Source organism: Dendrobates tinctorius, unplaced genomic scaffold, assembly GCF_039654945.1.
Source record: "Dendrobates tinctorius isolate UK_male_01 unplaced genomic scaffold, ASM3965494v1 ptg000035l, whole genome shotgun sequence".
Lineage (NCBI taxonomy): Eukaryota > Metazoa > Chordata > Amphibia > Anura > Dendrobatidae > Dendrobates > Dendrobates tinctorius.
The window spans coordinates 11,471,089-11,597,632 of NW_027361703.1; the positions used below are offsets into that span (position 1 = coordinate 11,471,089).

General features: G+C 45.1%; 1 protein-coding gene across 2 annotated transcripts; it reads right to left on the reverse strand.

Moving 5' to 3' along the window:
• Positions 1-487: 487 nt before the first annotated feature.
• Positions 488-106,532, reverse strand: PNPLA8 (patatin like domain 8, phospholipase A2). 2 transcript variants are annotated; one of them, XM_073573281.1, is made up of 10 exons: positions 106,349-106,532; positions 79,532-80,595; positions 78,189-78,338; positions 67,640-67,791; positions 67,301-67,395; positions 52,150-52,321; positions 49,046-49,103; positions 39,231-39,425; positions 10,560-10,755; positions 488-1,832 (listed from the first exon to the last, which is right to left on the reverse strand). In XM_073573281.1, the coding sequence occupies exons 2-10, from the start codon at positions 80,561-80,563 to the stop codon at positions 1,558-1,560; spliced, it is 2,325 nt and encodes a 774-aa protein (XP_073429382.1). In that variant the 5' UTR covers positions 80,564-80,595; positions 106,349-106,532; the 3' UTR covers positions 488-1,557. The 2 variants fall into 2 exon arrangements, with proteins under 2 accessions (XP_073429382.1, XP_073429380.1); XM_073573279.1 differs by lacking the exon at positions 106,349-106,532 and adding an exon at positions 106,174-106,342.
• Positions 106,533-126,544: the final 20,012 nt, after the last annotated feature.

Here is a 126,544-nt window from a genome sequence, read left to right on the forward strand (position 1 = left end):
GCGCAGGGTTCACATGACAATGTCACGCAAGCCCCAAGCTCATGTGGCAATATAAATTCATCTAAGTCTTAGCGGACCAGGAGCCAATGTTGCTGGAAAGGTGCCAGCACCAGAGAAGCGTAAAGGCTGTTATTTTCACTGTGTAGTGATCTGGATTGGATTTCCTACAAGTTGGGCCCAATAGGCTAGAGCTACATTCTGTAGACCACAGGACTCAAAGTTTAGAACATCACCTGCTTGATCACTGTCTGCTCATTGCTCATCATGAAGATATAAATTCTGGGTAGTGTAAGCTTAACACAAGGTGCTGTCCACTATTTTCAAGTAAGTAACTCTCAAAATGCAATACAGAAGTCTGCCCTGTATTATAATAGCTCAACTACGTTGGTAACAGATTGTCGGAATATGAATTGAGCATTAAGGTATAAGAAATACTGTACAGTTCCTCAGCATAGGTAAGATAAGTAAAGCAACTGAGTTACACAACTTTTTATGCAAATTATTTTTTATGCATTCAACTGGAAGATGAATTTCAGCAGTGAACCTCTGTCATATAATGCTAAGAAAATATAATTTCATTGTGTGCATGTAAACCAATTTAATAACAGAACTCATAGGCACAATATTTGCACCCCTTTAAATTTTGTGGCGGATACGGTTATGTTTTTAGTGCACTTAGTGGAAAGGATGGAGGCAAGGACAGCAATCAATATTTGATTTTAAAGGGAACCAGTCATCATGGAACTACTTTGCAATCTATGGGCACTAGATAATAAGGCAGGATAAGTTGATAAATAGGTTTGCACAAAAAGAATCAGTATACGTTGTATTCATTTAATTCCCTGCTCATTCTGAGCTTAACAGTCAACAGAGCGGGTCCTAATCGGTAATTGACTTCCCTGTATAAAAGTTTGCACACAGATAGGTGTCAATCACGGATTACGGCCATATTCAATGACGGTTCCCTTTAAATAAATAATCTATAAAGCTAAACCAAGCATATTAATACAACTCAAATAAAACAGTAAAAGTAAGGAATATTTATACTATGTACATTTCTGTTCTCAAATGCAGAATCCAGCAATAGAAATGGGAGAATCGACTTGCAGGAGTCTGGTCAGGTCAGAATTCTGTGACTGTTAGATGGCAGCCCTGCAAATCTCCTACCCTTCCGCCATTCCCAGATCTTCTTTCGATTAGCCAGACTTGTGTGACGTTGTGTGTGTGTCACAGAACATCTCATCTAAAGAAGAGCCGGGAAGTAACGAGATTTGCAGGCCTATCGTCCAGTGGTCACAGGTTTCTGACCTTGCCAATAGGATGGAGTCCTGTGAATCAATTCTTTCAACTCTATCCATCAACGTAAAAAAATCTGTCTAAAATGAAGTATTTCTATCCCTCTAGCTTCACATTAAGCTTGAAGAGGAACAATTACAGAACCTTCATTCACAATGATCCCTTTAACTCTTGGCTACAAGAGAAGATGTAAACGGCACACAACTGATGTGTTGACTGATAAAGGACATATGAACCTCTGTGTCATACATGGTTGTAGCTCTACAGCTTGGAGAGGAGTGGCAAGCCATCATACATATCCACTTTTAATTTAGTCCAGTCACAAATCTGCTGGAATGTAGTTCTGTCCTGTTTCAAGACTTTTGCAGCTTTCTTGAGTTTTTCTTCATTTCGCTCGAGATAGTTCTGGCCATCCGAAAGAAGCTGACTGAGTTTTTCCTTGCGGTTTTCATCAAGTGATATGTCTTCACTCATGATTGGGTTGAAGCGGAAATAGCTGTCTGGTGGTAGCAGAGCGTCCAGTGTTTTGTGCACCTCTGTATAGCATTACAAAAAAAAATAAAAAAACACATTACACAATGATAGCATCAGTAGTTATATCTCTGCTATTTACTATTTCATCCCAAGTTCATTACAGTAACTGTATAAGAACAGTGTCCGACAGGCAGGTTTGGACTAGCCATAGGGCAGATCTATTAAATACCAGATGGGATGGTCCAGCCATTGGCGGGACTGATTGCGACACTAATTATCTCAGAACGCACATACTTTTAACACCGGCTCCCTGTTCCATCACTTACTTCACCATGAAAAAAGCTACTTTGTGCATCCTGCTTTTAACAGGCAGCGCTATAATGTCACTGCATCACTCTGCCTTTGCTGGCTAACTAAGAGATAAGATATCGAGCCTAAGGTGCACAGGGAGCATGGATTAGGGGAGTATACTTTCCATTTGACATTTTAAAACTGGGATGCATCATACTGTATGGAGTACAATAGGGGGGGGCCTCATATTGTATGGGTGGTGGGGTATCGCTGTAAGGGACGGTATCGTGTATTGGGAGCTGTGCAGACATAATACTGTATAGGGGCTGTGGGAGACAACAATGTGTATAGCAAGCTGTGCAGCCATCATACTGTACGGGGGGACGGTGGGAGCATCATACTATGTGGGGGCTGTAGTAACCATTATACTGTGTGTAGCCTGTGGTGACAAGCATACTGTATGGCGAGCCATCATGCTATGTGGTTTATGGGAGCCATCATTCTGTGTGTGGAGCCTATGGGGTGCTGTGGGGTATTATACTGTGTAGGTGGAGGAACATGGGAACATCATTCTATGTGGGGGAAATGTTTGGGGGCATCATTCTATGAGGACCATGGAAAGGGTATCATAGTTGGCAAGAACATCTCCAGGTTTGATAACTATGCAAAAGGGCTTTCAAGGTTGCGAAAAGCTTACAATATGTACCAAACTGGGCCTCTGACTGTACATGGCTCCAGCTGCACAATCAAAGCCCAGTTTGGTACATAATGTAAGCTTTTTGCAACCTTGAAAGCCTTTCTGCATAGTTATCAAACCTGGTGGTCTCTTTCTAGGTGGTTTTTCCAGCTTACATTGTTGCATTATCTTTTTGAATATCCATGCAGATACACTGGCCTGGCCGTTTAACACTGTCTTCTATTAACATTAAACCATATGCTCCAGGTCAGTTACTTTAAAAAAAAAAATTAGCTTAACTTCTTCACCCCTGCGCCTTTTTTTCACCTTCATGACCAGACCAAATTTTACAATTCTTACCAGTGTCACTTTAAGTGATAATAACCCAGAAACGCTTCAATAGATCCAGCTGATTCTGAGAAACTGTTTTTGTGACATATTGTACTTCATGATAGTGGCAAAATTTGTTTGATACGACTTGTATTTGTGAAAATTTCGCTAGTTTTAAAATTTTAATTTTTATGCACTTAAATCAGATAGTCATGTCACACAAAACAGTTCATAAATAACATTTCCCATGTCTACTTTACAGCAGCACAATTTTTTAAACTTTTTCTTTCTTAGGCCTGTTTCACACTTCCGTTTTTGTGTCCGCCAAACGGATCCGTTTCCGTTTTTTTGACGGAAACTGATGCAAACGGATCCGGTTTTTTAAAAACGGATCCGTTTTTTTGACGGATCCGCGGTAACCGTAATGGAAGTCTATGGGACAAAAAAAACGGATCCTGCAAAAAATGGCGGATCCGTTTTTTTACGGAAAACAACGGATTTTGACGGATTTGAAAAAACGGAAGTGTGAAACAGGCCTTAGGAAGTTATGAGGGCTAAAAGTTGACCGGCAATTTCTCATTTTTCCAACAAAATTTACGAAACCATTTTTTAGGGACATCACATTTGAAGTGACTTTGAGGGGTCTACATGACAGAAAATATCCAAAAATGACACCATTCTAAAAAATGCATCCCTCTAAGTCCTCAAAATCACATTCAAGAAGTTTATTAACTCTTCTTATGCTTCACAGGAATTAAAGCAACGTGGAAGGAAAAAAAAAAAAATGAACATTTTACTTTTTCTTTTAGCCAATTTTTTTTCTTTTCATAAGGGAAACCCGAGAAAATGGACCTTAAAAATTGTTGTGCAATTTCTCCCGAGTACGCTTTGGAACTTAAACTTTGAAAGAATGGTCTGCGGGCGTCATGTCGCGTTTTACAGTGGCTATATAATTGGAATTGATCTAGTGTTTTCCTGGTATGTGAATTTTATAATGTGGTGGCATAAGTGAGTTGTATAGAGCACATCAGGTTGGCATACACGAGTTGTGTAGAGTGCATCAGGTTGGCATAGGCAAGTTATGTAGAGGGCATCAGGTTGGCATAGGCAAGTTGTGTAGAGGGCATCAGGTTGGCATAGGCGAGTTGTGTAGAGGGCATCAGGTTGGCATAGGCGAGTTGTGTAGAGGGCATCAGGTTGGCATAGGCGAGTTGTGTAGAGGGCATCAGGTTGGCATAGGCGAGTTGTATAGAGCGCAACAGGTTGGTATAGGCAAGTTGTATAGAGCGCATCAGGTTGGCATAGGCGAGCTGTATAGAGCGCATAAGGTTGGCATAGGCAAGTTGTGTAGAGATCATAAGGTTGGCATAGGCGAGTTATGCAGAGCGCATCAGGTTGGCATAGGCGAGCTATATAGAGCGCATCAGGTTTGCATAGGCAAGTTGTGTAGAGTGCAACAGGTTGGCATAGGCAAGTTGTGTAGAGCGCACCAGGTTGGTATACGCGAGTTGTGTAGAGCGCAACAGGTTGGCATAAGCAAGTTGTGCAGAGCACAACAGGTTGCCATATGTGAGTTGTGTAGAGTGCATCAGGTTGGCATACGCAAGTTGTGTAGAGCGCATCAGGTTGACATACGTAAGTTGTGTTGAATGCATCAGGTTGGCATATTCGAGTATTGTTGAGTGCATCAGGTTGGCATATGCGAGTTGTGTAGAGTGCATCAGGTTGGCATATCTAAGTTGTGCAAGTCAGAAATAAATGTATTAATCCATGGATAGGTGGTAGACTCTGAAACAGTCTTTCATACACAGACCTGGTTTGTCAGAGCAGGTGTCACACTGTTAAATAGTGCCCTATTGTATCCTCCTTCTGTTACAAAATTTGCACCTTTTTGTGACCTTCCTCTCTTTCCAGTTTTAGGGATCTCACCAGGGAAAATGTTGCCCTGGTACAACATGAGCACCTTCAGTTCCAAAACTACTGGGGCCCATTCCTTTTTGACTTCCAAATATAGGGACTTGATCACTACTTCATGGAACTGAAGGAAGGTCCCAGTCTGGCCTGCACATCGTGTACAATGCCATCTGTACAATGTGCACAACCAGTTTCTTGTACCACACCATAGCTTTTCGCATGGCACTGTAGAGCAGGAGGACTTGATCACAGAGATCAACTCACCACATGTTCTTGTTGTATCCCATAACACTGTCTGGTTTGGTGACCTGTGTAGATAAACTGAACCTCTTACAAGCGGTGGGGCAGCTGCCATCACCATATCTGGTGGTCAAGAAAAGGACATCCCTGTTGTCCTCGTACTTTACCACCAGCACATTGTCGCTACATCTGAGCAGCTTCCCAATTAGCGTCTTAGGAAGGACTTTCTGATTTTTGCAGACAGTACCACATGCTGCAGTAGCTCGTGTAAAGAGGGACTTGAAGAGTGGGATACTGGTATAAAAGTTATCTACATCGAGGTGATAATCTTGATACATCAGTGGGTGCACCAATTCCCACACAATTTTCCCACTCACTCCCAAGACAGGGGGGGCATTCAGGGGGTTGAATCCAGGTGTCCTTCCCTTCATAAACCCTTAACATGTGGGTGTACTCTGAGGTACTCTCACACAGTTTATAGAGTTTAATTCCATACCTGTATTAGGGATTCATCTACGCAGATGTCCCTTTGAGGAACGTACATATCAGGATCCTGACAGCGCCGGCGTACAGCCTCCGCTGAGCTGGGACTCACCCGCACTGTAGGGACTCCTTGGGACCAGAATAGCCAGAAAGTATAGGTGCACAGGACCTTAGTAAGCCGGCACGGGACCTATGGTCATGTGACTGCAAGGGGGCGGGGCTTAAAGTTCTGCTTTCACAGAAGACAGCAAACTCAGAGTCAGGCAAAACGGAGGTCGTTCACAGTACGGGCAGCGAGGTACAGAAGGGGTAAACAGACGGGAGGTCAGACAAAGCAAAAGGTCATACACAAGAAGGCAACGCGGTACCAAGGGGACAAGCAGAGAGAAGTCGGGTCACAAGCAGAGAGTCATACACAAGAGGTAGCGCAGTACAAGAGGGACAGGCAGAATTCGTAACAGGGACAGAACTGAATCAAAAACCAAACACAAGCAAGCAAGATCTCAGGCACAAGGCACACGTCCGCACAAGGTCAACTAACTCAGCCGAGGGCAGGAGTATAACTGACACCGGACCTAGGTCCAGTGAGCATTAAATAGCCGCCCTCTGCCAGGGAGAGGCAGAATAACTAACCCCCAATCAGACCAGGACAAAGGGAAACCCCGTCCTGGATCATGACAGTACACCTCAGCAAATTTGTTGCTGAAGTAATCAATGGCCAACCGAACTTTGAAAAGTCTATCAAAGTTGAAGTTTCTCGGGGAGGACGTTGTGCATTATAACTAATGCAAAAAATTGTGGATGGCCTCAAAGCATGCCCAGAGCATAGCTATGTGGAACAGTGGAGTGGTATACAACACGTCAACACTCCAATAATGATGAATTTCTGGCTTCACTATCCTCACGTGAACAACAAGGCCCCAAAATGTCATCATTTCTAGGGTGTCTAAAGGGGTCAAGGAGAAGGAGTCAGGGAGAGGGTGAAAAGGAAGGAGCGGGGCAAAGGAGGGATTGGTATGGATTAGAAAAAAAGCTGGAGACCGGATTAACTCAAGAAAGGATCAGGAATGTCTTCTTTCTTCTTACAGGTACAGCAGCAGTGATGACACAGGCAAATTTGTCTGTGGCGCCACAAGTCTCAGCAGTTTGGGTACCAGAACAGCACAGTGACCGCTCTGCAACATCTCAAAGCGAGTATGAAGTGCAGAGCGGTCACAAACTTCATACTGCATTTCTGCACATTGATTGGTGCGATCGAGGTCATCGTCCGATCGCACCAAATCAGTGCTGAGGCTGGTGATGCTGCTGCTGCTAGGCTCCAGCACCGATCATAGGCTGGATCTCAGAGTTCCAGGCAATTTAATTGCCTGAAACACTGAAATCACTGTGATAGGCTGTTCAATTCTGAACAGCCAATAACAGCAATTGTAGGTGTGGGAGGGGGGGGGGAGCAGTGAAACCCCCACTGGCTGTAAGTCCCAGTGCCCTGCTGTCAGAAACAGCAGGCACATTCATGCGATCACCGTGCATTTAGTCACGGTGATCGCATGATTGGCATGACGTATTTATACACCTCATTGATTAGGAAGTCCTTACTTTCAATGTCGTATATATTCAAAGCAAATGCTGTGAAAGGGTTAAACACTAATAAAAATATATCTGGATGATACATTACACTTAATTTACAATCCAAACCATAGAAAAACCTTTGATCACTAAAAGGAAACCTGTCAGCAGGATTGTGCACAGTAACCTACAGACAGTGTCAGGTCGGCGCTGTTATACTGATTAAAATGATACCTTGGTTGATGAAATCCACAACAACCACAAGACAGATTTCATCAACCATGATATCATTTTAAATCAGTATAACGGCGTCAACCTGACACTGTCTGTAGTTTACTGTGCACAATCCTGCTCACAGGTTCTCTTTAAATCAATTGTTGTATCCCATTTTATGACATAACTCATTACCGCAGGTCTGAGTGACTAAAGCATGACATCTCTATGAAAAGTTCCAGTTTTGAGAACCATACCTGCAAAAATGCTTCATTTCAAAAAGACTACTAAAGCATCCCTAAAACTACTACACCCTTCATAGTAAAAGCAAAGCAGGCCTTATTAAAAATATTTTTTCCCCTAAAGGGGTGTTGTCACATACATAAAGCAAATGTGTTCTGTCCAGAATCAGCCCTGCAATGCGTATCAGACTAAGGTTTCAGTCAAATAAAATATTGGCCATGCTCAGAACTGCAATCCACTCCACTGGTGAATATGCTGAGCTGGCAGAGCAGGACAACATCAGCAGATTAAAAATAGCTTCAACATCACTCTCTTTGTTAGCAGGAAAGATTACTACAGTCACTATAGAATCAATTCAAAGAGAAAACAGCCATGACTATTGAAGAGCTTATTCTTCACAATGCCTAAATGTCACTTGTTTTGTAAGGAACAGACCAGTTTTCATATAATCACTATGTGGCAACTGAGCTGGCATTAACTCTTATTTGCTAGCATGGATACATTATAAAGTCGTGTATATCCCCAATTTACAGACTAATCACACTCAAATTATTTCTACGTCAGGAGAAAACTCAAACATAAAATCTTTCAAATGAGTTTAATATCTCACGAGAGAATTTGGAAGGGTTGTCCAGTGATAACTTGTTGATCAGTGGGTGTCCAAATGATAGGACCCACATTGCTTGGCGGTAGGGGCACGAACATCCTGATTAGAATGGAACACAGTTGCTCCATTCATTCCCTATAGGGCTGACTAGCTTTTTTTTTTTTTTTTAGTAGCCCCACTAGAGAATGGGTAGAGTGGCAGTTGGGCATGCACACAACTGTTTCATTGCATAATGTGGCCAAAAGTGCCCCATCTAAAATAAAACATCCCCATTTTAACAATTTTTGATGGGTTCCAGCATCTGGCCCCCGACTCATCAATATGTAACAGTTCTTAAATTACAGCAATGTTTAATTGGCAACTCCACTTCTAGCTTTTCAAATAGGAGAGCATATCCTGTGTTAGATAAAAGGGGCTGGCTGACTACTCATTAACAAATTAATGCAAATTGAGATTCTGATTTGGCTTTTATCCTAAAGCCCCCATTACACACTGCGATATCACTAGCAATATCGCTGTAAAGTCACCGATTTTGTGACGTTATAGTGATATTGCTAGCGATATCGCTACATGTGATACTTACCTCCGACCGCTCCCCCGCTGGTTATCACTGATCGCGCGAGAAGCTGCTGGACCATTCCTCGTCGGCCACTTCCTGCTGCGCTTCCTGTGGCACCGACGAGCGACGTGTGGAGCCGGGCGGGAGGACGCAGGATCGCCGCGTCTGACAGGTAAGTAGCGACCCCCGTCCCCAGCGATGTCGCTGGTGAGATCTGCCTGTGTGGCAGCTCACTAGCGACCACCTAGCGATGCACCAGCGATCCTGACCGTGTCATATTGCTGGTCGGGATCGCTGGTGCATCGCTAGGTGTAACAGTACCCTAAGTCATATTACAAGACTCGTTGATTGTGACTTGTAGGATCTCTACTACCAATAGGTGGGCGCTGTAGAGTAAAAGTCCTCTTTCTTTCTGAAGAGGCAATTTGCATACTCATTAACAGACACCTTCTCTCTCACTTGTACACTGAAAAGGGGGCTGGCTGAGCTATTGAAATAAGCCAGCCAATAAGTGAGCAGTGCCAACAACATGGGAAGCTCTCCTTTGTATTCAGCACAAGTCAGAAGTTTCACGGCTGGAATCATGCTATTATCAGATGATCGGGACACCTTTGTAAATGCAAGTATATTAGTAATCTAAATATTCTCACATTTCAAGTACATCTGAAGATATTTTTTTGTGGACAACTCCCTTTATTTAAGTGATTGGTTGCAATGGTCAATAAGAAGCTTGGGGATTGAATAGGGACGCAGGCCAAGAGAATTGAGAGCTGCATACATTATTTTTTTGATATTTAAAACATTCTTGGCCGGTATTTGAAGAAGCAAAGTTAGTGGAAACCCTTGTAACACACACATAATTGCAAGGAGAATGGAAACTTTACTTTGTCATTTATTTGAGTGACAATGCAGACTTCTGTGACAACTCATTTCTGAATGGTTAGATCATTTGGAAGACAAGTACAGATCTGGAAGGTAAACCGATAAGTCAAGAGAAGAGAGTGGTCCTTTAATAGGAGCGACATTCAGAAATGTTGCCAGTTTCTTTTAAAAGGAAAAAATAAAAACCTACAAAGATGAGTATACATTAAACAATGGATGTGTCCCACCATGTCTTTACATCTCCCAAATAAAATCATAGACTGACAACTGAAAGCCAACTGTAAATGGCCACATGGTCCTGATACAAGTGGAATCTAATCAGGTCTCCTGAGAGTCCTATCACTCTGAATGAAGGAAAACGCTTATACTGCTTCTCAGTCACTAGATGTGAGATGTCCAAGTGTCTTGTCATTCAGAATTCAAAACCTCATACATTTTAATGGCAGAGTGCGACACTATATACAAATAAACAATTTCCAAGGCAGTAACTCTGAACTCATGGTCCTTCTGATAATACGGATTATTGCACATGTCATGTATGATCTTCTTCTAATATTTCACTTGCCTCATTTAGGAACATTTTCACCTAGTAATACCAATAAAGTCTGTTGCCCTCTCGTATTCAACCACTTCAGTTTCTGGGAAACTAGGCAACAACCAAAATGGTTGAGAGATCTGGAGGAAAGTGCCTTCTGTCATTTAAAAAAAATATCCTTGTAGGAGACGTTCGCCTTGAATGATAGGGATTTTCATTACAGTTGATACTATGCGGAGCTCATACCTACCTTCTGTATCAGTTGCACTGCTGATCACATTGTTCAGTTTGGCTTTTAGACTTGTGTGCGTAGCTGCAGTCTTCATTGGGCCCTCGTACCGCCCTGTGCCAAGGGAGACTATGCACTGGAAAACCGTATCTGGCCATAGGCACTTACATTCATGAAGCGCTAGTGCACAAGGGTTATTTATAAGCAGTCCTCCATCCTGCAACATAAGTAAAATGCTCTATTAAGTATTAGAAAGTATCAATCAAGTCACAACTAAAGCAGGGCAAAGCAAGAACCTAAAAAACTGGCATAGTAACTAGCAAATCTTTTACTTTGCCTGGAATGAAATCTCAATTGACCTGGAAGTGAAATCTCATTTTCTGCCTCCTCCACAGTCCTACAGTTTGTCATCACAGTGATATTTACACAGAGAAACCTTGGAAAACAACTGCATGGAGCATGGAGCTACTACAATGTATCATAGAATTAGTTTTGAAGAAAATTTCACATTCTGGAAACGTAGGGTTTAACAATGTCTATCCAGTACAACCAATTTACTAGCCATGCTAATGCAGATGAGGAATATTAAAAAAAAAAAAAAAAAAAAAAAAAAAAAGTGACTGCAGACTTATAAATTCCCCCAGCACATACACTGAGAGGGGATTCACCGGTTTGTGAGCCAGAAATGGTGGGTGTTTACCGTATTTTTCAGACTGTAAGATGCACTTTTTCCCCAAAAAATTTGGGAGGAAAATGGGGGGTGCATCTTATAGTCCGAAAGCAGGCTTAACAGGGGGTTGCGGCAGTGGTGTAGCAGCGTTCCTTCCTCAGGGAACTGGCTATGGCAGAAGTGTGGCGATGCTGAAGCTCGGTGTCTGCAGTGAGTGGAGTGCAGTGCATCTTTGGGATCCTGCAGCCATCCTCCTGAAGCCGTGGTCCGCCGGAGGCGGCACGTGCGCAGACTGAGATCTCGACAGTCCTCGGCTTCAGGAAAATGGCCGCCTGAGGCCAAGCGTGCGCAGATTGAGATCTCAGCGGCCTTCAGCTTCAGGAAAATGGCCGCTGAGAAACTAATAATGCACTCAGCTCTGCTGACCGTGGACATCAGGCCGAAGCATCGCCACATTTCTGCCACCGGCATCCTGAAGAAGGGACCCTGCTCCATGCAACACACTCTACTCTGCCTCACCGCCGACACAGGACCTGCAGCATCACACCGCTGGGATACCTCGGGACTGTAGCACTGCCCCACTTCTGCTGCCGCCGACTTACTGTAGGGACTTACTGTAGGGATTCCTGTGACCCTGCTCTACCACCGCCGGCCTTCAGGTAAGATACTTTATATTCGGACGATAAGACGGACTCCCATCTTATAAAAAAAACAAACAACTTTTTTTATATTTTCCACCCCAAAATTTGGGGTGCGTCTTATAATCCGCAAAAAAAAATTACTGTTATGTGTATGCATACTCCCAGGCACAGCCCGACTAGTGGGCGTGGCCTTACTTCATACACCTGTATAGAGTGATGCCATGCCCACTAGTCAATTCATAAGTCTGCAGTCATATAGAGTGAGACTGAAGACTTATTTTTGACTGGTCAACCCCGTTAATTGCCATACACAGTCCCAATATGCAGTCACAGATAAAAAATGCTATCAGGATTCAACAAAATTTCTCTATTTTGAGGATGCAAAAGTCCAGCAGTGTTGGCTGAGGTGAGAGCTATTACATCCTGAATGTAAAGTGGCACTGCCAAAATATAATGACTAGTAATAATAATAACTTCCATGCACATGAAATGATTACACTTGTGGGTATACAGATTAAACTTGTGGGTATACAGAATACCCCAGAGAGCCAACAACTAACAAGATTCATCTTAAAGGTAAACCATGGTTCAGTAATAATTTTATTTATATAGTGCCAACACATACCACAGTACTTTACAATTAAAAAAAGTTACCAAGTACTATAAGGTGCATGGAAGAAGTGGAGGAGAGACCAGATTCTAAGGAAAATTTAGAAAGAGGGAAAAGAGAATCCAAATGGATATTTTTAAAAGCAAGCTCAGACATGTTAGGACTAAGTATTAATCAGATCGTCTGGGGTAGTGCTTTCCAGAAAACTGGTGAAGCATTAGAGAAGTCTTGGAGATGTAGAGGAGATGTTTGGATGGAGGATATTAGTGTTTGAGCAGATTAAGAATGAAGTGCATGGGTAGGGTGATAGACAGAAATGAAGGACGAGATAAAGGGTGGTGCAGAGCTGTATGGGTGAGACTGATCAATAGAAAGTTGCAGTAGTTCAGACAAGAATGAATAAGAGCGACAAAAAGGCTTTTAAAAGCATCAAAAGGTGAGATTCTGGAGATGTTTTTAAGATGCAGGTAACATGAGCAATTGAGTGATTGGATATAGGGAATAAATGAAAGTACTTTAGCAAATATGACCTCAAGAGAGTGAGTGTGCTGCTTGGGAGTTAAGGTTGAACCACCAAAAGAAATTGCAATATCACATATAGGTAGGTTAGTAGAGGGAGGAAATACAAGGAGTTCAGTTTTGGAGATACTGAGTTTCTGACAGAAGGAGTACATGATGTTGGAGAAAGCAGACCAACAATTCCTGGTATTTTGTATTAAAGTGGGGGTGAGGTCAAGAAAAGATATATATAATTGTGTGTCATCAGTATAGATAGGGTACTGGAAACCAAATCTGCTGATTGGTTTGTCCAATAAGGGTGATCTACAGAAAGAAAAGGAGGTAACCTAGGACTGAGGCAATAGTAAGGAGGAGAGTAGAGAAATAAGAGCCAGCAAAAGATACAGTGACCATCCTCATGTAAAAGATAGCCTTAACAAAGTCACAATGTGGTCTTCTATTGTCACAACTGAATAAATGTGAACATTATATATAACTAGCTGAAGAGCCCGGCGCTGCCCGGGAATAGTAACTAACTGTGGTTAGTTATAGAAAATTATAATTATCCTCCATCCCTTAGTCCCGTGCCCATATACCCATCATACATATCCACGATCCCATAGGCCCGTGCCCATATACCCATCATACATATCCTCCATCCCATAGTCGAGTGCCCATATACCCATCACACATCCTCCATCCCATAGTCCCATGAACATATACCCATCATACATATTCTCCATCCCATAGTCCCATGCCCATATACTCATCATACATATTCTCCATCCCATAGTCCCATGTACATATATCCATCATACATATTCGTCATCCCATAGTCGAGTGCCCATATACCCATCACACATCCTTCATCTCATAGTCCCATGCCCATATACCCATCATACATATCCTCCATCCCATAGTCCCGTGCTCATATACCCATCATACATATCCGCCATCTCATAGTCCCGTGCCCATATACCCATCATACATATCCTCCATCCCATAGTCAAGTGCCCATATACCCATCACACATCCTCCATCCCATAGTCCCGTGCCCATATACATATCCGCCATCCCATAGTCCCGTGCCCATATACCCGTCATACATATCCTCCATCCCATAGTCCAGTGCCCATATACCCATCACAAATCCTCCATCCCATAGTCCCTTGCCCATATACATATCCGCCATCCCATAGTCCCGTGCCCATATACCCATCATACATATCCTCCATCCCATAGTCCCATGCCCATATACATATCCTCCATCCCATAGTCCCGTGCCCATATACCCGTCATACATATCCTCCATCCCATAGTCCCGTGCCCATATACTCATCACACATCCTCCATTCCATAGTCAATCATTATGACATCATAATGAGCGGCGGCAGGGCTTGCAACCTTTGATGACATCAGCGTCACCATGGCAACCATTGTGACATCATAATGAGGGGCGGAGCTTGATATACACACACTGCTTCCCCAGTATGCAAATAGGGGCATTGTGACATCACAATGAGGGGCGGGGCTTGACGCACACACACTTTTTTCCCCAGTATGTAGATAGGGGCAAAATTGTTTGGTGAATTGGAACACGCGGGGTTAAAATTTCGCCTCACAACATCGCTTAGGAGGCTCTCGGGGTCCAGACGTGTGACTGTGCCAAATTTTGTGGCTGTAGCTGCGACGGTGCGGATGCCTATCCCGGACATACAAACATACACACACACACACACATACATACACACATACATACACACTTTGAGCTTTATATATTAGATTTTTTAAATCTGCCTAAGTTGCCCATATCACCCTCCAAAGGTATGCCTCTCCAAGCTTCATTTAACCTCCAGTTGCTACTGGATCTGTCCTATAGCAGTTCCAGCATTAATTGTTGATTCTGTACAATGCAGTCTCTCTCTTAGGGTACCGTTACACCTAGCGATGCACCAGCGATCCCGACCAGCGATATGACGCGGTCAGGATCGCTTGTGCATCGCTAGGTGGTCGCTAGTGAGCTGCCACACAGGCAGATCTCAACAGCGACATCGCTATTTACCTGTCAGATGCGGCGATCATGCGTCCTCCCGCCTGGCTCCACGCGTCGCTCGTCAGCGCCACAGGAAGCGCCGCAGGAAGTGGCCGATGAGGAATGGTCCAGGAGCTTCTCGCGCGATCAGCGATAACCAGCAGGGGAGCCGGTCGGAGGTAAGTATCACATGCAGCGATATCGCTAGCAATATCGCTGCAAAGTCACAAAATCGGTGACTTTACAGCGATATTGCTAGCGATATCGCAGTGTGTAACGGGCTTTAGGGTATGTATACAAATCTCATTCACCTTGCTGGAACCGTGAAACCCTGTGTTTATTTGGTAAAAACAAGCAGAAAAATTTTGAGGGAAAAATGCAGCAAAAATGCAAAGTGTGAACATACCCTCGACTGGCTTCCTGTCTGCATAGCTGTGCTGTATCTAGATTTGAGCTTCTACTGTGAGGGATGATCTCATGGCCAAGAGGAGCCCTTTTCATTGCAGTGTAGAAAGCTCACACCTATAAGCAGTGCTGTGCAGGTGAGCTGGTAAGTAAAAGGAGTTAGGTGCTGTATACAGCAGGGCTGTGGAGTCGGAGTCGTGGAGTCGGAGTTAGTTTTGGTTGGAGTCGGAGTCGGTAGAAATGTACCGACTCCGACTCCAGCTTTAAAAAAAATGTATTAATATTTCATAATTGAACTTTCATATGAATTTTATAAATGTTACTCAAATATATATGTTCTATCAAACTATGAACAACAGTGATAAGCAGTTCTGCTGGAGATAGAGACATTTCTTACTTCTTGTGTGTCAGTGTTCTCCACTGCCCTTATCTAATCTTATACTTGGTTAACCTCATGCTGCCCCAACCCCCCTACTTACAATGTATGAAACTGAAAGTGAAAATGTGTTGCAAATTCTTAGTAGTAAAGCTCCTCCTCTAGACTAGATCATACTAGGTGTGCGTCTTCCAAGCATCTCACAGCTGCCTGCTACTCAGAAGAGGAAGACTGTAAGAAGTATTATCCTTTCAACAAACTTTGCATCAGTTAACTGTGAGTACATGAGGAATAATAACAGTATTACTGACCACTATATCAGTTGTACGACCTGGCAATTTTGTACAATTGTTTTTAGGAAAAACAATTGTCATTTGGATTGTGAATGCAGAATTAAAAACCTGAGAATGTCAAAGAAGCATCACATTAAATCAGCTGTATTTGAACATTTCACCATCACTCAAGATAGAAAACATTATGTCTGTCAGTGTATGACAAATGATCCAGACGAAAACAAATGCTGTGAAGCCAAGATGAGTGCATATTCAGGCAAAGATAAAAATGCTCCTACCAGAGCTTCTAATCTAAAGAGACATTTACAGCGCTTTCATCCAGAAGTACTGAAAGCAGTGGATGAGAAAGACTGCATCTAAACCAATGAACCAGTGCCCAGCTCTTCCAGCCAAACAAAGGAGCAGAGAACTTTGCAGCCATCAGTTGCAAGCTATTTTGTCAGTGACAAAGTTACTGTGACAATGACAATAGATACATTTAAAAAACAGATCATAGAGCTTGTTGTAAAGAATAGTGTGCCTATTTCATTATTTTCACGACCAGCTTTTATGTGTCTGAATGTGGAAATGGCCCGCAAGCTTGGTGTTTCTCTGGAGAGAGAGAGTATTAGAAAATTAGTAATCGAAGAAGCTTTTAAACAAAAGGAAGAACTTAAAAAAACTATCAAGGGACGCTTTCTGTTTCTTAAAATGGATGCCTGCACACGTCACAGAGTGAACTATTTTGCCATCAATGTCCGATTTGTTTGTGACAAAAATGAAATAGTTACCAAGACATTGGCAGTAAAAGACACCAAAGCTCATCACACCAGTGAGTTTCTCCAGGTCTTGGTGGAAAAGGTTCTGCAAGACTATGAACTTAAAAAAGAGCAAGTTCTTTCTGTCGTAACTGACAATGCTTCAAATATGATAAGTACTATTAAGCTAATGAATGAGAGTAATGATGGTGACCAGCAGCTAGAACAACATTCTGGGTCCACAGACATAGAAATGTTTGAAATAGAGGAACACAGTATTGTAACTGAGGAGCAAACTGAAGTTGCTTCAGATGAACAGCAACATGATAGTTTAGATGATCTTGTTGAAACTGTGTCAATATGTTCTTTCATTCATCACATGCGCTGTGTTGTGCATACGCTACAGCTGGCTATAAGAGACAGTCTGCAAGAAGGACATGCTGCTGCACTGATTGGCAAGGTGAGAAAATTGGCTACTGTGGCCAGAACCCCTAAAGTTGACTCAATTTTGAAGAGACGTGCTGGAAAAGGGGCAATTATTGATCAAGCCACACGATGGGGCAGTACTTACTTAATGATTCAGCGCTTGGTTGAACTGAAAACCTTTCTTGTAGACATGGCTAACCCTCAACTGACGCTAAATGAAAGTCAGTGGAATCAGGTGACTGAGCTGGAAAAATTGCTAGAGCACCCATTTACAGTGACTAAAAAATTACAAGCAGAGGACTTAACTCCAGGTATTTTCTTAAAGGAGTGGAAGAACCTGATGTTTCGCCTGTCCCAAAGAGGAGGGTTAATTGCAAGTGGCATTGCTACATCAATGAAACGGAGAGAGGAGCTACTATTACAAAATAACATTCTTTTGGCAGCTGTTTATGTAGACCCAATGCATCGGATTCTTCTAGATGATCAACAGCTAAGTAAAGGAAAAGAAGCTCTGTTTGAAATAGCAGTAAGGATGAAAGGGTTGCAGAACAGTCAGGAGGAACAAGAAGAATTTGGTCGTCCTGCCACATCTTCACCCTCATCATCAACTGATGAAGAATTTAATTTCGAAAAATATTTGGATCACAAGGACCGTGCAAAGCGTTCCCGCATAGAAGAAGAGTCATCCCCATCAAGGAACACAGCCAGTACATTTCAGCAGAATTTTTCATGTGCACTAAAAGAAATTGAGAAATTTGACCTTCATCAAAAATAACAGTGCAACAAGCGATTCCTCTGTATCCTGACATTGTCAGAGATGTTGCCCGAGTGGTTACTGCTTTGCCACCAACACAAGTTAGTGTAGAGAGGTTGTTCTCTGCTCTCAAAATAATTAGATCAGATTTGAGGGCATCCATGAAGGAGGATCTGACAGAGGCAATACTTTTTCTGAGGACAAATTCATAGATTTCTTCTTATTAACTGCATAAAAGTGTTTATTGCATATTTACTTACAGTTTAGAAAAGTTTATAAAAGTTATTTGCTATATTCTAATTGTATTCTAATAAATGTAGTTTTTGCTCTAAGTGGTCTGATTACTTATATGATGGTGAGAAACTGAATAAGCACGATGTTTAATATTTTACAACAGTAAATTTGTTGTTATGAATTGGCCATTTATGAAGGAGTCGGAGCCGGAGCCGGAGCCTGATAAAATCCAGGAGTCGGAGTCGCAACTGTGGCTTACCGACTCCACAGCCCTGGTATACAGAGGGATGAAAAGGGAGATATACTGCATTATGGGCCTCTATTTAGAAGTGCTGAGCGGATACACTGCAGGAGGGAACTGTATTCAGGGGTTGTACACAGGTACTGAGATTCGTTGAGTTGTGTTTGTGGCCTGTTGCCGAGAGAGCCGTGATAGTTAACTGCAAATGCTGATCTACTGATGCATACAACAGAAAATTATCTTCTCTCATATGCATAAACAGAGCAGCAAACGTTGCTTCACAAAGTTGATGTCAGCAGCAGGCAACAAACACTGATCAACACTACTACAGTGTGGAAAATAAGTATTTGATACATTGACGATTTTGCAAATTTTCACACCTACAAAAAATGGAGAGGTCTGTAATATTTATTGCAGGTACACTTCAACTGTGAGAGACAAAATCTAAAATTAAACAGAAAACCACATTGTATAATTTTTAAATATTGACATTCCATTTCATTGCATCAAATAAGTATTTGATCACCTAACAACCAGCAAGAGTTCTGGCTCTCAGAGACCTGTTAGTATTTCTTTGAGAAGCCCTCCTACTCTGCATTCATTACCTGTATAAATTGCACCTGTTTGAACTCGCAAAAGCAAAGCGCTGTCTAAGGACACCAGGGACAAAATTGCAGACCTGCACAAGGCTGGGATGGGTAACAGGACAATAGGCAAGTAGCTTGGCGAGAAGGCAACAATTGCTGGCACAATTCTTAGAAAATGTAAGAAATACAACATTAATGTCAATTTTCCTCTGTCTGGGGCTCCATGCAAGATCTCGCTTAGTGGGGTAAGGAGGATTCTGAGAAAGGTCAGGAATTAGCCCAAAACTATATGGGAAGATCTGGTCAACGACCTAAAGAGAGAGGTGGGACCACAGTCTCAAACATTACCGTTAGTACCACACTATTTCGCCACAGATTAAAATGTTGCGGGGCACGCAAGGTACCCCTGCTCACGCCAGCACATGTACAGGCCTATTTTAAGTTTGCCAATTACCATCTGGATGATCAAGAGGTGGCATGGGAGGTCATGTGGTCAGAGAAGACCAAAATAGAACTTTTTGGTATTAACTCTACTCTCCGTGTTTGGAGGAAGGAGGAGGAGTACAACTCCAAGAACACAGTTCCAACCGTGAAGCATGGAGGAGGAATCAGCATACTTTGGGGGTGCTTTTCTGCAAGGGGACATGACGATGGCACCGTAATGGAGGATGGAAGGGGTCATGTATCGTGAGATTTTGGACAACAACCTCCTTCCCGCAGTAAGAACACTGAAGATAGGTCGTGGCTGTCTTCCAGCATGGCAATAACCCAAAACACACAGCCAGGGCAACTAAGGAGTGGCTCAATAAGAAGCATTTTAAGGTCGTGGAGTGACCTAGCCAGTCTTCAGACATGAACCCGATAGAAAATTTTGGGAGGGAGCTGAAACTCCATGTTGCCCAGCGATAACCCCGAAACTTGAAAGATCTATTTGGAGGGGTGTGCCAAAATCCCTGCTGCAGTGCGTGCAAACCTGGTCAAGAATTAGGGGAAACGTCTGACCTCTGTAATTGCATATAAAGGTTTCTGTACCAAATATTAAGTTCTGTTTTTCTATTGTCTCAAATACTTATTTCATGCAATAAAATACCAATTATTTAAAAATCATACATTGTTATTTTCTGATTTTTATTTTTAGATTGTCTGTCACAACTGAAGTACACCTATGAGAAAATTACAGACCATTACATTTTTTGTAGGTGGGAAAACGTGCAAAATCGGCAATGTATCAAATACCTATTTCCCCATTGTATGTGAAGCTGGATGTACAGAGTGACAGAGATGCAAAAAGACTCAAAAGATACAAGAAAGAAACTTTGCTGGGATAAGTCTGTACATTCACAATAAATATGCAATCCACAGGGAGGAAGAAAAACACATTCTAATTGATCTAGAAAAAAACAAAAATAAAAGCCATAGCATAGATGTCACAAGAGCCTTAGAACACAGTTGAGAATTAAAACAACTACGATTTATTGAACAAAAAAAGTGAACCAATTTGATTTAGCAGTGAAGCATAAAATACATTGAGACTATCTATCCTATTAAGGCACATGGAGTTCATTTATTGAAAAGTAGCATAGTGTTAACATGAAATATTTCACTGGTGTATGATTACAAGCATTTTCAAAAGTAGAAACCTGGCCCCGTTCCTTGTTTAGAAAATTCCCTTCCCCCAAATAAAGCAGGTCTCATTCTGATTTCTTTTGAAGAGAACCTTGAGAGAGCATCATACATTATTTAGTAGAGCTTCACACTGAGCAGGATCTTATTTTACTACAGTTGTGGATACTGTAGATAAGAACAGGGTGCTAAATTGGCCAACCAGGAATAATAATACCATAACAATAATTAAAAAAATAAAAAAAATACATGCTAGTCTTCTCCAATTTGTATAAATAAACAGAAAAGACTCAAAAAGGAGTTTACTACTAATGATGGGAATTAATGGTAGGTCTGAATTTGAGTAATAAGCCCTATTTACAAAAAGCACCACGGCTTCTATTCCCAGGTTACCAAACAGCACATCTTGTGGAACTTAATACCATGGTAGAAATATATTATTCAATACAATGTAAAATAAGTCAATGCTGTAAGTGACGCATTTCATTTATAAATCATACATGTTAAAAAAATCAGCAACCACCAATAACTATTGCAGTGCACCAACCAGTTTGGGTCTCCTACAGTCCCCTTCATGTGGGCCGGTATAGACAAAACAAGTATTCAGAAGACCGCTTCCTTCAGACCATTGGCCGGTTTAAATATATCACTGATCTACACTCGTTTGTTGGCTGATTCAATAAAATATGTGGGCCCCAAGTTTGGCCTCCTTCACATAGCTGCATAAATAATAATAAAAAATTTTATTTCTATAGCGCCGACATATTCCGCAGCACTTTACATTTCAGAGGGGACTTGTACAGACAATATACATTACAGCATAACAATAATCACAGATCATAACAGATACCAAGAGGAATGAGGGCCCTGCTCGCAAGCTTACAATCTTTGAGGAAAAAAGGGAGACACGAAAGGTGGGTGTTAACAATTGCCCTGATTGTATGGACCAGCCATAATGTTAAGTGTGTATCAGTACGGACACAGAGGACAAATGGATGCATAAAGCATGTGGGAACATGATGCGGGGAACCTGGTTATGGTAAAAACTTTTGGCTGTGCCACACAGGGATAGATTAGGTTAATGTGTTGAGGCGGTAGGCCAGTCTGAATAAATGAGTTTTCAGGGGACGCCTAAAATTGTGGGGATTGAGGACTAATCGTATTGACCTGGGAAGTGCAATCCAAAGAATTGGTGCAGCACGTGTAAAGTCTTGGAGACGGGAGAGGGAGGTTCTGATTATTGAGGATGCTAACCTCAGGTCATCAGCAGAACGGAGGGCGCGGGTAGGATGGTATATTGAAACAAGGGAGGAGATGTAGGGTGGTGCTGAGCCATGAAGAACTTTGTGGGTGAGGGTAATAAGTTTGTACTGAATTCTGGAGTGGATGGGTAGCCAGTGTAATGACTGGCACAAGGTAGAGGCATCGGTGTAACGATTGGTGAGGAATATGATCCTGGCTGCAGCATTCAAGACAGATTGGAGAGGGGAGAGTTTTGTAAGAGGGAGACCGATTAGAAGAGAGTTACAATAGTCGAGACGAGAATGAATAAGAGAAACAGTAAGAGTTTTTGCGGAGTCAAAAGTAAGAAATGTTTTTGAGGTGCAGATAACAAGAGCGAGCCAGTGATCCTATGTGGGGAACAAAGGAAAGCTCGGAGTCAAGCATGACCCCAAGACAGCAGGCATGTTGCTGGGGAGTAAGAGTGGAACCACACACAGAAATGGCAATGTCGGGTATAGGTACATTAGTAGCGGGAGGAAACACAAGGAGTTCAGTCTTTGACAGGTTCAGTTTCAGATATAGTGAGGACATGATGTTAGACACAGCATTTAGACAATCGCTGGTGTTTTCTAGAAAGGCAAACGTGATGTCAGGAGAAGCGTATAATTGGGTGTCATCAGCATAGAGATGGTACTGGAAACCAAATCTACTGATTGTTTGACCAATAGGGGCAGTGTACAAGAGAAGAGGAGGGGGCCTAGGACTGATCCTTGAGGAACCCCAACAGTAAGGGGAAGATGAGAGGAGGAGGAGCCAGCAAAAGATACAGTAAAGGAGCGGTCAGAGAGATAGGAGAACCAGGAGAGAACGGTGTCCTTGAGGCCAATGGAACGGAGCATAGTGAGGAGGAGCTGATGATCCACAATGTCGAATGCTGCAGAGAGATCCAAGAGAATTAGCATGGAGTAATGACCATTTGATTTAACACATCCATGTGTCATCCGTGTGCTATCTGTGTGTCACGTACCGGAATATAATGCATTCAAGAAATTATTGTTTTTTAAGTGTTTTAAGATGTGCAAATAAAGTAGATATTTAGATAGCTTGTAGAGCTATCAAGCCACATAAATAAATAATTAAATGAAGAAACCTATTTTTTGAAACCAGCAAAGGTAATGCAGACAAGTGAGAGCTGATATTATCAGGCTGGGAAGGTCTATGGTTATTGGGCCCTTCCCAGCCTAAAAATACAAGTCCATCACATGAGATGCTCCAAGTCTAGAGCTTCACCTTGACTCTTTCCGATTGCTTTGGTGTGTTGGCAATCAAGGTAATGGTTTTTGGGGTTGATATCAACTATTTAGTGTCCAAAAACACAGCTGTCATCAAGCCCTGGTTTTAGTAATGTAAAGTGTCTATCAGATGCCCTCATTTCTAATCCAAATAAAAACAAACAAACGAAACATGAACACTTTTTAGGCTGTGTGCCAACGTAGCGATTTTTAAGCGTTTTTGTTGCGATTTTCGGCGCGAAAACGTTTAAAAATCTTGTACAGAACGCCCCCCATGCATTCCTATGGCATTCCGCACATGCTGTGCTTTTTTCCGCGGCGGAATCGCATCGCGGAAAAAATTGCAGCATGGTCATTCTTTTGTGCGGAATCGCAAAGAATTGCCGCGATTCCGCACCCATAGGAATGCATAAGAATCGCTTACTTCCCACATGTGGCTATGCCCACCATGCGGGAAGTTAAGCGTCTCGTGCGGTTTGTACCCACGGTGTGGAGGAGAGGAGACTGTCCTCCAGGCCCTGGGTACCATACCCCTGTAAAAAAATTTAAAAAAAAATCGGTGTATATTTACCTTCCGGCGTCACGCGCTGCATTCCCGGCCTCAGCGTTCCCAGTAATGCCTTGCGGCACCGTCCTGTGATGACGCGGTCTCGCGAGATCGCTATAGCAACGCGAGACCAACGTTATCACAGGTCTCGCAAGGCATTACTGGGAACGCTGAAGCCGGGAATGCAGCGCGTGACGCCGGAAGGTAAATATACACCGATTTTTTTATTTTTTTTTAGCATTTTAACATTTTATCTTTTACTATTGATGCCGCATAGGCAGCCTCAATAGTAAAAAGCTGGTCACACTTGTCAAACACTATGTTTGACGAGTGTGACCAACCTGTCAATCACTTTCCAAGCGATGCTTCAAATCGCTTGGAAAGTGCTTGAATATCGCACGCAAAAATCGCGGCAAAATCGCGAACATAATCGCGGTAAAATCGCGGTGAAATCGCGTGGGAAAAAAACCGCGTGATTTCTGGGAAGGAGTCAGATTTTTAGTGTCCGGAATAAAACGCTACGTGGGCACATAGCCTTAAAATAACTACTTAAATACTTTAAATAAAGTCTCCCCGACACTTGTGGGCATCTCTGCCTTTTTCGCGGTGTTTTTGAATTTTTGGAAGATTTTTAAGTCCTCTTTTTGTGCTACTGCTGTTTAGTGTTAGGACTTCATTGTGCATTAATATACCAGGCAACCGCCCCCTCCATGGATTGGTAGGTTGTGAGCGGTCGTCTCATCAGTATTCTTGCACCCGTGTTGTCGCCATCTTAACTATATGGGTCCACTGCATCCTGATAGTGCATTTGTTGGTAGGCCTGGGCAGGTAAGCATCTCTGCCTTTCACTGTTTTTATAATCCAAGATAAGCATAAGGGGGCTTTTTAGCACAACTGAAGGAATATGAAGCTGCTGATCGCCAAGTTGCTAAAGGTAAAGGATCCAAAGATAACAATGAAAGCTCTCCCACAGTTTATTTAATGGAGGTGTGCTGCACACAGCACTTTTCGGTGACCTACCGACCCCTTTTTCAAGTACAGAACACCAATAGTCAAATTCTTGCAAAGTGAGACCATTTATACATTTACAATTGCTGCTACTTAGGTGGTCAGAGGTGATCTAGAGCGGTGCAATACCGTCTCCAAGTTTGCGGACATTCACTCACTGCTTACGCTACAGGTGAGAGAGATTGTATATTGGCATATATTAGATGGGTGAAACAGATGTAAAAAGTGGACACGAATGGGGAGAGAGGTATAAGATGTAGACATACAATATGCACCTTTTCAGGAGACTAATAGCAAATAAAATAAAACAATATTGAATAAATATATAATAAATGAATAGATGAGTATAATCTCCACATAGAGTGGTGGAAGGAATATGATGGATATAAACAATATAAGTTAAATTTGCCAGATTTTAATTAAAAGGAAAATAACCAGTATGTTAAAATCATGTTTTGTGATCACACATTATAAGCAGAAGTGCGGCCACACAGTAAGTGTATGGTTCCACGTTGAGTATTTGCTGCAGATTGGGCGCTGCATACAGCCACAGCATCCAATCTGCAGCGGCCAGATGTTACAGCATAGTGGAGGGGTTTTCTGAAATCCCGTCTCCACTATGCATGCAGGGACACAGGTGGCAGACCTACGTATATGCACATGCGGTGAGTCTTTATAGACCGCAGCATGTCTATTTATCTTGCGGAGACTGATCGTCTCTGCAAGATAAATCTCACAGTATATGTATAGGATGCGGTGATTCCGCATGGTTCAATGAACACGTGTGGAATCACCGCCCGTACAAAAGCCGGCAGCGCTTTGGGCGGAGCTGTGTCCAAAACGCTGCCATTACGGACCGTGGAAACATACCCTTATGCAGAGATGATCAGGTACATGATCTGGATGCAATTGATTGGGCATAATGCTTGCTCCCTGGTTATAGCAATAGTAAGATATTGCTATGATCGCAGACTGTCCAGCAATGATATTGCTTTGTGTCAGCAACACTAACACTCCTATTTTCCTCATTGATAGAGTTTAGAATTTCCGGCAATGATCATGATGCCATATAGCTACTGCCAACACTACTACTTTGTACTGCTCAGATGGAAATGGTCAAATTTTCAGTAGTTTATAAAAGAGAAAGTAGAAAAAGCAATGCTGCAATATGAGGTGCATACTGGCATATGAAATTAGGAATATATATTGGACGGACCATATAATTATGGATATGAATAAATCTCATGTAATCTTCAGAGGCTTTAACAGAGATTCCGTTCTGGAGCGTGTACTTGGTCATCATCCTGCATGGGAAAAATCAATCAGGAGGCATCAGGCAGGGGACAATAAAAGAAGCTTTTCCTATGGGACACATGTAATGACACACAGCAATGCTCTCCTTAATGATCTATGTACCACGTGTGCAGAGTAAAGCAGAGCTCTGTGCCATTACAAACACCTCAAGCAGATTTATCTTAGTCAGTATGGGGGGTGGGGGGGTGGGACTCATAAGCTCTCACTTGTAGCATAAAGTCACAACTTTAGTACATTTTATACGAAAGATGAAGATAGACTTCAGTTCAAAACCCTAACCATGGCATACAAAGCCATCCACAACCTGTCTCCTCCATACATCTCTCATCTAGTCTCCCAGTACCTACCAGCACACAACCTCCGATCTTCTCAAGATCTCCATCTCTACACCCCTCTGTTCTCCTCTTCTCACAATCGCATACAAGATTTCTCCCACGCATCCCCCCTACTCTGGAACTCTCTACCTCAACATATCAGACTCTCACCTACCGTGAAAACCTTTAAAAGGAACCTGAAGACTCACCTCTTCCGACAAGCCTACAACCTGCAGTAACCACCGAACCACCAAACCGCTGCACAACCAGCTCTATCCCTCACCTACTGTATCCTCACCCATCCCTTGTAGATTGTGAGCCCTCGCGAGCAGGGTCCTCTCTCCTCCTGTACCAGTCAGTAACTTGTATTGTTTAAGATTACTGTACTTGATTTTCATTATGTATACCCCTCCTCACATGTAAAGCGCCATGGAATAAATGGTAGTGTGCTTTGGGGTACTGTGGTGCCACCTGAAGGTCGTTTTCCCTTACTGCAGGTTTATGAAAATTAATGTTTAAACTGTATTTTGTGATCAAATCGTGGATGTGTGGATTGTTTGGCTATTTTCTTGCTGAAGTGGGCAAATTTACCTTTCAAATGGTGTATCATTTGTGTGTGTGGATGCAGTATGAATGGGGATACAAAGGAATCACCGAAAAAGTTTTTAGAAATAATAGAATAGATTCTGTTCATCATACTCACCTCCTGCTCGTTCCTGCTGATTGCAGTGCCACGAGTGGTATGTTTTCAAAAGTCACTGTAACAGGTTATTTAGATAATGAATTCTTGATGAAACATCAATTGTTTGAGTCTAGGGAAGAATACCTGTAGTTGTCAATTATGTGATTCATGAATATCAGAAAGGTACATTTGATCAAGAGCCAAGGAGATTCTCTGGAAGATTTCTATAATAGTGAAAGTGATGTCAACAGCGAGAGCGATCACATAAATATCAGATTAGACACAATGTGATAAGGCACTCTGCTGGGCAGAGCTTGCGCTTTAAAAGGCAGATGCCAACAGTAAGCAGTCAGTGACTGTCTAGCTTACCCCTGACAAGCAAAGTCCTACAGACTGGTCTCCCTGGAGAACCTGTCATGGGGGAAAAAAAAACAAAGAAAAAAACACAAACTCAAACAACATCCTCAATGTAGACATATGGGGACCAAATTCCAGAGTTTGTAAGGGGTCGGCATGGCTACATCGGGGAACCTAGCCCCCCTGTAAATGAAACTCTGCATGCAAGAACCAACATCCAGATACAATTGACTTTTTAATCTGTATTTTGTTATAGTTTTAATTCCTAGAATCAGATATGGAGCTCAGTGTGTGCGTCTTACTTCGCCATAGGCAAGCTATGCTCTCAGATGGGGTAGTAAAAACCTGATTACATTCATTCCAGCAGGAAAATGTGGCATGTCACAAACACACAGGCCCCGTTTCATCAGTGTTTATACCAGAAATCTTGGGCAAAACAATTTGAAAAGGTGAGAAGTATTTTTGAGGAATGTAAGGTTGTGGAAACATTCTCTGAGTTGGAATTTTCAAGCCAGTTTTGCCCAGCTCTGCAAAAATGGTTGGAGGTACGACAAGACAGGAGGTATGGTGGATCCTCCTTGTCATATTCATGACTATCCGTGGCGTGACTTATGTCTTACTCCAGCCACGCCTCATTCATTAAAAAGGTGCATCTCTTATTGAATCAGGCGCATCAGACTCCAGCAAGACTCCTAATCGAGATTGATGTGAAGAACAATGGGGTTGATAAATTGGGGCCAGTGTCTCCTTCAGAAGGGAACAAATACATTCTCCATAAAGCAAATTGTGGACATCCTGTTACCCATAAAAGATACCCTATTCTTAGAATAGTAGCACTCATTTTGTTATCCCACATTATTCTCCGGTGACATTTCTCACTTTTTACTTTGGTGGTCATTTGCAGGAATCACGCTGTTGTAAATGTCTGCTATTTTATATGCAGCACGCAAAAACACATCCTTGAGCATTTATCTCCGTGAACCAGCAATGATACAAATGCAAAGCCAACTGTAATATTTGGGCACAAGTTCTTCGGACTCCATAGTAACCATTCTCACATCACTGCTTGGTTAGACATGCTCCGCATTGCTAGTGACTCTCACAGTTCAGCCCCTCTTGTTAAACGGAGAATGGAAGAAATTGGTTGAATCGTGAAAACTTTGCAAGCCAATGGTGACAGGTGTGTGTATAAATGAACGTCTGCCATTGAAAGGTTCTCTTCCTACATGTAGATTTGCAAGAGTATGCTACTTGTGGCTGTTAGAGACACACCGTTCAGCTGCATAAACCAACGACCTGAGTAATACGATATAGATTATGGCTAGGGATGTGTTCTGTTTTTATCTTGCCTCGCTAGAATCAAGACTGCCAGACATGACTCACTACAAAGCAGTGTATGAGGAGGAGTTCACACTGATGGAATAATCGATGGACCCTGTTATTTTCTAAACTGTGTACTAGCCTTAATTAGTTCAGGTCTGGTATGTGTTTTTCTTTCAGTGCTTGGCATTGCTAGCTCAGTACAGGAATTAAAATATTTAGAGGGAACCTGTCACCTGAAAAAATTCTATTAACCTGCAGATATGGGGTTAATCTTCAGGGTAATAGCATTCTGAACCAAACCGGCACTTAGAGCCCCAATGCCAGGAGGAAATTAGCTTTATCCCTCCTGGCAGCATTCGGGTTTCACTCACAGGGGCAGCGCTGTTTCAGTCACTGTACTGAGCAACTTTTCATATGGAAACAAACTTTACTCCTTAATGACCTATGATGTGCAGTGTCCATCATAGGTTTCCTCCTCCTCTTTGGGTATAAACATATGGGCCATGCACACCGTGAACAAGTCTGTAGGACGGCTTACTGTATATGTGCATGGCACAAGGGAGGGGTGGAGACCTCCTAATATTGCAGAACCAAAAAAAAACAATTGAATATAAACATATGGGCCATGCACACAGTCAACAAGTCTGTAGGACAGTGTTCATACCACCTGACTGAAACACAGAAAAACACAGTATAACAAAAGTATAAAAATACGTAAAAAAGCAACAGTAAACAGCAAGTGCAGGTTCCAGTGCTGAGCATGCACCTTTTCCGGCACAATGCAGCTGATCTTATCAGCTGATATGTGCCCCTTACAGGAGCGGGTGGAACTGCGATCCACCCATGGCTTTTATCAACTTAAATGCCGCTGTCAATCTCTGACAGCGGCATTTAACTTGCGCAAACCGGAGGCACGTCTTAGCTCCGCCCATATCACATGACTGCGGGTCACCGATTGGTTGGCATAACAACCCGGGGTCTGCAAGAGACCCTTGTGGTCATCAAGCAGATGAGAATTTTAGCTACACATAGCAGAGCTGCAGCCCAGCTATGTGTAGCACAAGCGATTAGAAGATTGCAGCTTCTAGTCTCCCATGGAAATTATTGAAGTAAAAAGTAAAAAAAAAAAATAAAAAGTTTTAAAAAATATTTAAAAAAATAGAAACGTTCAAATCACCCTCCATTTGCCCAATTCAAAATTAAACAATTAAAAAAAACACATTTTTGGTATCGCTGCGTTCAGAATTGCCCGATCAAGTCATGCAATGACTAAGAACCGCAAGGTTTGAAACGCATCTGCCCATTGTGAGGCAGTGACTGATGTCACAGGTAGGGGTCACTGTTTGTTCTCCTCAGGATGTGTATGGAGGCGTAGTGAGGCCATGAGGGGGCATTACAGTCGCAGGTGTGGCTGTGATAGCAATGGTGAAGCAGTGACCGATGTCACAGGTAGGCGTCACTGTGTGTTCTCCCCAGGATGTGCATGGAGGCGTATGAAGGTGCGGCCAAATCCACTGCGGAACCGCAGCAGAATCCGCAGCGTGTGTACACACCCTTAGTGGTGCAGTCTGTTTCATTCCCAGTTCGGGTTTTCCATGTGGCTTGAGGCCACAGGATGCTTTGTTAACAGCCCTGTCAGAAAGGGTATGGGAGTGTCAGAGTCCGGCTGGTGTTTGTAGGAGAGCAAGAGGCTCTGCAGAGCTTTATCGGTGTGCGGAGACACAGGACAGAGCAGAGCCAAACAGCCAAGGGAGCCAAGAGGCCTGGCATCCACAGCTAACACAGCGCTGCAGTCACCCACGGAAACTGGTCAGAGGAGGTCCAGCGTGTTTAGTGGCCACTAGGGTGACCGCAAAAAATCGATGTCGGAATTTTGTCCGTCTGGACCCCACAAAACTATTCCCCTTTCCAGATATTGAGATAGCCAAAATTTGAGCTCGATCAAACGACGTTAACCCGTGCCGCTCGTCGCTCAAAGTTTGAAAAATCCAAATTGAGGTATTTTAAGATTTAGGTATTTTGCATAGTCTGTTAGACTATAAAGAATGTGACAACAACATTGCAGAAATAGCCCTGACCAAATTTTCGAACCATTTGTGGTATTTGAATGCAGAGTTGGTGGGATTATCGTTTTTTGATCCCACCATTACAGACAATGAAAAGTTGTTAATGGCTAATAAATTGCTCAGTAGCACAGATGAACCATCAGAGCACGCTAGGGTTGTAAATCCAAAAGTTAGGAAAGAAAAATTAAAAGAGGTAGGAAGTAACCGACTTTAACGACCTTCTGACAAAAGATGAAGAACAAAAGCAATATGTCCTGCAAGTTGTAAGCAAATGCCGAGCATTATATTCTGACGTTTCAAAAACTACTTTAACAAAAGCTCTAGAATAGAATAGATAACTATGTAAAATTATCAACTCATGTAGGTTAGCGTGCTCTGATGGTTCATCTGTGCTACTGAGCAATTTATTAGCCATTAACAACTTTTCATTGTCTGTAATGGTGGGATCAAAAAACGATAATCCCACCAACTCTGCATTCAAATACCACAAATGGTTCGAAAATTTGGTCAGGGCTATTTCTGCAATGTTGTTGTCACATTCTTTATAGTCTAACAGACTATGCAAAATACCTAAATCTTAAAATACCTCAATTTGGATTTTTTCAAACTTTGAGCGACGAGCGGCACGGGTTAACGTCGTTTGATCGAGCTCAAATTTTGGCTCTCTCAATATCTGGAAAGGGGAATCGTTTTGTGGGGTCCAGACGAACAAGATTCTGACATTTTTTCCCCCCCATATGAGATCCGGTCACCCTAGTGGCCACAAACCAATGGAGTAAAGTTGTGAGTAAAAGCTGTGTGCAAGAGACTTTGTCACGGCGTGCCGTCGCCTACGGAAACTGGACACAGGGAAGTCCGGAGTGTTTAGGCACTGTGATTTAAAACTGTGTTCTATGGACTGGTGTGAACTGAACACTAATGTTATGTGCTTGACTGAATCTGAACTTTAATTCTGTGAACACATTAAAGAGTCTTATGTGTTCGAATTTTGTGGGTCACTGCCTCTTCACTGTACAACGGTGCTACAGGTGCACTACACCATCTTTCTAGGTTTGCATAAAAGTGCAGTCGGCCATAGTTTTGTACACTTCGGAAAAGAAGGACACCACTGAACAGAGGCCAGACGGAGATCAGAGTAACTCTGCTGCCTCACTATAGTGAATGGATCCCTCAGAGATTTAGATGGAAACCCCAAAGAAAGTGATCAGAGTAGAGCGCCGGAAAAATGTGATCCCAAATGTTATATAAAATGTTCCCAATAAAAGCTTCAACTCAATCCACAAAAAAAGCAAGTCAGCTCTGTCATCTGTTAACGGAAATATAGAGGGCTTCCACGTTACTGGTAGCACAAAGGCTCTAGAAAAGCGAAATGGCTCCTCACCTGCCAAAAGAAATTCAGCAAATTCTCCGCTCCCAAATCCAAATGCCCCCCCTCCCTTCTGAGCCCCACAGTGTACCTAAACCACATACTGCGTCCACGTTTGGCATTTCTGAAGTAATGATAGCACGCCTAACTTACGCGTGCGTATCTCCAGAAGCATGAGCTGGGCATAATGTACTGGTCACGACAACAGCAGTTAGCAATTTTCACTTGACAACATTCATTGCTTGCTTGCTTCTGGAAAAATCGTAAGAAGTCAAAATAGTCACTACACCTGCAGATAAATTCCCCAAGGGGTATAGATAGCAAAATGAGGTCACTTGAGGAGTCTACTCTTCTAGCAATTAGGGGCTCTGTATATAGAGTTTGCAAACTGTTCTAGGAAAATCTGCGCTCCCGGAGGCAAATAGCCATAGGGAGAGACTCGGTAGGAACAGAGCACTAAGTAGAACTGTAGAGCCACATATGGGGTATTTCCACGTTCAATAGAAATTGTGGGACAAATTATGGTGCCATTTTTACCCACTTCTTGTGTGAAAATGTAAAATCTGGGGCTAAAACAAAGTTTTGGTGGTAAAAATGTAGTTATTTTTTCTTCACTGTCCAATGGTATAAAACTCTGTGACACACCCGTGGTGTCAATATGATCACTGCACCCCTAGATGAATTAATTGAGAGATATGTAGTTTGTAAAATGGGATCACTTATGGGGGGGGGGGGGGTTCTGCTACATCATTAGCTCTCCCAGTAGGTCATAGCACTTGCAAACAGTAAAGTCTGGCACTCCTTGCCTTCTGAGCTTTGGACTGTGCCTGAAAAATATTTCCAGATTACATGTAGGGTATTTGGCGCACTTAGGAAATTTTTTTTTTTTTTTTCTTACAACAAACTGAGGTCCATTTTTTCCTATTAGCCCTTAGGAAAGTTAAAAACTTGGGGCTATGACAACAATTTAGTGATAAAATTGTAATTTATTCTTTCTTCACCACTAAATGGTATAAAATTCTGCGAGGCACATGTGGTGTCAATATGATCACTTAACCCCTAGATGAATTCATTGGGGAGTGTGGTTTGTAAAAAGAGTTCACATACAGAGGGTTCTGTTATTCTGGCACCTCAGGGGCTGTGTCAATATGACATGGCACTCTCAAATTATTCCAACAAAATTTGAACTCCAATATGGCGCTTCTTCCCTTCTGAGCTTTGCACTGTGTCTCAAAAGTAGTATTCCCCCACATAAGGGGCATCGTCGCATTCAGGAGAAATTGCACAACAAATTGTATGGTGCAAATTATCTTGTTACCCTTATGAAAATGCAAAATTTGGGGCCAAAATAACACTTCTGTGGTGTGGGGAAAACGTGATTTTTTTTTTTTATTTTCACATCTGAATGTTATAAACTTCAGTGAAGCACCTGGGGGTTTAACCCCTTCCCGACCTTTGACGCCACATAGGCGTCATGAAAAGTCGTGCCAATATGACCCATGATGCCTATGTGGCGTCATGAAAAGATCTCCCACCTGCGGGTCGGGTGAGCGGGTTCAATGAAAGTTCACTCGACCCGCCATTACAGGGGGACCTACTGTAGACTTGACCCCAGAGGGGGTGGCTCCGCCCCCCTGGGTCTACGATCACGCCTGGTGACCTTTTTGTCACCCCCCCTCTGATCTGATTGGAGCTAGCGTCCATGTGACGCTAGCCCTCCAATCAGATGTGGAGGGGTGGAGTAAAATAATGGCTGCCTCCTTCCTCAGCTTCATCCCGTCTGTGAAAGCTGAGGAGCGAGGTGCCTGACTGCCGTCCTGACCTGTGATCGCCGCCGCTGCCACCATCTGGTAATCCCGTTTTCTCCCCCGCCGCCTAATTCCAGCCCCCCACCTCTGCTCACTCTCCCCTGCACCCCTGATCATCCCCCTGCTGCCTCCTGTGCCTGAGAGCCCCCTCCTGCGCCCCCGTGATCACCCCCATCAACCCCTGCTGCTGCTGGTTTTTATTTGGATCTTCATCTCCTGAGCCATCTCCTGCCCGCCCCGTGCCTGACAGCCCCCTTCTGCCCCTGGTGATCACCCCCCAGCACCCCTGATCACCCCCCAGCACCCCCGATCATCCCCCAGCACCACTGATCATCCCCCGTGCTGCTGCCGGCTCCTCAGCTGCCTCCTGTTCCTGACAGCCCCCTCCTGCCCCCCGTGATCACCGCTCAGCCCCAGTGATCACACCCATCAACCCCTGCCCCCCCATGATTAACCCCTGCCCCCCTGATTAGCCCCTGCTGCTGCTGGTTTTTATTTCCGGCTTCATCTCCTGAGCCACCTCCTGCCCCCCCCCCCCCCCGTGCCTGACAGCCCCCTTCTGCCCCTGGTGATCACCCCCCAACACCCCTGATCACCCCCCTGCTGCTGGTGCCGCTGGTTCCATATAGACCTAATTCTCCTCAGCGCCCTCCTGTACCTGACAGGCGCTTTCTGCCCCCGGTGATCATCCCCCAGCCCCAGTGATCACCCCTGATCACTCCCTGCCCCTCTGATCACCCCCACTGCTGCTGCCGCTGGTTCCATCTCCACTTCCATCTCCTCAGCCCCCTCCTGCCCCCCTCGCGCAAGACAGTCCGCTCCTGCTCCCCGCGCGCCTGACAGTTTCCTCCTGACAGTCCCTTCCTCCAGTAAAAAGTTTCACCAAACACTCGCACATACACATGCACACTATAATAAAGCTTTTTTTTTTTTTTTTTACACATGCACACACACCCCACGCACAATGTCCCGCTCATCCCAATCCCAAAGGGTCTACTCAGTTGAGGAGGCATATGAAATTGCCTCTGAAACTGATAGTGAGGATGAGGACCCCACCTTTCTCTATTTCTCCCACTCTTCCTCCTCCAGCGACACAGACTTACCACCACCGAGATGCCGCAGGACGAGAAATCGTCCGAAGGCCTTGGAGGAAGTCCCACAGGCAAGTGTGAGTTTCCCCCAACCCTCCATGAATTTTGGAGAGGAGGACGGAGCGCGCCCCAGCACCCCTGGAACTCTAGTTTCCCGTATGGTACCAGGGCAACATTTTCCCCGTGAGAAAAAAAAAAAAAAGGTGCCAGGTATGCTATAAAAGGGGGACAAGAAGGGAGACTCGTATCCAATGTGAAACGGGTCCCAACAAACCTGGACTGTGTTTGAATGAATGCTTCAGAATTCATCACACGTCCATGGACTAAACACATCCTGACTCCATTACAGAACTCACCCACACCAGCCTGACATACACAACACCACACACCAACTTGACGTACACTACACCACACACCAACCGGACGTACACTACGCCACACACACACCAACGTGATGTAGTGTCATGTTGGTATATGTGGCGTAGTGTACGTCAGGTTGGTGTGTGTGTGTGGCGTAGTGTACGTCAGGTTGGTGTGTGTGTGTGTGGTGTATACTATACCACACACACCAACCTGACGTACACTATACCACACACCAACCTGACATACACTACACCACACACACCAACCTAATGTAGTGTGGCAGGTTGGTGTGTGTGGCATTGTGTACGTCAGGTTGGTGTGTGTGTGTGTGTGTGTGTGTGTGTGTGTGTGTGTGTGTGTGTGGTGTAGTGTATACACCACACACCAACCTGACGTACACTACGCCACACACACCAACCTGATGTAGTGTGTCAGGTTGGTATGTGTGGCGTAGTGTACTTCAGGTTGGTGTGTGTGTGGTGTGTACTACACCACACACACCAACCTGATGTACGCTACACTACACCACCCTGACATACACTAAACCACACACACCCCAACCTGACGTAGTTGTCAGGGTGGTGTGTGGCGTAGTGTGTCAGGTTGGTGTGTGTGTACTACACCAAACACACCAACCTGGCATACACTACACCACACACCAACCGGACATACACTACGCCACACACACCAACCTGACGTAGTTGTCAGGTTGGTGTGTGTGGCGTAGTGTATGTCAGGTTGGTGTGTGGTGTAGTGTAGTGTACGCCAGGTTGGTGTGTGTGGTGTAGTACACACACACACACCAACCTGACGTACACTACGTCACACACACCAACCTGACATAAACTAAGGCAAAGTCGCTCATCTCTAGTACTGATAATTAAGTATGATGCCCGAACTGTGATTCCTAAGCAGAACAATGGCCCCCCCTACATAGTCCTCCATACAGAATAATAAGCCTCCACATAGTCATCAATACAGAATGGGCCCCCACATAGCCCTCCATACAGTATAATGGCCCAACATAGTTCCCAGCGTTGTGGGCCAAATATAAAAGTCACCCTGAGGGCCAGATTTGGCATGCGGGCCAGTGTTTGATATATGTAGTCTAGAGCATTAAATCAATACTCAACCCTGAAACTGAAAAGTGATTGAACATTTCTCAAGTATAGTCATCCCTGCTTCGTGCCCCTCTGTTTGCTTGCCACTACCGCCTCTGCTCAGATTGAGGTTTCCTTCCTCCTGCTTTCTAGATAGCCGTCACAGAAACATGGAAAATGCAGATACAAGTCTAAACCATATTTAACTAGCCTTCCCTAGCCCATCGCATAGCACAGAAAGGTTTGGTATAGACATAAAGCACCACTCCAGTGTTGGCTCTCATAGACTTGCACTGAAAAAGTGACCTCTTGCTCGCACCAGCAAACACTGGAGCAATTTGGCAGGTTACAAACTACATTCCCCATGCCACTGTAGCAGCCATTTATTTAAGATTCAATAATGACAGGGTTTGTTTCATAGGACTGTCACACAGCAATTGTGGAGCCAACATTAAGGAAAGGTCAAAAACAAAGCCCCGAACCTATAGCTGGATAAGTTTACCCTCTACTGTTGGCAAAATCTTTGAGTGTTTTCTATGAGATGCTAATCTTGAGTATCACAATACTGTATACTGTGCACATTCCTATGCTGTAAGCAGAGTCAGTCTTAGGCCATATTCACACATTCAGTATTTGCTCAGTATTTTACCTCAGCATCTGTAAGCCAAAACTATGGTAACACAAGACCCATTCTCAATAAATAAAAACACAACAACGTTTATATGGAATAAAACGGCCGTGGCGTTTTATTTTGGGTTATTTTAATAAATTATTCTTTTTTTTAAATAATAATAAATAATACAACCAACCACTTAAATAACTCTGACCAAGACACCCAATCCACCCGGAGAAACCGGACAATTTTCCCACAAATTAAACACCATGACATAAAGTTAAGAAAAATTGGGGAGGGAGGGCAGGATCTTCTTTTTTACTGACAGGAATGAACCGACCGTTGAAAACAGCTGGCATTTATACACAAACTCCTTCTCGCATTTTTTGTAACTGCCAATCAGGAATCAAAGAAAAAGCGGGAAGCCATCTGGAACAAACCGGTTATAACCTGCTCATGCCCTGCACAGCTTGCTTGAACATTAACCCTTTCAAACTTAAGCAAAAACAGTGGCCACACAAATACCAATTTTTGACCCTTATAAAGCTCAACTAGGATCGGTGTTCTCATGAGACCCCCTTGTATCTTCAAGGGGGGGGGGGCTTTCACGAGTGGAACAGTCAGAGGAAAAGTATGCTAGAAACACTAAAGATTTATCACCCACTCCTGGTTTTGGCTTACAAAAACTGAGGTAAAATACTGACCAAAAGACTCAAGGGTGGGAATGTGACCTTATGCTGAAGTCACATTGGCATATAAATAAATAATTAAGAAAAAAAAAAAAAAAACAGTCCAATGTTGATCCAGAAAAGTAGGACGAGTGTCATATGAGTACAATGCAATTAATCTCAACTGAAAACTTTTACACTGATTACACAAGAACTACAAGACGGATTTCTTCACCCCAGGTATCATTTTAATCAGTATAACAGCGCCAACATGACAATGCCTATAGTTTACTTAGCAAAATCCTGCGGACATGACAGGTTCACTTTAAGTTATTTTATTTATACTCACCTGTTTTGTTTTTGTTTTCCTACTTTGAGGACAGAATCTAGCATTTCCAAATGTTTTCGCCTGATTCATCAATTCGACTTTTTAACAAATTGCAAAATTTGACAACATTTCACTCTATTCCTTCCCTGGTGTATTTTTTGATTATGCCCACATTTGTTAGTGACTTTTGGCACCAAGAGTCGCAAAAACAGTTCAAGACAGGAGGAAAACCCATTCTTAACTTTGTGCGAAATTCAAGAATCGTGTGCGCCATTTTAATGAATTTGGAGCCAAAAACAGCAACTAATATCAGAACACAGAAAAGGAAAGTGACTGAAAAGAAATACAAATGAGGAATCGATGCCATTGTGTAATGAAGCATGAAAGAAAAAGTATGTGGCCATCATAATCCAAATCAATTCTCCTGCCTTCTGACAGCTTAAGTAGCATGGTGGTCATAACCTGCCAGACTAGGAATGATGGGCATTAAGTAGGTATGACGAGGCAGTAGTAATAGCAGCCTATGGACAAGGCAGACAAATATAGTACAGGAAATAAAGGAGACGAGAAGCAGACATCTTCATTTACACTAACAAGATATTAACACTACCGTTATAGAATTTACTTCTAAATGGCGGGAACAAGACAAGGGAAGAAATGGCGGATAACTTATGATCTTCACAGACAGCGGAGCACTGGAAAGGAACAAGCTTTGCTCTGTCAGGGGTATCATGGCTCTTTTGTTTAGGAATCCAAGCAAGTGATGCCAGAAGGCACAATATTCTGCTCCTCAATAATGCTTTTTATTAGTGTCAGGGCTGTCAGGCTGCTACCGAATAATTTCAGCTCAGGTTTTTTTGGTTTTATGCGATTAGGTCAATCACAGTCTGTGGAGAAATAACGATGTGAAGTGGAGGATGTGTTTGACATGATTATTAAGCAGCCTTTGGGCGCATTCACAAACCTGTGCTCACTAAAGATGTGCTACTAAATCTTGAGCGCTGAAGTCTGCATACTGTTAGGTGGTGAATAACAACATGTATTAGGAAAACACTAAATGCTGGAACCAGGTTCATTACGAGGTGGTGGACAGGTCCTTACCTGGTGCAAGTCGTTCCCAAGAACATACTCCTGGAAGTAGCCTGGTGCCGCAGATGAAGCTCGGATCGCCTGCCACAGATTGTATTGACATCCTCCCATATAGGGCGATTTAATCCCTGGGAAATGGTTATAATTCCTGAACACAAATGCCTTTAATGGGATTCCTCGGTTAACTATGGTACTGACAGCAGAAACCTACAACAGCAACAAGATAAACGTGGTATCAGGACACCGGCAATGCACTAATTTCAAAGCACAACCATGATTCATAACCCCACCCCTTTGCAACACAAATTATACAGATGTCACAAATTCAGAAGTAAATTAATGGTGGCTCAGTGGTTAGCACTGTAGCTTTGCAGCGCTGGGGACCTGGGTTAAAATCCAACCAAGGACAACATCTGCAAGGAGTTTGTATGTTCTCCCCATGTTTGTGTGGGTTTCCTCCGGGTTCTCCGGTTTCCTTCCACACTCCAAAAACATACTGATAGGGAATTTGATCATGAGCCCCAATGGGGACAGTTATAATAATGTCTGTAAGGTGCCATGGAATATGTTAGCACTATAGAAACAAGCATAATAAATAAGTGCAAAAATTCCCAATTGTAATTTCCCTGAAGCCTTAAAAGGGAAAAGTTACTACAATCAATAAGGCAACATTCAAGGACTATATGTAAAATGTTTCCTACAAGTTCTCATGTGCTCGATGTTTGGGCTTTCAGGGGCAATCATTTGTCAGCAATAGGCAACTCTGAATGGCCTGCATCTGCACAGCACCGCAAGCAGCAACCTACAATGGCCTTTCCATGGTAAGCAGCAATAACTTATCTAGCCTTCTGTTCTACAGTAGCTATGCTGTCAGTTCGGACATACTACTAGGTCAACCCCTTCTCGATCTGAATGTTTGGTGCTGATGAAATAAAACCACTTATACTCGCTTCCAGTGCTGGTGGTGTCAGCACTCACGTGCGCCTGTTATGACGCGTGAGCCCTGCGCCCAATCACTGCTGGTGTCACTGTCCCCCGCCTGCGACTGGCCGCTCACTTCCTGATGAGAAGTGTAGTACTTACACAATCACTATCTTTAAGTTTAATGTCACATGACTGTGGTACTTGAAAACCAGGTAAGCAGCAATTTGACAAGTGTAATCACAGAGACAGAGAGAAAAAGGGTAGCATGTTGGCTCAGTGGTTAGCACTGCAGCCTTGCAGCACTGGGGTCCTGGGTTCAACTCCAACCAAATAGAATATCTGCAAGGAGTTTGAATATTCTCCCTGCGATTGTGTGGGTTTCCTCCAGGTACTCTGGTTTTCTCCTACTCCCCAAACACATACTGATAGGGAATCTAGATTGTGAGCCCCATCGGGAACAGTGATGATAATGTGTGTAAAGCGCAGTGGAATTAATAGCGCTATATGTGAGTAACATAAATAAAATAACCATCAGTTCTCGGTTTCATTGCATGTCACCTGCCTCCCTCACATGACTAGATGTACACGCTTGGTCAAAATTGTTGGTACCCCTTGTTTAATGGCTCACAATGGTGACAGAAATTACTTGAATCTGACAAAAGTAATAAAAAAATAAAAATCTATAAAAATGAACAAATGAAAGTCAGACATTGCTTTTCAACCATGCTTCCACAGAATTTTAAAAAAATAAAAAACTCATAAAATAAGCCTGGACAGAAATGATGGAACCCTTAACTTAATATTTTATTGCAAAAGCTTTTGAGGCAATCACTCCAATCAAACTATTCCTGTTACTGTCAATGAGACTTCTGCACCTCTCAACAGGTATTTTGGCAGACTCCTCGAGCAAACTGCTCCAGTTGTCTCGTGTTTGAAGGCTGCCTTTTCCAGACGGCATGTTTCAGCTCTTTCCAAAGATGCTCAATAGGATTTAGGTCAGGGCTCATAGAAGGCCACTTCAGAATAGTCCAATGTTTTCTTCTTAGCCATTCTTGGGTGTTTTTAGCTGTATGTTTTAGGTCATTATTCTGTTGCAAGACCCATGATCTGCGACTCAGACCAAGCTTTTTGGCAGCATATTTCTCTCTAGAATCCCTTGATAGTCTTGAGATTTCATTGTACCCTGCACAGATTCTAGGCACCCTGTTCCAGATGCAGCAGAGCAGCCCCAGAACATAACAGAGCCTCCTCCATGTTTCACAGTAGGGACAGTGTTCTTTTCTTGATATGCTTCATTTTTGCTTCTGTGAACTTAGAGCTGATGTGCCTTGCCAAAAAATTCCATTTTTGTCTCATCTGTCCATAAGACTTTCTCCCAGAAGCTTTGTGGCTTGTGAACATGTAGTTTGGCAAATTCCAGTCTGGCTTTTTTATGATTGTTTTCAACAACTGTGTGCTCCTTGGTCGTCTCCCATGGAATCCATGTTGGCTCATATAACGACGGATATGCAATCTGACACTGATGTTCCTTGAGCTTGAAGTTCACCTTTAATCTGTTTAGAAGTTTTTCTGGGCTCTTTAGTTACCATTCGTATTATCCGTCTCTTTGATTTGTCATCAATTTTCTTCCTGCAGCCACGTCCACGGAGGTTGGCTACAGTTCCATGGAGCTTACATTTCTGAATAATATATGCAACTGTAGTCACAGGAACATCAAGCTGCTTGGAGATGGTCTTATCACTTTTACCTTTAACATGTTTGTCTATAATTTTCTGTCTAATCTCCTGAGACAACGCTTTCCTTTTGCTTCCTTTGGTCCATGTTGAGTGTGATACACACCATGTCACCAAACAGCACAGTGAGTATTTGTATCCCTCTATACAGGCCCACACACTGATTCCAAGATCATGGACACGTGTGATGCCAATTAGTGGACACACCTTGATATAACATGTCCCTTTTATCACATTATTTTCAGGGGAACTATCATTTCTGTCCAGGCCTATTTCATGAGTTTTATATATTTTTTTTTTAAATATGTGAAAGTATGGATGAAAAGCAAGGTCTGACTTTCAATTGTTCATTTTTATAGATTTTTGATTTATTATTTTTGTCAGATTCAAGTTATTTCTGTGACCATTGTGGGTTTTTCTATCATTAAACGAGGGGTGCTAACAATTTTGACCACGTGTGTATGTAACAAGAAAAGAAACAGAGGCACTCCCATGTGTGGGTCGCTCAGACTGACATAGCGGAGCCAAATGAAGGACAGGCTCATCTGGACGAGATGGGCAATCACAGGCACACCTCTGGTAAAGGCAAACTGCTGCAATCGTCATCAATCCCAGCAGGGTTAGGCTGGTTTCACATTAGCGCTTTTTAAGCGCACGCACGGCCGGGGGTAGCTCCGCCCCTGAGCCGGCTCTCTGCCCGGCGTGCCCACCCCTTGCTTGTAGCGCCGCCTCCTAGCGCACAGCGGCGCCTGCGATCGGCGCAGCCTATCTTTAGCATAGGGTGCGCAGATCGTGCGCAGGCCGTGCGCTAGTTGCGCTTTGACCTGCGCTGCGCACTTTTGACGGTGCGCCGTGCGCGCCAAAATCAAACTTTTCGGATTTTGGCGCTAATGTGAAACCAGCCTTAAAAAAAAAAAAAAAAAAAAAAAAACAAAACAGGAAGAAAAAAATGTTGATCTGAAGGCACTGTCTCACCCGATATGGCATAAAAATCAGTTTTTATTAATAAAACGTGTTTCTAGAGTGAACTGCTCTCCATCAGGTACAAAGAAAGATAAACATACAGAGTGAATTACCGTATATACTCGTGTATAAGCCGACCCATGTATAAGCTGACCCCCCTAATTTTGCCACAAAAAAAATGGGAAAACGTATTGACTCGCATATAAGCCTAGGGTTAATGGTGGTCCAAGAAGATGCTTCACAGATAAAACCCTCCATATGCTGCTGCACAAGGGTTAATGCTGGCCCAAGAAGATGCTCCATAAATACCCTCCATATGCTGCTGCACAAGGGTTAATGCTGCCCCATAAGATGCTCCATAAATACCCTCCATAATATGCTGCTGCACAAGGGTTAATGCTGCCCCATAAGATGCTCCAAAAATACCCATCCATAAATACTGCTGCCGCTGCAATAAAGAAAGAAAATGACATACTCACCTCTCCGTCGCTGGGGGCCAGGTGCCGGTGTCTTGAGCCCCCGACTCCGGCGATATTTACCGGCCCCTGTTCCACCGCCATCCACCGCTGTGTCTCCCGGATCTCTGCAGTGACAGCAGAGGGCGCACACTAACTACCTCATCGCGCCCTCTGCCGTCACAGCAGGAGGACCCGGAGACACAACGATGCACGGCTTGGAACGGGGACAGGTGAATATTACTCTTCCCCCTCATACTCCCCTCTCCTGGCGCAAGGTCTTCTCTGCAGCGACAGCCCCTGCTTCTCCCTCTGCCGTCTGCTTCCTGCATTCAGCTGGTCACGTGGTACCGCTCATTAAACTCATAAATATGGACATATTCATGAGTTTAATGAGCGGTACCACGTGACCGCTGAATGCAGGAAGCAGATGGCAGAGAGAGAAGCAGGGGCTGCAGAGATGTGCCAGGAGGGGGCGAGTGTGGTCTCTGACCCCCCGCTCCCCTCCCACCCCAGGTATATGACTCACGTATAAGCTGAGGGGGACTTTCAGCCCAAACAAATGGGCTGAAAATCTCGGCTTATACACGAGTATATACGGTACATTCCTATAAGCACATAGACCAGATGAGGGGATTTAGAATCAATATCTAACCCTTACCATGTAATCACATATACATAAAAATATATGCCCCCAGATACTAAACAGAGCGATTAGCAATAACGAACAGATACCAATGTATCCCTACTCAGCCGGTATGGTCTAGACCAGGGGTCCCCAACCTGTAGCTCAGGAGCCACATGTGGCTCGCGGTCCCATGAATTATGGCTCGCGGCTGTTGGCCAGCGTGGTGCATTAGGTCCCGGTCTAGCAAACAGGTATGAAGAGTACATCTTAAAAAGGTGAATTTTGTGAGTAGCCCTGCACAGAAGACCAGATCTGGATGCACATACACTGGTCTTAGGGGTTTTGAGATAATTTAAGTATGGTACGCTGGAGGATGGTACCACCTGTCAGAGGAGATGTGTAATGTCCGTCTGCAAGTCTGGGCTGCAGTAAGACAGCACCCCGAGCAACCCCGATACCCTTTACCCCTATACAGGTATCTGGATTTACAGCAGAGCCCAGGGGGCGCTGTCTGAATATGAGCAGCAGCCAGAGCAGGATGGTCGCCAGAGAGGGGTTAAAAAACGGGACCAAAAGCGTAGTCGGGAATCTGAGTCTTAACCAGGCGGACAGCACAGGTACAAAAAACGGCAGGCAATAGCAGAGTCAAATTCAGGCCAAGGTCAGAGTCATAAACCAGGAGGACGGCAGAGGTACAGAATCGTTAGGCAGTAGCAGAGTCAGAATCAAGGCAAAAGTCAGAATCATAAACCAGGAGGACGGCAAAGGTACAGAATCGTTAGGCAGTAGCAGAGTCAGAATCAAGGCAAAAGTCAGAATCATAAACCAGGAGGACGGCAAAGGTACAGAATCGTTAGGCAGTAGCAGAGTCAGAATCAAGGCAGAGGTCAGAATCAAAGATAGCAAATAACAACTAGCACACTGGGGAAACCAAGACTATATCCGGCGGCTTGCAAGCCCAGTCCCAAAGTATTTGAGGGATCAGGTCATCTCTCACAGGCTCCCGGCATGCTGATGTCATCAGGACCGCCCACAGGAACAGACCCGATGATGATGCACCAACCCCTTCATGACTGACGGAGGAGCGGAGTCTGCGTCCACTAGACGTCTGCGCAGAAGCCCTTTCACTGTTGCCGCGATCACTCGGGCGTGAACCACGGCGCCTCCCAGTGACCGAGGCAGGAACAGCAGGCCCCGAGTTCGACGGCGATGTGTCGGTCCGGCGCCTCCTGGTGGCCGAGGCCCGGACAGCATGCCCCAAGCCCGAGGGCGGCGTGACAGTCCGTCGCCTACTAATGGCTGAGGGCGGAACAGCAGGCCCCGCGTCTGACGGTGACGTGACAAGATGTTTGTAGCTGGATGTGACAGTGTGTCGGGAGTGCTTGATGAGCGAGAACTGAATGGAGGTATTGTGAGAACCCATGGTTCTTGTTATACTGCTTTGGGGTGATTTCTGTCCATATACAATGTATATAGAAAGTTACTAATCAGGGGTGTGGGTTAGCATTCGTAGATCTGATACATGATACATCTAAAAACTAGGATTGTGTCTAAACTGCTGTACACAGTAAAATAAGTGATACATCGTTGGAATCAGGGTCTCTCTTCTACATGGGGCTGCTCTCATATGAGGTAGCAAAAACCTGATGACCAATTCCCTTTAAGGCTGTGTGCCCATGTAGCGATTTTTAAGCATTTTTGCCGCGATTTTCAGCGCGAAAACGTTTAAAAATCGTGTACAGAACGCCCCCCATGCATTCCTATGGCATTCCGCACATGCTGTGCTAATGCTGCGCTTTTTTCCGCGGCGCAATCGCATCACGGAAAAAATTGCAGCATGCTCATTGTTTTGTGCGGAATCGCAAAGAATTGCCGCGATTCCGCACTCATAGGAATGCATGAGAATCGCTTACTTCCCGCATGTGGCTATGCCCACCATGCGGGAAGTTGTTAAGTGTCTCGTGCGGTTGGTACCCACGGTGTGGAGGAGAGGAGACTGTCCTCCAGGCCCTGGGTACCATACCCCTGTAAAAAAAAGAATAAGAAATAAAAAATCGGGGTATATTTACCTTCTGGCGTCCCGCGCTGCATTCCCGGCCTAAGCGTTCCCAGTAATGCCTTGCGGCACGGTCCAGTGATGACGTGGTCTCGCGAGATCGCTATAGCAACGCGAGACTATGTCATCACAGGTCTCGCAAGGCATTACTGGGAACGCTGTGGCCCGGGAATGCAGCGCGGGACGCGGAAGGTAAATATACCCCGATTTTTTATTTTTTTTTAGCATTTTAACATTCTATCTTTTACTATTGAGGCCGCATAGGCGGCCTCAATAGTAAAAACCTGGTCACACTTGTCAAACTCTATGTTTGACGAGTGTGACCAACCTGTCAATCACTTTCCAAGCGATGCTTCAAATCGCTTGGAAAGTGCATGAATATCGCACATGAAAATCGCGGCAAAATCGCGATAAAATCGCGGTGAAATCGCGCGGAAAAAACGTGCGATTTCTGGGAAGGAGTCCGGTTTTTGGTGTGCGTTTTAACACGCACCGTGGGCACATAGCCTAAGGCCTGTTTCACACTTCTGTTTTTTGATGTCAGTCAAAATCCACCACTTTTAGAAAAAGACGGATCCGCCCCATTTTTTTGTCGGATCCGTTTTTTTCCCCATAGACTTACGTTATCGGCAGATTTTGACTGATGGTCATCCGTTGCATCTGTTTTTTGATGGATCCGCTAAAATTTTAGCGGTTCCCGGGCAGAGCAGACGGACAATGAAACGTTTTTTTTACACTAGCGGACCGCTTTTTCTGACTGCGCCTGCCCGGGAGAATTTCTCGGTGATGTATTTTAACCATGAACGTCGTTCTGGAAACGGCGAGAGAAAAAAAACTCTCTCTCGGTTCCTTTAAAATTTCCTAACCTTTCCAACTTCAGCGGATCCGTAAAAAAAACCGGTCCGGTGCCATCCCTTGGTGTCACAATGGAAACGGATCCGTTTTTCCCATCTTTGGCGGATTGCAACTGACCAAAAAAACTGAAGTGTGAAACAAGTCTAATGGACACCAATCCTGACACTTAGGGGACCCAACACTGTCCTCTTGTTTCCTCGCACAGCTCTGCCCTGGCCACCAGTGTGCCAGAAACCAGTAGCACCAGTTCACTAAAAAGGGCCTGCTGCAGTGCTCAGTTCTCAGGATCAGTTGGCCCAATAACTAAAAACACAGAACAAACATGTACTTTTCCTCATGACTGTAGCTACACGATCTGTACAGATAGGTGTTGGCAAGTCTCCTATGCAGCACATAAAATGGATAATCTGATTTTCTTACTGCCCATAAGGTTCCTTTGTTTCTAGAAGTCATTGGTCTAAACTGGTTGTATGTGAGGTGTAATGGCCAATTATTCAGCACATTGATATTACAATACGATAAACCCCATGCTAGTCAAACTGCTGAGCATTTGCAAGATTGCGGCCATTCAGAATGTCCTCAACCGCATCAGCCGGGAATTCACATGATGATCCAGCACATCCTGTTGGGCAGCCCTAGTCAGTATGGGGTGTTCCCAAACACAGTACCAAGACTCATCATGAACTTTTCCAGTGAGACATACGCATAGAGCAGCTGACATTCAGAATCACAGGACGTCTGGTGCCTCCGTCAATTGGAGCACTATTTGCAATGCTACATTTTATGAAGTGGCCTTTGTGATTTCCTGCAGCGTCGCAGCATTACATCAGCACTTGATAAAGCAGAACATGGCAGTGAATAAACTCCCCGTCCCACAGTTGTATTATACTAAATGAATAATTGATCCACTTAAGGGTAAGAGATGCTTTTCAAAGCTGGAAAACAACTGCCTCTAACAAAAGGCCACTTTGTTGTCAAATCGAAAGCAGCAAAAATATTCATTTTTCTAATATTCCGAGGACTGTCTGCAAACAATAAATGATCCGGAAGCTTCTATCATACAGACAGAACTCTGAAAATAGACTGAGTGTTCCTTTTTACGTTCTCGGCATTTGTACGGCAAAGAACTGTGTCCATACTATGCCCGATATACAAAAAGTATCATTTCTCCTTGCGGAGAATGACATGCTAAGCATGTCGAGGTGAGGAGACTTAAAGCTGCAATGCTCCTCTGGGAAATATGCTAATTATGCAAATTGTATCTTCAGAGAGGAAGAGGACTAGAACTCTAGTGCCACCTATTGGAGGTAGCAATCCTAAAAGTCAATGTTGACCCTTTAACGAGCCTAGTTACATGACTTAGGATAAAAGCCAAGCCAGAATCTCCATTTGCAGACACTGTGTTTCGGGGTACTGCCCCTCATCAGTGCAAAGTGGGAGATCTGGTTTGGCTGTGAGAGAGGCGTCTGACCGACATCCAAGAAGTATCATTTCTCCTTGCGGAGAATGACATGGTCAGACGCCTCTGTGGCAGTGTGGCAATGCTGAAGCTCGGTTTCAGCAGTGAGCAGTGCATCATTGGTTTCCCTGCAGCCATCTTCATGAAGCCGTGGGCAGCCGGAAGCGGCGCATGTGCGGATTGAAATCTCGGCTAGGCCTCTTGCGCTCCATTTTCCTAAGGCTGTGGGATTCAGGAAAATGGCCCCCCGGAAGCGCGCATGCGCAGATTGAGATCTCTGTGCCCCTCGGCGTCAGGAAAATGGCCGCCGAGAAACCAATGATGCTCACTGCTCTGCTCACAGTGGACACCGGGTCGCAGCATCGCCTCATTTCTGCTGCCAGCATCCTGAGGAAGGGACCCTGCTCCATGCAACGCACTCTGCTGCGCCTCAACGCCGACACAGGACCCGCAGCATCGCACTGCTGAGATACCCCGGGACTGCAGCATTGCCCCACTTCTGCTGCCGCCGCCAGCTTCCTAAGAGATCATGCCTCCTGTGACCCCGCTCCACCACCGCCGGCTCTCAGGTAAGATACCTTAAATGCAGATGATAAGACGGACCCCCCAATCTCTTTTTTTTGCTATTTTCCACCCCAAAATTTGGGGTGTGTCTTATGGTTCGGTGCGTCTTATAGTCTGAAAAATACGGTAACCGAAAAGGACACAAATGAAAGGGGATTAAAGTAGTAGTGGAAAACCTTCAAGTACTTACTTTAGGACATAGAGGTTTCCTTGATGTCTCGATCATAAGGTCGGCGCCCATCCTCTCTCTTTAAAAATAAAAAAAAGTATGATTATGCAGAATACCAATGACCCACTGTTAATAAAAATAGCAGAACAATAAAGATTTTATAAACAGAGGCCATCCGGGGATATTCTAGAGCTGCTCACTTCTGCATCGGAAATGAGCAATATCGATGATGTTACAACCTGAAACCTGCAGGCAGATATAATACATACCGTATGTCATTTTCATTTAAATTGGACACGTGCCAAATTCCTGCCATATGACCTCTTTAAACAGATAGCTATGCTTTTTTATTTAACAAATGATTAGTACAAGTGAAGATAAGAAACTTTGTGACTACCTTAGAGAAATCTGCTTCTTTATCCTCTTAGTTTTTTTTTTTTTTCTTTCTTTGCTTACTACACTGATCATTCACTTTCAAAAACTGTTTAAACAGAGCTTGTCACTTTTTAAAAAAAAATTGCGTAAAATACTCTAACTTCTCCAATTCTGCTACTTTTTTTTCCCCGTTTTGCCCCGTGTCACTCCATTGCAGAGATATTCACATTCATTGCTTTTGGAGCACAATATGTGAAATCTCTCTGCTTGCAGATCAACTTGCCATTTCTACACAGGGTCCTTTATGGGAGTGTGCGCGCATTCTCCTCTCCCTCTCAGGTGCTACCAATCACAGCAAGGCAGCTGGACTAAAAAAAATGTAGAAACAGCTGAGATGTGAAAGGTGCAAGCAAAGAATATGCCCCGCAGAGAAAACTTTGAAAGAACAACCAGTTGCACAACAGGCAGAGATTTCACATATTGTGCTCCAAAAGCAACAAATGTTTCTGCAATAGAGCAACACATCATAAAAAGGAAAAGAGTGGCCGAATCATAGGGAAGCTCAGGGATTTTTCCAAGGTATTTAACTCCATTATGAACAGGTGACAGGTCCTCTTTGAATCTGTCAACATTTCTAATGCACATGGAAAACTACTCAAAATGCAGGGTACCAATGATATAATGGTCATACATAGTGTTATTCCTCCTATAGAAGCACAAGACCGTTAATTCTGAAAAGACCACTAAAATTACACTTACAGTTATTCCAGAGTACCCCGACTACCACTAACCTAATGTGCATGGCTGTTTCGCTAGTTTCAGGTAAGCAACTCGGGTAAATTACAGGGAAAACCCATCAGTGCTGTACTATTTAGGGTATAAACAGAGAATTCTAGTGCCACAATTAACGAACTTAAGAGATATTTACATTGGCCAGATCTAGGGAAAATGTCTGCAACAAAGCAGAAAAACATTCCTTGACACAGGGTTTCGCCGGGAGTCACAGAGGTCATCTACATGTGCGCCCCAGCTTTAGGTAGCTCTAAGTACTACTAGTGGTACCAGGCACATCATTCCTCGCCATTAGGTTATGGTCACACGTTCAGTATTTGGTCAGTATTTTACCTCAGTATCTGTAAGCCAAAACCTGGAGTGGGTGAAAAATCTAGAAGTGGTGATGTGTTTCTATTATACTTTTCCTCTGATTGTTCCTCTCTCTGGTTTTGGATTATAAATTCAGATGTAAAATACTGACCAAATACTGAAGGTGGCCTTAGGGATAGAATATCATTTACAGTAAATACTATGGAAGAAGATACGCAACTGGTTTTCCTTTCTATCTGGTTTGGATCAATACCACCTGCAAAACTAGTGTTGGTGACCCCCTGCCTCAATAATAGTAGGTAAAAGAAAACAATATTTTCTACTTACAGTTTTATAAGTAAGACGTTCCTTTGTATCTTTGCATTTTATGCAAAAAAAACAAAAAAAAACAAACCCACTTATCTGCATCTGTGCTGCAATGTGTGACCTTGCAATCACATCAGATTTCTCCTTCCCACAGTGGTCTCATGAATCATGCATGATAAGCCATTGTCTCTATTCCTCCCTGGTGATCATGGAGCATAGCATCCTTTAACCTGTCAGCCGCCCTACACTGCTGACCTGTATGACTTACTAGGCCTTAATTTAGCGTGCCTGGGGAAGACCAGGTAAAACAAACACTGGAATCTGGAACACCTGTGTACGCAAGTCACTTCATGAACCACTTAGTGCAGGGAGGAAATCACACGCAACCATGTAACAAAACTGAGACTATAGCCCCCGTCTCACATAGCGAGATCGCTCTTGTGTCACCGATTTTGAGACGCAACAGCGATCTCGTCTGTGATCTCGCTACGTGTGACACATAGCGGCGATCGGGCCCCTGCTGCAATGTCACTGATCGTGCTTGAATGTCCTGGGACATTTTTTGATTGCTGGTGTCCCGCATGCATCTCTGTGTTTGACAGGGACAACGACGAACGACCTCAATACTACAGGTCTGAGAGACAGGGTCCCAACGACCGTCGTTTCGTTCTGGATCGCTGCTGCGTCGCTGTTGAGATCTGACTGTTTTACATCCCACCAGCGACCCCTACCAGGTCGCGTCGCTGTCGGGATCACTGGTGCGTTGCCAAGTGTGACGGTACCTTAAGCAAATATATTAATTCGGTCCTGCTCCCATGTTGCAAACTTGCAGCCAATTTGTGATTTGGATTTCACCCTTTGCAATGCAACAAAGAAATGCCGAGGATCTGAGGAAAATGATGCATGTAGCAGAAATTTGCTTGGAAACTTTCTGCTGCATCTGAACATGGCCTAAAGGATGTTGAGATAATCGACTCATAGGACTCTGGTCCATTGGCCAGGTCAGTAATCTGAGAGCCGAATGGGAGTCCAGCGGATCTCCTGGCATTCCCAGCTACTCTTGATTAGATGTTGTGTATGTGCGGAACACCGCAATGATGACTTTGCGCTAGCCCGGCTAGTCAAAAGAAGAACGAGGACTGCCGGGAGGTTAGGAGGTTCGTAGGATTCCCGTCCATCGGTCACAGATTACTTACCTGGCTAATGGACCGGAGTCCTGGGAATCAGTTCTCCCAGCGCTATCTGAGTCTACATTACTCTTTAATAAAACACTGACGATATTGTGCTCCACCTGATTAGGTAACAGTCAGGGGTGACTTCCTACACGGCTGAGTACTTACTTGAGCAGATTTTCCCACATTTCACTATTGTAGTAGGCATGGCTCCAGCCCATTTTCACTGTTCCCACAATAACGTTCTGCTTGAAGACATCACTTCCTAATTTACTGTATAGGTCTTCACACTCATCAAGAGGCATGTGGAATAATCCCAGCATAAATGCCAGTATTGCCCCTAGTAAAGAGGAAAATATGACTGAATATAAAAAATACCTGAAAATGCATACATACATCATGACTTCACACATACTCCCTAATTATCCAGGTGGCTTCCCAAAAAGATGGCTTAATATTCTGATATCTTAAATTAAGCCTCTTTTAATGGGAGTGATTAACCTTTTTTGTAATTTCTCTGGGATTAGCTACAAGGAGAACATCAAAAGCATTGGTCATGGCTTGGGAGAAACAGGCGTAAAATGTTCCGAAATCAAGTGTACCCTTATACTGCCATCTAGTGTGGAAATACCAGAACACTACAGGGTCTCAGCAGCCAAAATATCGTGTATTAAAATAGACTATAAAGGATCAAACGAGTTCACCAAAATATTAGACTTTGCTGGACTAACGAACAGTGGAAAAAACACGTTATACAAGTCAGAGTCATTCTCCTATCCAGTGTTTACGGACTGAGTACAGCCAAGGAATTCCCCACAATGTTTTATTTTCCTGACTGACTATAAAGGATTACAGAGTGCCATTCCCTAACACACAAAAGGGCAGGAGAGCATTTTGGGAGGTCGAGAGCCAGTAGAGGAATTAACCCCCCTGCAGATATGATCCCCAGTGCCAGCGCTATCACTTGGTGCCTATATTCTTTTACAGAAGGAAGAAAAGCTTCTGTAAGGCTAGTTTCACATTAGCGTTTACGGCCGCAGCGTCGGGCTGCACACGGAAGCCCCGCCCCTGCCACGCCTCCGCCGGTAGCTCCGCCTACGGACGCATGACGCTGCATGCGTCCTGCGTCCCCTATCTTTAGCACTGGGGACGCAGGCCGTGCGCAGTATGCGTTTGGCGGCGCATGCGTCCTTTTGACGCTGCGCTGAGCACACCAAATTGCAACCTGTTGCATTTGGCACTGGGGGGTGGGGCTTAGCGGCGGCCGTGCGCAGCCGACACTGCGGCCGTAAACGCTAATGTGAAACTAGCCTAACGTGTTAAGGGCAAGTCCGATTTCTCCCCAGTGGCTACACAGATGTCCAAATGCAATTCCCTAAAAAACTTCAGCGCAAAAGATGGCGCAAAAACTCTAGGTTACAACTTACAGGCAGGGTTGCTTGGCACGGGCTTTTTTCATATGGCAACATTTGCAGTTCATATATGTTATTTATTTATTTTTTTAAAAGACAGAAAACAATTCTGAAGACCAGTTCCTCTTTGTATCTAAGGCTACTTTCACACTAGCGTCGTGTGACGTACGTCGCAATGCGTCGTTTTGGAGAAAAAACGCATCCTGCAAAGTTGCCCGCAGGATGCGTTTTTTCTCCATAGACTTGCATTAGCGACGCATGGCCACACGTCGCATCCATCGTGCGACGGATGCGTCGTGTTTTGGCGGCCGCGACACACACAAAAATGTTACATGTAACTTTTTTTTGTGCGTCGTGTCCGCCATTTTCGACCGCGAATGCGCGGCCGAAACTCCGCCCCCTCCTCCCTGGACATTACAATGGGGCAGTGGATGCGTTGAAAAACTGCATCCGCTGCCCCCGTTGTGCAAATCTTTCACAACGTGCGTCGGTACGTCGGCCCGACGCATTGTGAAGGGCCCGTACCGACGCTAGTGTGAAAGTAGCCATAAATGTATGTATGCCCAGCCCTTGTGGTAACATTAGTAAGTTATGTGCAGGCCACTGATGGGCCACATTTCAGATACCAATGACAGTATAACATAATAATGCAAAGTGTTATGTTTCTATGCAGATGTAAACTTGGTGTGACAATTACAATGCCTTATGGCAGGGGTGCACAACAGACCTCCAATCACCAAATTACAGACAAGCTGGGGTTCATGTGTATTTTACATCTTGGAGAGTCATTAAGCACAGCGTGTGAGCAGGGGCAAGCAAATACTACTTAGCGTAGTGTTTGGTCATCTGTATTCCTGACCCCTGTGTGACACTCCAAAAGAGTACAGGAGATGGTCATGCACGCCAGTGGCTACTTTCACAACAGTTTATGGAAATGGTATAAAATTCAGCAACTGACATAAACCTGATAGACGGAGCCACATGCATGTTTTCTTCATTCTCAAGTGTGAACCATGGAGAAGACCCCTCATTTTCCCAATAGGTGCCCACACCTCTGCCCAAACTACCTCTCATCAGACATCTGTGACACATTATTTGTGCCATGGCATTAATGTGTTAAATGGTAATACGCTTTGCAGCCCTTAGGATTAGTTCATTCTACTGCTGAGGCCTTTGAGCCAGAAGAGGTTGCAATGTTATGATACTGCTGGCACTGAATCACCCATCCATAATAAAACACACTCTCTTGACATATGATTATGGCAAGTTTGTTTGATCAGGGTATACTGTAAGCAATTATTATTTTATGAGATACTGATGCTGGACAAGGGCAGAACCATTACATTGATTGATGTAACATAGTAACATAGTTTTGAAGGCTGAAGGAAGACCTTATGTCCATCTAGTTCAGCCTATTTTTAGTGCAGCTGTTCTGCATTGTTGATCCTGGGGAAGGCAAAAAAACCCACAGAGTAGAAGTAAATTTTCTCCATAGAGAAAAAAAGGAAAGGGAAGGTTTATGTCCTCCCTCCAATATTGCTACACCGACTGCAAGATTATCAATCTGCTGTCTCAGAACAGATTGGAAATGCTTTCATAAAGGAAAAAAATGAATTTCTTGTTGTGTGTGTGTTTTGACAACTACAACTCTGCGGCCAGTGTATGAGTGGGGCAGCATGCCGAAATAACAAAAAAAAAGAAAAAAAAGTGGCGATACCACAATCCTTGGATTAGATGGGTAGAAGATAGAGGTTGACAGCTGAGGCTATATAGTTTATATAGTTCACCTAATAAGGTTATCTACAAGTGTCCAACAATGCATATATGAACACAGGACGTGAAGAGGATACAAACAATCAGTTTCCAGATACAGCAAGATAAATGGTAATTAAAGGGGTATTCTCAAATTTGGAGATATCTGCTATTCACCAGATGGGAAAAATCTTCCCTATCACGGAGAACTTGATTGCTGAGACCCCAGTGATCCTAACAACCATGGCTCTAAAGTTGAGCGGTGGTCAATCACGCAAACTTCAGCTCCATCTAATATACTAGATGGTGGCCCGATTCTAACGCATCGGGTATTCTAGAATATATATGCAGTTTATTTTTGAAGATTTAATAATAATGCACCCCCCAGTCCTGATATGTATGTGTCACGGGGGCTTAGTTCAACTAAGGCTGTAATTCCCGGGCCCCTGTGATGTCCCTATAACTAGGGAAAACCCTGTCTGACCCTCAACCCAGGGTTTTTGCTGAAGGTGCAAATGCCTGAGCCTCCGACCTTTCCTTATCTCCTGATCAGCCCTGCACTTAACCCTCCACCCTCCACCCAGTGAGGAGTCACACCACCAAAGCTCCCACACAAATAATGACAGACAGGGAGAACTTAAACTGCACTGCGCCGCACACACACAGGAATATACAGTAATGTGAACAGGGCACAACTAAACACAAATATGGGAAGGAGAAAAGGATAACGACGGATCATACGACACCAGATACGAATCTCTCTCTCTCTGCAACACCTCCACTCCAGACCGGAACCACTTGGTATGAAACACAAGCTATAATCGGCGACGCCCATATGCCAGTATGACTATTTAAAGACCGTGGGCGTGACTAACCTTCCAACCTGGTCTCCAGCAGGATTAACCCCCGAGAGCCTGAAGATCAAGCCGGCGCCACTGAGGCTATAGTGGCTGGAGGTGGAACTACCTCTGCCTGCCGGACGCTGTGGTGTGAACAGCGTCCGACATGACAGTACCCCGTCTTCTACGAGGGACCCCAGGGCCCTCAAGACTCATAGGACCCGGCTTGTCCGGATGACGACGGTGAAAAGAACTGACCAGCCGATCCGCATGTATGTCTGAGGCTGGAACCCAAGACCTCTCCTCCGGACCATACCCCCGCCAGTGCACCAAATACTGAAGAGTACGGCGTACTACTCGAGAGTCCACTACCTTGGCGACCTCGAACTCTAAATCGCCATCCGCCATGACTGGAGGTGGCATCGGCGTCGTGTCCACCAAGCCTACCACCTTTTTCAATAAAGCCCTGTGAAAAACGTTATGTATTCTGTACACCGCAGGAAGTTCCAACCGATAAGCCACTGGGTTAATGATGGCAGAAATCCTAAAAGGCCCAATAAACCTTGGACCCAGTTTTAAAGATGGGATTTTGAGTTTTATGTTCTTCGTAGCTAACCACACCCATTCACCCACACACAGGTCCGGACCTGGCACGCGTCTACTGTCAGCCACCCGTTTGTACCTGGCACTCATGCTCAACAAACGCTGTTTCACCCGCCTCCAGACTGATGACAATTGGGCTCCTAGCTGATCCTCCTCCGGGACACCCCCGGAGTCACCCTGACGTAAGGTACAAAACTGAGGATGTTGACCGTACACACAAAAGAATGGAGACTCTCCTGATGACTCTTGGCGGTGATTATTTAACGCGAATTCGGCCAGAGGAAGGAAAGTAGACCACTCCTCCTGGTTGTCGGACACAAAGCATCGTAAATACGGTTCTAGATTTTGGTTCATGCGCTCAGTTTGTCCATTAGACTGTGGATGAAACGCCGATGAATGTGACAACTTGATCCCCAACCTTGAGCAAAAAGCTTTCCAAAACCTCGCCACAAATTGCGTACCCCTATCAGATACTATGTCAGACGGTACTCCGTGGAGTCTGACCACCTCCTTCACAAATACCTGAGCCAACGTCTTAGCATTGGGCAAAGAAGACAACGCCACAAAATGCGCCATCTTTGAAAAACGGTCAACCACCACCAGGATGACCGTGTTCCCTGCCGAGGCTGGCAAGTCAGTGATAAAATCCATGGAGATTTCTGTCCATGGCCTATTGGGTACCCCCAGAGGCTGTAGCGTGCCAGCAGGACGGGTTCGGGGTGACTTAGCCCTAGCGCACGTGATGCAAGCTGCCACGTACGAGACCACGTCCTGCCGGATTTTGGGCCACCAGAAACGACGCGATACCAGCTCTAAGGTGCCCTTCACCCCTGGGTGACCAGCCAGTACCGAATCGTGGTGTTCCTTCAACACCTTAAGCCGAAGATGCAGGGGTACAAATGATTTGTTGGCGGGAAGACCTGGTGGTACCTCCTCTTGGGCCTCGGCAATCTCCGCCTCTACCTCAGTCGTGAGAGCCGAGACCACTACCCCTTTCTGGAGGATGGGTACCGGCTCTTCCCGAGGTTCTCCCCCCGGAAAACACCTAGACAAAGCATCCGCCTTGGTGTTTTTAGCCCCAGGACGGTACGTCACAAGAAAATTGAAACGAGTAAAAAACAATGCCCAGCGAGCCTGCCTAGGAGACAGACGCTTGGCCGACTCCAGGTAGAGCAGATTCTTATGGTCGGTGATAACTGTGACCTGGTGAGCCGCCCCCTCCAAGAAGTGTCGCCATTCCTCAAAAGCCAGTTTGATGGCCAACAACTCCCTGTTGCCGATATCATAAATCCGTTCGGCCGGCGACAGCTTCTTGGAGAAGTAGGCGCATGGATGCATCTCGCTCAAGGACGAGCCTTGAGACAGTACTGCCCCCACTCCCACCTCCGACGCATCAACCTCTACCACAAAAGGTTTAGACACGTCTGGTTGCACCAGAACGGGGGCTGAAGCAAAACTATTCTTCAGACGCTCAAATGCACGTATAGCCACCTCAGGCCAGTTCGCCAGATCGGCACCCTTTTTTGTCATGTCCGTGAGCGGTTTGGCGACAGTCGAAGAGTGTTTTATAAATTTCCTAGAATAATTCGCAAACCCAAGGAACCGCTGGAGTGCTTTCAGACTCTCCAGGCCTCTCCCATTGCAGCACCGCTTGCACCTTAGCGGTGTCCATTTTAAAACCGGCTGCGGACACAATATATCCCAAAAAGGGCAACTCCTGGACAAAAAATAAACATTTTTCCAGCTTAGCATAGAGCTGGTTCTCCCGGAGCAACTGTAACACCTGCCTAACATGCTCCAAATGAGTGTCCTGATCGCTAGAATAAATGAGGATATCATCCAGGTATACAATCACAAATCTCCCCAGGACATGAGCAAATACATCATTAATAAAATGTTGGAAAACGGCAGGCGCGGTGGTCAACCCAAACGGCATAACCAGACTCTCAAAATGACCCTCAGGAGTGTTAAACGCCGTCTTCCACTCATCCCCCTGATGGACCCTTATGAGGTTATACGCCCCCCTGAGGTCCAGCTTGGAAAACCATTTCGCCCCCGCTACCTGGTTGAACAAATCCGGGATCAAAGGCATTGGGTAGGGATCACGGATAGTAATCTGGTTTAACTCTCGGAAATCCAGACACGGGCGTAACCCCCCATCTTTCTTCTTAATGAAGAAAAACCCCGCGGCTACAGGCGAGGACGAAGGCCGGATGTGACCTTTGCTCAGACTCTCCGCGATGTAGTCTTTCAGAGCTTGTCTCTCAGGACCAGAAATATTAAACATCCTGGCCTTAGGTAATTTGGCCCCGGGTTTTATCCTAATCGCACAGTCATAGGCTCTATGTGGAGGCAGTTCTGAGCAACCCTTCTCAGAGAAAACATCCGCGAAATCCTGCAAAGCCTCCGGCAGGCTGGGCGTCACGGCGGACACACATGTGGCCAAGCAATTGTCTTGGCAGAAACCACTCCATTGTACTATGTCCTGAGTTTTCCAATCAATTACCGGGTTGTGCCTGGACAGCCATGGAAAACCCAGGACCATTTGAGCTGGGAGATTACGGAGGACCCTACATGTAACCGACTCAGAATGTAGGACCCCAATGTGGAGTTTCACCTCTGCCACAAACTCAGTAATCTCCCCTTGAGGGAGGGGAACAGCATTAATGGTCACCACCTGTATGGGGTGAGGAAGTTTTTCGATCTTAAACCCGGCGGTGTGTGCAAACTCCTCATCTATGAGATTGGTGGCGGAACCGCTATCCACAAACACTGATATAGGTAGCTCTCTGCCGGCGATAATAACCTTGGCAGGGAGCATACATTGAGATACCATCATGGAGGATATGCATACGCTCAGTTGGGTCTCCTCCATACCCTCTGAGCTTAACAGTTTTCCGCCGGTGTGACCCTCTTAGGTAGTACCGGGCAAACGTTAACATAATGACCTCCTTTACCACAGTAGAAACATGCTCCGGGCTTCCGGAATCCCGGAGCGCGAGGCTGAACCTGTGCCACGCCAGCAATCTGCATAGGTTCAGGGGACTCATCTACTTCAACCACACCTGCACCTCTGTTTTCCCCCAGAGGTAGCGTCTCCTGTGCCCCCTGACGAAAACGGTGATCAATACGTATCACCAAACTCATGGCAGACTCCAATGATGCCGGAGTCTCATACATCAGGAGGGCTTGTTTCACCCTCCCTGATACCCCATGAATAAACTGGCTCCGCAGTGCTGGGTCATTCCACTGTGTGTCTACAGCCCAGCGGCGAAATTCCGAACAATAGTCTTCTGCCAAGCGCTCCCCCTGGCGGAGGGCGCGGATTTTAGATTCCGCTAAAGCCAGTCGGTCAGGGTCATCGTAAATGAGCCCGAGGGCAGAAAAAACATTATCGACCGAATGAAATGTAGCAGAGTCAGCTGGTAAGGAAAATGCCCATGCTTGGGGGTCACCACTCAGTAATGACAACACCAGCCCTACTCGCTGGGCCTCATTACCTGAGGATATTGGCCGCATGCGGAAGTATAATTTGCAGGCCTCCCGAAATACGACAAATTTGCTGCGATCGCCTGAAAATCGTTCTGGCAGCGGAAACTTCGGCTCTGCACCGATACCTGCAGATGCCGTTTGCACCTTTGCTACTACCAGGCCCTGCTGCTGAACTGCCCCTTTCAACTCGGAGACCTGTAAGGACAGCGCCGCCAACTGGCGGGTTATGGAATCTAATGGATCCATGGACTCCTGAAAAAATGTGGGCCGATTATAATGTCACGGGGGCTTAGTTCAACTAAGGCTGTAATTCCCGGGCCCCTGTGATGTCCCTATAACTAGGGAAAACCCTGTCTGACCCTCAACCCAGGGTTTTTGCTGAAGGTGCAAATGCCTGAGCCTCTGACCTTTCCTTATCTCCTGCTCAGCCCTGCACTTAACCCTCCACCCTCCACCCAGTGAGGAGTCACACCACCAAAGCTCCCACACAAATAATGACAGACAGGGAGAACTTAAACTGCACTGCGCCGCGCACACACACAGGAATATACAGTAATGTGAACAGGGCACAACTAAACACAAATATGGGAAGGAGAAAGGATAACGACGGATCATACGACACCAGATACGAATCTCTCTCTCTCTGCAACACCTCCACTCCAGACCGGAACCACTTGGTATGAAACACAAGCTATAATCGGCGACGCCCATATGCCAGTATGACTATTTAAAGACCGTGGGCGTGACTAACCTTCCAACCTGGTCTCCAGCAGGATTAACCCCCGAGAGCCTGAAGATCAAGCCGGTGCCACTGAGGCTATAGTGGCTGGAGGTGGAACTACCTCTGCCTGCCGGACGCTGTGGTGTGAACAGCGTCCGACATGACAGTATGGTCCCCTCACCCCCCAATCCTGATATGTATGGTCCCCTCACCCCCAATCCTGGTATGCATGGTTCTCTCACCCCCAATCCTGGTATGCATGCTACCCCTCAACCCCCTATCCTGGTATACATGGTCCCCTGACCCCCCCAATCCTGGAATGCATGGTCCTCTCACCCCCAAATCCTGGTATGCATGGTCCTCTCACCTTTCTTTCCTGGTATGCATGGTCTTCTTACTCCCCTTTCGGGGTATGCATGGTCCCCTCACCCCCCAATCCTGGAATGCATGGTCCTCTCACCCTCCAATCCTGGTATGCATGGTCCCCTCACCCCCCTATCTTGGTATGCATGGTCCCCTCACCCCCCTTTCTTGGTATGCATGGTCCCCTCACCCCCCTTTCTTGGTGTGCATGATCCCCTCACCCCCCTTTCTTGGTGTGCATGGTCCCCTCACCCCCTTTGCTGGTATGCATGGTCCTCACACCCCAATCCTGGTATGTATGCTCACCGTCACCCCCTTTCCTGGTATGTATGGTCCCCACACCCCCCAATCCTGGTATGCATGGTATCCTCACCCCCCTTTCCTGGTATGCATGGTCCCCTCACCCCCCTATCCAGGTATGCATGGTCCCCTCACCCCCCTTTCCTGGTATGCATGGTCCCCTCACCCCCCAATCCTGGTATGCATGGTCCTCTTACCCTCCTTTTGGGGTATGCATGGTCCCCTCACCCCCCAGTCCTGGTATGCATGGTCCCCTCACCCTCCCTATCCTGTTATGCATGGTCCCCTCACCCTCCCTATCCTGTTATGCATGGTCTTCTTACTCCCCTTTCGGGGTATGCATGGTCCCCTGACCCCCCAATCCTGGAATGCATGGTCCTCTCACCCCCCTTTCTTGGTATGCATGGTCCTCTCACCTCTCTTTCCTGGTATGCATGGTCTTCTTACTCCCCTTTCGGGGTATGCATGGTCCCCTGACCCCCCAATCCTGGAATGCATGGTCCTCTCACCCCCCTTTGCTGGTATGCATGGTCCTCTCACACCCCAATCCTGGTATGTATGCTCACCGTCCCCCCCCCCTTTTCCTGGTATGTATGTTCCCCACACCCCCCAATCCTGGTATGCATGGTATCCTCACCCCCTTTCCTGGTATGCATGGTCCCCTCACCCCCCAATCCTGGTATGCATGGTATCCTCACCCCCCTTTCCTGATATGCATGGTCCCCTCACCCCCCCAATCTTGGTATGCATGGTCCTCTTACCCTCCTTTTCGGGTATGCATGGTCCCCTCACCCCCCAGTCCTGGTATGCATGGCCCTCTCACCCCTCAATCCTGGTATGCATGGTCCCCTCACCCTCCCTATCCTGTTATGCATGGTCCCCTCACCCCCCTTTCCTGGTATGCATGGTCTTCTTACTCCCCTTTCGGGGTATGCATGGTCCCCTGACCCCCCAATCCTGGAATGCATGGTCCTCTCACCCCCCTTTCTTGGTATGCATGGTCCTCTCACCTCTCTTTCCTGGTATGCATGGTCTTCTTACTCCCCTTTCGGGGTATGCATGGTCCCCTGACCCCCCAATCCTGGAATGCATGGTCCTCTCACCCCCCAATCCTGGTATGCACGGTCCTCTCACCTCTCTTTCCTGGTATGCATGGGCTTCTTACTCCCCTTTCGGGGTATGCATGGTCCCCTCACCCCCCCAATCCTGGAATGCATGGTCCTCTCACCCCCCAATCCTGGTATGCATGGTCCCCTTACCCCCCCTATCCTGGTATGCATGGTCCCCTCACCCGCCTTTCTTGGTATGCATGGTCCCCTCACCCCCCTTTGCTGGTATGCATGGTCCTCTCACACCCCAATCCTGGTATGTATGCTCACCGTCCCCCCCCTTTTCCTGGTATGTATGTTCCCCACACCCCCCAATCCTGGTATGCATGGTATCCTCACCCCCTTTCCTGGTATGCATGGTCCCCTCACCCCCCAATCCTGGTATGCATGGTATCCTCACCCCCCTTTCCTGATATGCATGGTCCCCTCACCCCCCCAATCTTGGTATGCATGGTCCTCTTACCCTCCTTTTGAGGTATGCATGGTCCCCTCACCCCCCAGTCCTGGTATGCATGGCCCTCTCACCCCCCAATCCTGGTATGCATGGTCCCCTCACCCCCTATCCTGGTATGCATGGTCCCCTCACCCCCTTTCTTGGTATGCATGGTCCTCTCACACCCCAATCCTGGTATGTATGCTCACCGTCACCCCCCTTTCCTGGTATGTATGGTCCCCTCACCCCCCAATCCTGGTATGCATGGTATCCTCACCCCCCTTTCCTGGTATGCATGGTCCCCTCACCCCCCTTTCCTGATATGCATGGTCCTCTCACCCCCCAATCCTGGTATGCATGGTCCCCTCATCCCCCTTTCCTGGTATGCATGGTCCCCTCACCCCCCCCTTTCTTGGTATGCATGGTCCCCTCACCCCCCTTTCGTGGTATGCATGGGCCCCTCACCCCCCTATCCTTGTATGCATGGTCCCCTCACCCCCCAATCCTGGTATGCATGGTCCCCTTAACCCCCTATCCTGGTTTGCATGGTCCCCTCACCCCCCAATCCTGATATGCATGCCACCCCTCAACCCCCTATCCTGATATGCATGCCACCTCTCAACCCCCTGTCCTGGTATGCATGGTCCCCTCACTCCCCAATCCTGGTATGCATGGTCCCCTTAACCCCCTATCCTGGTTTGCATGGTCCCCTCACCCCCCAATCCTGATATGCATGCCACCCCTCAACCCCCTATCCTGATATGCATGCCACCTCTCAACCCCCTATCCTGGTATGCATGGTCCCCTCACTCCCCAATCCTGGTATGCATGGTCCCCTCACCCCCCCAATCCTGGTATGCATGATCCCCTCACCCCCCAATCCTGGTATGCATGGTCCCCTCACCCCCAAATCCTGGTATGCATGGTTCCCTCACCCCCCAATCCTGGTATGCATGGTTCCCTCACCCGCCTTTCCTGGTATGCATGGTCCCCTCACCCCCCTTTCCGTGTAGCCGCGACCAATCAGCGTCATGGCCCTCTGTTCGCGACAAATCAGCAACGCGGCCCTGTAGCCGCGACCAATCACTGCCGCGGCCCAGTACAAAAATATTAAAAAATTTTAAAAAAAGTTATTCTCACCTTCCGACGGCCTCCTGTCTTATTTCCACGCGCCCGGCCTTGCGTTCCCAGTAATGCTTTGCGGCTTAGACCGCTGATGACGTTGGTCTTCTTTCTCGCTCTCGCGAGAGTGACGTCGGTCTTCTTTCTCGCTCTCGCGAGAGTGACGTCATCAGCGGTCTAAGCCGCAAAGCATTACTGGGAACGCAAGGCCGGGCGCGTGGAAAGAAAACAGGAGGCTGTCGGAAGGTGAGAATAACTTTTTTTTATTTTAATTCTCTTTTTTACAGATTAAGGCCTGCGCCTGCCGCTGATTGGTCGCGGCTGGCGGCCGCGACCAATCAGCGGCAGGCGCAGCTTACCATTACAAACAGCTGCGCCTGTCGCTGATTGATTGCTGTCTGGCGCGGGCCTGGCGGCCGCGACCAATCAGCGGCCCGCGATATCGGTTACAGACAGACACGATAAGGCGTTCATATCTAATATATAAAGCTCAAGTGTGTGTATGTATGCATGCATGCATGCATGCATGCATGCATGCATGTATGTATGTCCGGGATTGGCATCCGCACCGTCGCAGCTACAGCCACAAAATTTGGCACAGTCACACGTCTGGACCCCGAGAGTGTCCTAGGCTATGTTGGGAGGCAAAATTTTAACCCCGCAAGTTCCAATTCACCAAACAATTTTGCCCCTATCTACATAATGGGGAAAAAGTGAAAGGAAAAGTGTTGGAGGCAAATTGACAGCTGCCAGATGTGAACAAAGGGGACTTAAAGAATGAGAGCAATGGCGCCAAAGAGTATATACCGTACAGTTGCTAAGGTGGGGCCCTGACATGGGATACTCACCACACACGGGGATATGAACACACACACAAAATGCGCCACACACTACCACGTGCTTCAACACATATACCACCCTCAGCACACATTTCACCACACATACACCAACCTCGCCACATAAAAGTCGAAACACAAAAGTCGCCACTCAAAACTCGCCACGCTGTCCCAGGGCTGTTTAAAAGATGAAAAAGCTGTGATTGGTTGCTATCAGCAACAGTTTTCTTTGTAGACAGTTGTGGTAACTGAGGCCTATTATTCTTATCATTTCTATGGTGTTATCGTCCTTCTTTAAAGCTGGAAATAACACAATTTATTACCGTGCCAACACAGACCACCCTCTGACACAGACTGCAGGGGGAGCCCAGTATCACACAGGATAGGATTAGATACACGGCTGAGCAGTCAGTAACACACATGATTGGATTAGAAACACGGCTCAGCAGTCAGTATCACACAGGATAGGATTAGATACACTGCTCAGCAGTCAGTAACACACGATAGGATTAGATACACAGCTCAGCAGAAGGTATCACACAGGAGAGGATACTTGGGTAATCGTTTAGTTCAGTGTTCCTCAACTCCAGTCCTCAAGGCCCACCAACAGGTCATGTTTTCAGGATTTCCCTTGTATTGTACAGGTGATGCAATTATCACCTCTGGGCAATACTAAGGAAATCCAGAAAACATGACCTGTTGGTGGGTCTTGAGGACTGGAGTTGGGGAACCTTGGTTTAGTTAATTTGTGTTGCAAATCTGTAGTGTTGAATATATGATGTGAAATGTTTTGATGTGCAATATAATTTGTTATAACTAACCACAGTTGGTTACTATGCCCAGGCAACGCCGGGCTCTTCAGCTAGTCTAATATATAAAGCTCAATGTGTGTGTATGTATGTATGTCCGGGATTGGCAGCCGCACCGTTGCAGCTACAGCCACAAAATTTGGCACAGTCACACGCTTGGACCCCTAGAGAGTCATAGGCTATGTTGTGAGGCAAAATTTTAACCTCGCGCGTTCAATTCACCAAACAATTTTGCCCTTAGCTACATAATGGGGAAAAAGTGTTTGTATTGGCATCTGCACAGTTGCAGCTACAGCCACAAAATTTTGCACAGTCACACGTCTGGACCCCGAGAGCATCATAGGCTACATTGTGAGGCGAAATTTTAACCCTGCGCGTTCCATCACCAAACAATTTTGCCCCTATCTACAGAAGCAAATTGACAGCTGCCAGATGTGAACAAGGGGGACTTAAAGAATGAGAGCGATGGCGCCAAAGAGTATATACCGTACAGTTGTTAAGGTGGGGCCCTGACATGGGATACTCACCACACACGGGGATATGAACACACACACAAAATGCGCCACACACTACCACGTGCTTCAACTCATATACCACCCTCAGCACACATTTCACCACACATACACCAACCTCACCACATAAAAATCGAAACACAAAATTCGCCACTCAAAACTCGCCACACTGTCCCAGAGCTGTTTAAAAGATGAAAAATGAACGGTGATTGGTTGCTATCAGCAACAGTTTTCTTTGTAGACAGTTGTGGTAACTGAGGCCTATTATTCTTATCATTTCTATGGTGTTATCGTCCTTCTGTAAAGCTGGAAATAACACAATTTATTACCATGCCAACACAGACCACCCTCTGACACAGACTGCAGGGGGAACCCAGTATCACACATGATAGGATTAGATACACAGCTCAGCAGTCAATATCACACATGAGAGGATTAGACACATGGCTCAGCAGGCAGTATCACACAGGATAGGATTAGATACGCAGCTCAGCACACAGTATCACACAGAATAGTATTAGATACATGGCTCAGCAGTCAGTATCATACAGAATAGGATTAGATGCACGGTTTTTATGTGCAATATAATCATTATAATTTGTTATAACTAACCACAGTTGGTTACTATGCCCAGGCAACTCCGGGCTCTTCAGCTAGTTCATTCATAATGCAACTGCTGGAGATAGTTGAGTCCTGCGCTTGGCTTGTTTTCAGCACTCCCATAAGAATGAATGGAGGACAGTGCCCATGATCAACCACACGTGTGTGTATGTGTCATCTTGCAAGGAGATCAGCCTGGATCCACAGACTCAAGTGCAGGGCTCAACTGGTCTTCAGCAATGCGCATTATCGAACACTTCTCCATTCACAAGGGGTTCTTCAGAGACACAATTCTCAGCATTTTTGAGTGTTCTATCCGTCTGAAAGTGATCCTTTACACCATGGATCACGGATAACTTCCAAACTTGAGACTAGCCCTCGGTGCCAGTAAAAATCTAAACTTTATATCAATTTACCTGTGCTGACACCGCAGATGTAATCAAACAGCTCGTGCACTGGCTTCCCAGTCAGTTCTTCCAACTTCCGTAATGTCTGTAGTGCTACAATTCCTCTGCAAAATTAACGTGGGAGGAAAAGAATTCAGAAAGCCACAGTCTGAAGCCCAATGGAAGCACAGGTATAAAAAAAAAAAAAAAGTGTATATCATGTGATTTACAAAATTTAGGAGAGACAGAGTATAGTCCACAGTATACTGCACTGCTGTGGTGGCAAACTTACCAGATGAAAGACAAAAGGAATTTTATTGTATTTTATTTAGCTTTGTGTTGAGTAGTACAAGTCAGTAACAGGTTTACCTGGTTCCCCCACCATCGATGGTGAGCACCCTAATTCCTCTGCCCTTAACTGGGTCATTGTAGCCAATCAGTGCCAACGCTTCTCTTACAGCAGCTCGGAGGGTTTCATCATGTGCTTGCCGTAGTCGCAGTAAATAAGGAATGGCCTTTTCCTAAAATTAACAAGAAAAATAAGTTAAACTTAAATATTTGTGGAACAAAGTTTGGGGGACTGGCGATACCTCTTAACCTCACCATGTTAAGCTGCCTTGCTAAACCCACCATTCAACTTTTATAAGCGCCTAGCTTGAAATTTTGCAGCAATGAAGGGAGGATAAATCTAGTATCGATGAAGATGTGTAGATAAAAACTGGAATGACAAACATAATGGAGTCTTATCCGGATTACAAAGGAAAAAGTAAAAAAGGAATTTGCTTGTCTGGGGGGTGCTTGCGACAACCCCTTTGTTAACTTGAAAGAAAAATGGCTGAAGCAGATCTAACTTGGAGGTGAGAGTATATATAAAACCTGATCATTGTGGTTTATCCTGACGAAGAGGTAGGATTACCTCGAAACGTATTGACAAATAAAACTGGTCACCTATAGTACTCGGGATCCTCAGTAGTGCTGGATTTATATCCACTTTCATCTCTAAGTTTGCTTAATATCGATGAAGATAACAGCAGTTGTATACTTGATAGCCCTTGTCACCTGCTTGGCAGTGCTCAGGATGAACTGATAGAAGGTCAAGTTCCTCAGCAGGATCTTTTCTACCCCCCTCACGGCTGTATAAAATGGGCAGGTTGGGATCTGCATAATGTCTGAGATGTGTAAAGGTGATGGAACAGTAATGCATATGTTCTGGGAGTGTTCGGTACTCAAAAACTATTGGCACAACGTTCTGTATTTTAAGGAAACTCAGGTAGGTGCTACAAGAATCATACATCCCAAGGCCTGTCTGTTTGGACTGATGGAAAAGTCCCCTGCAAAAACATGGATTTTTGTGAGTACTCACCGTAAAATACTTTTCTCTGAGACGCTCATTGGGGGACACAGGCACTGTGGTGTATGCTACCGCCATCTGGAGGCTGACACTAAGTAAACAACACAAGGTTAGCTCGTCCTCCGCCGCATACACCCTCGCCCCGATTACGGGCGGAAACCAGTTTAGTGCAAAAGCAGTCGGAGAACAACGAGAAACAGCCTTAACGCAAATAACAATATGTCTGGAAAAGATCCACCCTGACATCAACAAGAAAAATGCGTATTAATTAAATAAACTAGAGCCAACCTTGGCTAACAGGGTGGGTGCTGTGTCCCCCAATGAGCGTCTCGGAGAAAAGGATTTTACGGTGAGTACTCACAAAAATCCATGTTTCTCCGTCTCATTGGGGGACACAGGTACTGTGGGACGTCCTAAAGCAGTCCCTGGGTGGGAGAATGACTCACCGATCCAAGCTACATGCACCTCCTGTTCAAAGGTGCGCCACCGCCGATTGGAGAATTCTTCTACCCAGGCTCACATCTGATGAAGCCTGAGTATGGACATTATAATGTTTGGTAAACGTGTGCAGGCTGGACCAGGTTGCTGCCTTGCACACTTGTTCCGTCGAAGCCTGGTGCCTAAGCGCCCACCGCTCGAGTAGTGTGTGCTCTGATCCCTGCTGGGACCAGCGCCCCCGATGCGGTAGGCTTCCTGAATCGTTAGACAGATCCATCTGGCTATGGTCGACTTTGAGGCTGCGAGTGCCTTCCTGCGCCCCTCAGGGAGCACGAACAGCGTGTCCGTCTGACGGAAGGATGTCGTCCGCGCCATGTACCTTCTGAGTGCTCTCACCAGGTCTAACGTGTGAAGAGCTTTTTCCACGCGATGTACTGGCGCCGGACAGAATGAGGGCAAGACAATATCCTCATTAAAGTGGAAAGAGGACACGACCTTCGGCAGAAAGGGGGAGCTGGTCTGAGCACCACCTTATCCTCGTGGAAGGTGAGAAACGGTGCACGGCAGAACAAGGCCGCCAACTCAGAGACTCGCCTAATGGAAATTACAGCTACCAAGAACACTACTTTCCGGGAAAGGTACGACAACAGAACTTCTTGGAGCGGTTCAAAAGGCGCCTCCTGCAGAACATTCAGGACCAGATTAAGGGTCCCAGGCGTCCAGGGGCAACCTATAGGGCGGCACCAAGTGGGAGACTCCCTGGATGAAAGTCCTCACCTGCATATTGGTAGCAATTTTTCACTGAAATAGGATGGACAAAGCCGCTGTCTCCTAAGGGACCTCGGGGCCAAACCTGAATCTAGGCCTGACTGGAGAAACTCCAAGATGTTGGGAATCGAAAAAGTTAGTGGAGAAAAACCACGATCCCGACACCAAGCAAAGAAGATTTTCCAGGTGTGATGGTAAATTTTTGCCGAGGTCGCCTTCTGGGCGCTAATCATTGTGGCTACCACATTACGGCTAAACCCTGCCTGAGTCAGGATCCAAGATTCAACGGCCATGCCATCAAACACAGGGCCTCTGAGTTCGGGTGGAAGATCGGACCCTGGGTCAGAAGATCTGGTAGTCGCCATGGGACGTCGGCGAGCAGATGCACCAGATCTGCGTACGAAGCCCGACGGGGCTAGTCTGGGGCCAGCAGAATTGCAGGAACTCCTTCTGCTTTGATCTTCTTGATGACCCTCGGGAGCAGCGAGGGAAACAAGTATGGAAGGGGAAACTGGTTCCATGGCAGAACCAACGCACCCACCGCAATCGCACACGGGTCTCGAGACCAAGCGACGAACACGGGCACCTTGGCGTTCACTCTGGATGCCATCAGATCCACATCCGGAGTCCCCCAAGGTTGGCAAATCTGCTGGAAGACCTCGGGATGCAACGACCATTCCCCCGCCGCGACACCCTGCCGGCTGAGGAAGTCCGCCGCCCAATTTTCTACGCCCGGAATGTGGACGGCCGATATCACGGAATGGTTCCTTTCGGCCCAGTGGAGCACGTGTCCTACCTCGCGCATGGTTGCTCTGCTGCGTGTGCCCCCCTGGTGATTTACGTAAGCCACCGCCGTGGCGTTGTCCAGTTGAATCCGGACCGGACGCCCTGCTAAAAGGTGCTGAAAATGCTGCAGTGCCAGCCGAACTGCTCGTATTTCCAACAAGTTGATCGGGAGACGTGCCTCCCGCAGCGACCATCGTCCCTGTGTGGTGACGAAAAACCACTACTAGCCAGTGATCTGGGGGAAAGGGTTTACCATGCAGAAGGGAGGACATCCTCGTCCACCACTCCAGAGACCGTCTGACCTGCGAGGATAGCCGGTATCGATGATCGAGCGTGAACGGGTTCCTGTCCCAAGATGATAAGAGCGCGTGCTGTAGGGGGCGAAGATGAAATTGGGCAAACGGAATCGCTTCTATTGCCGCCACATCTTCCCTAGCACTCTCATCCCAAACCGAATGGTGTGCGGGACTGGTCGCAGAAGCTTCTGGACCCCTTGCTGGAGCGCTAGCGCCTTGTCCTAAGGGAGAATTACCAACCCTTGGGAGGTGTCGAAAATCATCCCTAAAAAAGAAATCCTCTGAGCTGGGACAAGGGATGATTATTTCCTGTTGACCAACCATCCTAAGCGGGAGAGGATATCCAGTGTGATACTGACATTCTCCTCGCATGCCCGAAATGAAGGGGCCTTGACCAAGAGGTCGTCTTGGTATGGCAAGACGACTATGCCCCGCGAGTGAAAGACGGCCATCACGACTGCCATTACCTTTGTAAATACTCTGGGAGCGGTGGCTAGTCTGAAAGGCAGCACTGCAAACTGGAAATGTCGGCTGGCAAACCGCGGAAACCTCTGATGCGATGGAAAAATGGGGATGTGCAGGTAGCCATCTTGTATGTCGATCGAGGCCAAGTATTCCCCTTGTCCCATGGCCGATATACACTCACTGGCCACTTTATTAGGTACACCTGTCCAACTGTGTGTTAAGACTTAATTTCTAATCAGCCAATCACATGGCGGCAACTCAGTGCATTTAGGCATGTAGACATGGTCAAGACAATCTCCTGCAGTTCAAACCGAGCATCAGTATGGGGAAGAAAGGTGATTTGAGTGCCTTTGAACGTGGCATGATTGTTGGTGCCAGAAGGGCTGGTCTGAGAATTTCAGAAACTGCTGATCTACTGGGATTTTCACGCACAACCATCTCTAGGGTTTACAGAGAATGGTCCGAAAAAGAAAAAAAATCCAGTGAGCGGCAGTTCTGTGGCCGGAAATGCCATGTTGATGCCAGAGGTCAGAGGAGAATGGGCAGACTGGTTCGAGCTGATAGAAAGGCAACAGTGACTCAAATTGCCACCCGTTACAACCAAGGTAGGCAGAAGAGCATCTCTGAACGCACAGTGCGTCGAACTTTGAGGCAGATGGGCTACAGCAGCAGAAGACCACACTGGGTACCACTCCTCTCAGCTAAGAACAGGAAACTGAGGCTACAATTTGCACAAGCTCATCGAAATTGGACAGTAGAAGATTGGAAAAACGTTGCCTGGTCTGATGAGTCTCGATTTCTGCTGCGACATTCGGATGGTAGGGTCAGAATTTGGCGTAAACAACATGAAAGCATGGATCCATCCTGCCTTGTATCAACGGTTCAGGCTGGAGGTGGTGGTGTCATGGTGTGGGGAATTTTTTCTGGGCACTCTTTGGGCCCCTTGGTACCAATTGAGCATCGTTGCAACGCCACAGCCTACCTGAGTATTGTTGCTGACCATGTCCATCCCTTTATGACCACAATGTACCCAACATCTGATGGCTACTTTCAGCAGGATAATGCGCCATGTCATAAAGCTCGAATCATCTCAGATTGGTTTCTTGAACATGACAATGAGTTCACTGTACTCAAATGGCCTCCTCAGTCACCAGATCTCAATCCAATAGAGCATCTTTGGGATGTGGTGGAACGGGAGATTCGCATCAGGGATGTGCAGCCGACAAATCTGCGCCAACTGTGTGATGCCATCATGTCAATATGGTCCAAAATCTCTGAGGAATGCTTCCAGCACCTTGTTGAATCTCTGCCACGAAGAATTGAGGCAGTTCTGAAGGCAAAAGGGGGTCCAACCCCTTACTAGCATGGTGTACCTAATAAAGTGGCCAGTGAGTGTAAGTGAACAGAGAGATTCCATTCTGAAATGTTTGATACTGATGAACCTGTTCAGGAGCTTCAGGTCCTTTTTGGGGACCGCAAACAGATTGGAATAAAAACCCTGCCCCCTCTCGTGCTCTGGTACGGGAATAATGACTCCGTTGCGCTGGAGTGAGTTGATGGCCCCTAGCAACGCCCTTGCCCGGGGCTCCACTTTGGGAAGTCGGGACAGAAAAAATCGTTTTGGGGGAAACCTGAAAAACTCTATCTTGTGACCTGCGGACACAAGTTCCGCCACCCATGAATTGTGTGCTATCGTGACCCAGACCTGGTGAAAGCAGAGCAGGCGGCCGCCCACTCTGCCGATGTCGCCTAAAAAGTGCTCCGAGTCATTTGGCTGAGGGTCTCTGGGCCCTGGCTCCCCTCACCCTGGGCTGGCGAGCAGGCATTCTCTACAATGGGTTGGCTCTATATGAGTACTGTCGCTCCCTATCCTGGTTGGAACGCCCTGGAGAGGCAGAGCTGGCCGTTGCCATCCTCCCGGAGTTGCGAAAGGCCCGAAACCGAGCCTGAGGCTGGCGAAACGATTGCTTGACATTTTGTTGCGGGAGGAAGCTGCTTTTTCCCCTGGTAGCGTCGGAGATGAGCCAGTCTAACTTTTCTCCGAATAAACGGCCACCCTGATAAGGCAGGGAAGTCAAAGACTTCTTGGAAATTGAATCAGCCCGCCAAGTTCTTAACCATAGGGCCCTCCTAATGGCTACCGCATTTGCGGCCGCATCCAAGGAAGCGTTAATTAAGTAGTCACCGGCCATCGCGATTTGACTCGCAATCTCTGCTACCTCTGCTGGCAGGTCTCTATCCTGCAAGACCTTGCCAAATGAGTCTGACCATGACATCATGGCCTTGGCTACGAACGAGGGAGCGAGTGCTGAACCTGATGCCTCAAAAACTGAGCGAGCCAATCCTTCTATGAGCCAACCCGTGGGGTCCTTGATAGAAGCACCACTAGGTACCGATAACAAGGATCTCGAGGCCAAGCGTGACACCGGTGAATCCACCACTGGGGATTCTGCCCATTTCTTACGGAGCTCCGGGGCAAACGGATATCTTGCCTCTATCGTTTTCTGCCCCGAGAAACGCCTATCCGGCCATTCCCTGTGACGCTGCACTATGTCCTCAAATTCTGGGTGAGTGCCAAAACACTCTCTGCGGTCGCTTAGCCAGCTTAAAGGATACCTTATGGCCTGAGGCCAAAGCGACGTCATCCTCAACTCTCATTGTCTGATTAACGGCATCAATGAGGCTGTTATCTGTTTCCCGGCACTCCGGGATATCCAGGTCCAGTGGCTCGTTCGAGTCATAGTCTGAACTCTGCCCGCTCCCAACACCTGGTGAAGGCGAGCGTGACGCCAAACTTACTGATGCTGAGGCACCTGATGGGCCGGGCGACGCCATAAGGGTTCGTTTCCTTTGCGTCTATCTGGAGTGAGAGCGGTCCCTGCAGGCCGGAGGGTCCTGTGAGGCGGAGGACCCCTCCCAGATCAGCAAGCCACTATCCTTGCTCCTATCTGGGGCATGAAGAGACTCAATTGCCTTTGTTAGCGAAGCCATAGATTGTGATAGGGACAAGGCCCATTCTGGAGGATTTGAATTCCCGGGTTCGATCACGGGGGAGGGCTCCTGGGCACGTTCGGAGTCGCAGGCTTCACATAATTTATTGCCCTGTGTCCGCGTAAATGACGCCCTACAAGCGATGCATGCAGCGTAAAGGAACGTGTGTGCCTTCCCTTTCCCAGCCATATTGTGTCCACCAGGCATTAATGTTGCCTTACTAGGGCCTGTGGAGGGGGAGTAGGCCTGGCTGCCACCCACGGTCAGGACCGCACTTACCCGGACATGTGTCCCCCCGCTGCTTCTCCTGCTGCAAACGCTGGTGTCGGTCACTGCTGAGGGCTGCCTGACCGCTGCTTTCTGGCCACGGCCTATGCTGCCATGAATCCGGGGCCTCAATTTTATCCGGCGCCCGCCCAGGCCGGAGGGCGGGCTGCCGGACGTGACATCGCGCCCGAAGGGCGGGACTTCCGGCCGCGGCCTACCACCGGCCGCGGTCTGGATTTTTAGTATCCGCCCGGGACGGGGGTGGCAGCGGGCGTTTAGGGCACCGCACCCTAAGGCCGAAGCCGCGTCTGTTCCGCCGCCACTGCAGCAATCCATCGTGAGGAGAGGCGAGGAGAGGCGAGGAGGGGGGGGAAGGGCGGCCGAGAAAAGGAAGGACGCGCAGCGCTGAACCTCCTGCACCTGGCCGCCAGATCCATCGCTGACTAGCGCCGGCCCCGGACATCGCAGGGCCCTCCCCGACCATCTCCTCCACACCATCCGGACCCCAGGTAGAAGGGGGGGGGCGATATCCTGGACGGTGCAGGCACCCTAGCTCCATCTAACCCTTCAGGGGGTGAGGAGAGGGACCGTCCGCCGCCTTGCAGCACCGCCGTCTAGAGTTGGTGGAGCAGTGGGGGCCGCACGGACTAGTCTTGTGCCTCTGTGCAGCCTATGGTTTCCATACCTAGGGGTGGTCAGGGCTAAGTCCGGCATAATGTCCCACGTCGCGGGAGAGGATACGTGGAGGGACACTTGCACGTGGTCGCCCGTTGATGGTTTGGGGAAATCGGACCCTTTCAATAGGATCCGTTGCCCCTGTCTTATCTTCATAGCACAACAAAAATAGATGTCTGGGGAAAATGGCCCAGATATGTCCCTCGGTGCTGGAAAGGATACGTGAAGACGATACTCAACACGTGCTCGCCCGTTGTTGGTTTGGGGAGATTGGCCCCTTTCAATAGGGGCCGTCGCCCCTGTCTTATCTTCATGGTAAAGGAAGGAAAAAAAAAAAACTGGTTTCCGCCCGTAATCGGTGCGAGGGTGTATGCGGCGGCAGGGGAGCTAACCTTGTGTTGTTTACTTAGTGTCAGCCTCCAGATGGCGGTAGCATACACCACAGTACCTGTGTCCCCCAATGAGACGAAGGAGAAAAATACTGCTACATGTTGCAGAAAAAGTTACATTAAACTAGAAATATCCTAAAAGATGTTCAGGAGATACGTGGATATGCAAAGTGAATAGTGTAGTGCACAGGCTTACATATGTAAAAAGGGGGTGCCAGGATACATTTCATAAGACCTGGGGAAAACAGATGACTGCCTTCTCACCTCTCTGAAGTGTACGACAAGCAGACCTAGTGGTCTCCAGTTCTGTGCGTGACATGCTCCTCGTTTTTAAGCGTGAATTTTAATATTGATGTACCTAATATTTTTTTTATTCTGCGCCCCATTTTGCAGGTTTAGTGCTTTGTATTTCTAGTGGCACAGTTATTCATTTGGTGGTCCATTCCTTAGGGTATGTTCCCACAGTCAGCCAACGCTACGGGTTGGACGCTGCGTACATATGCAGCATCCAGAAGTTACAACATAGTGGAGGGGATTTCAAGAAATCACATGTTCTCTATGCGTGCACTGGCGCACTGGGACATGTGCTGCATCCAAAGCGCTGCCAGTTGCTGACAGTTTGGACATAGCCTTATAGCTGTGCTCAACAACAAATGAAGGTGACAACTTTTCTCCAGCTTAGCTGGCAACATAGGAGTAAGGTTACACTTTAATAACTTATTGGATTGCCTTCTTTTGTTTGTCTTCAGGACAGTGTGTGGAGAGGGAAGTTGAATGACACCCACATGACAGATACACGGGTCCTGCTCAACCCTTCCTTAATGTTACCAATATCTGCTATATACCATCCCTGCCGATTCCACGGATGGTTCTCGGTCACACTGCTACCTCTGTGTGTGTAAATGAGGCTTTATGTAAGAACGGACATATCACGGAGCTTCCCGAAGACCCGCGTATATGTACAGCAGGGCAATGTATAATTGTGCATGACAGAGATATAGAGAAATATATATATATATATATATATATATATATATATATATATATATATATATATATATATATATATATATATATATATATATATAAAAATATAAATAAAAAAAAAGGGCAGCACTGCCAAAATTATACAGTTGGTGCAGAACCTATTCAGCAGTGTCCAAACAACTGAGTTAATAAATCAAGAAAAATAGGCAGCACTCCAAATTAAATGTGAAAAAAGTGGATAATCTACTGATCCTCAGGTGGCGACGTTTCGACGGAGACCCATCTTTATCAAGCTTGAGATTATATATATATATATATATATATATATATATATATATATATATATATATATATATATATTTTATATGCTCAAGTGTGTGTGTGTGTGTGTGTATGTCCAGGATTGGCATCCGCACCGTCGCAGCTACAGCCACAAAATTTGGCACAGTCACACGTCTGGACCCCGAGAGTGTCCTAGGCTATGTTGTGAGGTGAAATTTTAACCCCGAGCGTTCTAATTCACCAAACAATTTTGTCCCTATCTACAAAATGGGGAAAAAGTCTGTGTGTATGTATGACATAATGATTGCCATGGCGACGCTGATGTCATCATAGGTTGCAAGCCCCGCCGCTCACTATGATGTCATAATGGTTGACTATGGGATGGAGGATGTGTGATGGGTATATGGGCACTGGACTATGGGATGGAGGATATGCATGACGGGTATATGGGCACTGGACTATGGGATGGCGAATATGTATGATGGGTATATGGGCATGGGACGGCGAATATGTATGATGGGTATATGGGCATGGGACTATGGGATGGAGGATGTGTGATGGGTATATGGGTACCCGACTATGGGATGGAGGATATGTATGATGGGTATATGGGCACGGGCCTATGGGATCGTGGATATGTATGATGGGTATATGGGCATGGGACTGTGGGATGGAGGATAATTATAATTTGCTATAACTAATCACAGTTAGTTACTATGCCCGGGCAGCGCCGGGCTCTTCAGCTAGTATACACACACATAGATAGATATATATATATATCTCACAAAGGCCTACCTAGCAGGGGATGTAGCTGTATACAGAAAGAAAAAGGGGCCAACAAAAGCATAGGGACACCCATCAGCCCATTCATTGCCAATTCTGTAGACAGCAAGTTAACCCCCTTCCAGAAGCTAGTTAATTTCATGAGTTAGATTTACTAGCAAAGTAACGCTCGCATAGGACTATCAAAAACTACCCAAAAAGTCAGAAGGCAGAAGAAAGTTTTCAATGACACCGGCTACACTTCTAGATCTACTCAATGAAAAGGACTTTCGAAATGTGACCATACACCAAACATTGGTCAATTCTGCAAAAAAATAGCAGATGTAGCCAATGTTTGATCAATAAGTATGGTCCTTTAATCCAGTATTAAAGGAATATCAGATTCATAAATCTGTGCACAGACCCACGGAATAAACGGATAATACACAGTCACTTCATACCTTAACTGCGACTCCCCTGGTTTCAGGAAACTCCAGAAGGTGACAATTCAACTCTTCAACCCGATTGATGCATAATCTTCGGTCCGAAGCTCTTTTCAGGGACTGAACTAGAGATCTTGTTCTGTTATCAACGCTCACACGTGCAATAATCTAGATGTAACACAGTAAGATAGATCCATTACCTCCCTCTGCATATCAGCAACCCCACTCAGTCAAAATAAGAGCTTTATCCTATAGGTGTTGACATATACTGCAGCACTGGAGAACAACAGGACTATCTGTGGCCAAAATAACACTCATTGGATCCAGTGAAGTTCACAAAACTTCCAGTTGAGGAATGAAAAAATGTTACAATTAAAAATATGATCTTCTCATAGCTAGATGTAGACTTTCTTAAAAGGGTTTTTACAGTCTGAGCATAAATGTACGCAGTCATTCTGTGTGACTGTAGACTGGCGATTCGGGAGTGCACAATATGCACGATGTCAGGATTCCAGTCCATTTCATATGACCAAAAATTATGCGATTTGCATGCTGTGGTCAAACACTTTCTTTTCATCTGCTTCTCATGAACATGAAGAAAAATATAACGGGAGTAGAGGAGAATCTTGACAGTGTGCATGTTGCACACAGACATAATTCAGCGAAAATTTATATTGAGCTGAGAAAACCCCTATAAACACTCCCTTTGATTATGGCCCGCTATCTGTACACAAAGCTACACTTGCTGTATGTGCATCTCTCTGTATTTCTGGAATCCAGTTACTGCTGATCGATTTTTCAGTCCTGCATGGCAGATATATATTCTCTTTTTGACAGGCTTGTGGTATGGATCTAGACCCTAGTGGTTAAACCACACTCACTTTCATAGGAAAACATATTGCTCTGCAGTCTTCTAGCCAAATAATCAATTCCCTAAATGAACCACGGGCACCATGACGGACGTACAATCTCCTCTAAATTCACATTAGCTTTATATAACGGAAATGCCTGCCACCTCATTACTAGCCACCTTACTATGCCAGAAAATCAGACACTGTAACATCAAAAAGTCGACATCAAGGCATCTCCAAAAGATTATGCAGGCAAATAAAAGCTGTATGAATAGGAATCAGAAGTATATTTGGTCTTCACTATACACACTGGCATATGAAATACAAGAAATTTGATAGATGCTACCTGAATACAAACTACTGCTTGACTTGATAAGGCAATCGCTTACAGTGCAAGAAGAAAGCTGTAAAAATGCTGGTTATATTCTGAACCAGAAACAGCGAGCGGTGCCATTTTTTTTCCTCCTCTTCATATCTATGGAAGTTTTGGAGACAGCCACTCTGACCTACCTTTTCCCTCTGAAGAGACAATCGCTTGGCTTTTTCATCCACAGCTTTATCTTTACTTATTTCTTGCTCCGTCTTATTTGTGGCTTCACCACTTTCTAGTTCTTTGGCCTTTTCCGCTAAGGCAGGCTTCATTTCAGGCTTGAACTTAGGCACAAGACCACCAAGATAATTACCTACAAAAGCATGGACGTTACTGGACTGATTTGTTAGGAAATTTGAAATACTTTTCTTTGCAGAACTTGAGCCGTCTTCAGTTTCGAGGGCAGAGTCTTTTTCCTTGTCACGGCTTATATCAATAGTGCGGCCTTTATCAATCTGGGGAATGTTATTTTTCTCCATGTTTGTTTCGTTTGCAAAGTAGGAGTTTATATGATGAGACAAGAAGTTATAGGTCTCCCCAAAGTTAGTGGTAATATAACTGGCATGGAACACCCCGTTTCTATGCTCAGTGTCTTCTTGTAAAGTATCTACTGGCTTGGGAGAACTGGCTTGGGCAACTGGCGAGGTAGATTCGGTTGTACTATTTGATTTCTTGGACTGAGTCGGATGGTCCCGGTCAGAGTGCAGGACTTCTCCTTTATCAGAGTCGGACTGGCTTGCACTCGCCTCCCTTATTTGGATAGTTTCTTCTTTCCCAAGATTGGCAGAATTTGGCTTTGGGCGGACAATACGTGAAAGTAAGTCGCCATGTGTGCTTGAGACAACTTTAGTGACAGAATCCAAAGTATTCTTAATCCGTGACATAGACGCCTTTGCGATAGTAATTCCCTTTGAAGTAGTAGTACTGACTTTTGAGCTTATTGAGTAAGAATTACTTTGGAACTTGGTGTGAAGAAAGTCTCTTTCTCCAGCTCTCCTGTATGGACGTTTGTGTTGTTGAAACTTTGAGAAAAAGTTACTACAGTGGATGTTTGAGTAATTGGTAAAGTGCCTGCAGTAGGAGCACACAAAGTTTAAATCAGGTCTGCTCCAGATCCTCCTCCTTGAGACCAATAAATACAGACACGTATCCAGCAGCAACAGCACGGGCATTACTTGTATTGCTACAATTGCTCATATGCCATCTGAAAAATGAAAAAAAGTGGTGAAAACAAAGGTCAATGTCACAAGACTACATTCTGTGTAACTGAATAAAACGTACAGCGGTTCTGTATTGGTAGAAGTAATTCAATGTGAAGCAACAAAGAGAAAAGTGGCAAATTCTTTTTCTTAAAAGTTCTTTAATCCATAAGATGGAACATTGTTGCGGTGCACAGGGGGTATGTGTGGGAGAAAAAGCAAGAGGACGACGGCCATTCGCATTCCCACAACGCTTCTATGGGTCCACAGTATGTACCCGTTGAAGTGTCACGTAGACGTGAAACGGCCATCGTCCCATGCTGCTTTTCTTTTCGTTGCTTCACATTGACTTTCTGGATCTAAGCAGAGCGCCACTGGTAACTTGTCAATACTTAAGTGTTTAAACATGGAGATGAGAGAAAAGGGTGCAAGTCAGCTGCTCCGAAGTAACAGATAATCTTCAACTCCCGCTTCATAACAGATAGTAGGGGATCCATCTCTGTGCTCTCCCTGTCTGAACTTTGCCTACAGCATACCACCTGGATCTCATCGTTTCCGTACATATTTTTTCTTCCCCACACTTCATTTCGTGTTAAAAAAAGGTCTTTTATATGTATTTTAATATTTCGGTTTCCTTTCCTTTTTTTACCTTTAGGGAACTTCCTGTGACATGGGAACTTTTTCTTTTCCTTATAATCTGGGACCTATGTGCCATGTCGTGCCTGATCACGCTTGATCCTTTTTCATTTTCACCTATATTGACACAGTCCTCTTGAGGTCTATTCTGATACTCACAGTACTTCTAAGTGCCTCGTTGACATGTTTTGATATTTGACCATATTTATTATGGATAATTAAAGGTTTCAGCTGTATGACCCAATATATTATGTCTATACTTGTCTCATGATTTTTCTACTTTGATTTTCTTCTACCTCTTTGTACAAATAAACCTTGAGAAAGACAAAGATTGACCAACGTTTTGGCCTATGCTGCAATTTTACTTTTTGGGTCTACTAATAAATTGTGTTGCATCGACACTGGTGTGCCGAAGTATTCTTTGAATTTAATTATGAAGGCATAGGATATGGATAAGCGCGGGGTAGTTTGGTGCCTGAAAAACTTCCTTTTTAACATATATATTGGTAAAAGTAATGTTCAGGTCAGAATACCTAATTATGCACTCTGTAATAATTACCTATGACCCTGGATAAATTCTTCACATGGTTTGTACGCAGATTTGATGGGGTCTGACTGCTTGGACCCCCAACGGAATGGACGCTGACGATGCTCTTTTCCACTCAATTCATTCTTCGAGCGCTGTAGACTACTATCTCTGGCAGTCTAATAAAGATTAAATGGAGCAGAGCGGTTTATGCTTGATTTCCATTCAATTCATTCGGCAGCTCTTTAGAGCCACATTTTCAGAATTGGTGGGGGTCCCAGCAGTCAGACAGACCCATAACAATCAATAAGTTATTCCTTATCCATGGGATATATAATAACTTCAAATTGTGTATTCTATAAATTAAAAGGGACTCAACAAAATTCTACACATGTAACTAACTAGTGGCCTGGCTGTGTAGGTTATTGTTACCTAATAAAAATTATACCTTTTTTTGTAGAAAACCAATGCGTCAAGCATGAAAAATCTAGTGTAGATGTTATTTGCAAATCAGGCAGGAAGTGCCCTGGGGCGTGTCAACGCGCATCAACAGTCCTAATACACGCCCCTAAGTGTATGTCAATCCTGATTTGCATATGGCTTCAATATTAGTTTTCTCATGACAGGCACATCGGACCTCCAGAATGAACGTTTTATTGGTTAATAGGCACCTATACAGCCACACCACGACTTCCATATGTAGAAATCCGCCAAGAGGTTTCCTTAAAGTCCTACTTATAAGCAGGGTTGCACCCTTTGTTAATAACTTTTAGCATATACATAATCTAACACCTTTATAAAATTTCAGTAGGTTGTGTGCATTACATGCATTTTTCTCTATTAAAAAAAAACAGCTATCTGCACATCACCTATAATAGCTGTTGTATCTCTAACTAGAACACTGAATTACATATAAAAACCTAAACCTAACCAAGGGGGTCATATCTAGATTCATTAAAGGTGTTAACAACAGAATGGTACCTATCCACAGGCTAGGTAATAAGTGTCCGATCGGCGAGTCCGACTGCTGAAAACCACAAGTCCCCTTTTTGAATGGAGTAGTGGTTAAGTGTATGCACTGCCATTCTTCAAACTCTATGAGACTGACAGAAATAGCCAACGCCTGGTCTTTGTTTATCTCCATCAGCCCGGTAGAAATTAATGGAATGGCAGACGCATTTGCTACAGCTGCTCAATATGAACAGGACACCCATGATCCTCGTTTTTGTGACCAGTCCCCAGGTGGTCAGACCCTCACTGATCACACACTTCTCACCTATCCGGTCAATAGGTGATGGGTGTTCTTCTTAGGACAAGCCTTTTACGCTATATTGTGTACCAAGGTGTAAACAGTTCATTTAGACCCACAAATTACACAAAGTTGTGCACATACCCCTAAACAATGATTTTGGAACTATGCCCACATAAAGCAGCCAAAACTCTGCCAACATGCAGTTCCACAACAAACTGAAAGGTCTGTCACCCTAAATAATGCAGTCATAAGTCCACTGGGCAAGTCTGTGTCATAATGAGTGTTTGGCTATGTCCACACTAGCATTTTATAAATGATGTCTTAACACTTTCACCATGCCTGTTGTGCATACAGAACTATCCTATCAAAGCTGTCCCAAAAAAAAAACAAAAAAAAAAACAAAACATTTTTGGTTGGAGGAGCCCTCTAGAGTATGGAGAAAGTTGGGAGAGATAGCGGTCGGAGGGTGAACGACAGTTGTATGTCTGGCTAGCTAAGGCTGGTTTCACATTAGCGTTTTTTAGCGCAGCGCATTATGCGAGTCCATGCGCATGCGCCATGAGCCCCTATGCTTAACATGGGGGTGCATGGTCTAGAGTTTGCACGCGCACGTACGCGTTTTCGTGCGCTTGCGTTTTTTGAAGTGTGCGCCTAGGCACGCCGAACGCAACCTGTTGCATTTTTGGTCCGTCTAATTTGTGTCAAAAAAACGCTTGTGCACGGAATGCGCCAAAAAAAAAAAAAATCACATTACAGTCTATGAGAATACAGTCACGCCTGCGTTTAACCCCTTAATCCCATGTGACGTACTATCCCGTCCATGTGCCCTGGGACTTAATTCCCAGGGACGGGATAGTACGTCACAGCGATCAGCGGCGCCCACGTGGTGATCGCGGCCGGGTGTCAGCTAATTATCATAGCTGACACCCGGCACAATGTGTTAGGGGCGGTCACGTACACATTTCACACTGATCAAACACGATTGCGGTGTACCAGGGGTTAAAGGGAAGCATCAGCAGGGAGGGGGCTCCCTCCGTGCTTCCCTGAGCTCCCCACCACAGCGCAATGTGCAGTGCTGCTGCGGGGGTCTCTTTCCCTACAGGTCCCCGGATGCAAGTTGGCGACGGGGACCTTCGGGAGCCTGTAGGGAGCTGGCTTCCTCAGTGCCTGCAAAGCATGAGGAAGTCTGCGTCTATGCCTGTGACAGATTGCTGATCTGTCACAGTGATCTGTGATGTGACAGATCAGCGATCTTTCACAGGACAGTGATGTCCCCCCCTGGGACAACCTAATAAAGTTTAAAAAAAAAAAAAAAAAAAAAAAAAAATCGCTAAATAAATTAGAAAAAAAAGAAAATAATCCCCAATAAATTCATTTTTTGGAAATGAAAAAAGAAAAAAAAAAAAAAAAAAACAATAGAAGTACACATATTTAGTATCGCCACGTTCGTAATGACCTGCCCTATAAAACTGTCCCATTAGTTAACCCCTTTAGCGAACCCCTTAAAAAATAAAAATAAAAAACAAAGCAAAAAATAATGATTTATTATCATACTGCCGAACAAAAAGTGCAATAACACGCGATCAAAAAAACGCATATAAATATCCATGGTACCGCTGAAAACGTCATATTGTCCCGCAAAAAATGAGCCGCCATACAGTATCATCAGCGAAAAAATAAAAAAGTTATAGCTCGCAGAATAAAGCGATGCAAAAATAATTATTTTTTATATAAAAAATAGTTTTCATTGCATAAAACCGCCAAAACATAAAAAAAGACATAAATGAGGTATCGTTGCAACCGTACTGACCCAGAGAATAAAACCGCCTTATCAATTTTACCGCACGCGGAATGATGTAAACGCACCTCCCAAAAGAAATTCATGAAACGCTGGTTTTTGTCCATTCTGCGTCCCAAAAATCGGAATAAAAAGCGATCAAAAAATGTCACGTGCCCGAAAATGGTACCAATAAAAAAGTCAACTCATCCCGCAAAAAATAAGACCTCACATGACTCGGTGGGTTAAAATATGGAAAAATTATAGCTCTCAATATGTGGTGATGCAAAAACTATTTTTACAATAAAAAGCGTCTTTTAGCGTATGACAGCTGCCAAACATAAAAACCCGCCATAAATAGTAAATCAAACCCCCCGTTATCACCCTCTTAGTTAGGGAAAAATAATAAAATTAAAAGAAAACGTATTTCCATTTTCCCATAAGGGTTTGAATTAGGGCTAGGGTTAGGGCTGAGATTAGGGGTTAGGGGTGTGTTGGGGTTAGGGTTGGAGTTAGAATTGGGGGTTTCCACTATTTGGGCACATCAGGTGCTCTCCAAATGCAACATGGCGTCGGATCTCAATTCCAGCCAATTATGTGTTGAAAAAGTCAAATGGTGCTCCTTCCCTCCCAAGCTCTGCCATGCGCCCAAACAGTGTTTTACCCCCACATATTGGGTATCAGCCTACTGAGGACAAATTGCAAAACAACTTTTGGGGTCCAATTTCTCCTGTTACTCTTAGGAAAATAAAAAATTGGGGGCAAAAATATCATTTTTGTGGAAAAAAATGATATTTTTTATTTTCACGCCCGGGCGTTATAAACTTCTGTGAAACACTTGGGGGTTCAAGGTGCTCATCACACATCTAGATAAGTTCCGTGGGGGGTCTAGTTTACAAAATGGTGTCATTTGTGGGGAGTTTGAATAGTTTAGGTACATCAGGGGCTCTCCAAACGCACATGACACCCGCAGACCAATCCATCAAAGTCTGCATTCCAAAACGTCACTACTTCCCTTCCGAGCCCCGACGTGTGCCCATACAGTAGTTTTCTCCCACATATGAGGTATCAGCGTACTCAGGACAAATTGGACAACAACTTTTGGGGTCCAATTTCTCCTGGTACCCTTGGGAAAATAAAAAAATTGGTGACTAAAAGATCATGTTTGTGGAAAAAATACGATTTTTTTATTTTCACGCCCAGGCATTATAAACTTCTGTGAAGCACTGGGGGGGGGGTTCAAAGTTATCACCACACATCTAGATAAGTTCCTTGGGGGGGTCTAGTTTCCAAAATGGTGTCATTTGTGGGGGGTTTCCACTGTTTAGGTACATCAGGGGTTTTCCAATCGCGACATGGTGTCCGATCTCAATTCCAGCCAAAAACGTCAAATGGAGCTGCTTCCCTTCCGAGCTCTGCCATGCGCCCAAATAGTGGTTTACCCCCACATGTGGGGTATCAGCGTACTCAGGACAAATTGCACAATAACTTTTAGGGTCCTGTTACGATTGGGGAAATAAAAATTGGGGGTGAAAAGATCATTTTTGTGGAAAAAATATGATTTTTTAATTGTACCGCTGTACGTTATAAACTTCTGTGAAGCCCTTGTGGGTTCAAAGTTCTCACCACATATCTAGATAAGTTCCTTGGGGGGTCTAGTTTCCAAAATAGGGTCACTTGTGGGGGGTTTCCACTGTTTAGGTACATCAGGGGCTCTCCAAACGCAACATGGCGTCCGATCTGAATTCCAGCCAATTTTGCATTGAAAAAGTCAAACGGCGCTCCTTCCCTTCTAAGCTCTGCCATGCGCCGAAACAGTGGTTCCCCCCCATATATCAGGTATCACCATACTCAGGACAAATTGCACAATAACTTTTGCAGTCCAATTTCTCCTGTTACCCTTGGTAAAATAAAAAAAATTGAACCTGAAATATTTTTTTTGTGAAAAAAAGTTAAAATGTTCGTTTTTTTTAAATATTCAAATAATTCCTGTGACGCACCTAAAGGGTTAATAAACTTCTTGAATGTGGTTTTGAACACCTTAAGGGGTGCAGTTTTTAGAATGGTGTCACTTTTGGGTATTTTCTATCATATAGACCTCGCAAAGTGGCTTCAAATGTGATGTGGTCCGTAAAAATAAAATGGTGTTGAAAAAATGAGAACTCGCTGGACAATTTTTAACCCTTATAACTTCCGAAGAAAAAAAATTTTGGTTCCAAAATTGTGCTGATGTAAAGTAAACATGTGGGAAATGTTATTTATTAAGTTTTTTTGTGTGCTGCATCTCTGTTCTTTAAGGGCATAAAAATTCAAAGTTGGAAAATTGCGAAATTTTCAAAATTTTTGCCAAATTTCCGTTTTTTTCACAAATAAACGCAAGTTATTTGAATGAAATTTTACCACTAACATGAAGTACAATATGTCACGAGAAAACAATGTCAGAATCACCGGGATCCATGGAAGCGTTCCAGAGTTACCTCATAAAGGGACAGTGGTCAGAATTGTAAAAATTGGCCCGGTCATGAACTGTCATGGGGCTTAAGGGGTTAAAATCGCATGCGTTTTAAGAGTTAACATGGCTAGAAACTGGCTAAAACGCATGCAAAAAAAAAACACATGCAAAACACATGATGCGTTTTTTGCATGCGTTTCTATTGCGCACGAAGCGCAGCGCTTAAAAAACACTAATGTGAAACCAGCCTTACTGTATAGAAAAAACCTCCGATTTCCATGGGTAAAATACTAGCTACATAAAAAAGTATCACACACCAAAGCTTTACGAGTTCTGGCACTGGTAATACACTTACATGTAAAACCGCAAATACCTGTGTTCACCTGTATACACACAGGTTTACTCCAGGGTGAAGAAACAGCTGCGTGTTCATGGGCAGTTATATAGAGCCTGGTCATGTGATACGTCTTTATAGCAAAAGGATTATCATCTGGCGGCATTAATTATACTAAACCCAGGGTATAACACATCAGGCAATAAAATTAAACAAAATGTAAAAGCCCCTTCCTTATTTGTCCTGTTAAGTCAGTTTATAATTTGTTTCTTTGGTTTACATCAGTCAACTTGCAGCATTAAATGACTGTCGAATGAGGAATATTTACCAATTTGCCGTCATTAGTAGCCTGAGAAATACATGCAGCCCGCACTTAACAATACACAATAAATGATGTCACAGATCAAGGGTGGGGAATCTTTTTTCTGCCAAGGGCCATTTGGATATTTATACCATCCTTCGGGGGCCGTACAAACTCCGCCCACAAAGTACATCCTGGCTCTGGTGTCAGGACGTAATCTTTCATTGCATGTCCTTCAGTGTTCAGTAGTGACCACTGCATGAGTGTGCTCACAGAGCAAGAAGAAATTAATGAGCTGGTGGCAATCAAAATACAACTCCCTGCCAAAGCACTGCAGTCCCTGAGAATCTGCCCGGGGGCCGGATAAAAGGTCATCGAGGGCCGTAAATGGCCCTGAGGGATTCAGTGAGCATAGTCTGCCATTGTTTACACAGGTCAATGTGCTGCCGAGAACCATTATCTTTTGTGCCGCACAGAAGATGCTTTCACCCAGTAAACGAGCATTCTGCACATTCGTCGGGTGATCAGCAGCCTGGTTACACTGACAAATTATCAGGAAATGAGTGTTCTTCGGAACTGTTCATGATAATCCTGCAACGCAAATGCTCCTTATGTTATGTGTCTTTATAGGAAAACTGGGCGACAACCAGCATGGTCGGAATTCATCGCTTCCACAAGGCTATTACTCCCAGACCCCAGAAGCACAATTTAACTGTATTACCCTAACACTTCTGTAGTCATTTAGGGGTCTAGGAAAGCGGAGAAACACTGACTAATAATATGATTGTTAATCCATTTTAGATCCTTTTATTTGTACATGAAATTTCTATGATGACTATAGATGTGACAACTAAAACAATATAAAATGATTGTAGATGCCAATGAATTGATCGTCCTGACACCATATTACAAAGGTTGTGGACAAGCAGTGAAAGGAACACTTGTGCCCTGTCCACTTTCCTAGAAGTATGCTGCAGATATGGGAAGGCTCAAGATAGTAGTCACTTAGACAGTCGTATTTATGTGCGGTCATGTTACAGATCTAGGAAGAGACATTCCTATGGTGTGTCCACCAATCAGGGCTCAGTATGAGGGGCACGCCTCTATGATCTTTCAGAAAGCCTGATGAGGTCAGCGGCACATGTGCTCTGAACCTGTCACTGTGCTCAGGATGGCATGTGCCTCATTCAAAGTGCATTTTACAATGGTAAATTGTAAGGCGAGTTACAGGAGCTTCTCACAAAGTTAGAATATCATCCAAAAGGTAATTAATTTCAGTTAATTCATACAAAAAGTGAAACTCATACAGAGTCATTACAAACAGAGGGATCTATTTCAAGTGTTTACTTGTGTTAATGTTGATGATTATGGCTTACAGCCAATGAAAACACAAAAGTCATTATCTCAGTAAATTACGGTAGAATGCTTTATAACAGCAGCTTGAAAAATGATTTTAAAACCCGAGATGTTGGCCTACTGAAATGTATATTCAGTAAATGCACTCAGTACTTGGTTGGGGTTCCTTTTGCATCAATTACTGCATCAATGCAGTGTGGCACGGAGGCGATCATCCTGTGGCACTGCTGAGGTGTTATGGAAGCCCAGGTTGCTTTGATAGCAGCCTTCAGCTCGTCTGCATTATTGGGTCTGGTGTCTCTCATCTTCCTCTTGGGGTTAAGGTCAGGCGAGTTTGCTGTCCAATCAAGCACAGTGATACTGTTGTTTTTAACCCCTTTACCCCCAAGGGTGGTTTACACGTTAATGACCGGGCCAATTTTTACAATTCTGACCACTGTCTCTTTATAAAGTAATAACTCTGGAACATTTCCATGAATCCCGGTGATTCTGACAGTGTTTTCTCGTGACATATTGTACTTCATGTTAGTGGTAAATACTGTTCATATAACTTGCGTTTATCTGTGAAAAAAATGGAAATTTGTCGAAAATTTTTAACATTTCGCAATTTCCCAACTTTGAATTTATATGCCCATAAATCACAGAGCTATGGCACACAAATAACTTAATAAGTAACATTTCCCACACGTTTACTTTACATCAGCACAATTTTGGAACCAAAATTTTTTTTTTTGTTAGGAAGTTATAAGGGTTAAAAATTGACTGGCGATTTCTCATTTTTACACCACCATTTTTTTTTTTTTTTTTTTTAGGGACCACATCACATTTGAAGTCACTTTGAGGGGTCTATATGATAGAAAATACCCCAAAGCAATACCATTCTAGAAACTGCACCCCTGACGGTACTCAAAACCACATTCAAAAAGTTAATTAACCCTTCAGGTGCTTCACAGGAATTTTTGGAATGTTTAAAAAGAAAAAAAAATTAACATTTAAATTTTTTTTTCACAAAAAAATATTTCAGGTGCAATATTTTTTATTTTACCAAGGGTAACAGGAGAAATTGGACTGCAAAAGTTATTGTGCAATTTGTCCTGAGTACGCCGATACCTGATATGTGGGGGGGTAACCACTGTTTCTGCGCATGGCAGAGCTCGAAAGGGAAGGAGCGCCATTTGACTTTTTCAACGCAAAATTGGCTAGAATTAAGATCGGATGCCATGTCACATTTGGAGAGCCTTTGATGTTCCTAAACTGTGGAAACCCCCCACAAGTGACCCCATTTTGGAAACTAGACCCCCCCCAATGAACTTATCTAGATGTGTGTGAGCACTTTGAACTCCCAAGTGCTTCACAGAAGTTTATAACGTAGAGCCATAAAAAAAAACAACATTTTTTTCCACAAAAGATATTTTTGCCACCAATTTTTTTTATTTTCCCAAGGGTAACAGGAGAAATTGGACCCCAAAAGTTGGAGTGCAATTTGTCCTGATTAGGCTGATACCCCATATGTGGGGGGTAAACCACTGTTTGGGTACATGGCAGAGCTTGGAAGGGAAGGAGCACTGTTCGACATTTTCAACGCAGAATTGGCTGGAATTGAGATCAGACGCCATGTTGCGTTTGGAAAGCACCTGATGTGCCCAAACAGTGGAAACCCCCTAATTCTAACTCCAACCCTAACCCCAACACACAAAGCACCTGATGTGCCCAAACAGTGGAAACCCCCTAATTCTAACTCCAACCCTAACCCCAACACACAAAGCACCTGATGTGCCCAAACAGTGGAAACCCCCTAATTCTAACTCCAACCCTAACCCCAACACACCCCTAACCCTAGCTCTAACCTTAGCCCTAACCCTAACAGGAAATAAATATTTTTTTATTTTATTATTTTTCCCTAACTAAGGGGGTGATAACGGGGGGTTTGATTTACTATTTATGGCGGTTTTTATTTTTGGCAGCTGTCGCATGCTAAAAGACGCTTTTTATAGTAAAAAATAGTTTTTGCATCACCACATTTTGAGAGCTATAATTTTTCCATATTTTGACCCACAGAGTCATCTGAGGTCTTATTTTTTGCGGGACGAGTTGACGTTTTTATTGGTACCATTATCGGGCTCAAGACATTTTTTTGAGAGCTTTTTATTCCGATTTTTGGGACACAGAATGATCAAAAACCAGCATTTCATGAATTTCTTTGGGGGGGGCGTTTAGACTGTTCTGCATGTGGTAAAATTGATAAAGCGGTTTTATTCTTTGGGTCAGTACGATTACAGCCGATACCTCATTTATATAATTTATGTTTTGGCGCTTTTATACAATAAAAACAATTTTATATAAAAAATTATTATTTTTGCATCACTTTATTCTGCGAGCTATAACTTTTTAATTTTTTTGCTGATTACGCTGGGTGGTGGCTCGTTTTTTTGCGGGACAAGATGACGTTTTCAATGGCATTTATTTATTTATATAGCACCATTGATTCCATGGCGCTGTACATGAGAAGGGGTTACATACAAATTACAGATATCACTTACAGTAAACAAACTAACAATCACACACAGATATATAGGGGAGAGAGGACCCTGCCCTTTCGGGCTTACATTCTACAGGATGGTGGGGAAGGAGAAAGTAGGTTGGGGAGGTTGCAGCAGCTCCAGTGATGGTGAGGCGGTAGCTCCAGTAGTGGCGAGGAGGCAGCGGGGATCATTGCAGGCTGTACTTTCCTGAAGAGATGGGTTTTCAGGTTCTGTCTGAAGGAACTGAGTGTGGTTGATAGTCGGACGTGTTGGGGCAAAGAATTCCAGAGGATGGGGGATATTCTGGAGAAGTCTTGGAGGCGGTTGGGTGAGGAGCGAATAAGTGTGGAGGAGAGAAGGAGGTCTTGAGAGGACCGGAGATTACGTGAGGGAAGATATCAAGAGATTAGTTCAGAGATATATATAGGAGACAGGTTATAGATGGCCTTGTAGGTCAGTATTAGTAATTTGAATTGGATACGCTTAGGGAATGGGAGCCAGTGAAGAGATTTGCAGAGGGGAGAAGCAGAGGAGTAGTGAGGAGAGAGATGAATTAGTCAGGCGGCAGAATAAAGGATGGACTGGAGAGGTGCGAGGGTGTTAGCAGGGAGGCCACAGAAAAGGATGTTGCAATAGTCAAGGTGGGAGATGCTGAGGGCATGTATAAGCATTTTAATAGAATGAGGGTTGAGGAAGGGACGGATTCCGGAAATATTTTTGAGCTGGAAGCGACAGGAGGTGGAGAGAGCTTGGATGTGCGGTTTGAAGGGCAGGGCAGAGTCAAGGGTTACTCCGAGGCAGCAGACCTCCAGTACGGGGGAAAGCGTGATGTCGTCAATTGTTATAGATAGGTCGGGTAAGGAAGATCTGGGAGATGGGGGAGATGATCAGTTCAGATTTGTCCACATTGAGTTTGAGGAAGCGAGAGGAGAAGGAGGATATGGCTGATATACGCTCCAGCATTCTGGACAGCAGAGAGGTGACGGCTGAGCCAGAGAGGTAGATCTGAGTATCATCGGCATAAAGGTGGTACTTTATGAGTTGCCCCAGGCCAAGTATATAGATTGAGAAGAGTAGGGGTCCTAGAACAGAGCCTTGGGGGACTCCAACAGAGAGAGAGTGGGATGAGGAGGTAGTGTGGGAGTGGGAGACGCTGAATGTGCGGTTGGAAAGGTATGAGGTGATCCAGGATAGGGCGAGGTCTTTGATGCCAGTGGAGGAGGATTTGTAGTAGGAGACAGTGGTCAACTGTGTCAAAAGCAGAGGAAAGGTCTAGAAGGAGGAGTATAGAGTATTGTCCGATAGCTTTGGCTGTAAGTAGGTTGTTGGTAATTTTGGTCATGGCTGTCTCAGTGGAATGATGGGGACAGAAAACAGATTGTAGATTGTCAAAGAGCAAGTTAGATGAGAGGTGGGAGGAAAGTTCAGTGTGGACGTGCTGCTCCAGGAGTTTAGAAGCGAATGGGAACAGCGATATTGGGCGATAGCTGGACATGGCTGTTGGGTCAAGGGTTGGCTTTTTAAGGATAGGCGAGACTGTGGCATGTTTGAAAGCAGAAGGTAAGGTACCAGAAGTTAGTGATAGGTTGAAGAGGTGGGTTAGGGATGGGATAAGAGTGGTGGTGATGTTAGGGAGGAAGTGGGATGGGATAGGGTCAAGTGGACAAGTGGTGAGGTGTGATTTGGAGAGATGAGCAAGCTCCCCTTCAGTGATGTTAGATAGGGAGGTTATGGGGTTTGGACATTGGTCTGGTGTGCAAAGGGGTTGTGGTGGTTGAACAATAAAGACTTGTCGTGTTTGGTCTATCTTGTTTTTGAAATGTGTGGAAAAGTCCTCGGCAGAGGCAGTGGTGGACGGAGGAGGTAGTTAAAAGTATTGGACAACTGTTTGGGGTTGTGGGAAAAGGAAGATACAAGGGATGTAAAGTAGGCCTGTTTAGCAGAGGTGAGGGCAGATTTGAATGTGAGCATTGCTTGTTTGAGCGCAGTGAAGTCATCTTGCGAATGTGTTTCCTTCCAGCGCCGTTCTACAATTCTGGATGCTTGACGAAGCTTTTTAGTGTTGTTATCAGGGCTGTGGAGTCGGAGTCGTGGAGTCGGTGCTCATTTTGGTGGAGTCGGAGTCGGTATAAAATGGACCGACTCCGACTCCTAAAATATATAATAAATTGGGTACAGTAATTCAATGCAGGATGTGCTGAATATTTTTTCATAGGAGTTTGGGAAAGTTATGAAATGTCCTAGAAATGGCTGTTATATTCCTGATCTAAGGCTACATTCACACACAGCGTTTTTCCTGTGTTTTTTGAGGATACGTTTTTCAGCTGCAAAAGCTGATCATCTTTTTAAAAAAACTGCATCACCTGAAAGGTTTTTGAGCTCATAGATAATGTTTTCAATAGCAAAAGCAGATTAGAAATCTGCTCTATCCATTTATCCATATCTGTCTATCCATATCGTATCTGTACCAAAAAGAATGAAAACCGGGTAGTACACCAATATATATTCTGTTCTATATAAATATCTTGATTATTGGATCATAAAAATGATTAAATGTCTGAGGTTCACATTGTACTACAATACATTTTTCACTTAAATATAAGCAATATGTGTGGGAGTCGGAGTCGTGGAGTCGGAGTCGGTGTAAGGGAAATTGAGGAGTCGGAGTCGCAGGTTTGGCTTACCGACTCCACAGCCCTGGTTGTTATTGTACCAGGGTTGTCTATTGATTCATCGCACTCTTATGCATGACAGGGGCGACCAAGTCGATGGCTGATGCAAGAGTGGCATTGTAGAAACTAGTGGCAGTGTCAGTGTTGTGGAGTGAAGCTATGGAGGACAGTGGTAGAATAGAGTCAGAGAGTGTGCAAGTGTCTAGATGTGCGAGGTTTCTGCGGGGGTGTGCATGTTGCTGGACATGGGCGACAGGTGAAGAGGACAGTGATGAGAAAGTGAGTAGATGGTGGTCAGATAGAGGGAGAGGGGAGGTTGTGAAGTTAGATAGGGAGCAGAGACGGGTGAAGACCAGATCTAATGTGTGTCCGTCTGTGTGGGTGGGAAGATGAAGTAAGGGACAGGAGTTTGGAGGCTGGTGATTGGTGGGTGTCAAAGGGGATGTTGAAGTCGCCCATGATGATGGTGGGAATGTCAGCAGAGAGAAAGTGAAGGAGCCAGGTGGAGAATTGGCCAATAAAGGTAGTGGCTGGGCCTGGAGGTCGGTATATGATGACCACTTGGAGGTTGGAGGGGGAGTAGATGCGGACAGAGTGGACTGTAAGAGGGGAGGATTAGGGAGGGAAAAGGTGGGATTGGGTTGAAGGTGCAGTTGGAAGAAAGGAGAAGGCGCACTGCTCCATCATGTCTGTTGCCAGGGCGAGGAGTGTGGGTGAAGTGGAGGCCGCCGTAACATAGCGCAGCAGGGGAGGCGGTGTCAGAGGGTGTCAGCCAAGTTTTGGTGAGGCCAAGGAAGGTAAAATTACGAGACGTAAAGAGGTCGTGAATAACATGGAGTTTATTGCGGACGGACTGGGCATTCCAGAGTGATCCAGAGAGTGGGAGCAGGGTGGAGGTTGTCAAGGGCACGGACTTGAGGTGGGAAAGATTTCTGGTGTTTGTATTGGGTTGGGAACAATAGAAGGGGATAATAATGGGAGGTATGAGCTGTGGGGGTCCAGGGTTGGCTGATATGTCGCCAGCAGTGAGGAGAAGCAGAGAGAGGGAGAAGGAGGGTGGGTGGCTTGTTTTGTATTTTATTAGGTGAGCTCTGAAGTCGAGGAGCAGGTCAGCAGAGGAGGTCAGGTGGGGAGGCAAGAGGGAAGGAGAGATTATTTGGTTAGTGGGTGCTGGGGTTTGCGGATAGCGAAGGAGAGTGAGGAGTAATGGAACCAAAACTGTTAGAGCGTATGTTAGCATGGTGAGAGTAAGCTTGAAGGCAAAAGAAATTTAGTACATGTAAACAGTGGGTTGTCGTACATTCTGGTCACTTCTGGCTCATGTCTGGCATATTTCTGATGTTATCCTTAAAAAAGACATCCTTGCAAAAGAAAGACCAAGGTCAAGACAGACCTGTGCCTCTGAATTTATAGCAACTTAACAGCACATGAAATGGCCTATAGGTGATCACAAGGGAGGAGCAGCAGAAAGACTGGACACAGACACAGGAGACGATTAATTAGAAGTCAGAAGAGAAAATGCAAAAGGAGATAGATTCAAATGGACAGATAAGGCCAAATTGTGTGTTAGAAGCAGTAATAGAGAGATACAGGGTGATTGGGATCAGGAAAGATGGGTACCATGGTTATTTATATACGTCTTACTCTGGAATGCTTCAACGGATCCCGGTGATTCTGAGACTGTTTTTTGCGACATATTGTGCTTCACGATACTGGTAAAATTTCTTTAATATTACTTGTGGATGCCATCAAAGCGTGTCAGTGCCATAGCTATGTGCATATTCATTACTTTAATGAGTGGTACCATGTGACCGTTGAACACAGGAAGAGCTGAAGAGCCAGAGACCATCTGAGAAGCAGGGACTGCAGAGACCGCGCCAGGAGGGGGCGAGTATGATCTGACAGCCGCCGTCTCCTGCGCTCCCCCCTCCCCCGCCTTCCCCCTGGGACAATGACTCGAGTATAAGCCGAGAGGGGCACTTTCAGCCTAAAAAAAATGGGCTGAAAATCTTGGCTTATACTCGAGTATATACGGGGTAAACCTATCAACTAATCTATTTTTTTTTTCTCTTTACTGACACTAACTTAATTCAGTAAAAAAAAAAAAAAAAAAAATACTGTAGTAGACGACGATTACTACAGTATATTTTTACTGTCCGTAACCAATCTAATCCTTTCAACTAACCTAAATGATATTTTACTTTTCAAAAAAAGTCAACAACCGGAGGCTGGGCCAGTGATCTTCGTTACTAAACAGCGCTCGAAGGTTGTAGAACACGCACAAAAACGTGGTGCAAAAGAGGGATAGAAAAAAAAAAAAAAAAAAAAAAAAAAAAAGTCCTTGCCAAAAATCAGCACGGGTGCTAATCAGAGATGTACATCTAATCAGCGGCTCAGCAACTATAGGACGCACACACGGAGTGCTGCAAGGGGGTAGGGTATCAGTTACCCAAAAAAAAGTGGAAAACAGCGAGCACGAGTGCGGATCGGTGATTTGTTTCAAAGTCCACCGCTCGGCAGCTGCAGGATGTACGAATAAAGGTGGATAGGAACAAAAAAAAAAAAAGACCTGGAAAAAAGAGAGTACGCACGTCGATCAGTGAATTGCGTCACTGATCAGCGCAAGGTCGCTGCACGACGCACAAAAAAAACTACCAAAAAACGAGCGATCAAGTACTTATCAACCCTCGGCGGCGGCGGGGGTGGGGGAGGGGACTGGAAGGGGAGAGAGTGAGATTAGGGCAAATCAGGGAAAAATCAGGCAAGGATCAGGGAGGGATCAGGAACTCTTCTTTCTTCTTCAGCTGGAGCACAGGCAAGCAGCGGCAATCTCAGTGATGGCTCAGGCTTATGTTGCACCACAAGGCTCAGCACGGCGCACAGACTGACAGAGTGACCATCCTGTACAAGTCCAAAGCTAAACAGAGGATGTACAAGGCAGTCACAGCACGTCTGTGAACTCTGATTAGGGGTTAGGGTGTGACATCTATCACACCAATGAGCAATGAACCTGGTGATGCTGTGGTTGCCAGGCGCCAGCCTATGATTGGTGTTTTAACAGCACTGATCCTAGGCTGGATATCAGTGTTTCAGGCAGGGCTGTGAAGTTGGTAAGCCAAACCTCCGACTCATCAATTTCCATGACACCGACTCCTTCTCCACCAAAATGGGCTCCGACTCCACAGCCCGGCCAAGGCTGAAGAGTCAGTAGGCCAAACCTCTGACTCCAACTCCTCAATTTCTATGACACTGACTCCACAGCTCTGGTTTCAGGCAACCTGATTGTCTGAAACACAGAGAAATGATGCCTCGCCACTCCTGGGATGAAGCGCCATTTTCCCTGCTGTGAGAAACAACAGGGACAGTAATGCGACCACAGAGTGATTAGTTGCTGTGGTTGCATGATTGACATGACGTACACATACTGCATCGGTCTGGAAATCCTTCCCAATTATGACGTACACGTAATGTAAGTGTCTGTAAGGGGTTAATTAGCCTGTTAGAATCATGGCTTGTTCACCATCATTGTTAGGAATGGCCATGTGATGCAAATTTTCCAGCTTTCCAAAAACTCAGCCTTCTCTAACCTTGTGCCAAAACACAGCAGCCATGGGTTCTTCTAGGCCGCTGCCTAGCACTCTCCAAATGAAAATAGTGGAGGTCTACAAAGCAGGAGAAGGTTATAAGAAGATGGCAACTTGAAAATGCTTTTCTATTTCCTCAGTTTGATATGCAATTAAGAAATGTCAGTTCACAGGAACAGCAGAGGTCAAGATAAGGTTTCGAAGACCAACCAAAATTTCAGTGCGATCTGCTCATAGGTTTGCTAGAGGCAAATGAGAGCCCCCGCTTGACTGCAAAAGACCTTCAGAAAGATTTAGCTGACTCTGAAGCTGTGCTACATTGTTCTACTGTTCAGAGACACCTGCACAAATATAGGTCATCAGAAGAAAACCTTTCCTGAGTGCTCACTATAAGGGCAGAGTCAAACAGCCGTGGAACTCATGCAAGAATCGCATCGCATTGAACAGACTGGCACGCCACCTCTCCTGACCTGAGCAAGACATCATGATGGATTACTATGCAGCTGTCAAGCTCAGGTCAGGAGAGCCGACAGCAAGTACGAGTTTTATGATGCGATACTCACACGAGAAATATGGCCGTCTGACTCTGCCTTAAAATTCAGTCAGAAGTATGTAAAACAACATCTAAACAAACCAGATGCATTTTGGAAACAAGTCGTGTGCATCGATGAGGTTAAAATAGAACTCTGGATCAAAAGGTATGTGTGGAGAAAAAGGGCCACAGAGTTTTAGGAAAAGACCATCTCGCCAACCAATAAGAATGGGGTGAATCAATCATGCTTTGGGGTTGTGTTGCAGCCAATTGCCTAGGGAACATTTCATGGGTAGAGGAAAGAATAGATTCAAGAGTTTGTTGAAATTTCATTGATGTAAACATAACACTATCTGTAAAAAGCTGAAGTTGAAAAGTGGATGGCTTCTACAAATGATTAATGATCCTAAACACATGTCAAAATCCAGGATAGACTACCACAAAAGGCAAAAGATTAAGATTTTACAATGGCCTTAACAGTCCCCTGATCATAGCAGTGCATGCAAGACAACCCAGGAATCTCACAGATCTGGAAGAATTTTCCAAAGAAGAATGGATGAAAGTCCCTCAAACAAGAATTGAAAGACTCTTGGCTGGCTACTAATAGCGGTTACAAGCTGTGATACTTTCAAAAGGAGGTGCTACTAGGTACGAACCGTGCAGGGTGCCCAAACTTTTGGATTCGCCAATTTTCCTTTTTTGTAATTTTTCAAAATTTAAAACTTGAAAATATATATACCGTATGTTTTTGCTAGGACATGTGTCATCCTTAACCTTAGCCCTTTCATTTAATGTTCAACTTGCTTAACTGTTCACAATACCAGGAATTTTGACCAGTGGTGCCCAAACTTTTACATTCCACTGTTGGAACAATTGAATTGGTGGCAGATTTATCAGGTGAGTAATGGTTATTATTGTATGTATTTTACTACCTTTAGATCCCCCAAAACACCATTAAGCACAAAAAAATCCTCATGCCTCCTATAGGAGATTCTTCCATCATATGTTTTAAATAGCAGAAATGTCTAGAGATTTTATAAAGATATTGTTAAAAAGGTATATACTGTAAATAAGTTTTGAGCTGTCGTTACATAGAGAATTTGTCTGTGCCACGGGTTGTAAAGATCACTCTGTACAGCCGCTATATCACCCACCCTAAAATGCAGGCAAGTGGGATCCGTGCTGCAACCCCTAAGGTACAATGACTGCGACAAGCTACTTATAAAAAGTTACGGTAGATAATTTGCAAATTGTTTGTTGTGGTACCCTAGGAATTGCAATTCACATGCATTGAACTGCGTAGCATAGGGCAATTTTTGGCCACACGACCTGCGCTGTGGCAAAAATCACAATGCAGTCCTTAAGGCTATGTACCCACATATGCAGAAAAAAAAAAATCTGACTCCTTCCCAGGAAAAACGCTCATTTTTTTTATACTTTTTTTGAGCGTTTTTTTTTTTTTTTACAGGAGCATCCTCCTGCTCATAGAATATAGTTCGAAATGCGGATTTTTCCGCAAAAGTAATTAACATGCTGCGTTTTTTTCGCGGAAAAAAACGCATCATGTGCACAAAAATTGCAGAATTCATTAAAAAGAATGGGATGCTTCTTGTATGCGTTTATGAAGCGTTTTTGCCAGGAAAAACACTTAAAAACCGCAAAAAAAAACGCTTACATGGGTACACAGCCTAAAATGTTTCCCGCAAAAATAGATGCAAGTTACTATTATTTTTTTTTTTTTATGTGAAAGCAGATCCCGTGGCTCAGAAAGCTCCATTTCTGAATTGCATTCAACACAGAAGTCCTCCCTTTGTTGGCGACATAATGGAAGATTCACTTCAAAAGTCAACCAGACGAGATCTCGGTCAAGGATCATGTATACGATTAATGGAAGATGTGGTTAACCTGTGCTGCTGGTTGTGTGTCCACAGAAAGTTCCAACAAATGGCATGGAGGGTAACATTGAGGTTTTATTCTTAACGCGTTTAGAAGTGCTCTGACTTCTTCATCACGAGAACTAGAGTTGAGCGAAACAGGTCGGTCAGATTCAAAAGCCGCCGACTTTCGCCAAAGTCGGGTTTCATGAAACGAAACCCAACCACAATGTGAAGTTGGCCATGCGGTCGGCGACCCAAGCGCCAAAGTCGGGTTTCACCGAATGCTTGCGCGTGACTTTTTTCAGCTGGAGAGAGAGGGAGAGAGAGATTTTGCCGCCTCTAGGGTTAAAATTCATGCCAGGTGTGTTTACAGTCCTCCACTCACTGCCGACTTTTCTCCCCATTGACTTGCATTGGGTTTCGTGCTTCACGACTTTTCCCTATAGTCGGCTGATTTCGTTCGACTCGACTTTTGAAAAAGTCGGGTTTCATGAAACCCGACTCGACCCTAAAAAAGGCAAAGTCGCTCATCTCTAATGAGAACCACAAATAATATGTTGGAAATGCCAACCTGGAGCTGCAGCAGAAGGAAACCTTCAGGCTGTGTGCCCACGTACCGATTTTTAAGCGTTTTTGCCACGATTTTCGGCGCGAAAACGTTTAAAAATCGTGTACAGAACGCCCCCCATGCATTCCTATTGCATTCCGCACATGCTGTGCTAATTCTGCGCTTTTTTCCGCGGCGGAATCGCATCGCGGAAAAAAAAATCGCAGCATGGTCATTCTTTTGTGCGGAATCGCAAAGAATTGCCGCGATTCCGCACCCATAGGAATGCATGAGAATCGCTTACTTCCCGCATGTGGCTCTGCCCACCACGCGGGAAGTTAAGCGTCTCATGTGCGGTTGGTACCCACGGTGTGGAGGAGAGAAGACTGTCCTCCAAGCCCTGGGTACCATACCCCTGTAAAAAAAAAAGAATAAAAAAAAAAAAAAAAAAAAAAAAAATCGGGGTATATTTACCTTCCGACGTCCCGCGCTGCATTCCCGGCCTAAGCGCTCCCAGTAATGCCTTGCGGCAAGGTCCTGGGATGACGTGGTCTTGCTATAGTAACGCGGGAACAACGTTATCACAGGTCTCGCAAGGCATTACTGGGAACACTGAGGCCCGGGATGGCAGCGCGGGACGTCGGAAGGTAAATATACCCCGATTTTTTATTTTTTTTATCATTATTAACATTTTATCTTTTACTATTGATGCCGCATAGGCGGCCTCAATTGTAAAAAGCTGGTCACACTTGTCAAACACTATGTTTGACGAGTGTGACCAACCTGTCAATCACTTTCCAAGCGATGCTTCAAATCGCGGCAAAATCGCGAACAGAATCGTGGTGAAATCGCGCAGAAAAAAAACAGCGCGATTTCAGGGAAGGAGTCCGGTTTTCAGTGTGCGTTTTAACACGCAACGTGGGCACATAGCCTCACTGTGAAATCCTACTGATGTTGTGTCTCACACAACCGCACCAGGATAGCAGTAGAGCTTTACATCTGCATAAAACCCAATTGCACTTGTTTGTCGCCACAGCCATTTTCAAGGATGATATACAGATAGGACAGCTTCCTTTTCTAGATATTAAGGATATATTCCCACGATCAGGAATAGTAACGTTTTGGACGCAGCGTGTTTTACCTGCATCCAAAACTTGGTGTTCTACATTACAAGCACACTGGACGACATTTATGGAAATCCTATGTCACTGTGCTTCTTTGTAACGTTGCATAAATGGACCTGCGGTGTGGGTTTCCGAGCCGCAGCATGTTACTTTCTGCCGCGGAGACGCTTGTCTCCTCTGCGTAATATGATGAGTCCAAAATGCTACACCCCCCCTCCTCCATTTGGTGATTTTTAAGTTCTCGTGGCAAAACCAATGTAGAAATGAAGACTGGGCCCTGAGACTAGCTCTCAAATCTCAACATCAGAGCTTTCTTCTTCACTAAATAATATTTTTAAGTGTAATTTGTTTTTACTGAAAAAGGAACCTGATAGCTGGTTTATGCTGTCTGAATTACAGGAAGCATGATCCAGAGAACAGCTCCATTATTACATACTTGTTTGTTTCACTTTGAATACTATGGCGTTTCCGACTGAAACATAGATCCAACATTGGAGCCTGTCACTGGTTCATGCTGGTCATAGTTCTTGTTGGATGAATCAGTTCCCTTTAAAATAACTACAGTAATCATCTAGCTTAAGTGTCCCTATATGCTGCTAGAATTACAAATTTTATAAGGAAGTGACAATTATATCTAGACACATTCTTTTGTTACAGATCTGTAACACATGTAATAAAGGTCAGAGTCAGCACAGAGATTGCATCTAGAGCAATAAAAAGATAAACACGTAGTGCAAAACCAAAACCTATTCCCTGCCCTCCTTAAATAAGTCGCTGCCCATCTTGAAGTAGTTGCCCCTGCTGCCCTCCTTGAATAAGTCGCTACCCTTCACTGTGGAGCAGAGGACAGAATCATTGGCAAAAAAAATCACAAAATAAGGAAACCCCTTCTCACTACACATTACAAATATAGCAAAATACCATATAATCCAGATAAGAATAATGCAGACAAACACGAGTCTCTCACATTCCCAGTAAGTACAGTAGTGAACAGCGCTCGTTACTCTCCTGCAATACACGGTCATAGGTGATTCACCAGTGTAGACACTACCCACCCCAGGAAGAAGAGTATGTGGAGCAGAGATGAATCACACAGATACTATGTACTTATAATCCCTGTGGTGATATACATGTACATATAGAACCACATATACCATAAACATACTATATCCTCGTACACCTGTATGTACTATACAAGAACCACATACACATACTATGTCCTCACACACCTGTAAGTCCATGTACCTATAGAACCACATATACCATACACACCAAGTCCTCATCCACCTGTATGCATATGTACCTACAGAACCACACATACCATACCCTCATACAGCTGTATGTACTGTACGTGTACCTACAGAACCACACATACCATGTCCTCATCCACCTGTATGTATATGTACCTACAGAACCACACATACCATTCCATGTCCTCATACACTTGTATGTACTCTACGTGTACCTACAGAACCACACATGCCATGTCCTCGTACACCTGTATGTACTGTACGTGTACCTACAGAACCACACATACCATACCATGTCCTCATACACCTGTATGTACTGTACGTGTACCTACAGAACCACACATGCCATGTCCTCATACACCTGTATGACCTGTACGTGTACCTACAGAACCACACATACCATACCATGTCCTCATCCACCTGTATGTACTGTACGTGTACCTACAGAACCACACATACCATACCATGTCCTCATCCACCTGTATGTACTGTACATGTACCTACAGAACCACACATACCATACCATGTCATCGTACACCTGTATGTACTGTACGTGTACCTACAGAACCACACATACCATGTCATCGTACATCTGTATGTACTGTACGTGTACCTACAGAACCACACATACCATGTCATCGTACATCTGTATGTACTGTACGTGTACCTACAGAACCACACATACCATGTCATCGTACATCTGTATGTACTGTACGTGTACCTACAGAACCACACATACCATGTCCTCGTACATCTGTATGTACTGTATGTGTACCCACAGAACCACACATACCATGTCCTCATCCACCTGTATGTACTGTACGTGTACCTACAGAACCACACATACCATGTCCTCATCCACCTGTACGTGTACCTACAGAACCACACATGCCATGTCCTCGTACACCTGTATGTACTGTACCTGTACCTACAGAACCACACATACCATGTCCTCATCCACCTGTATGTACTGTACGTGTACCTACAGAACCACACATACCATACCATGTCCTCATCCACCTGTATGTACTGTACGTGTACCTACAGAACCACATATACCATACCATGTCCTCGTACACCTGTATGTACTGTACGTGTACCTACAGAACCACACATGCCATACTATGTCCTCGTACACCTGTATGTACTGTACGTGTATTTACAGAACCACATATACCATACCATGTCCTCATACACCTGTATGTACTGTACGTGTACCTACAGAACCACATATACCATACCATGTCCTCATACACCTGTATGTACTGTACGTGTACCTACAGAACCATATACCATACTATGTCCTCATCCACCTGTATGTACTGTACGTGTACCTACAGAACCACACATGCCATACTATGTCCTCGTACACCTGTATGTACTGTACGTGTACCTACAGAACCACACATACCATGTCCTCGTACACCTGTATGTACTGTACGTGTACCTACAGAACCACACATACCATGTCCTCGTACACCTGTATGTACTGTACGTGTACCTACAGAACCACACATACCATGTCCTCCTCCACCTGTATGTACTGTACGTGTACCTACAGAACCACACATACCATACCATGTCCTCGTACACCTGTATGTACTGTACGTGTACCTACAGAACCACACATACCATGTCCTCGTACACCTGTATGTACTGTACGTGTACCTACAGAACCACACATACCATGTCCTCATCCACCTGTATGTACTGTACGTGTACCTACAGAACCACACATACCATACCATGTCCTCATCCACCTGTATGTACTGTACGTGTACCTACAGAACCACATATACCTTACCATGTCCTCGTACACCTGTATGTACTGTACGTGTACCTACAGAACCACACATACCATGTCCTCCTCCACCTGTATGTACTGTACGTGTACCTACAGAACCACACATACCATACCATGTCCTCGTACACCTGTATGTACTGTACGTGTACCTACAGAACCACACATACCATGTCCTCGTACACCTGTATGTACTGTACGTGTACCTACAGAACCACACATACCATGTCCTCATCCACCTGTATGTACTGTACGTGTACCTACAGAACCACACATACCATACCATGTCCTCATCCACCTGTATGTACTGTACATGTACCTACAGAACCACATATACCTTACCATGTCCTCGTACACCTGTATGTACTGTACGTGTACCTACAGAACCACACATACCATACCATGTCCTCATCCACCTGTATGTACTGTACGTGTACCTACAGAACCACACATGCCATACTATGTCCTCATCCACCTGTATGTACTGTACGTGTACCTACAGAACCACACATACCATACCATGTCCTCATCCACCTGTATGTACTGTACGTGTACCTACAGAACCACATATACCATACCATGTCCTCGTACACCTGTATGTACTGTACGTGTACCTACAGAACCACATATACCATACCATGTCCTCATACACGGTAAATACCATACAATTCCTGTGTGTCCATACACTGCACCTACACAAATCCCGTCCTCACACCCGTGTGTATGTGCTATCCATGTACCATGTCCCTACACCAGGGTTTCCCAACTCCAGTCCTCAAGGCACACCAACAGATCATGTTTTCAGGATTTCCTTTGTATTGCACAGGTGAAGCAATTATCACCTGAGCAATACTAAGGAAATCCTGAAAACATGATCTGTTGGTGTGCCTTGAGGACTGGAGTTGGGAAACCCTGCCCTACACAACACACATGTATCATACGCTACCATGTGAACACACAATGACGCCATACAGACACACCGTACAGGCCAGTGTCCCTGTGTGCGCACTACAGCCTCCCCATCCTCACCCGCCTGTTACCTGCGCGCGCTCCCCGGCCGGCCACTGACTGCTGTGTCCGGGCAGTGCGGTACGGTATAGGGCAGCCTCAGCAGGGGGAGGAGCGCAGCCGCTGTCACTGGAGCTCGCTGTGGGTGAGATCACATCAGCTGTGGCCTGACTCTCGCCTGTTTTGTTTTCTCATCACGTGACTTACTCTAGGAAGTACAGGAAGCCAGTGAGGACAAACCTCTCCAAGAAGCGTTCGTTTTCTGTGTAGCAACATGTCCTATAAGATAAGTGAGCACGTGTTCAGTAATGAACTTATTACATGCTGAAAGGAGAATGAGCTCCTGCAACTGCTGTCACGTGATGGTCTGCTCCTTGTGCTGTCACGTGATGGTCTGATGCTTGTGCTGTCACGTGATGGTCTGCTGCTTGTGCTGTCACATGATGGTCTGCTCCTTGTGCTGTCACGTGATGGTCTGCTCCTTGTGCTGTCACGTGATGGTCTGCTGCTTGTGCTGTCCCATGATGGTCTGCTGCAGGGGCAGACATGGACAGCTTGGGGCCCCTGTGCAAGAAATGTGTCTGGGCCCCGGGCCCCCTTCCTTTTATGGCGACAATCACATATATGTATATATATACACACATATATATACGTGTGTATATAGCCACACACATACATGTATATATATTACATAGTCTCCTTTATTATGTATATTGACGTCCCTTATTATACAGTGCCCTCTCTTGTTATGTACAGTACCGTCCCGTACATATTGGATTATATAGAGCCCTGTTTTTTATTACATACCGTCCTATCTTGTTAGCTGTATGATGCAATGATGGCTGATGGAGAATGGGAAAGCTTCCTTTCTAATGGAGGAGCTGATGGACTAGTCATCTAGTCACCGGCTCCTCGATCAGCAGTCATTTTATATCTGAAAAGATATATGTAATAAACTATGTAATAAGAGAGGGCGCTGTGAATAACAAAATTACCCAGAATACACTGTGTAAGAGACAGCACTATACAGTGGGGAAAAAAAGTATTTAGTCAGTCAGCAATAGTGCAAGTTCCACCACTTAAAAAGATGAGAGGCGTCTGTAATTTACATCATAGGTAGACCTCAACTATGGGAGACAAACTGAGAAAAAAAAATCCAGAAAATCACATTGTCTGTTTTTTTTTCATTTTATTTGCATATTATGGTGGAAAATAAGTATTTGGTCAGAAACAAAATGTCATCTCAATACTTTGTGATATATCCTTTGTTGGCAATGACAGAGGTCAAATGTTTTCTGTAAGTCTTCACAAGGTTGCCACACACTGTTGTTGGTATGTTGGCCCATTCCTCCATGCAGATCTCCTCTAGAGCAGTGATGTTTTTGGCTTTTCGCTTGGCAACACGGACTTTCAACTCCCTCCAAAGGTTTTCTATAGGGTTGAGATCTGGAGACTGGCTAGGCCACTCCAGGACCTTGAAATGCTTCTTACGAAGCCACTCCTTCGTTGCCCTGGCGGTGTGCTTTGGATCATTGTCATGTTGAAAGACCCAGCCACGTTTCATCTTCAATGCCCTTGCTGATGGAAGGAGGTTTGCACTCAAAATCTCACGATACATGGCCACATTCATTCTTTCATGTACCCGGATCAGTCGTCCTGGCCCCTTTGCAGAGAAACAGCCCCAAAGCATGATGTTTCCACCACCATGCTTTACAGTAGGTATGGTGTTTGATGGATGCAACTCAGTATTCTTTTTCCTCCAAACACGACAAGTTGTGTTTCTACCAAACAGTTCCAGTTTGGTTTCATCAGACCATAGGACATTCTCCCAAAACTCCTCTGGATCATCCAAATGCTCTCTAGCAAACTTCAGACGGGCCCGGACATGTACAGGCTTAAGCAGTGGGACACGTCTGGCACTGCAGGATCTGAGTCCATGGTGGCGTAGTGTGTTACTTATGTTAGGCCTTGTTACATTGGTCCCAGCTCTCTGCAGTTCATTCACTAGGTCCCCCCGCGTGGTTCTGGGATTTTTGCTCACCGTTCTTGTGATCATTCTGACCCCACGGGGTGGGATTTTGCGTGGAGCACCAGATCGAGGGAGATTATCAGTGGTCTTGTATGTCTTCCATTTTCTAATTATTGCTCCCACAGTTGATTTCTTCACTCCAAGCTGGTTGGCTATTGCAGATTCAGTCTTCCCAGCCTGGTGCAGGGCTACAATTTTGTTTCTGGTGTCCTTTGACAGCTCTTTGGTCTTCACCATAGTGGAGTTTGGAGTCAGACTGTTTGAGGGTGTGCACAGGTGTCTTTTTATACTGATAACAAGTTTAAACAGGTGCCATTACTACAGGTAATGAGTGGAGGAAAGAGGCGACTCTTAAAGAAGAAGTTACAGGTCTGTGAGAGCCAGAAATCTTGATTGCTTGTTTCTGACCAAATACTTATTTTCCACCATAATATGCAAATAAAATGAAAAAAAAAACAGACAATGTGATTTTCTGGATTTTTTTTTCTCAGTTTGTCTCCCATAGTTGAGGTCTACCTATGATGTAAATTACAGACGCCTCTCATCTTTTTAAGTGGTGGAACTTGCACTATTGCTAACTGACTAAATACTTTTTTTCCCCACTGTACATAACAGCAGAGAAAGCTATATAATAAGGGACGGCACCATATCTAACTAGAAAGGAAGGTACGTAATAAGAGACGGTGTTATACATAATAAAAGAGGAAACTATGTAACTAAGGATGGTGTTATACAGAACTAGTGAGTACACTATATGCTAAGGGACTGTGTTATACTTAATAAGTGCAGTATATACTCGTGTATAAGCCGACCCGTGTATAAGCCGACCCCCCCCCCCATTTTTGCCACAAAAAACTGGGAAAACTTATTGACTCGAGTATAAGCCTAGGGTGGGAAATGCAGCAGCTACTAGTAAATTTCAAAAATAAAGATACTAATAAAAGTAAACTGGTGGCCCCATAAGATGCTCCATATTAATATATACCCCATATAATGCTGCAGAAAGGTTAATGATGGCCCCATAAGATTCTCCATATTAAAATACGCCCCATATAATAATGCTGCACAAAGGCTATTGTTGGCCCATAACATGCTCCATGTTAATATATATGCCCCATATAATAATGCTGCGCCAAGGTTATTGGAGGCCCATAACATGCTCCATGTTAATATATATATATGCCCCATATAATAACGCTGCACAAAGGTTATTGGTGGCCCATAACATGCTTCATGTTAATATATATGCCCCATATAATGCTGCTGCTGCAATTAAAAAAAATGACATACTCACCTCTCATCAGCTGACCGCTGCTCCTCAGCGTCGCCGGCTCTCTGCAGGGCTCGGGAGACTGAGAGGTGAATATGGCATGGCTGGCTCACCATCCCCCAGTTCTACTCACCCTCCCGGTATCTGCATTATCCGACTCTGCTACATCTCAGTCCCGGCTGTCTGCATCTCCCTTCCTGGTTTCTTCCTGTGCGGTTACATGGTACCGCTCTTTAAAGTCATGAATATGCGGCTCCACCCCTATGGGAAGATGGGAAGGGAGATGCAGACAGCCGGGACCGAGATGTAGCAGAGCCGGATATGCAGACACCGGGAGGATGAGTATCATGTCTCCTGCTCCCCCTCCTTCGCCGGCTTTCAGGTGTATGACTCGTGTATAAGCCGAAAGGGTCTTTTTCAGCCCAAAAAAGGGGCTGGAAAACTCGGCTTATACACGAGTATATATGGTACTTACACCATATTCTAAGAGACTGTTGTAGAAATAATAAGCGATAATAATGTCTTCCTTCACCTCCCTGTTCCGAAGTCCATTATAAGTCCCCCTTCCTCCCATCCCAATCCCCCACACCCCTTATTGTCCTCCTCCCCCGCATCTCATTATTGTCCTCTCCCCACCCCATCATTGCCTTCTCCCCCAACACTATGATTGCTTTCTCCCCTGCCACCCCATCATTGCCAATTCAACCACCTCCATCATTTCCTCCTCCACCACCACCCCCATCATTGTCTCTTCCCCCACCACTACGATCATTGCCCATTCCACCACCTCCATCATTTCCTCCTCCTTCACCACCCCCATTATTGCCCTTTCCACCACCACCCCATCATCATTGCTTTTTCCCCCACCACGCCATCATTGCCTTCTCCCCTACCACCCCCATCTTTGCCCTTTCCACCACCTCCATCATTGCCTTTGTGGCACCTTAGGAGTTCGGTTGCCACAATGGCCTTGCTTCCCTCCAGGGGAGAGTGATGTCATGCCTGGAAGCAAAGAAGGAATCCCCATACCAGGTAGCTCCAGGATACAAAACAGTTCCTGCTCCAGGCCAGCAGGGGGAGCTCTAAACCCAACTTCAGGGGAGCTGCTCTCTCTAGTCAGGAGGAGGATGTTAGTGAAGGAGTTAGAGCCTGAACAAGGTTGAGAGAGGACGTGTGGAGAGGAGCTGGGGATAGGAACTCCATCTGAGCTCACCCCAGGCTTGAGTGCCAGTGACCGGGCACCGGAGCCCGAGGCTGTGTGGGTACTAAATCCGGAGGGCAGAAGACCACAGATCCTCTGTCCCCTACTGATACTCGATGACACAGCAGCACGTGTGAGGCGGAGACGCCAGACAGAAGCGACCCTTGAAGCAGGCTCCAGCTGCCTGTTATGCGAGTGGAGTTCTGTTATGAATGGGTCACTGAGGAGAAAAAAACGAAACAAGCTGAGCCCAGAAAAACCAGAGAGGTTGGTAACTATGCAGATTGCAGATCCCTGATCTTACCACACAACTAGCAGTAGCCGTGGAGCGTGCCTACGATGTTCCTAGACGCCTCGTCACGGCCGGAGGACTAAATAAGCCTAAAGCAAGAAAAGGGAAAACTAACTGCCCCAGAGCAGACCCCAGAGGAATAGATAGCCCCCACACATGTATTGACGGTGAAACAAGATGAAGGCACAAACACAGGCAGGAAAATAGACTGAGCAAATGATGGGCCCAAACTAACTAGACAGGAAAGGAAAGGAGAGACACTGTCTGCAACCTGCAAAAAACCCTACAAAAATCATGTCCAACACTTCTGATAGCAAAATTAACCTTGAAGTCACTAGACTTCTCCCACTATATCAGCACTCTGAAATATTCTGAGACAGAGCAAAAAGAAACCGAACCAGTAAGGGACAAAAGCCAATTGGCAAAATACTGATAAATAAGAGTGGAAATTCAGCACAGCCCCCAGCAGGGGCTGGCTGACCACACCAAAAAACTGAATAGACCAACAAAATCAAGTGTGAACATTAGCAGAAAAACTTAGCTTTAGATGACTTGAACAGAGCCAAAAACCAAGAGCTGACAAGCCAGAAGGAATCACCAGCAACTGAATAGGGCGTCGGCTGTCTTAAATCCAATCTGAAGAATCCTGAGATCCAATCGTCATCCTCATTCTCAGGTGGCAGATCTCCACCGATCAAACCAGCCGCATCACCTCCTGTCACCACCAGAGGGAGTCCAGAAGGGGAACTCACAACTGGTGAACCAGAGAATGAACTCACAACACTGCACCCTGCTGTGTCTTCTGAATCATTCCTGCATTACCTACCCTGCACCACATTCACCATCCTCACCTTTAACATCGACACCCAAACTGCCCTGGGATACAGCTCTACCTATGGAGAACTCAACCAACTCTGCTGCCTTGTCACCATCCTAGAGGACCTGCATAGCAGCGTCGGTCCCCTGACCGAATACCACAGGTGGCGTCACGAACACTTTATTACAAACTTTATTATCCCTTTTTCACTATCCCTTTTATTGGATGTCCAGGGTAACGGACCAGGTGACTGATGCTGTGACACTTCCCCTTTAAGAAGCGGCCCGTTACTGAGTATCCCCACTGCCCTGGCGGGCGATCCACCTTCTCCTCCACCACCCCCAACCTTGCCTCCTTCCCCACCACTCCCATCATTGTCTTTTCCACTACCACCATCATTGTCTTCTCCCCCATCTCCATCATTGCCTTCTCCCCATCTCCATCATTGCCTTCTCCCCATCACCCCTACCATTGCCTCCTCCCCCATCACCCCCATGATTGCCTTTTCCCCATCACCCCCATGATTGCCTTCTCTCCATCACCCCCATCATTGCCTTCTCCCCATCACCTCCATAATTGCCTTCTCCCCATCATTGCCTTCTCCCCATCACCCCTATCATTGCATTCTCCCCATCATTGCCTTCTCTCCATCACCCCCATCATTGCCCTCTCCTTCACCTACACACACAGACACACACAGCACCATTCACCTCTCTGCACATCACCCCGCAGTGCTACACATGCACACACACACCACCACTCATCTCTACACACACACACATGTACATACAAAACACACACACACAGCACCTCTCACCTGTCCGCACCACAGGCATTCCCGCAGCATCACCGGCGCCCGCGCTTCCTCTCAACCACAGCTGGCCGCTGAATGATGACGTCATCCAGCGGCGCTGCTGTCTGTGTGAGAGAGGACGCGCGGGCGCTGGGCAGGAAGGATCCCTGCAGCTCCGATCCGCTGCTATTTCCTCTTGTAGGCAGCGGAGCTGCAGGGATCGCTCGCACATGAGGCAATCTGGCCAGGGGCCCCCCCGGTGCCTCTGGCCCGGAGAAACAGGCCAGATTGCCCTCATTATTAGCCCCCCTGCAGGGGCCCCCCTCCAACTCTGGGCTCCGATGCAGCCACACAGGCTGCATATGCAGGATGTCCGCCCTTGCTCTGATTGGTGGAGCTGGCGCCCATGCTCTGATTGGTAGAGCCGGCGGCCATTTCTTCCACCAATGTATTCAAAGCTGTCTGCATCCTTTAGATACAGATAGCGTTGACAGCGGGCGGTGGATGGATGGCGGGCGGGGAGGGCATGGTGCGGCCCGTAGACTACTGTTTCAGTCCTTTGGCTGTCTCGGTCCGGACTGAAATAGCCAGTGGGTCAGACGTGGCCCGCAGGCCACAGTTTTCCCATATCTATCATAGATACATCCCAGGAAGAGAGTGTTAGAAGAAATGTAATTGCTTTGTCATAAGGAAGGACATAGTAGGTACTTGGCTACATGAAATTCTCTTCAGGGTCCAATGTCCCTTGTACTTATGTGTTTCCGCCCAGTGATCCTCCGAAGTTCATCAGGGGACTATATAATTCATGGATTTAAAAACAGGAAAGGTGCTGCTAGTAAAATAATCTGACTCTCGATGATGGAGTTTGAAGAGAACTTCATGCAGCTAAGTACTTACTCTGTAGCCTTATAATAAATGTTATTTACTTAAAAAAAATTATGTGGCATGATTATCTAGTTTAAGGTAAACATTCTAAGTTTGAAAATTGCTAACTTTTCATTTTTTTTCTGAAATTTTCAAAAGAAAAACAGCAAAACTTAACCCCATAAAGTTCTATATGTCACAAGAAAACAGTCTCAGAATCACTGGGATATATAGAAGTTATTGCCACATAAATTGACATATCAGAATTAAAAAATGGTTCATCTCACCAAGGCCAACATTGTCATGTCTTGGCAAGACAGACAAGAATACAAAATGGGTCAATGAAATGTGCTTCTTGCTTCTTTACGATACAAATTGGAGTATCAAAGGACTTGGAAAGGGGACTTAGAAAAAAAAAGGCCCAAGTGTGCTGTTTGTGGTTTAGGTTTTTTTTAATGGATACTTAAAAAATCTTATGGTAGATGTAGAAGGTCACTAAAAACTTGGCATCCTCCAAGACATGATGCCACTTCTCCACTGTAAAATTCACAGACAATAGCTCACAATCATCAATTGTATATTTTAGGGTGATTGTTTTAAGCTGTATGGTACAGTTTTTGCAGGACTATTGAGGAGCCTTTAGACTCACAGATTACAGTCAGTTGAAAACTGCTGACACTTTACTTGTGTTATTTTGGGTTCTCAGATGAGATGATGTCTCACAAACTATAACTCATGGAGAAACCCCCCCTCCAACCATCACCAACCACATCGTATTGATAGAGACCTTTAAATATCTCTGCGCAAAAGCATACAATGAAAAACAATCATTTTTCCAAATATCTTGTGCTGTGTGGTAGGATATGTGTAAACTGGCGAGGAGCGGTACCCGTGAGCGAGATACATAAAGATGGGGGTCCTGGCTGGGTGTGTTGGCTCTATGGGGGCACTACACTCTTGCAAACTACATGATGCCGGTGACTTCAGGTGGCCAGGAACAGGCGTTGAGAGGTTCAGTGAGGGAAACCACCACTCAAGAATAATCAGCCTTTTACTTAACAGTAACTTGGTGGGAACTATGTACAATAGATAGCGGGTGCATAACCTCACAAACGTTTACTTTACAATACTGAGCACTTTTACACTCGATCTCTCTACCTCTTGTTTTCTTGGTTCTGCCTCAAGGTATTTTTGTCTTCACTGCAACCCAGCACTGTTCAATTAGTGAGAGTCCCATTCTCAACCCGCAGTTCTGTGTCCTCTTTTCCTCTAAGAGGAACTAGTTCACCAATGTGGCTGCTATTTTGCTTCTCTCCTTGCTGAAACCTTAGAAATCCCACCTTGGGCACTCTTTTTGTTTCATGTTCCTTGTTCAATCCTGGCCTGTTACCTCTCTGAGTTATAATCTTGGGACTGTACTGTTAGGAGTCCTGTTCCTGGACCCGTCTACAATGCATCACTCTCTCACTTTTCCTTCCTCTACTCTAGATCTTGCTATTTACTCTCTCAGTCTCCACTCTCGTCAGAGACACTCACGTTTTGCGACTTTGCTGACTATCCAAACCAGATCTGCTCACTGCACACTGGGCCCTATCTCACACCCTGGCAGGAAACTGTTCCTTCACTTTATCCCCTTCTATTCTGGCTAGTCCCAAACATTAACCCTAATTCTGTCTACTGTTTGGGCAGAACACAACACTATCACCAATAACGTATGTCACAATGCACATTACAACAATACACGTTTATTCAATGGGGAATGTGAGCTGTATATCCGTTTCCTTGCATGTGGCCAAAAGTAACTCAGTAAGCCTTACTGACACAAACAACTTTAGAGAGTTGCAATGAATTGAGCCCATTGTGTTAGTGTCAGGTCAGATCTACAGTATCCAGTGGGCTTGTGAATAGGAAGTCTTAAAGTATAGGTTCAAAAAAGTGAAAAAAAATGTTTCAAGGTAAGTCACTGAAAGCAAGGATGCTTAACGCTTAGGCAACATCACAGTGAGATGAGTGTGACATAGTCAACAGGAGCCAGTAAATCCAGTGTGTTCCCATTCTGAGCAACCCTCGTAAGCTGTCTAGATGGACATGTAGGTCATAGGAAGCTGGATAATATGATACCTTGATATCAGCAATCTAATGTCTTAGGCTAGGTTCAGATTGGCAGATGTCAAAGCTGCGGAGGGCTGCGTAGTTCCTCCGTGAAGCTCCACGCACTGTTGCACCTCCTCCGTTCAGCTCCGCCTACGTCTGCATGCGGCCTGTGTACCTATCTTTAACATTGGGTATGCAGGCCATGCGGATGCGTCTGTATGCGTCGTTTTGACGCAGCAGCGCCCGCAACAAAATGCAACATGTTAAGTTTGACGTAGCGTCAAAACGACGCATCTGCATACATTCATGTTTTATACTATATGGAGGACTGAGTGTATTTTAATATATGGAGGGCTATGAGGAGTGTATTATACTATATGGAGGACTATGGGGAGTGTATTATACTATATGGAGGACTATGGGGCACATTATATTATATGGAGAAGTGTAAACTGTAGATGTGCTGCTGATAACATGATACTGTATGGTGATCTGTTAGTGATCCATTAGTGATTGTTCTGTCCCCATCATTCTTTCTCAGACGGTGGAAAGAGGCCTGTCTTTCTATGCAGCTGAGCGCTCCCCTCTGAGTGTTGGCGGCAGTGCCGGGTATTGAGATGCGAGACTCGTGCGAGTTTCTTGCATGTCTGACCCCGGCCTTAGATGCGCAGTAGCTCCCTGCACAGCCACCTCACTCCTGCACTGCACATTATACATTATCACTGGCCGGTTTCTCGGTACCGCACATGGATAGAGCCTATGCAGTAGCGCCTTGCCCGGCCATCTCACTCCTGCATTATAGAACTGCTGTAGGGCATGTATAAGGAGTTTATGATCATCACTGGCTGGGTTCTTGGTAGCGTGCATAGTTAAAGCCTGCGCAGTAGCTCCCTGCCCGGCCACCTCACCCCTGCACTGCACATTATATCAATGGCCGAGTTCTATGCACACTGACTGCATGGAAGCTCTCCTCATATAGAGCTTCCAGAAAGTACAGCTATGTAGTTAGTGTGCATACAATCCAGCCAGTGATAATGATGAATACCATACTAACTGCTCAAGCACGAGCAGGAGCGCAATAGTGGCCGTAACCATGGATACATGTGTGACTGCGATACTCTGCACATGGAGTAAGCAATACAACTAAAAAAAACCTATACAGAATATCTAATTGGAGGAAATTACTAATATTATTAGGCTGCGTGCCCACATTCAGGATTTTTTGTGGTTTTTTTTAGCATTTTTCCTTGCAAAATCGCTTAAAAAACACATACATTAAGCATTCCATTTTTAGAATGCATTCCGCAATTTTTGTGCCCATGCTGAATTTTTTTCCGCATAAAAAACGCATCGCTGAAAAAATGCAGCATGTTCATTAATTTTGCGGAAAATATGCGGATTTGCCACTATGTTCATTGTATTGGGATGCTCCGGAAAAAAAACGCAAAAAATCCGCACAAAAAACTAGCAAAAAGACGTGAAAAAAAATGCGGATTTCCTGCGAAGGAGTCCAGTTTTGCTCAGGAAAATTCTGCTTAGGCCTCTTTCACACTTCCGTTTTTGACCATCAGTCAAAATCCGCCAGTTTTTGAAAAAAACGGATCCGCCATTTTTTTGGTGGATCCGTTTTTTCCCCATTGAGTTGCATTACTGGCGGATCTTGACGGATGGCCATCCGTTGGATCCGTTTTTTTGCGGATTGCCAATATTTTTTCTGTCCGCCGGCATGCCTGGACGGACCTTGCAACGTTTGTTTTGTTGTAGGATCTGCATTTTACAGTGCGCATGCCCGGAGAATAGAAGTCAGCCAAAAAAATTAACCCTGAAATCCTTTCTGGCGGACGAAAAAAATTCTCTCTCTCTCTCCTTCCCGGACTGTGATTCCTTTAAGATTCTGCATTCAACGGATCCGTCAAAAAAACGGTCCGGTGGCATCCGTTTGCATCAGTTACAAACGGATCCGCTTTCCGCTATTTTGGCGGATTTTAACTGACAAGTAAAAACGGAAGTGTGAAAGAGGCCTTACGTGGAGACATAGCCTTAATGTTATGCCTGGTACATATTGAGATCTTTGAGATGGGAATACCGTCAATTAAGTCTTAGAGAATGCAGATATGCATATCTATACCAGTAGGTGGCAGCAAATAAACAGCAGCAATTAAAGCAAATACTTTTGCAAGGCAATTAAATATTGCTTGTTAATTATTACCATGCTTTAACCAGTGAAATATTATGTGCAATTTATCTGCCCTTTGTCATAGCAGAAAAAGAATTCTTTTATTCCACCTTCATTTTGTGTACACTCCCTGACAGAAGTTCTGTCGCTTATCCATGTTATGTAAATAAAAGCTTATAACCTGACGTTAAATTCATCCATTGGTAGTGTGAATTATTATTTTGAAAGCTGAAACCCTCCGAAATGTGGTTTAGGTTCAGAAAATAAATTGGCATCAATGCAGAAATATTGATCATTTAATGGACACAGAATGGTCAGATTTTGGCAAGAAAAAAGTTTTGTCGGCCACAGAAAGTAATGTGATATTCAAACAAATAATTAACTTAAAATACAATTACAGTGGGGAAAAAAAGTATTTAGTCAGTCAGCAATAGTGCAAGTTCCACCACTTAAAAAGATGAGAGGCGTCTGTAATTTACATCATAGGTAGACCTCAACTATGGGAGACAAACTGAGAAAAAAAAATCCAGAAAATCACATTGTCTGTTTTTTTTTCATTTTATTTGCATATTATGGTGGAAAATAAGTATTTGGTCAGAAACAAAATTTCATCTCAATACTTTGTGATATATCCTTTGTTGGCAATGACAGAGGTCAAACGTTTTCTGTAAGTCTTCACAAGGTTGCCACACACTGTTGTTGGTATGTTGGCCCATTCCTCCATGCAGATCTCCTCTAGAGCAGTGATGTTTTTGGCTTTTCGCTTGGCAACACGGACTTTCAACTCCCTCCAAAGGTTTTCTATAGGGTTGAGATCTGGAGACTGGTAAGGCCACTCCATGACCTTGAAATGCTTCTTACGAAGCCACTCCTTCGTTGCCCTGGCGGTGTGCTTTGGATCATTGTCATGTTGAAAGACCCAGCCACGTGTCATCTTCAATGCCCTTGCTGATGGAAGGAGGTTTGCACTCAAAATCTCACGATACATGGCCCCATTCATTCTTTCATGTACCCGAATCAGTCATCCTGGCCCCTTTGCAGAGAAACAGCCCCAAAGCATGATGTTTCCACCACCATGGTTTACAGTAGGTATGGTGTTTGATGGATGCAACTCAGTATTCTTTTTCCTCCAAACACGACAAGTTGTGTTTCTACCAAACAGTTCCAGTTTGGTTTCATCAGACCATAGGACATTCTCCCAAAACTCCTATGGATCATCCAAATGCTCTCTAGCAAACTTCAGACGGGCCCGGACATGTACAGGCTTAAGCAGTGGGACACGTCTGGCACTGCAGGATCTGAGTCCATGGTGGCGTAGTGTGTTACTTATGGTAGGCCTTGTTACATTGGTCCCAGCTCTCTGCAGTTCATTCACTAGGTCCCCCCGCGTGGTTCTGGGATTTTTGCTCACTGTTCTTGTGATCATTCTGACCCCACGGGGTGGGATTTTGCGTGGAGCACCAGATCGAGGGAGATTATCAGTGGTCTTGTATGTCTTCCATTTTCTAATTATTGCTCCCACAGTTGATTTCTTCACTCCAAGCTGGTTGGCTATTGCAGATTCAGTCTTCCCAGCCTGGTGCAGGGCTACAATTTTGTTTCTGGTGTCCTTTGACAGCTCTTTGGTCTTCACCATAGTGGAGTTTGGAGTCAGACTGTTTGAGGGTGTGCACAGGTGTCTTTTTATACTGATAACAAGTTTAAACAGGTGCCATTACTACAGGTAATGAGTGGAGGAAAGAGGAGACTCTTAAAGAAGAAGTTACAGGTCTGTGAGAGCCAGAAATCTTGATTGCTTGTTTCTGACCAAATACTTATTTTCCACCATAATATGCAAATAAAATGAAAAAAAAACAGACAATGTGATTTTCCGGATTTTTTTTCTCAGTTTGTCTCCCATAGTTGAGGTCTACCTATGATGTAAATTACAGACGCCTCTCATCTTTTTAAGTGGTGGAACTTGCACTATTGCTGACTGACTAAATACTTTTTTTCCCCACTGTATATGTTGCATAACATTGGTGAATGAAGTTGTGGTGCTATTAGAGTCATATTAATATTTTGTGTGACTTCCATGAGCTTGAAGGACTGCATCCATGCGGTTCAACAATGATTCATACAATTTATTAATGAAGTCATCAGGAATAGCAAAGAATGCAGTCTTACATGCCTCTCAGAGCTCATCTAGATTCTTTGGTTTTGTCTTCCAAGCTTCCTCTTTCATCCTACCCCAAACATGCTCAATGATGTTCATGTCTGGTGACTGGGTGTTAGGAACGGCGGAACGCACAAAATAAAAATAAATAATAAAGTGCGGTCGCCGCTCGGGGTCCACCGTGCAGTAGGTGATATAATCACTGCTAAGTGGTGGCAGGAGCAATATGGCGGTAATGCGCACAGGGTTAAACGTCACCCAGGTGCACAGAGCAATCTCTGTTAAGTCACAGGAATGCCAAATAAATACAAATACGAAAGACTGAGCCTGTTGCGGTCACAGTACTCAGTATAAATACACACACGGTATCAGGTCACAGGGGTAGCCCAAGACGGCGGCACTACGTCCGTCTAGACCTTCCGTGTGTGCGGCGTCGCAGCTGCGGACGCTAAGGAGGGCTACTACTGCAGTGCGGCGTGGACACTGCCGCTAAATGACAAAGCTAAGACGCAAGCGCAGTGTCGGACGCTAGCAGCTATGGATGTTGCAGCAGAGGAGCGCTGGCGCTGATTCTAACTCAATCCCTAATCACATACGTAATATCAGAGGGAAGGGGTTTATTAATAAGTCATTCACCAGAATCATACATCCGTCCTCATACACACAGCAGCAAGTAAGACTATACTAGCGCATGGCGGAACAGCCATGCGCGCCTTTTATAGCAGCCGGGACCTTCTGCAAGCTTCCAGATCTCTGAGATGGACCAATGAGATCTGGAGCAGGACCTGAGCACATGACTCCCGATCTCCAATGGGAGATCGTCCCATGAGCATGCTAAGTAGGAGGACAGAAGGACTTAGCCTCAGGAGAGATTTGCTGCAAGGCAATCTCCTCTGCAATCTCCTCTGCAGTAGATAAACAGCAGGAGACTGCAGAATGTGAGGGTCTGGATCCCTGCAAAGTAAACGCAGAAATCCGATGCCTAACACTGGGCTGGCCAGTCCTTGAGCACCTTGATCTTTTTTGCCTGGAGGAACTTTGCTGTAGAGATGGATGTATGAGATGGAGCACAATCCTGCTGCAGAATTTAACCCCTTTTATGATTTGGAATTTAAGAGGTAGCTAATACTTCTTGATATTTTAGGCTACTGATATTGCCTTCCACCTTACAAATTTTTCTCACACCCCCATACTGAATGTAACTCCAGACCATGATCTTTCCACCACCAAATTTAACTGTTTTCTGGGTGCATTTTGGATCCATACGGGCTCCAGTAGGTCTCCTGCAGTACTTGCGGCAGCTATGGTGTAATTCTACTGAAGATTCATCAGAGAAATCCACCTTCTGCCACTTTTCCAGCGTTCATCTGTTTAGCAGGCTGTGGGACTTTGCAAATGCCACACGGTTTTTTATTTGCCTTTTGTTTAGTGCTGGCTTCTGGGCACTGAATCCACCATGGAGGCCATTTCGAGACAGAATCCTACAAACTGTTCTGGTTGACAAAGGGACTTGAAGTGACCAAGCCTGTTGGAGCTCTGCTGCAGTGGAAGAGGGGCTTGCTTTGGATTTTCTAACCAACAAACGTTCCTCCTGAGCAGTTGTCTTGCGGGGTCTGCCGGACCTGGGCTTGTCAAACACATCTCCAGTCTCTTCAAATCTTTTTTTAATTCTTTGTACTTGATGCTGAGACACATTAAAGGTGCCAGCGACCTCTGCAGTGGATCTGGTCTTCAGCCTCTTGATAATCCAGGCTTTGGTCGCAGGGTGGATTTTTGACATGTTGTCAGAGCTCAAGTTGCAGCTCAAGTGAAGGTCTGGGGTGCAGGGTTTCTTTTTATACACACCCACTAATTAACCTATCATTTACTGAGCACAGGTGAGGATGTAAACTAGGGTTGGGTGCATTATATGACCAGGCGACAAAACTTTTGTCTTGCCAAAATCTGACCATTCTGTGTCCATTAAATTATCAATATTTCTGCATTGATGGCAATTTATTTTCTTAACCTAAACCAAATTTCGGAGGGTTTCAGCTTTCAAAAGAATAATTTATACAACCAATGGATGAATTTAACATCAGGTTATAAGTTTTTATTTACATAACATGGATAAGCGACATATCTTCTGTCAAGGAGTGTATGTATTCCGTGCTATGATATCATTACCGTCGTTACTGCTGCACTGTGACATCACTTTGTGCATTATTCTTGTACTGTAACATCACTGATGTTATGTGTCACTAACATCATCCTGACCATTATCCATCCAGTTTGCATATTCATTCTATGTTAAATCTATTCCAAATTTTTGTCAGGTCAACTAATGGTGTTAGTGTTCAGGCCGTATTTATCAAGTAACTGTGTAGAAGGGAGGACTGGGCTGCTGAAGTGCTGGGTCCGGAACTGTTGGGACAGCACCTCCTGTTGCTGGAGGGAATGCAATTACAGCCAGAGTCAACCAGTAACTGGGGTGAAGGGGGCATGGCCAGGATCAGTAAGCTAAAAGGGGCTGCGCGAGGACGGAGGGGAGATTCCCATCAGAATGCTGAGCAGGTGCGGATCGCAGCTGCAGTGAGGGGAGTGATAGGCTGCAGCATGCAGAGACAGGGCAGCAGCATGCAGAGACAGGGCAGCAGCATGCAGAGACAGGGCAGCAGCGTGTGAGACTCACTCATACCGGCGGGTCCGCAGGGGAGTGTGTGAGAGACAGAGCATCGTGTCCGGGTGTTGACTGACATCCAGGGAGGTGCATGCCTGGCAGAGCATTGCAGCGCAGCCATTCGGGTGACAGTTGCTACCCAGAGACAGACGCCAAGTGGAACCTTGCGGAGAGCTTGATCCTATTGCTCCGCAGTTACATGGACTAGGGGCTCAGTGGGCAAAACTGGAGACCTCCTGCCACCAGTAGCAGGACCGTGTGTTGGGTCGAGGATGCTCGAAGACGCTGCACCGACCGCCTTCAGCATTCTACTACCCACGGGACCTTCATAGAGTGACGGGCTGCGGATCCACAATAAGTGAACGGTTATCAAAAGACTGTCTGGTTTAACAACCATTATTCAGTTTAGTTTTGTACCCCATTTCCCCTGCTATCTCCCTGCGAGGAGTTTATTACTGTTGGATAATTAAATATAGTTAATCTCTGCTCTGCAGCATTTGTGTTACTGCATCCCAGCACCTGCTTATTACATCTGAGCCGGCCTTCATTATTGAGATTAACTAGTTGGGCAATATTTAGAAGAATGACTTCACTCCACCATAAATTGCTTGTATAGAAATGCTTTTCTTGATGACAGAAGTTGCCATATCTAATGCACTGTCTAGTGCTCGTCATGGCCTGATTGACATTCTCTGTACCAGCACGGATTGTATCTTGACATTCAGGCTGTAAGCATTATCTGATAATTCTTATCTTATGGCAGTTGATGGTCTGGTTTAAGATTATTATTATTTATTTATATAGCACCATTGATTCCATGGTGCTGTACATGAGAAAGGGTTACATACAAATTACAGATATCACTTACAGTAAACAAACTAACACTGACAGACTGATACAGAGGGGAGAGAGGACCCTGCCCTTTCGGGCTTACATGCTACAGGATGGTGGGGAAGGAGACAGTAGGTTAGTGGGTTACAGCAGTTCCGGTGTTGGTTGAGGTGATATCACCGGTAGTGGTGAGAGAGAAGGAGGTAGCGGGGTCATTGTAGGCTTTCTTGAAGAGGTGGGTTTTCAGGTTCCGTCTGAAGAATCCAAATGTGGTTGATCGTCGGACTTGTTGGGACAAAGAATTCCAGAGAATAGGGGCAGTTCGGGAGAAGTCTTGGAGGCGGTTGGGTGAGGAGCGAATAAGTGTGGAGGAGAGAAGGAGGTCTTGGGAGGACTGCAGATTACTTGAGGGAAGGTATCGGGAGATTAGTTCAGAGACATATGGGGGAGACAGGTTATAGATGGCCTTGTAGGTCAGTATTAGTAATTTGAACTGGATACGCTGAGGGAATGGGAGCCAGTGAAGAGATTTGCAGAGGGGAGAAGCAGAGGAGTAGCGAGGAGAGAGATGAATTAGTCGGGCAGCAGAGTTAAGGATGGACTGGAGAGGTGCGAAGGTGTTAGCAGGGAGACCACAGAAAAGGATGTTGCAGTAGTCGAGGCGGGAGATGATGAGGGCATGCACAAACATTTTAGTAGATTGAGGGTTGAGGAAAGGACAGATTCTGGAAATATTTTTGAGCTGGAGGCGACAGAAAGTAGAAAGAGCTTGGATGTGCGGTTTGAAGGACAGGGCAGAATCAAAGGTAACTCCGAGGCAGCGGACTTCCGGTACTGGTGAAAGCGTGATGTCATTAATTGTTATAGCTAGGTCGGGTAAGGAAGATCTGTGAGATGGAGGAAAGATGATGAGTTCAGATTTGTCCACATTGAGCTTGAGGAAGCAAGAGGAGAAGAAGGAGGATATGGCTGATAGACACTCTGGGATTCTGGCAGCAGAGAGGTGACGTCTGGGCCAGAGAGGTAGATCTGAGTGTCATCAGCATAAAGGTGGTACTGGAATCCGTGGGACTTTATGAGTTGCCCCAGACCAAGTGTATAGATTGAGAAGAGTAGGGGTCCTAAAACAGAGCCTTGGGAGACTCCAACAGAGAGAGGGTGGGATGAGGAGGTGGTGTGGATGTGGGAGACGCTGAATGTGCGGTTGGAAAGGTATGAGGAGATCCAGGATAGGGCGAGGCCTTTGATGCCGAAGGAGGAGAGGATCTCTAGTAGGAGGCAGTGGTCAACTGTGTCGAATGCAGAGGACAGGTCTAGAAGCAGGAGTATAGAGTATTGTCTATTTGATTTGGCTGTAAGTAGGTCGTTAGTAATTTTGGTCAGGGCTATCTCAGTGGAGTGATGGGGGCGGAAACCAGATTGTAGATTGCCAAAGAGCAAGTTAGATGAGAGGTGGGAGGAAAGTTCAGTGTGGACGTGCTGTTCCAGGAGTTTGGAAGCGAATGGGAGCAACGATATTGGATGATAGCTGGACATAGCGGTTGGGTCGAGGGTTGGCTTTTTAAGGATAGGCGTGATTGCGGCATGTTTGAAAGCAGAAGGGAGGGTACTGGACGTTAGTGATAGGTTGAAGAGGTGGGTTAGGGATGGGATAAGTGTGGTGGTGAGGTTGGAGAGGAGGTGGGTTGGGATGGGGTCGAGTGCACAGGTTGTGAGGTGCGATTTGGAGAAGAGACGAGGACAGATCTTAGCAACACAAATTGCAGCAGGACTGAAAATGGTTTAGTGCTGTGTATAATTTACAGAATGATGCACTTTCACATTAGTTGTAGAAAACATAATGAATTTCTCAGAAAATACTTCAATGTTCTTGCACACGGCAGACAATAAGAAAGGCAGCTCATTTCATCATTTTACTTTCATGTAATTGCCCACCTTATCTTTAAGAGGGGTGTTGTCATGGATACACTGCCTAAACCCAATTTCTTGTTAAAGGCGAGTGCAAGTACATTTTCTTGGGACTTAGATAATAATTTGTGCATTGCTTACTTTTCACGGTATTTGCAAATGTGTTTGTTTCCACAAAATCACTTCTATTTTTACAAAGATGCTTAGATTTATGAAGATGAAAACTGTATATAGAGGATCATCATTGTCGCTCTGATAAAGTACCTGTCACTTTAAGGCTACTTTCACACGTCCGTCGGTGGCATTCCGGCTCCGTGCGGCAAAAAGATGGAGTGCCGGATCCAGCCGTGAATGGAGGGACCGGAAGTATATGCGGCGCATCTTACGGCGCCTGACACAGCTATGTTGCGGAGTCGCCGGGGAAGAAAAGGATCCACGAGCCAGTGAACGGTATGAAAAAGAGAGAACGGGGTATGAAAGAGAGAGAGAGAGAACGGGGTATGAAAGAGAGAGAGAGAGAACGGGGTATGAAAGAGAGAGAGAGAGAACGGGGTATGAAAGAGAGAGAGAGAGAACGGGGTATGAAAGAGAGAGAGAGAGAACGGGGTATGAAAGAGAGAGAGCGATATCCGGGCATGCGCACAGGGTAAAACCGTGCATGCGGTGGCCGGATCAGGTAGAAGCCTGATCCGGCGGCCGGAATGTGCCATAGCGTAACATTGTCCCGCAGAGCCGGGAGGGCCGCATCCGGCCATGTCCGGCTTTTTTCGCCGGACAAAAAAACGCTGCAGCACCCGTCCTGTCCGGCCGCCGGACAGAGGAATTCAGCCGGATCCGGTAAAAACCGGAACAAACGGAAGCACATGCGGCGCGATCCGGCGCATGTGCTTCTCAATGACAAAAAAACGCATCCGGCGGTAAAAAAAAACGGATCCGTTTTTTTAAACACATGCCGGATTGTGCCTGACGGCACAAACCGGATGTGTGAAAGAGGCCTAAAACAACCAGTTGAAACAAAACAAACTTGTCCTCTTGCTTTAATGTGATTGGCCCATTAATGGCTCTTAACTAATGTTCAAATTAGGGAATAACATTACATTGTGACTACTATTGTTACCTCTGTCTGGGATATGGTAGATATTACCATATACAGTACAGACCAAAAGTTTGGACACACCTTCTCATTCAAAGAGTTTTCTTTATTTTCATGACTATGAAAATTGTAGATTCACTCTGAAGGCATCAAAACTATGAATTAACACATGTGGAATTATATAATTAACAAAAAAGTGTGAAACAAATGAAAATACTGTA

What these genes read in the sequence shown, in the direction of transcription:
- PNPLA8 (XM_073573281.1), bottom strand. Translation starts at nt 80,563, where the DNA reads ATGCCCGTGCTGTTGCTGCTGGATACGTGTCTGTATTTATTGGTCTCA. An exon ending in TGTCTCTTCAGAGGGAAAAG is followed by an intron (nt 78,339 to 79,531) that starts GTAGGTCAGAGT and finishes TGTTACATCTAG; the next exon opens with ATTATTGCACGTGTGAGCGT. An exon ending in ATGTGGGAAAATCTGCTCAA is followed by an intron (nt 49,104 to 52,149) that starts GTAAGTACTCAG and finishes TTATTTTTAAAG; the next exon opens with AGAGAGGATGGGCGCCGACC.